This window comes from Cydia pomonella, chromosome 6 (genome assembly GCF_033807575.1).
Source record: "Cydia pomonella isolate Wapato2018A chromosome 6, ilCydPomo1, whole genome shotgun sequence".
In the NCBI taxonomy this organism is placed as follows: domain Eukaryota; kingdom Metazoa; phylum Arthropoda; class Insecta; order Lepidoptera; family Tortricidae; genus Cydia; species Cydia pomonella.
Window position 1 is genome coordinate 13,626,679 of NC_084708.1, and position 125,550 is coordinate 13,752,228.

General features: G+C 37.0%; 2 protein-coding genes across 2 annotated transcripts; one reads left to right on the forward strand and one right to left on the reverse strand.

Moving 5' to 3' along the window:
- Positions 1–294: 294 nt before the first annotated feature.
- Positions 295–81,870, forward strand: LOC133519031 (uncharacterized). The gene is made up of 8 exons (XM_061852894.1): positions 295–809; positions 19,764–21,545; positions 59,228–59,295; positions 75,140–77,472; positions 78,350–78,475; positions 79,034–79,115; positions 79,891–80,064; positions 80,196–81,870. The coding sequence occupies exons 2-8, from the start codon at positions 19,819–19,821 to the stop codon at positions 80,357–80,359; spliced, it is 4,674 nt and encodes a 1,557-aa protein (XP_061708878.1). The 5' UTR covers positions 295–809; positions 19,764–19,818; the 3' UTR covers positions 80,360–81,870.
- Positions 81,871–86,115: 4,245 nt separating this feature from the next.
- Positions 86,116–108,389, reverse strand: LOC133519033 (inaD-like protein). The gene is made up of 5 exons (XM_061852897.1): positions 107,425–108,389; positions 92,680–92,852; positions 91,693–92,528; positions 90,799–90,943; positions 86,116–89,422 (listed from the first exon to the last, which is right to left on the reverse strand). Exons 2-5 carry the CDS (start codon positions 92,837–92,839, stop codon positions 89,286–89,288), a joined length of 1,278 nt encoding a protein of 425 aa, XP_061708881.1. The 5' UTR covers positions 92,840–92,852; positions 107,425–108,389; the 3' UTR covers positions 86,116–89,285.
- Between the last annotated feature and the right edge of the window lie 17,161 nt (positions 108,390–125,550).

Here is a 125,550-nt window from a genome sequence, read left to right on the forward strand (position 1 = left end):
ACAAAGTTATCTTTCGTGTTATCTTTGCGAGAGAATGGTTTGTATTGTACTATCTACTTTCACTGTTTCAGTTCGTCAACACCTCGGAGCACCTCGGCCTAAAGCCGGGACGGGAGCAATGCGGAATATTCTAGTTGTGGCATTCAGTTCGATGCATGTAAATATGCAATCGATGTATTTATACCAAGAACAGCGAAGCCAACCCAATAGGTAAGTGTTACGGAATTACCTAATTCAATTAGAGTTGTTGAGTCGGCTTCGAAACGAAGGTAAGTTACGCCTCGTTAGTCGGGTGAGCAAGATCGTGAGGAAAAAGTGTTGATTTACTGATATCGAAAAACACCACTATTTATTGTTGCCCTACTTGAGGTTTAACAGAAGAGAACTTGGATATACCTCTGAAATCCGTTTCACTTGGGGATTTTGGTGTAAAACAAAGATGAATAGAGAAAATGAAGTTAGTCAACCATCGCTCGTCGGGTCAGGTTAAAGTGACATAGAGAAATGCGAAACTTTCATTAAGATTGTGCGCTGCACGGTGTCAAGTGCGATTATAAGCAACTTTGTGGCAGGGCGCGCGGTGAGAGCGCGGCCCGGTTGCGACCGGTCGGCCCCTCCAGCGGCGTACGCGCACACGCCGCTCTGCGCCGCCGACGTCGCGACGCTCGCTCGCTGCGCACCCGTGTGCGCTACACACTTACAACCGCGATTCCCGGATTTTCTTCGCTAATGTGTGAATCCTGACCGATAAGTGATTCGGAACGTTGTTGAGTGATATTCTGAAATTTACATTTGGAACAAGGAATAGTGTGAGTATACGACACTTCCAGTAGTTGTTAAGGATAGCAGAATGTAAACAAAACAGGTACAGGTTGCTGCGGGTCGGGAAACGGGCTAAGGTCATCGAGGCGACTACGGCTGTGCAGTAATGAGATTAGGGCGGGCGAGCGAGCCTGTGATCCCGCTCGAGCCCGTAGCGCCGGGCGCGCGAGGGCGACACGTTGCCCGGGTGTCGCACACGCCGTGTCCGTATCGCCCGACGCCTATAACTACACACTTATACAGGGTGATTCATGAGACGTGAGCTGGATTAAGCCTACACAATCAGTAAATGTTAATGAAGCGTTCACCATCATATTTAAGTAAAACAATCACGCTTTTTATCTGTTATTTAACTTTTTCTTAAGGACAAATTTGATTATCTACAATCATGGACACCCTACAACACTTAATTAACAAAGATAAAACCTCTTTAACCGTTATGACAGCACTTTGATTATGAAGAAAATAAAATGTCACACTTGAGTTAGATACGATTTTATAAAAGTAACCAGCCGGCCTATGATGGTTTTGTCATTATATCATTAATCATTTAATGCTTGGATTGGCGATTATCTGATAAGTGACTTAATTCGGTATAAAGTCGCGAGGGTAACCTATAATTGACTAATGATAGCGCGACATATTTTGAGGTTTTGAAAAATGAATTTTAAACTCTATGCCTTAAGGCGTATTTTAAAGAATAGATGATTAAATCACATTCTACCACTTATCTTCATATGACATTAACAGTTAAAAATTATCCATGGTTTGAGCTTTTGAAAAATAAATTGTAAACAAGTATACTTAAAGCGTATTTTAATGATTAGTTGGCCAAATGACATATTACCACTTATCCACATTTGACATTGATAGTTAAAAGTTATCCATGATTTAAGAGTTTGCAAAATAAAGTCTTATTGTGTTTAATTAAGACGTCTTTTAATAAATAGTTGGCTTAATGATAAGTTGTGTCTACAATTCATACAATGGGGAATCATTGCTGGCTTAGATTTGAAGGCACGTTTTAAGGTTTGAAAGACAGGCAAATGTAGTGAAGCGTGTAAGGTGTTCAAAATTAAGCGTGTAGATCATTTCCAACATTTCACACGATGAGTTACTTTTGGTACGGACTGTGCCTATTGAGTGAAATTAACGTAAGGCGGTCTTCACACTGGCGTTGCACCGCATTCCATTGCGACGTGGATGGTTTAGTATACGGCAGAGTTCGCTATAGTTTTCCTTCAATAGTTTTTCGCCCGGAACTGAGACCTCGCGGTTTGCCAAAAATTATGTATAGCGATTGCATTTGTTGCACCTACTTACTCGGAAAATGATAAACTCTGGTACAGCAACTTGGTCAGTAGAAAAAAGGCGGTAAATTTTTAAAAATATAGGCGCAAAGGGTTGATCTCCCATATAAAATTTAAACTTTGCGCCTTTTTCTACTGCCAAACTGGGTGTCTTTGAGTATAGTTTCAAGTCACCATAGAGATTTTAAAAGACCGTATCTGTGGTAAACGGTTACGTTTCTTGTCAAATGACTATATTATGTAATTTTGAATTCGTTTATCTTGCTAATTATGTAAAATGGTACATTTAAAAACAATATCAAAAACGTGTAAACCGGGCTTTTTCACTTGATACCACCGATCACACTTTCTTGCAAACAAGTTGACTAGAATAGCAATAAGAACCCTCACAAATAGCTTTTGGGCTTCTAGGCTCTTATATAGCTCCAGAACCCCTTGATTGAGCCTGCTCATAATTTAATTTAAATTAGTACAAAACTAAAGTTATTGCATAACAAGCTATCCTCTGAGAGCTCTTAAAAAAAAATGTCGAGACCTGCCAATAGCCAGTCGTGTGTTCCAAGTTGAATGTATGATTTTTTGACATATTATTTGGACCCAACATGGTTCGAAAGTTAAAGGGAGGGACTCTTCTTTTTTTCTTTCACAGCGATTATTTACAAAAATATTATCTTTATCTAAAAATGGTCATTAAAGACCCATATTTGTTTTAAAAGACCTATCTAATGACAGCCCACACCGTAAGCTAAACACTACGGTTTAACTAACTCAGGTTATTTTTGACACTTGTGCGACATGTTTCGGAGAACCTATTAGGTCTTCATTTTCAATCATGTCTAGTTCATGTGAGCATTCACGCTAGTCATATTTCTTTTTTGCTAAAGTTAGACTCACAACCGTTTAAATTCGATCTCACGCCGTGCTTATTGTTAGCTTGGCTCAGTTGAACTGCAACATCCTATGTATACCTTATATTTCGTAAATAAATGACTTATGACGTTACAAAGTTTATGACTTCCCCTCCCTCTTGTCACAACATGTCACATTTTCTTGACCCCCTCTCTCCCCCTTAACGTGTGATCTAGTTAATGGATGACCTCTTGGGGCTAGTCCGGTTTCCTCAGAATGTTTTCAGGAAGGCAGTGTTAATGAACATAACAAAATAAAATAATACTAGGCGAAATAATTATTCATTAATAGGGCACGCTTCTCTGCATGTAATGCATCCCTCGAGCAGCGCCCCCTTCCATTTCCGCTTCAGGTTCGCCTTTTATTGGAAGATTTCTGGAAAAAAGAAAAACCTATCATACCTATAAAGTAAAATAATCAAAAAAACTTTTTACAAAAAAAGTAAACCGACTTCAAAAAGGATAAAATAAAATATTATACTTTTTTAAGTATATGCATTACCAACTAATATGTTTGAAGTCGGTGCCTTATCGTCAGTTTATATTAAAATTTCTTATCATAATATCATATTGTTTTAATTTGTAAACCACTTTTCTCTAATAACAATTCTTAGTCTTTAACAGCAACCAACGTAGGTACAATACTTTTTCAATGGATGTGGTAGGCAGCTGCCCCCAGTCTCCCATTTCAAAAAATCCATGTACATGGGTATGTGTTCGGTCACCGCAGAGAAAATTTGAGGAGTGGAGCCCTAAACATGGTAGGTAAACCTAAATTTAATTTATTCATAAAGTGTCCAATGTCCATGCAATAGGTGCAGTAATAAGGTATGATTCTGCATTGAAATATTTAGGTAGAAACACTTCAAATACAAATCTCTCTACCAGAAACTGTTGTTAGTGCACCGTCAGTGAACTCTTTCAAAAATAGACTAGGTAGATACACATTTTAGAACATTAAAAAGTGCTAAATAAACACAAGTGCTGCGATATACACGCATCAGCTCCAAGAGCTGCTAGTGTATCAAATAAATAATAATAATAATAATAAATACCAAATGTGATCATACTGATTACGCTGTATACAAGGAACATCATTATAGAAAAATCTCACTGCACATCCATACTCGTATTTTTTTACCTTCTTATCTCCGGTGTCAGTGGTATTCTGTACCAAAATGGACATACCTTCTATTCACCGCAATTACAAATTGATCCAAGTACCGGCTGACGGTAGACTGAGCAATGGACAAGCCATGGTCTTGTCCAGTTCCCCGTTAGTAACTACCGTCAGCCAATAGGTGCAGTGATGTTAAAACCTAAAACAAAGACTTGTAAGTAGGTATATCATTATGAAATAATGATCGTGATCAAGGTGGTAAAGGTAACGGGAATGATTTGAGGAATAGTGCAACATTATATCTTTACTTTAAGATGTGCCGGCAATCCATCGCCATGTTGAGGCTTGAGGTTGGCGTCAAGTTCAGCACACATAGAGTGCTAATTCTTTGCGCACCCTATATATGCGCCGAAACTCCTCGTCGGGCTTATCAAACGGGTTGCATGCATCCCTTATGGGCCTTATGGCCCGGCGTTGAAGTTTTCTGTCTTGTTTTTCTTCGATAGCAGCAGCTGCCAAGAAGAAATGATATCTTGCCATCCCTGAAAAATGTATTGATAATGTTATATGTAAATAAATGAGTTTGATTGTATATATAATGAAAAAAACATATACTTACTGATATTTAACTCCAAAAATTTGTATTTTGCACCATTTATATAGCACAAGAGCACTTATCGTGACCCAGTGAACACTACGATAAAATAATCAAAGTCTAGCCGTCAAAACTCGACTATATATTTAATTATTCAACAAACGTTGCCATTTACCGTCTATCGCTGTCAAAAGTAGACAAAACGGTGTAAATGCTATAAAACGGTATAAATCTAGACAAGTGTCATTTATATCATTTAACTTATCCACTTATCAACTAAGTTTAAGTTAGAAATTTAGACAGATGACAAATTATCCACCGACCATGTTATGCAGTAAATCATTTAACATCTATCGCTGTCAAAAGTGGAAAAGACGTCAAATCAATAAAAACTGGATAAAATGTTAGTTATATTATCATTTATACAGCCATATCATTTATAAAATCGACCATAATAGCCCTGCTGACTCCGATGACATTCAATTTGTCACTTATTATGGATAAAACAAAGAGGGTGACCATAAATATCGTAAATAAATTAAAACTCTTTTTTTTGAACAGTATAAATTAAATTAACGTTAATCTCTCAAATACTGGTACGAAACAGTTGCTGATAATTTACCGAATATGCAGGCTTGATCCTGCTCACGTCTCCTGAATCATCCTGTATATGTCTCAGTAGCGCAGCCTCAGTTTTCTCTTCGAATTTTCCCCCGTTACATTTTACGCGACTTAAATTGGCGAAAAATGCCCTCATATTAATTGTATTAACTTAGTATATCGGATTAAAAAAAGTCTGAAAAGGTATCTCTTGGATACTCTATAGGGGATGTGTTCCCTTATGGAGTATTTATGTCATACCTACTTTCCCAAATTTTCAATGTCAGCTTATTATAATATTAATTCAATTGAATAGAAATTAGTGAAACTGATCAGGTATGGACTTAGGACTCCACAGTCAAACTAAATGTAGTTTTGTGGATCTTTTTTTTTGAATAATACACTTGTGGCTCTCCTGAACCCTCATTTCTCCGCCTTTTTGAAAAACTGAATCGCTGCAAGCAGTTTAAACATGAATATTGAGCCGGCTCATAGACGAGAACATCCTGATATAAATACGAAAGTATTTTTGCCCAAGCTGAAATGGAGACCGGAGACATAAGTCGTTTTGCTGTTTATAATAAATTTGGTTTATAATAATTATCTATAGTTGTAAGTGACAATAATCTCTATGCATTTAAGTCTAGATTGGGCCCTGTAGTTGCAAGGTAAAGACTATAGAATGGTATTTGAGTGAAGCGAGCTATTTATCTAAGTATTCATATATATATATATATCTCATTTCCATCACGGAAAAATCGTATTCCCGATATTTGGGAGGCGTACGCGGAGCCGAAGCCAACATGTAGAAATCCTTTTGACACTTTAATGAAATGTAAGGGGTACACCAAGCGGATGCTGCCCTTGCCCGTCACAATGGGACGCACGCAGAGGCAACACCCGCCAGGGTGTAAGGACTATTGAGAGTTGATGAAATCTAAAATCAACTAGGCTATTGAGTGAAAACGATGGACTAAATACAGGGCTATGGGTATATTATGTATTTATTATTATGTAAAAATAAAATAAGGCACGTAAGAAGCGAAACAATTAATTACCTTCTATAATACAAAAACAAATATAAACAAAATTTCATATTTAAATGTGTTATGCTGAGTTGCAAAGAAACCGTGCCAAGTTACTTAATGCCAGTGACATGTCTTTAAAACGCAATAAATGACATCATGTTCAAGATATTCACTGTATTCAGCTAAATATTCCGCAATGTCCGTCTTCGGTACTTCTCTCATACAACACTGACCAGTTGTTCGACGTTCTTGCCTTTTTATTCAATTGTCCAGATGACAAGTGATGTTTAATTCTTATTGTAATCCTCGCATAATGACAGAGGTTCTCACGGTACTTTAAGCGTTGTTATTAACTAGTTGTCGATCTACTAACTGCATATATAGCAAAAACTAGTGCGATAAGTACTAGTTTGGGAGACCTTTTTACAGCAAAGCAAATAAATTAATACTAACTATAATTAGTCAAAAGCATGGTAGTTCTGTTGCCATATTGTCTGTTTACAGTTTTGTTTTGTACTCGTTGTATCGGTTACAGGTTTCCTTTTTAGACAGCGAAATAGCTTATGTGTTTATTTTGTAATACGAGGTGCTTTTGTTTCAATTAACGTTTTTCTTTACAAATACATGGTAAGTTAACAATGTAACCGCTTACAAACAACAGTTATACCTACTCACTGTATAAGTCATAGAAGGAATCCACAAAACATAATTAAGTAGATTAATAAGTTGCTATACCTATTTAAATACAGGTTTGTCCATCCATTGTCATTTTTATTTATGTTCTTAAACATACAACGCGAGATTCAATCACATCACAATCCAACAACTTTGGAGTAAAAAAAAGTTTCCTCGTTACACGCGCTTGTTACCTACCTACCAAGTATCGAATAAAAAAATGAAGTAAATGAAATATATAGTTTCACCGTTTTGCATCATGCTTATTATGTTTTGTGCTAATACATAAGAATCATGATGCCGCTACAAATAATGTTAACAATTCATTCAAGTCGCCTGTCTGGGTTCAGTCACAGACGGCGTGTTTTTTTGCGAGTTTGCGAGAAAACTTGTTAGCTAAAAACGGGCTGTCACAAGACAGGCTTTTTGGTGTTTGCCTTTGATTCGAGCTCATTGGTCAAGCACGGATACTTGTAGGATGTTAACCCCTGGAAGATTCGCACAGCCGCCGCGAGCCTCTGATGTCATGCCAATACGCCCACTTTGGCGAACCATTCAGCTATCACTTAATGGTCATTTACATTTTAGAATAATCCGTTTTTTATTGACTTATTTAAATTTTATTGATTGTACGGTGTGAATATAATTTTAGAAAACACTAACGATCGTAGCCTACTTCCCAAATATGTACCGTTATTGCAAGCACTGTCTAGAAAATCATACCCAGTAAATACATACTCGTATTTACTGAGGAAGTTGGAAGCCGATGTAAAATTTTCGACAGTTACTAGTAATGCTTACTTTATTTCATATTTTTTGTGATTGTATTAAATGTAAGTAATAAAAGTAGTTAAAAAGCTGCGAGTGGATAAGGCGTCAGAGAGCGGGTGTTTCGGGGAAGCAGGGGGTAATGGCCAACTTGAAGCGAACGGGTAGTGAAATCGTTCAACCACATAACGTACCTTAATGAAATAATGATACCGACTTTTCAGCAACAATTAGGTAGGGAAGGTGGGGACGATTCGTAAACCTTCGAAAAACCTTAGTGGTCTTATTAATCTCGAGTATCCAACACGCTGAAGCGCTCATATTTTTATCACACGTTGCAGTCCGTAAATCATCATACTTGTTAGGCGATGCGGTCAGTAAATTCTAAATTCGACCTAGGGCTGTAATGTACGTACGAAATTAGGCAGAAGTTTTATTTATTTTCCTTTTAAGGGATACATACGAAAAAGGTACCAAAAAACCTCTTTGGTGCGACTCTGTCTGTCCGACCGTTTGTCACATTGCTAAATATTTCGAATCTCGAGAAGTAGGAGTATTTAAGTTATTGATTTGAAATTTGTAATAGTCATAAACAACGCTAACACAGACACAATGAAAGTATTTTTTTTTTCACTATGAAAATTAAATTGTACATTCTGAAACAAAACGTTAGTATTTTTTTACAGTGAAAAAAAAAAAGATTTATGGAGGAAAATGTAAAAAACAATATACCACCATATGAAATGTTTACTTAACATTAACATTCTCCTAAATATTACAGGAATCATACAATTATGATCATACCTCTATCTGTATAACTTTATTTAATTAACAAAAAACTTTTTCAAATTTAATTTGCAATTTACCAACCTTCTGCGGATGGTTATTAAACTAAATGCACCTTCTTTCAAATAAAATGAAATTTGTTGAAATCGGTTCACACTATAAATAATTATTCCTGAAAAACCTACATACATACATATTATTTGTAATATGAGCTTTTCTTTAGTAGTGCACAATAAAGAATTTTATTATTATTATTATACATACAGGTTGCGCAATTATGCTTACTAGTATACATCAGGTCAGGAGTCTATCGCGTTTATAGTTACATGTGATAATTTAAAGTTTGTACGGAACCCTCGGAGCGCAAGTTAAAACTCGTGGTAATTAAGCTCTCGCCTTCGGCTTCGGGCTACAATTCACACTCGTTCGTAAATTCTTGTTTACCGCCCCTAATACACAATGTACTAGTCTCTAATGCTAATATCCAGAGAAGAAAATAGGGGTTACGTTTGTATGGAGAAGCGGTCGTCCCCTTTAGTTTTAAAGCCTAGTCGTTTCTCTAGTTATTATGAGAAAGTAAGTATGTAAAGACGCCATATTCCATAATATATATGTATAATGATTTCTTTTACACGTGTATAACTTAGCATATCTTATTGTTTTGTCGAAAGATTTCTTTTTCCACTATAATATTATTAGGAAGTAGTCTAATCTGGAGTTGATGCCCGCTCGATGATCTTTTTATGGTTATAATTTAGTTGGCAGGCTCGTGGGCGATATTGCTCCGCGGGAGACCTGCTTATTAACTTTTCCGTTTTGCATTCGACCAAAGCAGCAAACTCAAGTTTTATATTAGTCTTGGCTTGATGCTTGTGGCCCACGTCTTACACGAAAGCCATTTTAAGGAGCTTGCTCTTCCTAATGTACGACAGCGGTGACAAATGTTAGGCACTTTGAAACTTTTCCCGCCTTTCCTAAGTAAAATTTATGGCGAAATTCAATCTCGCATTAAATGCACAATTTAAATTGAATTTTCAGATGAAAGGTTTAATGTTCAAGCCCTCTGATCTTTGAGAAAAAGAGCTTTAAATTTAAGAAAGGCTCGAAAGGTTATCGTGGTTGGGATCGCTTGTTATGCCTCTGAACTCGCTGTTTTTGGCGACACATCTCGATAACGTCTGGACCACTCGACGTCTCGAGGCGGGTTCTCACCGAGATATATTATCTAACTTATTTCAATTTCGTCGGAGATAAATGCGGGGGAGGGCGCTGCGTGATGAGATGAACTCAGAGACGCCGACATATTGCCAACTTGCGGCTTGTGACGTGCCGACTGGCCCCACTGCTATGTAAATGTCGAATACCGATGGAGTCATAAGTTCACTCAATATGAATAAAACGGCAAACTTGTATAGAAAATCACGTATTTACATAATTTTAACCGGCGTTTGAGATGCGGTTACGATTTCGCGCATCATACTTAAAAATAGATTTAAGCACTTTCTAAACACGAGAAAATAAATAGCTAAACGATTTTACACATAATTAACCATGAAACCTGTACTCTACAGCCTGTTAAATAGGACGGCCGTCATCGGTTAGTGCATTGCTATAAGTAGGTACTAGACACGAAGTAAAGCGATAAATAAACAGAGCAATCAGTTAGCGAGCGAGTTCCATGGGCTGTTACAGTATGTATGTAGCTTGCACAAGCGAGGATCGCCTAATTAGATGTAGATAGCGATTGGCTACAGAAACAACCGAGTAGCAACAAACTTGTAAGTGTTGCATGTTTCGTTTTTTATGCACCCATCGTAGAAGGTGAAATAGCTAAACGCCAACGCAATCGGCCGCCACCGGCTAATCGTAGAAAGCGCATAAGTTTTCAAATAATTGGTTATTCCATATTCTAATAACGAATCTTTGTTTCGATGCTATTGCAGGTGAAAGTTCAATGACCTCCCAATTGCTATAGACTGTTTGGGTAGTTTTTGTTGGTAGATAAAACTAAAAATTGTTTTGTCGGTACATATTTGCGAAATGTAATGGTTAAATAAACATTATAAAAATTAGGTATGTCTATTATTTTCATAATTAGTGTTTCCGTTTATAATTATTGACCAGAATGGGTATAGTATTTTTCAAACTCGAAGGGTAGGCTGATATGTGAAAAAGCATTATAATAATGCAAATTAGAAACGATTTTTTACAATTCTCGATTAAATCTGCATAGGCCATATTATCAAAACTATTGGTGATGCTGATAATTAAACATACCTTCACTATTGAATGGGACTGAAACGGCTTGACACGAGCGGAATCGATTCGGTCGACTGTTTATATAATGAAACTCAACGATATTAAAATGTATTATTTGGGAGCCTATAGTGTACCACTGCTGGGCAAATGCCTCTCCCCTCTCTTTCCAGTCTTCCCGATATTTAGCAGTCTCTGGCCATTCCTATAAAATTCTCAAAAAGTGCTATTTTACGTAGCTGTTTAGCGTGCGTAAAGTTGGATTTCGCGAACTAGTGCTTTTTACTTTTCCACGTATTCCAATTCATGATTACTTATTGATGAGGGTTAAGTTAGTTTCCTTTAAAAGTCGTAATCAACATAAAAACCTTATTAAAAAACGTCGTTCGCTACACGTGCGGAAATGTAATTCTTCTTTGGTCCCGAGTCTTGCCACTCGCCTACGGCTCGGTATCTCGGTACTCGTGAGGTAATGACATACTTTCCGCACTAGCATCGAAATGTACTATTTCATCACTTGCTGGAAAAGATCTTATTTCAAGCAGGTGTACTGAAGGACAAAGGCCTATATTGTGCTATAACTCCCTAGGGGGTTATAACTTTATTTTATTTTATTATGTCACGAATTCATAGAAACCACGTATTGTAAATGAGTTTTACTTTAAAAATACTGCCGTTAATAATTTAATATGTTTGTTTATGTTTAAAAAGATTTAATTTGATTAATTTAATAGCAGTTTAAAATATTTTTACATAATTTTCATTTCATTTTTCGTGGCTGAATGCCGAATAGGTCTGTGCCTTCGATGCCTAAACTGTACGGTTTATGGTTTCTCGGCCTTTTTTATTTCTCGAGGCACGGGAATTCTCGACCCGTATTTCTCGAGTTTCTCGAGTATCTCGAGAAATTTTGAAAGTCTCAAAAACACAATGTTTTTTTACAAATCAGACGCATAGGAGTCGTAGGTGAGATCAATAATCAAACAAATGGTACCATAAATTGCACTTAATAATCAAAAATCCGAAAACAAAACGTGTATTTCTTTAGGTATGTATACATTTATATAAATGCAAACAACCCTCAATATGGTATTTTATTAGGCAAGAATATTCAAGTCACTTAATTTAACACGATGTGACAAACTTACAGAAGATTTTAGTACGTAATATGCTTACTAAACGTAACAATAAAGCAGCTAAAATTTTATTGTGCTATTTTGCCAATAGGAATACAATCTGATTTATCAATGATATTTTAGTTTTGTAATATGTATTTGTTATTACATGGTCCTATAATTCGTATTTTAGCATTACAAAGAAGATAAGCGATCTTGACGATTCTTTTTATTGAAAAACACTTTTGAAAAATTTGTCGAGGCAAATGTGTAACAATTATAAATCATAGACGATTATTTACAAAATTTATTAAAAGCGGTTTTCAATAAAAGACGCGTCAAGATTCTTTACCTTTTTTCGAATGCTCAAAAAAGGAAGCATAGTAATTAAACGAGACGAATTCTGTAGACATCTGAGGGTAGTAGTTCAAAAGTTACAAAACATGAAATCTGTTGAAGCCAGAACGATAGAGGACGGATCAAGGCAGTTTTGTATTTGGTTGGTGAACTAATAAATGTTGAAGTACCTGAAAATGTTATAAAAGCATTGTCTTACATTTATTTGCCTACCTAAAGAAATACACTATACACACGTCACGTGTGTGTATAAACACGTGTTTTCTTTTTACTGTTAACAAGAGATTTATTTCTCGAGTTCTCGAGGCATTGAGTTTTTTTTCCCGCCTCGAAGAAGGGCAAATTTGTCGAGGTTTCTCGCCTCGAGAATTCTCGAGCAGAAAGAAACCCTACTAACCTGTCAAAGAATAACAATATGGCGGACGAATGTTTGAAATGTCACCGTATTTAAGCATTATTTCGCTTAAAATTTAGTTTTTTCTTCGCAAGTGTGATGAAAAACATTGTGTGTAACTCCGGGGGTAAGAATATTGCAACCTCGGATTACCACCCTCGGTGCATAATATACTATAGGTATATTCGTTTAAATATTATCAAGAAAGCACCCACGAATGAGGTAAGCCGCTATAATTAGATTCTTGGACAATTGTGATAATGCGACAATTTCAAAGTCTGATAAGGTTTGTTTGCCTGATAAAGTGATAAAGTTAAGTGGAATGATAATGAAGCACCGGTATATACTTGATTCCACTGTTGATAAACATGCGTAAGCTGGACGCGTGTGAAAATAAAATGTTTAATGAAATTGCAACTGGTTATAATTTTGGATTCAAATTAGCATTCCTGCTTTCTCAACACACTTCGAATCAAAACAAACATAAACAGTTATGTTTAACATTTCGAACTTATCAGACCACAAAAGAGTAATATTAACCTCATTTTGCTTCATATACCTAATATATTTCTTACACTTTGATAACCTGCCAGCATCTTTTGGTTTTTCATATCTACCTAACTACGAACTACGATAAGAAACAATAGATGTTACATTTCACCCAGATACGCAGGTGCTGTGTAATTGGCAATGTTTAAAATGATGCGCGTACACTCGACACTTGATGAATATTCATGCTGGCACCGTCACCGCGCCCGTCGTGTCGGTGCCGTCCGAAATAGGGTTAAATTAATGGCAAGTATGCAGCTTTTTCAGACTGTCTACTAAAACTACTATGAATATCTAATAAAACAATACACCTCCTGTTTTTGAATACATAGGGTAGCGTATGGCGTGGCAATCTGATTTAAAACAAATGTTATAGGTAGTCGTTAGTTTTCAAGCTGGCCCTTATAATACTAATGTTAATTTAATCTCAATGCATTGCGTTCGTAGTAAGTATAGAGGCATAAGTAGTTCTGATACCTAATCTTCGGTCTTTTATTAAGAAGCTTACTTGCCATATCCGCCCGACTTATTATAAAGGTTTTAAATTTTCGTTTTGTCCATTCTGATGCAAATTAAACATTAATAATATAGTATCCGGATGTGTTTTAATTTACGTTTTAAAAATATCGATTTAATGTTCTAGTGCTAGTTTGGATTTGAGGCGTAGGTTTAAATATGTAATGTACCCCTATTTAAACGATAGTATTATTTGGAGTTGCATGATAGCACGCAGCAATAAAAAAACGAATATTAGTGTTTATATTAAAGTTAATGGTTAAAGATTACATTGACATGACGAAATTTTTTCCATACATGGTCGAAAGTAGGCAACGGGTCTCAAATTGTAAAACACTTTATGCTGCGAGTAAAGATTCAATTATGAGATATCGGCAAACAATACCATGTGTGATAGCGCAATGTTTCTTTGTATACGATAACAACAGAGAAGTGACGGTGCTGACTGTGCTACTCTCCATTGGCAAATCGTATGCGAACCAAGATTAATCACGTACGAATTTCATGAAACCAAGACCAGAAACCAGCCTCACGAATTTTCTGCAATATGTAGGTATTCAATATCATATTTTAATATTTTGTATCTTGATAACTTTAGAATTATTGATGCAGATATCAGTGAAACTTGCAAATAGCGTATTTTGAAAAAAATACAATTTTCCTTTGATTTTATTGCGCATTTTAATAAAATAAACTCTTCCACAAATATATATTTAGGTAAGTTAAAATGCTCTATATATTTAATACGTCAATGTTAAGAGGTAATATAAAAAGTTAGTTTGTTATAATTAATTTAACTTTTAGGTATATTTCTAGTTTTAATTTTTTATCCAGTAGTACTTTTAGTTTTTTTTTGTACAGTTGTACATATATCAAAAGCCCTATGTCCCGTTCCGACTGTCACCTGATCCAAACGTGCCAAAAATGCTAGCGGCAGTGCCGCGTTGCACAGCTAGCGATGTGTGCTGAACCAGGAAAGAGCCGGCACGGAGGTCGCTACCCCTATCCCTCAAACGCCGCCTCAAAGTACTAATAAGTTTTTTGGCCTCCACACACCAAGGCCCCGCAGTTTCTATAGCGACCGGAACAAAGTCGTACGCTGGTACCAAGTTTGCGTATTTATTATATTTGAATTTCGCAGCAGTCTCGGCGGCCGCGCCTGCTATTTTGCTAGTATGGGTGATGTGGGAGGGGGCAAAGGTGCTAACGCAAGTGGCGTCCCAAATCAGGCTGCGGCCTTTTGCCCAAGCTACCAGCGTAAGGCCGTCCGGTCGCTTACCGTCTGTGCGGCTTAAGCCCTGCGGCTCCAGGATACATTGTATATTGGCCGAGACCATGGCACGACGGATCAGCTCGTTGATGGCGTTATGTCTTGGTATTCGCCCCGCACATCGCAAGCAGCTTAAGCCGTGGTGCCCATTAGCCTCGACCATCGTCCCACAGATGCAGCGATGGGTTTCGCATACCTTGCATCCTAGTCTTAAGGCCACTCCAACTCTTAATGTGTCATCGTAAAAAGGTACCCAATTGCGGTGAAGGCAGTGCGTGCAGCCAGGCCCCCGACTCGGGTTGCCTAACGGCTTTTAGTCTGGCCACATCTTCTACTTGTGGAGCGCTGTTCAATAGGCTGAAATAAGTGCGCTCACACAGGTGTTGGCCAAAGGTCTTTGCAGATCGGGGTTTTCCGGGCGTACGGCTCCAGAACAACGGGTCGTCCACTCAGCTAAGGCCTCCTCTACGAATGGAAGACAGATTTTGCCACCATTAAAAGATAATATTTTAGTGACAAGTCCTGTCGACGTATGAGAGGAAGCAAGGAATGCTACAACTCCAACATCGTTCATGCTACGGATTCCTAAACCCCCCCATAGCGGATGGGAAGCGTTGCCTGGCTCCATTGTGCTTCGTGCAATTGGACGTTTAGGATGCTTTCAAGACCTTCTTTGAGTATGGTATCATACTCTTGAACATCCTGCTTAAACATCCACGTTGGCGCCGTCCGTAGAGTGTAAGTTACTCGCAGCATAGTGAACAATATTCACTATAATAAGAGCTCCTTTATATTTTGAATCATTCGTGGAAATAGCTCAGGCATCATTATAAGATAAAACCTCTTAAACACCTACATATTAATATTTTTTTTAAATAACGTCACGCAAAACTGTCACATCCTAAAATTTTAAACCATTTTTCGGTAAACGATACTTATCTACTTGTACAAACGAAATAAAATATGTCAACACCATGCAGAGAAATGCAAATGTGGTACTAAAAGGCGAGTCAATTTCATGCAATTATGGGAAAGGCCAACACATTGCACAGGTCAGAACTGAGCATTAGAGTTGCAATTGCATAGTGAAAAATACTTTCCCATACGTACACACCCTTCGCAAAAGTTTTATGTAACCGCCTAACTTGTATACTCGATGAATGCCAACCTCCCGAGCAGGCTGGTTTCCAGAGCGGATTTTCTACGATCGACCACATCCATGCGGTAAAGCAGTTAATGGAGCAAAGTCACGAGTACAACCGGACCCTGTGCATGGCTTTAGTAGATTACGAAAAAGCCTTCGCAAGTGTCGAGCATTGGGCCGTGTTTGACTCTCTCGATCGCTGCTCAATCGACAATCGCTACGTGGATGTGCTCCGGAAGCTATATAGCTCGGCAACAATGCAAGTTCGGCTTCACAAACTCAGCAACCCAGTATCCATCAAAAGGGGAGTGCGTCAAGGGGATACCATTTCACCCAAGCTTTTTACGGCGGTACTAGAAGACGTGGTAAAAACGCTTGCATGGGACAGAACTGGTATCAATATCCATGGTGTCTTCTTGTCGTATCTCAGATTTGCCGATGACATTGTATTGTTCGCCGAGACCCGAAGATCTTCAAGTCATGGTTGAAACCCTTTACCATGCTTCTTTGAAGATTGGTCTTAAGATGAATATGTCCAAGACTAAAGTTATGACGAACATCTCTGGTAAATCGATTCCAACTATTATAGTTGGGAACGAAATACTGGAGGTGGTCGAGCAATACGTGTATCTTGGACATATTCTATCTTTTGACAAAACACACCAACAGAAGGAGATCTTCAGGAGGATCCAGCTGGGTTGGGCGGCATTCAATAAACTGGCGGACATTCTCACTCCCGTTAACATTCCACAATGCCTGAAAACTCGCCTCTTTATTCAGTGTCTCCTGCCCACCATGACCTACAGTGCTGAGACATGGACGCTCACTAAGGAGACTGTGCATAAAATTCGAGTGGCACAGAGAGCCATGGAGTGCGCCATGCTCGGCATCATACTTCAAGACCGAGTGAGGAATGTCGAGATCCGACTTTGCACCAAGGTGCAAGACGTCGGACACTACATTACCAATTTAAAATGGAGCGGGGCGGGACATGTTGCCAGGCACAGTGATGGCAGGTGGGCCAAAATGCTAACGGAATGGTGGCCGCTTCAGACGAAAGGGCGTCCGTTGGCTAGTTGGGTGGACGACATTCGAAAGACTGCGGGTCACTTCTGGATGAGATTGGCTCGGGACCGGGATATGTGGCGTACTAGAAGAGAGGCCTATGCTCAGCAGTGGGCGATAAAAGGCTGATATGATACAAAACAAAAGTACAGGCTCTTATTTTAGTCACCTGCAATAATTTACGGGCTGAATATAATATATGATCATACTGAGCAACATTTACTATGTGACCAACCTCGAAATCCCGTTTTTTTTATCTCCCATACAAAATGTCAAGGTCAGACAGCCAAAATTTATGAAAAAGCCAATTTTTTCTTTGTGCCATGTCCGTCTGACTGTCTGTCTGTCTGTCTGTCCGAGGCTTTGCTTCGTGGTCGTTAGTGCTAGAAAGCTGAAATTCGGCATGGATATATAAATCAATAAAGCCGACAAAGTCGTACAATAAAATCTAAAAATTTAATTTTTTTGAGGGTACCTCCCCTACACGTAAAGTGGGGGTGAATTATTATTTTTTATTCAACCCTACAGTGTGGGGTATCGTTGGAAAGGTCTTTCAAAACTAATAGGGGTCTTCAACAAACATTTTTTGATAACGTGAATATATTCGGAGATACTCGCTCCAAAAGAAAAAAAAAATGTGTCCCCCCCCTCTAACTTTTGAACCATAGGTCCAAAAAATATGAAAAAAATCGTGAAAGTAGAGCTTAAGAAAGACATCAAATGAAAACTATAGCGGACATGATCAGTTTAGCTGTTTTTGAGTCATCGCAAAAAGTTTCCCCTTCATAGTAAAAAGACTTACTTTAATTAGGTACTGATTATGCAAATTTGCCTATTTGTTTAACTCGCGTGAAAGGTACCGTTTCATCCCTTGGTTAACAATTTATTATACTTAAAGCTCCAGTTTAGCTTATTGTGACGGAAGAGTAACTACGGAACCCTACACTGAGCGTGGCCCGACATGCTCTTGGCTGGATTTTATATCAATGTTCAGTTAATTTATATACATATGGTAATGTTGACATGAGAAGCAGTAATGACCACGGAACCCTACATTTGCATTGCATACTCCGAACTAGTACACTTATTTTATACCCGCCTTTCTTATTACGCAATGTTTATATCTAAAATACCTGTCTGTAATATGTAGTTTCACTTTTGTATTCGTATAAAGTGTTCAATCCCGAGTATTGTTGCAAGCCAATAGATGGAATATTTTCATTATGGCTCAACATATCCCCATTAATCACCATTAGCTGCCTTATTGTGGTATCTAGTATAGGTTTGTTACTTATAGGCAAGAGGTTATTGACATCTTGGTATCTTGATACAAGGGATTTAGTATCGTTGATTCATATGTACCTATATTTTATGTATTACAATTTGATTGCGTAATACCTAAAACAAATGTTTTTTTTTGATGCATGCAGTATATAAACATACTCGTAAGCAAGAATAAATGGAATCAAATATGTTTTCAGAGAAAAAAATAAACGTCCCTATTTATTGTTTTGGGGTGATGTTAAAATGAAAGTAAGTATTTCAATTTTGATAGTAATCGCAAAATTGCCGAGAGCCGTGAAAATGAGTGGCCCTTCGGAACGGGACCCGGGATAACGGACCGGACCGGCCAGCCCCGGGCAATATGCTAATGCTGCTACGCGAACGGCAGCGCGCGCGCCGCGCCGCCTCCGGTGCTACTAACCCACATCTCGCTATGATGAGACTGCTTGTGGTCAGCGCATTCCCAAATACACTCGTTATACTTTCGCATCGATCGACGAAAGTTTTAAACGATCGGACATGTGGGAAGTAGGTATCTACATCATTACTTATTAACAAAACTCGTCATGATGTTAGTAAATTGGTGATTGGAAGATTGTAGGAACATTTTCTTCCCTCTCTCTTTTTAATAGCATATTTTTTAAACATTACCACTTCATTTTATTGAGTAAAAATTAAATGTAGTAACTATAAGATTACCTTTCGCTATGAAATGAATATCTTAGAAGACCTTCAATGTTTATTTTTTAATATACAATACTTACATTTTAATATTCGTATAGCGACAAGAGATCTTAGTAGGATAGCTAGTTACTCATTTGAACATCCATCATGTATATTTAGGTAATGCTTGAATAATAATTAATATATATTTATATTTTATTGATAAACATACAAAATTAACATAAAAATTCATAACAAAAAAAAGATAATATTAAATAAATACCAAAAAATAGGGTATCCGTCCGCAACATGGTACCGTAAAAACCTTTTATATTTACGCCGGCATTGAGTATTCGCCAAATGCACATGTATAATGGAATTTATTTCCGATCTTAGCTCATCTTGTACCGTTCAAGTACAGCAACAGTGAAAGAGAGAGGCCAGGCGTGCTAGTCCTCGCGTGCCATCCAATGCGAACGCAACTCCAACCATTCATGCATTTTTGTTACGCAAGTTCATGAATATTTTTTGCCTACAGATTCGAGTCTGAGAGCGGTGTTTGATAAACATCGCCGTCACGCGTTGTACGCGGCATGGCGGCGGACGTGGTTGGCGAGGACTTTGTCACCATTGTTCCAGTGGGCGAGAGTCGGCCTGCTCCTAAGGAGTCTCCAGAGTCAAGAAGTACTTTTGTCACCGTGCTAACGGTGGGAGCTGCGGCGGGCGCGGCGGAGGTGGTAGTGCGCCGGCCTCGAGGCGCGCGCCTTGGGCTGGGCCTCAAGTTTGAAGGAGGATCCGCTGCAGCGGAAAAGGTCAGAAGACTTCTTGTACAGTCATGCGCGGAAGACAGCCCAGCAGCTAACGCTATCGCACCATGGGGTAAACTAATACCGGGTGACGAAATACTTGCTATCGATGGCATCTCGGTCGCAGAATTGACTAGAATAGACTGTGTTCGCAGGCTAAAAGATTCTGACGAAAAGTTGACCTTACTCGTAAGACACTTTGAAACCACAAACGAATCTGAAAAAGATAAGACAATGGTGGACTCGATGGCATCAGGCACACAACCGACAGAAATAATAAGACCTACAACTTTGCCGCCACCAGTTCCACCGAGAAAATTGGGCAAGAAAAACTCATTTAAAGAAAAACAAACTCTTCAAACTGTTGGTGAACAAAATGGAATTTTGTACACTGGTGGACATGATAAAGATAATGTAATTAATGGACAACAGAATGGAGTAACTCCTAATTTCACTAAATTATCAAGAAAATCTTCTTTTGATAGCCATATACATCGACAAGGCAAAGAGGGAATATCTTACTTAAAGAAAGGTTCCCCGGAAGAAGCTAGACGCCTTGTGCGTCGCTTGTCCGATGGCAAAACAATGCCTCCAGATGCCGAAGTTTACATAGACTTACTTTCAACAGAATGGGAACGCTGTTTAGCACTCGCAGATGCAGAGTCAGATGATACAGGCAGTTCAATCTCCACCGTAGTAGATCGATTGGGATCTATGGCTAACTCTGTAGAAAACAGTATTCCGTCCACTCCTACTATGCAACCGAAGACCATAGATATACAGAAAGTCTTAAATTGCATTGAAAACATTGATTCTAATATTTTAAATGATATATCAAGTACGAGGTTTCTAGAAAAGGACAAATTCGATATTAAGGATGATTCTAAATTCAACGATAATAAATTAAATATCAATAGTTGTAGTAACCACGAGACTTTGAAAAAAATTACTCTGTTGTCTGATGATACGATTACATCTGTTAAGCAACTTGAGTCTAATGATAAAAATAACAACAACACTATTCTCCATAGTACCGTAGAACACATTGAAACCTGTAAGACTACAGACATAACGGAAATCAAGACTGAAACCATAGCTGAAAAACCCAAACCAATGCCAAGAAATACAAAAATTGAGCGTTCTGTGAGTGAAAAGAAGCCAAGACCTATTCCTATTCCAGAAATTCCTCCGCCGCCGGTACCGGAGCCACTTTTAACACCAACAAAGAAAAATTGTATCGAAACGTGGTTGCAACGCTCCGAAGCCGAAATGAAAAACAAGCCCCCTGAAAAACTGGAAGAGGCTCCACCACCTGAAGCGTTGCCTCGATTAATAGACTTTGTTCCCAAGACCCATTATAAAGAATGTGGAACCGATTCGACGCCATCGCTGCCGAGACCAACCACGGCGCCGCCGCCGCCACCTCCGCCGGCGGATCCTCGGGAGGACGGCTCCGGTGCTTCTCTCGACACCATTGGCGACTTCGACGAGAGCTGTGATGTCACTGATAATGCGTAAGTACCTATTTTTTATCTATATACTTAACACAATAAAGCAATTGACAAAAAAAAGTAGTTACCTAGTTTTTATTGTAGTTATTGTAGTCAGTTCTTCCCTTCAAGTCTTCCCTTCTCTTCTTAGTAAAAGACGTCCAAAGCGCTGCGAACTACTTTTTGCTTGTTATTTACTCTTAAGTGGACATTATACCCACTATTAGCCCCCGTTGGAGGCAGCCTCCTGTAACTGATGGTTAACAACAGAACCCTTCTTACATTGAGCATGGCCCGACATGCTCTTCGTCGGTTTTTTAATACATTGGACAAGTATTTCATGTTATTTGGTTCATTTAAGTTATTTACTTAACTAGTCACTATATTATAATAAATCCAAAGAAATACTTCTCCAAGAAACAATGATTTTTTCATGTAGGTACGATAAATGTCGTAGCGTCAAAAGGTTTGTCAGGCATATCTGTCTTCGGTTCCGCTTGCTTGTTAAATAAATACGAGCCATTCAGACATAAACCTGCCTATTCGTCCTCGCAAACCGCCGCTCGTCATAAAACGTTCCTCGTTCAGGTTTAACTGTATTCGTACACAGAGGTACCTAACCCGTAGGGGAGAGCAGCCTAAAACGGGTACCCCGCCTAAAGCAGGTAGGCACTGTTTTATTGCGAAATAATCATAATTTGAACACTCCTGAATTTTTGTAAGTTCCGATCAGGCATAGAGTTATGATATAATGTAACTAGATGGAAAATAAAGAAATTGTTTAGTTTGTTAAAATTACGAAAGAAATGTGGCTTTGGATAATTCGAAAACTAGTACACATATCTAAAACCCATAATTCCAAATTATATTGGTACTATTTAATTACAAAAGACGATAACAGTTCGGGCATTGTTTTTTGCATTTGTGTTATTTAATTAAAAAACATGCTCTAGGGAGTGGGTAGGGCAAAGCGGTTAAGTAGGTACTTGTTCTGCTTTGATACAATCCTTTACTTATTTTTTTTTCATGCAATCTTATTAAATGTTGAACAAATACAAGTCTTCAGTGAGTCTTCATATCAGTCTTGAATGTGACGTTTTTGTGAATTTCCATAGAAATATCATTAAATTCATTAATATGTTACAAAGTGATAAAATGAGGTTTAAGATTATTATTTTAATAAAATTATTACGTAGTGTTGCCATAAATTCTGTCCTACATGAAATGCCATTTATTTTTAAAATAAATGAAGGCTTAAAAATAAATCAGGGTTATTTTTATTAATTATATTATAAAAATTCTATAAAATAAAATATTTATTCAAAATGTCCACCTTTCCACATTTTACTTTAACACACTTCTTTAAACGGTCCGGCCACTTGTCTATGACGGCACGGACGGTATCGATGGGTGTTGAAGCCGCCGCCAGCACTAAATCTAACTGGAGAGACTCAACATTACGATGAGGTTTAGAGCAGGCTTTCTCTTTCAAAATATTCCACAGACCATAGTCCAAGGGGTTGAGATCAGGGCTTCCTGAGGGCCAATCTTCAGCCGCAATAAACTCGGGTAAATGCGTCGCTAACCACCGTTGTGTTGTCTTAGCTTTATGTGCAGGGCAGTCTTGTTGAAATATCCAGTGCTTACCGGCAAATTAAGTATCATTTAGCGGCTTAACAACTCTCTTCAAAATATCGTTTTGATAGTTCGTAGCAAGTATTTTTACCCCTTGTTCACAAAAATGAAGCTCTGTGACGTCTTTATAGGATACTCCCCACCAAACCATGACATATGCAGGATTGTGGCCTCTTTTTACCCTTGGAACTTTTTCAGAAGCTTCTTGGAAACTGTGAGCACACTGTGAGCATATATTTTATCATTTTGGCGGTTGAATTTTTGCTCCACGGTAAAGATTTTTTCATCTGTGAACAGAATATTACGATATCCGGCCTTTGCATGCCGCTGCCACAACACTTTAGCTCTCGTCGCTCTTATTTTCCGTAGGGCCGCTGTCAATTGCTGTCCTGTGTTCCGATGATAAGCCCCAAGATTAAGGTCTTGTTTTATGATACGCGACATAGTTCTAGGGGGAATTTCCCTAGCCATGATTTTCTGCTTGCGTAGCGGATTTCTCCTAATTCGCTCAGCTACCGCTTTAATCATTGCCGGTGTCCTTGTTTGACGTGGTCGATCGCTCCTGGGTCGGTCGTCGACTAAACCCATGTCGTTGTATCGCTTGATAGTACGATAGATAAATTTCTTCGTTATATTCAAAGGTTTCAGCAGTTTGAAAATGTCATTCACTTGCTTGTTGCACTTGTATAACGCTATCACTGCAACACGATTCTCTTTGATGCCCCACTACATCTTCAGGGAAACGATACCTGGATTTAAATGTACTTTTTCTAACAGCCAAATGTCTATTTAAGCATAACCAAGTAACAAAAGTACTTACATCAAAGATTCCATTATTAAATTTAAAATGATGAACATTTTGGGACAGAATTGATGGCAAGACTACGTATTTATTTGAATTAATATAAACACACACAACTAAAGTATTAAATTAGTTATGTGATTAAATTCTTGTTTAGAGCAAAACGAGTTTTTGGGGAGTCTATTTATTTTTATAAATTAAGTACTAATTTGGCACAAAATGACAGTCTCTTGTCTTATATCAAAGTTCAATACTTCTTCTGTCGAATAAAATAAAAATCCGTTTGTATAATCTTAATCAAAATGAATTCTTAACTTCTTTCTGAAACTTGTAGGCCCTCTCCGTTCGCCTACCCATTTTAGGCTTCACCCCCCTAACTACTTGTAATCAAATCAGCCATTACCGAAAATTGCTTCAATTTATTTATATCGTACTTACCACCTGATACAGTTTGCCTTTCAAATAATTTGACTTGGTAATTCATTACTTAGAGTGGTTATGTTTAAACTGCTAGAGAAATCTTAATTACACTGGGCCGTCTAAAGGGCGAGACACGTAGTTAGGTATTATAATTAGCAAGTCGTTGTTGTGGAAACAGTGCTTGCGGCTATATAAACTAATCTCTACCCGTTGCCTGCCGCCCCTCCACCTCCACTAATTATCCATACTGTTGTGAGCAAAGGGGTTTGCAGGTCGGTAGTTCTTCGATTCGATGGTCCTAATATTGATTTCTCTTGCACTTTCCTGTAGTGAGCATACATTTTACGTAGGTTACAAGCTACAACACAAATCTTGTATAGGAGAAATTTCTTTTTAACTACTAGGTGCAAAGTAGTAAGATAGGAAAGTCGCTTTTCACCTTGGGCGAAGTAATCGCTGGTGTGCAATTGAAACCGTCCGTCCGTTTACCAAGTAAAGCTAATTTCTAGAAATGTTACTTTCGCTACCATTTAAAATTACGAATTTTACATGTCAAAAGGGTACCTAATACATATAATTAGGTCGATGTCAATTGAAGTACAATTAAGATAATAATAATCAAATTCAATTACAGTAAAATAAAACAATATAAAAATAACAAAAAAAATTGAATATCCAATAAATTAAATTAAATCATTATTAAAATAATCTGACATGTCATAAAAAATCAATCAATAGGTCAATTTTTGATGTACAACTGTATCAATATGCTGTAAAATATTGTTTATTAATAAGGTGAAATCCCGAATTGTATTTTATCGTTTGGTTATCGGTATTATAAATCACCAGCAAGGGGCTTTTTATGCATTACTTGAATATTATGGATACTTGGGTCAAATTTATTTTCATTGTCTTGTTTCTGACCACTTTAATCCATGTCTTTTATCAAATAAAAAAATTAAGAGCTTTTGCATGTCTTTCTAGCTGTAGATTATAATTCTCTCGAGAAAAATTAAAAACAAAATTTCACTCTATACAAAAAGCTCCACTCCGACACATTTTTTGGGGACCACTTAACGTAGTAACTTTATTAGAGATTTAAGGTGACGTTCGGATTGCAACTGCAGCTGCTGCATTACTGTTACGACATAACTGATACGGCGTTGATGTCGCTACTGTGTCTGTCCATTTCCTTGGTAATATGAATGCCCATCGCCGCCGCAGTAATGTCGCTACAGTGATGCAGCTGCAGTTCACATCCTAATGAAACCTTAAGGTTATAAAAAATGTTTGTGTACTATTATCATTAGGTTAAAAGTCCCATGTTGAATGATGATCTTATATTAGCCTTCGGAATTAAGGACCGGTTAAAAGAAATTAACGCGTAGATTCAAAATGTGAGTTATCAAAGAAATAAGTGACGCAGGAATGAAGTAAGCATCGGACTAATAATAGGTATGTGTTTAATATTGGTTGTGAAAAAAACAATCGTTGTTTTCACTAATTGTTTGTAATTGCTGTTCATTGATTTGAAAGCGAACTCGTCGTAGAATTTCAGTAGGAATGTGACTCAGCCGATAGAACATAATTATTAGTTATTATCGTGTTGGTTTCTAGCATGAGCTACGAGTTAGTTAATAACTTTCAGTAGGTATGCGCCTCAGATTAAACCATCCTTACCTTATTTATGTCTTAATAACGGCCACTTTAATTTATTTAATTTTAAAAAAGAAATTCTCGATTAGATTAGTAATTTTAAAAAAATCTCGCCAAAAGGGCAGGCTACAAAACAGTTTTATAATTTAAAAGCTAATCGCCAATGCAACAATATCTTCATTGTTTTTCTCCGCAAACAATACTTTTTCCAGTTGCACAGGAACAAAGCCTGAAAGAAAGACGTGTATATTTTATTCGGAACGGTGACACACATGGAAAGTTTTTTCTATTTTCATGCAAACTAGTGGCAACAATGGCGGTGGTGTGGCACGGCACGGGCGCACCCGGTGCGCCCCGTAACTCACTCCGCAAATGCAATGCGAATACTGAATATTTCGTATATATACTATATGTAAATGTACGTACATATAACCATAGCAATTTTGCACTAGCTCGCTCGCCTAAAATCGGCATGAACTTAGGCAAAAGAGTTCTTTACCTAATTATAGTATCTAAGTATGATGGTATTTAGAGTAGGTAGGTAGGTAGGTAATGATTATTTTACTTTACTCATATTTAATACCTACTTATTTCTCAAATAAAGTATGTACATAAAAAAAAACGATCAGATTCAGACAATTTTAAGTAGGTACTCTGGAATAGAATAATTAGTAGAGACTTCAGATGAAGTGCCCTTATTATAAGCAAATTCAAAAATCGAGTGGGTCAGCGAGGGTTGTGAAATGTAGGTCAGCACGATGTAAATTGAGACATGTTAGAATCGCTCGCCGGGCTTAATTGAAATACGGCTTGAAAACTTATTTTAGAAAAGATTGATTAAATACCCTTAATTTAAAAGAAATAGGCGCAATATCTTGAAATGATAGGTATATAGTACGGGTTGTCGAGTTAGACACAACTTTTCACTCCAATAAACCAACAGATTTACAAATAGGTCGCATTTGAATAATATTGCGTTTTGACGGGATAATAGAATAGGGACGAATTTATTATCGGAAGTATCTTGGCCGCGCACACAGCAGTGTGCGAAGTCCTGTATCAAATTTATTTCTGTTCGGTACATAGAAAGTTAATAAAATGCTAATATTGTGTCAAGTGGGTATGTTAGATATTTAAGATAAGGACCCTCTTGTTTAGTTTTTTCGTACAAAAACGCGGAGTGAAATTATGTATACTAACCAATTCTATGCCTATAAAATCATCTATGATTACGTTCAAACAAATCAATTCGTCAAAAAATACAAAGAAGTTTTAAGTAGGTGCATCCTGTATAATCCGAATGGGCAAAATAAGAATACATCGTTTTTAAAAGATACGGTTTTAACCATATTTAATTTTTTACAAATCAATCACTCCATATACGTGAAGTTTGGATGTATAAAGAATGGTCATAATTAGGAATAATTTATTTGCGAAACCTGAAGTATGTACTTGGTAGTATAAGGTACGTTGGGGAATTTAAATAAGAAAAAAAAGGTTATTTAATATCTTATTTTTGATACCAAGCAATTTACTTTCTTTTTTCGGTTGTAAATGCATTGGTTGGTTCATTCACTTCTAACCCAGCCTATCCGATCGTCTTGACAGCGCGACGAGATTGTAGAGTAAATTTAAACGTGCGCTTAAAATATACACCGGACAAGTGCAAGTCGGACTCGCCCACCGAGGGTTCCGTACAAATTTGTAGGTATAGTAGACGAAATATAAATTGAGCCAATAGGGTTGTTTCCATCTACAAATCTTAGAGCAGAATCGTATCCCAATAAATTCTTTTGAATTATAAGAACATGTTAAACTACTTTTAGGGGACCTGTAATGACCATATTTTCGTAAATATTGAATTTAAAATATCTTTTTGCACACGTCACGTGACCAAACTCGAAACGTCATTGAAGATTCTGATGACAACTCACGGATTGACACTGTTGACAGTTAGGCGATAAACAACAAATGACAAATGTCAGTTGACAGTTCGTATCTTCTACGTGTGTATAGAGTTATGTGTCAAACCGTGAGCTGTGACGTCACACAATTTTCAAAGAGCGTTTTGGGCGCGAAAGCATCTGTCAAAATATATTTTGTTAATTTAACATATTTACAACTAGTTATAATTCTTTACAGAACATATCGTGCTACTTTACCACACTAGTGTGATAATTAGCACATTATGTAACTATGTCGAAAGTTTAAAGACTTTAAAGGGTCATTCATACCTATGTGGCCGTCCATGCCTAAAGAGTCCTTATGGCAGGTATAGAGTTAAGTATAGATCCAAAATCTACGTTAAATGAGCTATCTAATACCAAAAGAATCATGACTATAAGTCCCATTTTTTTTAAACATCAAACCTACACTTGTTAAAATTGTACTTTCGAGAAATCGTTAAAAGAAATTTGAAACTAATTTTAAATATGTTCCCATTGGAAGTTACATAGATGATGATTGATTATATATCTCAAGGCGTTATTCTTTGAAATAAAGTTATGGTTTATTTAATTTGACTTCCAGGTCGAGAAAAATCGACCTTTGATTAGAGCAAGTCACTTATAAGAACGAAATTAAGAAAAAAAAAAATTTCGGACTGTTCTTTAATATGTTGTAGTTCGAACCATAGTATATATTTGGATATATTGGAATTCATATCTTAGGGTAGAAATAAAACCACAATAATTACAAAATATATATTTTTTTAATTAAAATATCATAATGATTATATTTTTCATCTTCCTCTATAACATCAAACAAAATCAAATCTAATTCAAAAGAACGTTATTAAATATTCATCATTCCAAATCATCATTTAAGTAAAAGTCAATTCTACCAGAGCCAACCAACCATAAGGAACAGCATCAAATTACTTTTCACCTCAGCAGCTCGAACAAGCCTACTTTCGTCACTCTAGGGAGTGAGACAAAGTAGCCTTTTAAGTTAGTGAAGGCCATGAATACAGGAATATTACTAGAACTTTACTTGATGTTGATTTTTTTTACCTTTAATATGTTCTCACTACTGAGTTGAAAAGTTGTATGTGTCACACGAGACCAAAGTTATTTTAAATCTCGTGTTTTTGAGTCCCGAGTAAGCGAAAGATTCCTAATTGAATCACGAGCGAAGCGAGCATACTCGGGACTCAAAATCAACACTCGCAAGAAAAACCAACTTTCCTCTCTTGTTGCACAAATAACTATTGTCACTCTTGTAGATAAAATGTAACTTTCTCAACAGTTTTTGAATAAGCAAGCAAGCCTTAATGTGATGTTGTGGCAAAAAAGTTTTTAATATACAAAAAGATTTGATCACCCATCCAATTATACAAATATGTATGTTATAGTTTTCAGATTTTCCCTGTACTTGTAGTATAAGACGATATTACATGCCTCTCAGTTCTAGTACTATGTCAACAGAAAGTACCCCTAAATTTTAATTCTCCTGATACTGTGGAAATATACGTTTTTTGCGCCATACATGGCCGTATCTTTTTGTAACATCAACTTAGAAGTTTGATTTTTACTCAGCTTCAAGGGACTGTAGACCTAAGTACATGGTTTTAATTTTAATTCGAGACCTTCACGCGTTCCCAAGATATAGGGTCTTCACGGACAGACAAACAGATGGTAACAAAGTAATCCTATACAAGGGGTTCGTTAATACCTGACTGCGTCAGGAGGAGGGTAGGTATCTAATGTTTTTCGAGCGGATGTATGTCCATTCCTTTGGCACGCCGCAGAGCCCAAACAGCGAGACGGGTTTTGACATATGTCGTTCTTTATGTCGTGGTTGAATCCTAATTACATCTAATTACACAATAAAAATAGTCTACCTAAATTAGACGTAACTACAATGCTAACTCATAGGCACACAAAATTAGACGCACCCTTATGTTGGCCGAAATGGTTAATAGTCAATTGCAATGAACGTTTGGCCAACACTGATTGCTACCCACTTTATAACAACGCAAAATATGTTGTTCATCTAAATATTTTTTCTCAAACTTGCAATGAATTGTTGACAGCAATATTACATATCCGCTGCGATGAGTGAAGATGATATTTAAAGGAATTTCATACAGCCTTACAGGCTTACACACCTAGGCCTGTAAAGCAACCTGCTTTTGTTTTTAAACGTAAAATTGTGACAACGTCTTGGCATTCAACCATCAAATAGTAGAAGATTCGTAATTTGTATTTAGCCGTGTAAGCCTACGAATAAAATTTGCAAGTTTGAGAAAATCACTATACAAATCTCGGCGAGAAACGGGGTTGCCGGCCGCGTAACCCTATGCGACATCGCTAAGCTCGGCCGTCTACTTGCAAACCTATGTTTCCTGGCCTCTACAGTAATGTAGTATTTTAAATAATCACTTTAAACAGGTTAGAGGTCTGCATTTTGAGAAAGTAAAACGTTTTTCACAAGCTCAAGAATAAAAAAACACAGGAACGGTCACGGGTTTGGAGCATGAAATAGAAAGTCAATTGTGATCATTCTCTGACCGCTCGCGTGGCTGATTCGTGATAACTTGTCAATCATTGGATTTTTATCAATTATTGTATGTTCATAATCAAAAGTAGATGTCGTTTGTTAATTTGAAAAATGATATGTCTGGCGTACAATTTAATGTATATATATATATTATAATTATATATATATAGCTCCTTAGTAACCTTATTAGGTGTGTGATCAAATGCTCAAAACACATAATTGAAGGAAGCTTGAAATATTTTGTGTTATACCTGTGTATTGTTATAGATTATAGGTACTTTATTGAATAAAAGTCGGTTTGATTAAATCAGTGTTATTTTAACGCCGATCTGGGTTTGATTAAGTACCTATTATTTTAACACCCGGTTGACCTAATCGCAATCATTATTTATACTTTGGCCCGAGGAACCTTATCGTAATTATAATCAGTCACAGTCATTCTTAGGCCGACTGGTAACATTTACAAACGCCGAACAGTTACCTAAATTAGTCATACTAACGTTTTTTTTAAATATCTTGTGATTTCAAAGCGGTGTAAGTACGCAATTGTAGATTAGGCAAAGCAAATAATTTTATGTTAAGAAACGAAAAGCTTTCAGCGTGTAATTTACATTACAATTGAATAATTTTAACATTTGAGAGTGATGACTGCAGTCACTGTAGTCATGAAATTATTAGGAATATCAAAAGAATTCGTATTCAATATTAGGTAAGTACTACCTTTATGTGTCTTGGAAGAAATATACCTATTCTAAGAAAATGTAATTATGATAACCTCAATTACGTCTGAAGCAATGATTCAAGATGCAGGTAAAATAATTTGAGACAAGGTTCCGCAAACAAGTGATAAGGTGAAATTTCAGTTTGTACACGCTGCTGTGAATGGTAAATCAGTAGCCAAATACAGAATGCGGCACCGGCATTTATAATTGCCACTGTGTTACACCCACGGAGCAGCTGCATAACTGTACTAACTACGGTTTACTTCTATTCCCAATAACTTTGCTTACCTACTTATACAAGTTGTTTATTAATGCATTTTAAATAATTTGTGCCAGTTAGGTTTTGGTATGAAATAAATACGTAGGTACTTCACCTATTATTTTACTCATTACATAGGCTACGGAGACTGCTTACCATCAGGCAGACCGTATGCTTGTTTGCCACCGACGTAGTATAAAAAAATAATAAATATGAAGAGTAAATAAGTAATATATAGTTTAGTCGTGAAAATATAATACCAATGCAGTAACTATACGCCTGACCTTAATAAACGCTACTAAGTTTATAAGGATTTAATAAGTGGGTAAATAACTATCCTCTGTTCATACAAATAAGTCAATAAAAGTACAATTTATATAATAAATATCTAATTTTAAAAAACTAAACATTCAATAATTAAACACTCATAACATAATCAACTTAGCTATAATGTCACATAAATTACACTGCTTCCTGACGACTAACCAGTCCTACACGCAACACACAATTAAATCTTATGTCCGTCAGTAGACCTTATGTTTTTCCAATAAGGTTTAAGATTTATCAGTTAACAGTGTAGGCGAGGGTACATACGGCCTAATTAAGTTTTCTCGATTTGATGGACTTACATTTGAAAGAAAAAAAATTAAAGTCTCTCGTCGAGAGGTTAAATATGAATAATGTAAATCAAAAAGAGGTTCCGTTGAACTCGAATTATACTAAAAATAATCGATATCGATCCGATTCCATTTGGTACACACGTATGATTAGCGTATTTGAAACAAAATTTACTGGGTCAAGTAAATATGCACAGATTACTCAGCAATAATTGCCAAGTAAAGCAACATTCCCCGATTAGTGCAACTACTGGGTCAAAACCATAAACCGAATGAGATACCAATTTAAATTAATTTATTCGCGAATTATAATATAACTATAAAGTGAGATAATCACATTTGAAAGCCATTGCGAATCACGAAACAAGTGATAAATTCGTATCGCTGAAAAGAAGATCCGAAAGAGAAATTTAAATTCGTTTTCCCTATTTCGCAACAAGCATACTGACATGCCTGTAAGACAGCTACGTTACGTAAAATACTCGTATTATTTGTAAGTATTCATTGTTTACTTAACAAAGAAATTAATTGTTTACAGTTGAAAAGGTCAAGCGTACGTAACGTACGTTGATACAAAGTTATGGCACTGCGTAAAAAAGCGATCATTGTCTGATTAATGTTGAATCCTTAGTTTTCAACTGTGAAAGTTAATCATATTACCTAAGTATGTGTATCATCATAATTAAATGTTTTCGCCCAAATTCGGGCCTGCCACAATATTGCAACAAACAATGCTCTCTTCGATATAATCTAAGCAGTAACGTTCACGACTCGACCCACATATCCGAGAGAGAAAACATGACCAATAACGAATACGGGGCATTTTGATATGGACTTTCAGTGCTTTCGATTGATCTTTCGGTAATGGATAGGTAGGTACAGAATGTGTAATTGACAGTTAGTGTATACAATATTGACTTGTCCTAGAATGCGAACGGGGTGTGGTTGCATGTAATCTATTAGTGCGCTGTTTTGTTTCGTATTAATGTGCAAGTCACTGACAAGACGACAACATCACAAATCACAATGTTCGAGTCGAGGTCATGCATGTTCTGTAACGGGCCATCTTCGGTATTAGCGGCATATTCTATGAGCGGATTGAGTGGTCGTGGAAAGGTGATTAGTCAGGCTCCTTTGACAAAGGCTTCGGCTAGCGTCGATCTAGTCGCATTTGCGTTTCGTAAAGTGCTGACATATCCATGACTGAAATAGCTAGTACGCTGTCCGCTAACTTATTGTCCGTACATTTGGATCTGGTTAAACTTTGCTTGTACAATGGTCCGTTTGTTGAACTTATAATCGACAATATATAGTGATTAATGAAGTATGAAAATATGACGGAACAAAGTCACTATTTTGGTATGTGTACCAAGTACCTAGGTGTTAAAACTACTTTACCAAAGCTGTTATTGGATTGCAGAGAACATATTAACATAAGATATAAGATTAATTCAATTTAAGCAGTCAATTCCACTCAGTTACGTTTCGGGAATTATATAATTGCTCTATAACGGTATGCCACCGTATCTTATACAAATACACCTACATCAGATCCTCAAATAGAATGGTGTCTACTTAAAGATTATTACAGATTCTAATCTACTTGACATTTAGCAGATGTTTACATGCATTTAATAGGCTGAGCTTTGATCTGATATGATTAGTGTAACATGTGGTGAGAAATAGGTTAGGTCGTCTCTCGTGTCGACCGCCGCCGCCGCTGAGCGGCTGTGGCGCCGTGAGCTCGCTGTGCGATGTACATTACCCTGATGGACCAATTCGCCTCAAGCTGGCTAGTATACGTCTGATCTCCAAGCACTCGTAGTCGTTGTAAGACTTGAGATCAGGTTATACTAGTGATTATCCACAGTCAAGTGAAAACTGTCTATTGAATAGACACGGTAGTGCGGCAGCCGGCGGCCACTCGCGCGGTAACGGTACTCTCGCCGCATCGGCCCTGCAACCCAGACGCTGCTCTCCGTCTCTGCAATCCAATACATCTAATACTGTTATAAAATTTATGTGTGTACCTTGTCGTACTTTCTCCCAGGTGTGATGGTAATCGCCGACATCGATCACGCCGATTTTACTACAGAGGTTCCCTTTCTGCTAGGCTCTGCACGGTTTAATAATTTAACACCCACATTTATAATGGCCGCTATTGATGGCCGTTTAGATATTTCATGAAATCATTAAATTGCTGAGTTTAAGAACCTGGGCAAACGCCAAGACGAAAGCCCTTAATTGCCAATAAATATATCTTCATCGTGTTATCTTTTTTTTATTTCCGGTTGGCACCAAACAATTTTCTTATATTAGTTAAATATTTATCACCAGTACGTAGCTTTTCCCGCGTAATTAGTATTCATAGTTGGTTCCCACTTAAATGTCAATTGCTTGGCCAAATTGCAATAGTTGAAATCATATTTTATACAAAAATTACTCACAGGTTAATAACCGTATTGGAGCGGATGAGCACTGAAAGGACGGGAAATGCGGGCAAGGTTTCTGTCATTAAAGTAATTAAAGAATATCGAAGTAATTTTGACGAGAGTGCGGAATTCCTGGTACAGGAGGCGGATGCGGCGATCACGGCGTGCGCCTTGATCTTGCACATTGTGCTATTCGCCACATACACAGATCACTTATCCTCTAGAAAGAACCGATAAGACAACGTGCCATGACAACACAGGCGCTCCCCTGTACCTACTAGTTTACGTTAGATAATGAGAAAGATTTTTTTTATTTGCTAGTGCACAACTTTGTATACGTACCTACCTCTGTCATTCAACATTGTTTGAAAAGTGAAAATCTATATCAATACATGTTTCATGGTTTTCCAAATCGTGTAAATAACTGATTAGTGTAAATAATTAAAACTGTGTTGCAAGAGAACAAATGTTGGTAAAAAACATTGTGCTATACGGGTATTATGCGCCTAAATTGTGATTATGAGTCTTCATTCCTCCTCCATAATATGATACTCGAATCTATAGGAGTTAGTCTATGGCCAAATAAGTGCGCATACGTGGAAACGTACTGGTGGTACAGCGACAATAGTACGTCGACCTTATTCACACGATCCCCTCGTTTCTTCCCTGATTGTTGGTAATGAACTATTTACTCTACCCAAATGAAAATGTTAGCACCTAAATTGCGACTATTGAATATTGTAGTGCTGCTAAGTGTTGACCGAATTATCAAACCTCGCTTTGTCACTGTCAGTATTCTATTAAATGAAAACCATTAAAAGCTTTTAAAATGAAATGAGGTTTTAGATAGTTATCTCTGACGTGGTTATAATTTTCCCAGCTCATTATTTATGAATTCTCTAAGTCGCAAAACTGAATGTACAAAATATAGGTCAATCTAAGAAACAAATTGCTAATGGAGCTACGGTCAAACTATTGAGCACCATATTTTTATCCTCATACTTTTTATTCAGATGAAAAAAAGAACTGTTTATTAAGTATAATTTTTTTTTTTTTTTTTTGTTAGTATTAGAAGTATTATACCGCTTAAATTATTGACACACTTAAAAACAACTACTAACAATTTCTAAGCGAATATATATTGATTTTCAATGCGCTTGTGTGCAAATGATTGATCTAAGTATACATCTAAGAAACATATTAAAATGTCCGAATAACATTTCTAGTTTTGTTGACAAAAAGGCGTAAAGGAGACTTTCATACTGTAACTACATGTATAAAGGCCTTACGACATTTAAGTACCTTCTCCCATTTTCCAAGTCGGTGAAATATTGATCCACTTATATTGACGGACGTAGATAAGCCTTGTACCCTTGTGATCATAATATCGATTATGGTAGTAGTAAGGCGTCCGTTAGAAGAACACGTAAGTGCACATAATGTCTGGTATTTCAGTAAGGCTGCTCAATAAGAGACTACTCCCAACATAATATGTAGATAACTAGGTAAAGTATTAACGGTGCGTCGCATTCAGTTATTATGCCGCCGCTTGATCCATTAATCTTGACCTAGTAACTAGACTTTGAAATTTTGCCCCCTCTTTTTATTGGGAATTTGCCATAATTAATATAAATAAATAAAAAATTACACTTTCAATGTCTGGGTAAGCGTTGTTCATTATTATTCCAAGTTTTAAATTGATAGCTTAAATTTAGCAATGTAACAGACGGACGGACAGTCGCACCATAAGGGTTAATTTGTACCTTTTTCGTACGGAAACCTAACAACATAGTTTTAATTTGTTAATTTCAATTACTTGACAATTTGAAACTATTTTTTTCCACACATTCTCCAAATTCTGTCCATACCTACAGTATGACGTCATTTCTTTTAGAACAGACCGATATTAAATAATCGTCAAACTTAAGCAGCTCTATGACTCATATTTATGGTAAAATTTTACCAGTGTTTAAAACTGATGGAAAATACTTACTTTACAGAATTATTGATTTTCATTTCACTATTGGTGCCACCTCCATTATATATACGACGACCGGTCTGGCCTAGTACCCACTGGGACCCTGACAGTGACCCTGCCTATGAAGCCAATGGTCCCGGGTTCAAATCCTGGTAAGGGCATTTATTTGTGTGATGAGCACGAATATTTGTTCCTCATCCTCATCCGAGTCATGGCTGTTTTCTATGTATTTAAGTATTTATACATATTTATACATTATATATATCGTTGTCTAAGCACAACACAAGCCTTATTGAGCTTACTGTGGGACGTAGTCAATTTTGTGTAATAAAATAATCTCCTATAATATTTATTTATTTTATTTATATTTATATAGGTGTTTACTATAGGAAGATTTTTCAGTACCTATGCTTGTATTCGAAAAGAAATAAAATAAGTACCAAATTCAAGAGCGCAATATACTTAGGTTAGGTACTTATACTGACAGTGTTGGTTATTAAAGTCGCCATACGAATATGTTAATAGTTAAAACAAGTTGAATTGTGCTATATGTTTGATATGTTTAATGTTATGGTACGTGTCACGAGGCGACCTCTTCCTTCTCCCCTTCACCACTCAGCCTCCCGCACCCTCAACGTTTCGACAGCACCAATAACATTTTATTAATCTCGTTACTTTTTATTTTAACGAACCAATTTTGCTGTTTCTCTGTTACATAAGGTTTTTTAATTAAGTAGTATGCGAAAAAGTCCTGCTGCAGTATTTGGAACAGTTTTTCTACCGTTAATTAATGTCTTTTTTGAAGTGAAAACTTCTTTAGCGGCGCTGTGCACTTTTTGCAATGACGTGACGTGCAAATTGAATGTCATCGAAGCCTGGTTACTTTTGAAAAATCGTATCTCATTCAAGTGTGACATTTTATTTTCTTCATAATCAAAGTGCTGTAATAACGGTTAAAGAGGTTTAATCTTTGTTAATTGTGTTGTATTGTATAGTATTGTTGGGTGTCCATGATTGTAGATACTCAAATTTTTCCTTATCAAAAAGTTAAATAACAGAAAAGAAGCGTGATTATTTTACTTAATATGATGGTGAACGATTCATTAACATTTACTGATTGTGTAGGCTGTAGTCCTGCTCACGTCTCATGAATTACTCTGTATATGTTATATATTACTTAACACTAAAATTTTTCAAAATATCTTCCACGCTCAAATTTATTTACGTAGGTATAATAGAGAATTATCTCTTTTTATAAAACTGCTACTCAATTTCTCCAAAATATCAAAAATGCACAACGTTAATATTCAAGTTTTCACTTCTGCCGGCTCTCTCGGAGTGCAACCCGTTGTTTTTTTATATGTTTCATATGATGTTGACAAAATGTAAGATCGTGTAGCACGGTCAAATAGTTACCTAGGCCTATAGTGCAAATGCTATTATTTTATTTTAATGATTATACACGTACGACTTGTCACCACATCACGGAGCCATTTGCCAGTTAGATTAGATAGGTGGGAGTTTTCAGAAAAAGTGTAACCAATTAGAGTAAGTAGTTATGAAAAGTCAATCGATGTCAGATTTGTGATGACAATTAAGCGTGAAATCTTTATGGGAATCAATTTTTTGCCTTTTTAGGGTTCCGTAGCCAAATGGCAAAAAACGGAACCCTTATTGATTCGTCATGTCCGTCTGTCAGTCTGATTATGTCACAGCCACTTTTTTCTACATTGGACTACCGCTTTTAGTTTATGAAATTAACACCAGATCTAAGTTTTTATTAAAATTTAATGCTTAATTATCGTCACAAAACTGACAGTTATTAACTTTTCTCAACAACTCTCTAATTGAGTACACTATTTTCTGAAAACTCGCAGGTACTCGTAAAATGACCTTACAGTAGGTGTACTTTTACATTTACCTCGTAACATGAGATTTTTAGTAATAGAAAAATAGATGGGTGCCTTAACAAATACTGTTTTTTTTTTGTTATATTAAAATCTCTTTTAAAAAACCATAGTTGGAAATAGAAGTGGAAGTACCATTGATTAATAAATAATTTTTCAACAGTCAGAGATACTCGTGCAGACAGCAGCTGTGATCTTCACGGATGCAATATGTGTCCATCAAACTTTTGCAATATCTTTGTGATAGATAGCTTTTCTGGCAGCAATTTTGATTTGCTTTGCCGTTTCGTATTCCCGGCGATTTTTCCAGTGAGCGATTCGGACAGATGGAACGGAGATAAAAACTTGACTGTTAAGTTTTCCTATAATATACCTACTGACTTTATTTACATAATGGATATATACACAGGTATTACTATGAATAAATCTAAAATGGGCCCTTGAGGCATTGTACCAAGGATGCTTGCGGCATTTCCTCGTTGCCGCAAAGCCGCCAGCTTTTCGGTCACCAGTTACGTTCACCACGCGCTTCACGATTTCTGCAAAAAACTTGCGCGCTGGGACTCCATGAGCTTCAACACCAAATGGTGCAAAATGTTACTCTCTCTAAGTTTTCTTATTCGTTTATGGATGCGATATCGAGAATGTTTTATTAAGAGGCTGTCATGTCTGGTCATGTCAATACCGAAAGCGCGTGGAGTAAATGAAATAGCACTGTTACAGGGCCTAGGCAAGGGAATAAAAAGAAAGCTATTGAAATACATAAATGTGGATTATTAGTGTAGGGGAGATAGGGGAGCATTGGGCAGTCGGGAGGTTCGGGCACCACCTTGTAAGTCGGGTCGTATGGAAGCTACTTAATTTTGTATACTGTGCTAGTTTAGCTTACTAACTTGCAACACCGCTCAGGCTAATGTCATCTGCCATTTTGATTAGTTGTCAGTGTCACATGCCATCGACCGTTTCGTGCGTGCAAAAGAAAATATTTTGATGTGATTTCGAAAAAAATAACATCATGATCTGCGAAACGCCGTAAGTTTCTGTATTGTCTTCTAGTAATGTGTTTACGAAAGCTAATATTAACGTATAAATTAAGGTAAAACATTAGACTACAAAAAACATATTTGAATTTATTGTGAAATGAGGGGGTGGGGAGCATTGAGCACAAATTTTAAAGGGAGGTTTAGGCATGCCCAATGCTCCCGTCACTATTGTTTGTTTCGGCAATCGCTGTAAAAAGAAAATTATTTCAACGGATTTAAATTGCGTATAATATTGAATTTGAATACTTTTGATGTTTTATTATTATTTGTGTGTAATAATGTCCTATAATATTTATTTATTTATTTTATTTATTATATAAAATACCGTTTGAATTTAAAAAGAAAAATAAGCGACGCAAAATCCCTAAAGATATAATATTACGTGCCATAGAAGAAATTATAAAGGGAGCAAAGATTAAAGCGACTGCAAATAAATACGACATACCTCGATCAAATCTCCAAAGATATTTAAAACAAGGCACTGTAAAAGATATTTCTTCTAAATTCATATCTTGCCAAATATTCGCTGAAGATGAAGAAGCCAAACTGTCAGAGTATCTCATAACATCATCTGAATTGAATTATCGACCGTCAAAAGTGCAAACGCGTCAGTTGACTTATGACTATGCCTGTGCAATACATAAAAAAATACCAGAGAATTGAACTAAAAATAAAATAGGGTCAAAAGATTGGATAAGAAGGTTTTGAGTACTTACAGTTTAAAACAGTTGATCGTTTGTTGATTTTATTGCAAGTTTTTATGATTATATGATTTAATATTCAAATAATTTACCATTAAGTGGCGTATTTAATACAGTGCCCAAGCCTCCCATTGAGGTGTCCAAACCACCCGACCATTGGGAGGTTAGGGCACTTTTGACAGTGTTCAGAAAATCTCTTGCAATTTTGAGACTGGTTATAATTGTATAAGTGTTCCTCGTTATAATTGAAGCCAAATATACGTGCTACTAAAATAAGGAGTAAAAAGTAGATTTTGTTAAAAAATTGCATTTTTATTGAGACTTAAGTAAAAAAGTGCCCAATGCTCCCCTATCTCCCCTAAATTACTCGTTAGCGTTATATGTATATCTTTTGCTTTGCTAAAAGATATAGTTTTTCTTAAAAAACTGCTTAAGTAACATCAATTTCAATGAAATCGAGTGTTGACAGCCCCTTAACAATTAAATATGTTACCTAGAAAGAAAAAAAAGCGGCCAAGTGCGAGTCGGACTCGCCCATGAAGGGTTCCGTACCATTTATGACGTATTAAAAAAAAACTACTTGCTAGATCTCGTTTAAACCAATTTTCGGTGGAAGTTTGCATGGTAATGTATATCATATATTTTTTTTAGGTTTATCATTCTCTTATTTTAGAAGTTACATGGGGGGGGGGGGGGGACACATTTTACCACTTTGAAAGTGTCTCTCGCGCAAACTATTCACTTTAGGAAAAAATGATATTAGAAACCTCAATATCATTTTTGAAGACCTATCCATAGATAACCCACACGTATGGGTTTGAAGAAAAATACTTAAAACTGAAACTCAAAAAATCTTTTTTCATCAAACCCATGCGTGTGGATAGGTCTTCAAAAATGATATTGAGGTTTCTAATATCATTTTTTTCTAAACTGAATAGTTTGCGCGAGAGACACTTCCAAAGTGGTAAAATGTGTGTCCCGCCCCTGTAACTTCTAAAATAACAGAATGAAAAATCTAAAAAAAATATATGATATACTACCATACAAACTTCCACCGAAAATTGGTTTGAACGAGATCTAGTAAGTAGTTTTTTTTGAATACGTCATAAATGGAACGGAACCCATCATGGGCGAGTCCGACTCGCACTTGGCCGCTTTTGCTTACTACAAGCATGTTTTAAGTTTCAAAAAGGCAACATTCGATATTGTTTTTATACAATCTAAATATATATTACGCAAATAATCGAAAATAATGATACTTAGGTAATAATAGTACAATGTATTATATTTACAATTGTTTCTGTCTTTTAGTAGGTACAGCATGCATAAAAAAAGTACTTATTGTTTTTCGTATTTTTCGCAACTGTATTAAAAAACGTCGTTCGCTACTTGTGCGGAAATGTCATTCTTCACTCGTCCCGAGTTTTGCCACGCGCATAAAAATGTCATGCTTTAAATGTCATACTTTCTGCACTAGCATCGAAATGTACTATTTATTGTCTTTCGATTTTTCATCATTGGCGTTCCTGTATCAGTAGGTACAGGAACGTGTTTACCTCTTTCATTTACAATTAGCTTTTCAGGATTTACCGTAATGACAATTAATTTAATACAATGCAATGTTGTCCACTTTTCCATGGAAAAACTGACTCATCATTTAGGTACCTATATGTACCTAGTTCCGTATATGTTATATATATATAATATCCATTATTTATGTAGATAGTTACGTTAACCTTCTTTCTATATAATATAATAGTTTGCAAGGCACGCAAGTTTGTTTTGCGGGTAAGCAAAAAATATTTAGACGAAAGAAGGCTAACGTAACTACCTACATATAATAATGATACTAAAATACTATTTTATAGCATGACATTGTTATGTCGATCTGATCAGATACCACTCCAATAGGTTTGACCTTAGTACTAGTTTAATTGAATAAAGGGAAGGGAAGGTTCCTGAGCACTGGTTGACTAACCGGTTCAGCGAAGGAAGGTTTAGGTATGTAGTAATGAGACACGTACTTTCGATATGTAACTGAATAGTGACGTGAAGGCCTAAAGGAGTCGGCGCGCGCGCCGCTTGGCGAGTTGCAAGGCGATGCATTCACTAGCAATACAATATTTTTGTCGGAATTTATTTATTTATTTATTGAGGAGATTTATTTATTTATTCAGGAGATAACATAGAAAACATACATGGCATGAACGAAAAACTTAAATAGCATAAATATCCTTAAATACAGATGCTTCCATATACGTATCTCACGAAGAACATATACCTAATACCACTTAATACTAAACTTAACACTAACATGCGGTTTACAACATTACAAGTGTTTAGAGAGACTTAGTATATATACGTATGCACATAAACTAATTACTTAGACTTTGTATATGTATATGTAACTAAATACGAAGGAAGAAGTTAGCTAGGTATTTATGATCTTATTTCTATATAAATTTGTGACTGCTGTCTTGAACTTGGCGCAGGATTTTGAGAATAGATCGATCTCGAGAAGAGACTTATTGTAGTGGTCGCACATTCTGTATACAGGTGGACGTTTTCCGGCGTTAGTCTTTGTCTTCGGTAGACTGAAGAGATGTGTAGACTGCGTTAGTTTGAGAGGAGCTCGAAAGTATATTTTGAATAGGAGACTTGGACAGTCTAAGTCACCTGCACATACGTCACGTAGCATGACTGCGTCGGCGACGCAACGGCGGTCCCGCAATCTTAGCATGTTGTATTTATTTAAGAGCTCATCATAAGAGCACCGTGGATTCTTCAATCGAATATTAAGGCGTCGTAAGAATTTTTTTTGTATCATTTCTAGCTTATTGCAGTATACATTGTAAAAAGGGCTCCATGCAAATGACGCGTACTCAAGATTGGAACGAACTAAAGTTTGATAAAGGCAAGTCAGGCTGAGCTTCTGTTTGAAGGGTTTAGTAACGCGCATAACAAAGCCCAACATTCGGTATGCTTTTTTGAGAATGCGGTCGATGTGTGTGTCTAGTGTCAACTTCGTATCAAGAATAACACCTAGATCTCTAATGTTGTTTACTGTTTGAAGGGAGTATTCATTTAGTTTATATGAATTTCGTAGTACATTGCTTTTTCTAGTGAAAATGACATGTTTGCACTTATTGTAAGCCAAAGATAACTTATTAATCTTACATAATCATCGAGTCTGTTTAAATCGTCTTGAATTAGTTGAACATCTTCGTTAGTGTGAACTTTTTTATAAATTTTTAAATCGTCAGCATACAACAGAAAGTTACAGTTCTTGAAGCACAGTGAAATGTTGTTAATAAACAAAACAAATAGGTAGGAAGCATAATTTTACTATCATTATGGCTTTGAAGAGTCAAGGTCGAAGTAATCTAAGCAATATGTTAGTTATATCAGTTATCATTACCTATTACCTACTTTTTTTAAATAAATATTAACATAGATTGTTCGACGACATTAATTGCGGATGTTGACTATACAAGTACACCAATAATCATATCTTTCGGGTACAGAAACGGAACAATCTAAACACTATCTGTGTATGAACCCACTTATCAATTGTAGAACAGTCACATCAAAAATTGCACCGAGTTTAGAGGATGCCTATGTACCGGTCTTAGGGAATTCTTCCGTTTAATGCTTTCGAGGTCATTAGACAAAAAAATTAATGCTTTAAAGCATCGTTGAACAACGAAAAAACGATACTAGACACATCTGCACCACTAGTGCACCACCCACCCTAGCACCCTAGTGTGCTAAAGTGCTCGATGTTAATTTGTAGAAACTATTTTCAATAGAGTTTCCAGACTATTTCCGTACTTCGAATCTCAATAGTTAGTATGCAAGTATTCCATATTTTGTATTTATACTTACTGGACATTGCATGGCAAGCCTCTCGCAAAGGGCCGCGGGCCGAGGGGCGGGGTGGACGGTCACGACGCGGTTAGCCTAGGTTAGGCTTCGACTCGCGTCCAGCGAGATGCTCTCAATTCTGCCTTTTGATTAAACACTGCGTGCCTCGTTGCTGGTAATGCTGGTGTATTGTGCATCGGAAATATGCCCCAAGGCGCTTACAACCGTAATTAAAAGGCCGGTTAGGTTACTGGGTGTATAAAATTACGCATGCTATGCATACACAGTATCATATTTACAAGTAAAACATTTGTAAAAAAAACGATAGTTTTAAGTTAGAACTTATATCAGAGTATCGACGAATCAATTAGGTACCTAACATGACAATCTGGCCAATGAATTAAGCCAGCGCACCTAGAACGGAGACGAGTTACACGTGTAAATATAAGTAGCCAGTAGGTACCTCATTCGTTATGTCGAATAATCAGAATTTCGTTCGAACTTCGTCCACTGATGGCATGTTGTAGATGCAAATGGAAAATGTTTTATTCTGAAATAGCCTCAGCGGATGCTAGGCCTGGCAACCAGCGAGGTACCTACAAGTGATTGTAACTCATGTAGTGCAAAATTTCCGAACAGAATACTTAGTTGTTTACTAATACAGTCGCGGAAAAACACGGTAACTGAGAATCCGCACCCCGGTGTTGTTTGAATGTATTTAAGGACTTCCATAAATATATTCAAACAACTAAAGATTAAAGATTGCTATTAATGTTCTACTTACAGAAGATATTAATTAGTTGTAGGCGTACTGCTTTGCATGTTTACATAAATATAATATAACAGCTGTATCTAAAATTAAGGAATAATGCTAAAATAAAGTACAAAGACCCGGAGCTAATTATTGTCCTGGTGCAGCAGCAGTGTTTAGGTAAAGTATACACATTATGTTCGTATCCTACCTCAAAGCATAAAATTGCCTATAAAGTGCTTATTTCTCTCGGAGAGTAGCAGGCTGTAAAACTGTAGCTTCCAAGAATAGGCACCTCTAACGTGCATTAACATAAACGAAGTAGAGCAGAACACGACGGTATAACACAATCCTTTTGGCCTTCGTCCCAACACTCCCAACGCGCAGATAAAATAACTTTCCAGGCAAAAGTCTACACTCTGTAAAGTTGGATCAAAATCAAAAAATAAACAGAAAACATAACATAAAAAAAATTTGTGTCATACTTTGTTGTGTTATGATATGGCTGTAGATAGGGAAGTGGCAAATTAATGTTTTTTAACGATAAAACGAATGTTACACAACTTAAGATATTTTCTTCTATATGTAACACCCCTGCAGTTGCAGGCGTCCATAGGCTACGGTGGCTGCTTAGCATCAGGGGGGGCCGTATGCTTGTTAAAAATGTTAGAAACCCGTTTCCAGTAACTTTTTTTTATTATGATCCAGCATTCAATCAAGTTTAGATTTTACGATTCCAAAACCTCTAATTATTTGTGCCAGGATAGGCCAATTTGCGTAGAAAATGAACACTGTGTCCTAAATATGAACAATTTGGTCCGATTTTAAATATATTAAACCGAGTCACTCAAATGTATTAAGTCGATGATTGCTTGACATGTTGTGAGTCTGCGTCCGACCACCAACGCGTGCTCTCTTTGAAAACGTTCCTTGTTGTGGAGCGAAACATGTCAAGCATTAATTGATTTTCTATACGTGAGTGACTTGGTTTAATATATTTAAAATGTCAGTTTCTCACGGAAGTTTTGTTTTTAAAATTTAGACTTCTAGTTGAACCGGTATAAATAATAGCCCCTTATTACAATATGTAAAAAATAATACCATATAAACTAATGATTTAAATTTCCTAAACGATGGAATATGGCTAAATATTCATTTTATGGCTCCTCTACATGATGGACCATCATAGTGGCCCACTAAGCTGGGCCAGCGTGTAGAGAGGGTAGTGGTGTCGGATGGCTTATGGCTCCTCTACATGATGGCCCAGCGTAGGCCAGTCCTAGGGACGCATTTATGCGTTAGAGGGAGCAAGTGATATTGCTATCTCATTTCACCGCATAGCTGCGTCCCTTGGACTGGCCTACGCTGGGCCATCGTGAAGAGGAGCCATTATGGCGCGCGGGATGGCGGTGGGATGGCCGCGGTGTCGGTTTTTCGTCCGCACATCAAAGGCAGTGGACCAGCGATGGCTGTCCGCATCTACACGTGGCCCATCCCTCAGTGCGTGCTCGAACGCGGTCGAGTGAGGACGTTCGTGCTGTGTATTATTTTGATTAAAAATGACGAGTATGTGGCCGCATCACGAAAGAATAAAGTTTTTAGAGTTATATCGGGGAGAAAGCGTAACATGGAACCCCAAACATAAAGACCAAAACTATAGAAATAAGGTAGCAGGATATTAAAAAAACAAGTTTTTATAACAAATAGTGCACGAATTAATTAGAGGATTAGGAAAATTACTTATACATTACGCAGACATCTGTATATACAGTACATTCACAATTTAAATAAATAAATATACCAATAATAAAAGAAATTAATATTAGATACCTACATATCTAAATATACATACATAAATTATATATATGCACAATATATACCTACACAGCGGCACATTAAGGAAGAGACAAGTAATGATTTTTAGTAGGGTTTCAAAGCTTTGAAGAGTTTATTGCACAAATTTAAATTGACTTAGGTGACAACCTGTGTGGCCTAGTGGGTAGTGACCTTGCCTATGAAGCCGATGGTCCCGGGTTCAAATCCTGGTAAGGACATTTATTCGTGTGATGAGCATGGATATTCGTTCCGGAGTCATGGATGTCTTCTATGTATTTAAGTATTTCTATGTATTTAAGTATTTTTTTAGTTCTATGTGTTTAGAGCTCAACGAGGGGGGGTGGGGTTAGGGTCGGCAACGCGCATGTAACTCCTCTGGAGTTGCAGGTGTACATAGGCTACGGAGACTGCTTACCATCAGGTAGGCCGTATGCTTGTTTGCCACTGACGTAGTATAAACAAAAATAAAAAATAAAAATGTATATAATATGTATATCGTTGTCTAAGTACCCACAACACAAGCCTTATTGCGCTCTCCGTAGGACTTAGTCAATTTGTGTAATACTGTCCCATAATAAGTAGTTTATTTAATTATTTATTTATTGCGATGGATAGATAACATCCACCATAATCTTCTACGTCATTTCTTTTTAATTACTTTATTATTGTGCAGATTAAGAAAAGGTTGGTACGTGGCGTATAAATAAATTTCTGCAGCGGCTAATGCTCCCACGTCCATCTTGGAAGACGAATAGATCGCAACTGAATGTTGCCATCATGTAGTGGCGTGTCAGCCATCGCATGGCCATCTCGCTGGGCCAGCGCTGGGCCATCGTGAAGAGGAGCCATTATAGATCACTTCTTAAATCATGTACCAATAAACCTAGTCAGGATTCTCAGGATTTAATTACATATTTCGATTTTAACGTTCATTTTCTGGTGGTCGGTCATATTTTGGTGCCACTCCCTATTAAGATGATTGATTTTTATGGTTCCGTAGCACAAAAGGTACAAAAGGAACCCTTTTAGACCAATAGTGGGACCGGATTTTTGCCCTATAAGTTTCGATAATTCTAAAGAGTGAAAAGTGATGTTTATCTGGTATGGGACATATTTTTAAGCATATTTGTAATATATGAAGAAAATTTAGAACGAGCGTTAGATATAAATAAGGTATTTATGTATTTTTATTGATGAATTTTGAATATTGAATTAAAGTACAAAATTTAAGCATCGTCTTTTATAATATGTATGAGGCTTTATGCTATCAAATTTTTAGAAAAAAAATCAACGTGCTACTTTTTCAAACTCAAATTAGCTTATTATTTTGTCAATATTGAATTAAAGTTTGAAAAATCCAGAATATCATATCTAAATTCTTAAGTTAATAGGCAAGGCAAAAAATTAGAACTATAGGATATGTGCTTTACAATTAATATGCGTTTTTTGTCCTGTAAGATCTAATATTGAATTAAAGTCCGTAGAGATTAAGTCTATTACTATAAAATAATATATGCAGCCATTTTATGGAAAGTAAGAAATATCTGTGTGTAGCTTGCATTGTAATAGTAAAATCAACTTAAAAAGGCGCGAAATTCATAACCACGCCGCGCTGGTCCGTCAACATGTCGGCTCGGCGCGCGGGAGCCTATCGTAGCCGACCTAGTTAGCGATAGATACCTCGCCCCGCCCGCGCCCCCCGCTCAGCTTCGCAAGCGCTGTTTGTCTTTTCTTTCAAATCATTCATTTGTTTGTTTATCGTGCACATAAATTAGATGCGGACATTACATGAATTTAATTATAGAATAAAAGTTATTATGACTTCAAAATGAGTGAAAAATGTTTGATATGTGTACTGTACTGACTTAGTAACAGAGAAAAAACGAGGAATTGAGCAGCTTATAACTGCGAGCAAATAATCTTTCTTGGTGATGGGAAAGTTAAATATTTCTACGGGAAGGAGGAACTACGTTTCCATAAAAAGTGTAGATTATACATTGAGTCGAAGGCTATAGCGGCGTACAAAAGACTAATGGAGGTGGCATCAAAGGGCTTACCGCGAACCACGTTCGACGTGTTGCCTCCCTGTCATACTTACGTACGAATTTACAAGTGCGACAGAGAGGTAACACGTCGAACGTGGTTCGCGATAGGCCCTCAAATGTACAGCCAAGTGACGATGATGAAAATTACATTTTCAAAACTTTTGTCTTTTGTTACCATTGTGTTAGCCGCCTGTACTTACTTTCAACATATATTAGTAGTTTATGTTACTGCTACATAATAAAAGACATTAAAATACACGAGTGTGGGCTTAGGAAACGAACGAAGTGAGTTTCTTAAAAAGATCACACGAGTGTTTTAATGCCTAATTATCTTATACCTTTAAACGAGCAATTCTTGTATATATATATTTCCGGGATCTCGGAAACGGCTCTAACGATTTTGCTGAAATTTGGTATATGGGGGTTTTTGGGGGTAAACAATCGATCTAGATTAGTCTTATGTTTGGGAAAACGCGTGTTTTCGAGTTTTCATGCGTTTTTCTTTCGACGCAGAATATGGTCGCTAATTTCGTGTTGCCGGCCACTGTCCGTCTGGTCCAGCGGGTTAAGATTAAGTTAAGACGCGGACTGCTAAACGAGTGTTACGGGTTCGAATCTCACCTGGTGACTAACTTTTGTTTTTTTTATATGTTCAATTTTATATATAATTTTTTAATTTTTATTGTTTTAGACAAGTTTAATTTAGTAAAAGAATGTAGTTAAGATTATCACCTATACACCACCATATTACAATAAATAGTTAGTTATAACCGAGCAAAGCTCGGTCGCCCAGGTACTGTATAGTTATTGCAGGTAGTTCGCAATCACATTTTTAGCACAGGCATTATAAGAGAGGTATGGGCATTGTAAATGTCATCTGGCTCTGTGTGGTAGGGCACAGCACAGCGGATGTCATTCCAGATCTAGAGCAGAACCCAACTGGGGAAGTACCTCCACCTTACAGAAAATCGCAGCCAAATAACACTAGACCCTACTCATAGTGTTGTGTTCCTGCCGGTGAGTAAGGTTGCCAGAGCTCAACGAGGGGTGGGAGGGTGTTAGGGTCGGCAACGCGCATGTAACTCCTCTGGAGTTGCAGGCGTACATAGGCTACGGATACTGCTTACCATCAGGCAGGCCGTATGCTTGTTTGCCACCGACGTAGTATAAAAATAAATAAATAAAAACACACAATTAAAATATTTCATACGACATGTGCTAATTATTTGTCTCAGTGTAAACAAAAATATATCATAATCATGATATCAATTTTCAAATTCAAAATGGCGGACATGTCTTATAACTTATTTTAAGAAATTATGAGTAGTTTAAGACTTTAAAAAGCAAGAAATTGTTTCTTGCTTCTGTTTGTATATGTATCATGTAGTATTTGATGTTTTCATTATTTTTGAAAGTCCTCAGGGTGCCGATTACGAAAATGACATCCATTATGGAGCAAAAAATCGGTATGGGTGTCATCTCCGAGGTTCTTCGAGGTTCCGATTACGAAAATGACGTCCATTTTGCAATCCAAGATGGCGAACATTATTTTTTCTTAAAAATCGATATGGGTGTCATCTCCGAGGTTCCTCGGGGATCCGATTACGAAAATGACGTTCATTTTGAAATCCAAGATGGCGGAAATTATTTTTTCTTAAAAGTCGATATGGGTGTCATATCCGAGGTTCCTCGGGATTCCGATTACGAAAATGACGTCTATTTTGAAATCCAAGATGGCGGACATTAATTTTTCTTAAAAATCGATATGGGTGTCATCTCCGAGGTTCCTCGGGGTTCCAATTACAAAAATGACGTCAATTTTGGCGGTTCTTGGTGGTGCAGATTTCAAAAATAGAGACCATTTTAGAATTAAAGGTGGTTGATATCACTGCTACACACATCGACACCCATTTCAAAAAGTAGCGTCCGCCATATTTATTTTCAAAATAGATGCCATTTTTGAAATCCACACCCCTAAAAACCCAGAAAACAACACTCATGACGACTTTTTCAAAAAAGTGACGTCCGCCATCTTTATTTCCAAAATGGACGTCATTTGTAAAATTAGTACACATACATCATACAATATGAAAACTAAAAACATTTCCATCCTCTTTTGGGCAGTTGTGTAAGTCTGTGATAACCCTAGGTAGGTACGGAGACCTTGAGCGGTGTCGGCATTTACGCAAACATCAAAGGCGTCGGCCCACTGTTACTTTTTACACTGTGCTTTTAGTGTGTAAACGAAAACGTCACATGATATATCAAAAGAAAAGTTATTTTATCTTATACCTTTAAACGAGCAATTCTTGTATATATATATATATTTCTGTGATCTCGGAAACGGCTCTAACGATTTCGCTGAAATTTGGTATATAGGGGTTTTTGGGGATATACAATCTTTCTAGATTAGTCTTATGTTTGGGAAAACGCGTGTTTTCGAGTTTTCATGCGTTTTTCTTTCGACGCAGAATATGGTCACTAATTTCGTGTTGCCGGCCACTGTCCGTCTGGTCCAGCGGGCTAAGACGCGGACTGCTAAACGCGTGTTACGGGTTCGAATCTCGCCCGGTGACTAACTTTTGTTTTTTTTTTATATGTTCAAGTTTTATATAATTTTTATTGTTTTACACAAGTTTAATTTAGTAAAAAAAATGACCTATGTAATAAGAGAAGTCGACAATAGATGGCGTTACTCTGTGACAAGTGCTGTAAGGTTAAAATCGATTGTAAATAATAATAATTGTCAGTTCACATTTTACTTTTTAAGTTTATGTAGATTATCACCACCATATTACAATAAATAGTTATAACCGAGCAAAGCTCGGTCGCCCAGGTACTATATTACTAACTGTACTAGGTTGCCTTTTTAACAAGTTGGTCCAGTCCATGGTTGCCTACATTTTATATAAAAATCGGTTAATCTAGGCGACCATTAACTGGACCAACTTTTTTAATACGGCAACTTTCAAATAAGCTTTCATTTGATATATCATACGATGAAATAACAAACAAAAAAAGACTATCCGTACGCAATCTTACAAGGCAACCTACTTGAAATGTATCACTGTGAATTTTGTCTTACATTTATTTCTTATCAGAAATAAATAACATGAGGGTGCATATACCTTATAACGTATCTCTATATAACTATCGGTTATCAATATTAGCATTAGCGGTTAACAACAACATTCCCCTTAAAACAAATAACTATCGCGAGGAAAATACCAAGTCCAAACATCTGAAAAAAATCGGGAAAGAAAAGCTGCAACTGGCTTTTAAAATGGTACAAGGAAGGGTGGTCATCTGTATGAGAATGTGTTTTTTTTGTCTCTATTTTACCCAATGGTTGACTGGTAGAGAATGCCTTTTGGCATTAAGTCCGCCATTTGTGTTTTTTTTGTTTGTGCAATAAAGTTTAAATAAATAAATAATATTCATGTAACGCGATAACGAATTCTATGTGAACGAAACCGCGGGCAATACCTATTATAGTAACAACAAAATAACAATTTTCTATTGCTATTAATTTAAAACACGCTTTAGGAATTTTTTTGATGGACCGTAGACGCAGTCAAGGGCACCCCGCTCCCCACTACCGTTGTTCGCTGCCTCCTGCCACAGCGCGCGGCGCGCGCAAACTTGCCGCGCGTTTGAAACGTAACGTATTTATGTAAGCAAGGAATGCATACATATCAGTAATGAGTGTCGCCGTGATTTTATATTTCTAAATTTTTGTTTAGTAACTGAGATCATTGTTGATGATCGATTATTATTAACTCTACAAACTTTAATTCAATATTAGCTATACTGCTTAACCTGAAACCAATATCTAGACAAGCACATTGTCTACATGTCTAACTTTTTACTAGAATACTAAGTTGATCAATAATATCGTAATTTTGCAATATCAGCAACTCTAATTCTATATTTACATAATAACTCGTGTTTTTACGTTTACCAGAAAGCAGCTGTTCCAGATTTCTAAAAACTGAAAATTGTACATAAATTGAAGTGTTATTCGATATGCTAAAGTTTTCTGTAACTTTAATTCTATATTTACTTAGTTATTAGCAAAAATTAAAATATTTAAATATAACCGAAAGCTCAACCTTAAAATTTCTAACTTTTTACCAAAGTATTATTTAACATACTCCCAATGACATATCAAAAAAGAAAAAACTTTAATATTATCGAAACCCATTTTTGTTCAACCGCTGGTCTATTTATGGTGAGACTCTGTCCGTCCGTCTGTCCGCCTGTCTGTCGCATAACTAAATATCTCAATAACCACTTAAGCTATCGATTTGAAATTTGGAATAGTTATGAACAACACTAACCCAGACACATTAAAAGTATTATTGTTATTATTTTAATAACTATGGAAAATGCCCAATATGAAGAGGGGGCAAAATAGTATCTAGTATCTAGGTCAAGTGTGGTATCGTTTGAAAGAGCTCAAATTGTACATTACGAAACATTTTCTTATTTTTTTTTGATGTAAATGTGAAAAAAAAAATACCATTCCCCCCTTATCTCTGAAGTATATTGAAGAAAAATTATGACTTTACATAATATTAACATTACTATAATACATTTTACAGGAAATATAAAATCATACCTCTATCTTGATAACTTTTTTTTAAGATCAATTTTTAAAATCATTTCACATGATAGATAGATAGATAGATAGATAATCCGTTTATTTGTTTGCCACAATACACACAGGAAATACAATTAATAAAATGACAAAAAAAAACAGAAGATACAAAATTATACGAGAGAAATACACATTTATACAAAATAGAAGTAGAAAGAGAAAAAAAAATACATTTAAATAATACTGTTCCATACATAAAGGAAATGTTGTGTGCGTCGCAGCAAAACAAAAGGGTTCTGGCTCAGTATTACGCTTCACCCTATGGGAGAGGCACTGATATTCTGCCAGGACCAGATCACGTCAACCAAGATACAGTGTAAAATATGCAATATTCAAAGTTAATACTTACCTAAATACCTTGTTTATAAAACTAGTGACATAATTATCATTGAAAGTGAGTACTTGTAAAGTTATTGAAGTGTCAGTGTGATTAGCATGCTTAAGTAATACGTAGTGTCAAGTGTAATTATAAGAAGAAAATCATTTTATATACATTATGAATTACTAAAACCAAATAAAATAATAGTAATAGTGAAGACTAAATTCGGTAATCAGCAACCAGGTAACCATGAGGGACTCCCAAAGTTTGTTTCTCCAAAAGGTATTTTTTTAAATGAAATTTGAAAGATTGCTTGGTTTTCATATGACGAATAGGTGGAGGAATATTGTTCCAGCACCTGGTTGCGAGATACCGAAAACAGCCTGTGAAAGCAACGGTTTTGTGGGGATGCGCTTTCAAAAGACAACGTCTGGTAGATCGAGTACCGTGTCGTTTATGGAAAGAGGAAATACGTATCTTGGAGTACAAATATCCGGGCCTGATAACGAAATATAACTGATAGAGAAATATTCTCGAAAAACCAACATAATATATGAGCATTACATCGCGCTAATTTGTTAGACAATCTGCCTATAGATGGCGCTGTACTCAATTATACTTAGTATAGGTACTTCTGACCAAGTCTTTCGCCTTTTTTTATAGTAGACGAGATAATTCAAAGTTTGTACGGAACCCTCGGTACGCGATGCGCAAGTAAAACGAACTCGCACTTGACCGGTTTTTTTTTTAATAAGTTTGTTATAAGGAGTGTGATGATAATTTAATAAACACGTATTTTTGTTTTCTTTTTTTGTGCTTTTTAGTTTACTTACTTATTATGGAGTTGCAGTTGCAGGCATCCATAGGCTACGCCGACTGCTTACCATCAGACAGGCCGTATGCTTGTTTGCCACCGACGTGGTATTAAAAAAAACTATTTTTTAAACATAATCGACGCGAGCCGGACTGAGTAAGAATCGCTATATGATATGTCATCTTAATGTGTACAAACAAAACACAAAACCATAAAAATATGTCTGATAAAACAATAATTTAGAGCTATATTAAACGACTAGTTGTAATGGTTCACCCCGTGGGGTAACTACGAAATTACTTGGAATGATTACAATATTATAAAATAGGCACTTACAGCAAGATGATAATTATTTTCCTGCATTTATTTTCTGTCTTTAAAATAACTGCTGCCAACGTCTACCTGCCTTTATCACGCCAGTCGTGCAGCGGTAAGTCGACACACAGTGTTGTGAGACAAGCAAGGTGAGCGACATTTGCCAATGCGCCGTGTTCAGGCGAAGTCTGCCTTTCTGAAACTAGCCTAACATAACAACGAGCGGGCGGTCCCTGACATTTCGATAGCAGTTTTGCTTACATTTTACGTAATAGCCTGTTCCGTATGTTATTGTTTGGTGGAATTTTAGTTAGAAATAGATCTTGGAGGATAATTATATTCATGCCAGTACCCCTAGTGTAAATAAATTCGATTTCCAAACGTGACGTACGCGTTTGCGTTTAGTCTCATTTTGTATTGAATTTCGAAAGAGCGCGCCAAGCGGGACGTTTTGGAAACTCAAAATCCTATACAAAATGACACTTAACGCAAACGCGTTCGTCACGTTATGATGTCGATCAAAGTTACACTAGGGGTACTGTACGTATGTCCGTAAACGTGACTCAAATGTTGTCAATTTGCATAAATTTACCTGCGCTTTTTAAGATTTCATGAAATGCCATGAGCGTCACGATTTAAGTCCTAGGTGGAGTCAAGCTGACAATTGCCCTGTTGCTTTTCTAAACCTGATTGTACAAATGGTGGCTCAGATATTTTATTAGGTACCTATCTTTAAGTGTAGTGCTAAACTATTTTGAGATCCGGCAAACGGGGTTACGACTGACCATAGCACTCACTCTCAAAACCTCAAACACGTTCTAGGCTTTAGGGAATTGGGGCATAGTTGACTTAATTCCTGCACAAAATCAAAACGTGAGCAATTCACCAATCCTCAGTTAGCCACTTTTTACACAAGGCTTTATTGGAGACTAGAATGCGGACGAATCGCATAAAACCGTCGATAATTTAAGTCGACATCAATAAATAATCTTTTCGATTCGTGGGAAAGTCTACTTTAAGTATGTTTTCGTGACTAGTACGTATAATTGGCAATGAAACTCCATTATTGCCATGTTTTACGCTACATACTATCTAGTTCTAGAAACAAAAATATTCTTTTTATGCCGTTTTGTACAGTTTCGATATCTATCGTCTCCAATTCTCCCTCAATTGCTAAAAAGGTTAACTGGAAGAGATCCCTGAAAGGGATTAGTTCGTCTTTGTGCTTATGATGTATGTTTTTATGTTTCTGTTTCGTACAATAAAGTGTACTACTACTACTACTACTACTTACAATTCTGGTTAAGCGCGAAGTAACCATTAAAACCGGATTCTTTATATAGGATCGAAAAGCCTGATCTTTCTTGTTGACTCAAAATAAATCATTCCGACATTTCCAAAGAATATAAGAGGCAGGTGTCTTTAATGAGGAGTAGCCTGTCATTGTAATGAAGCTCTTAGCCTTGATGCGATGTAAATCGCCGTAAAGTATGGTTTCTGTGAAGCTCTAATAAATGTGTAAATAGTGGTGGTGAAGTGCAGATAATGGAAGGGCGGTGTGTCGGCCGGCCGCGGGCTTGACAAAGCGATACAGCAGGCTTACTGCAACAACTGATAATAGACTTTTAAGACTTTAGCTCTTGAGCGGAAATGTTTAAGCAAAAATTTAGACGTCATGAGAACAAAATGTTATCGTGTTTCTCAGTATGGTGACGGTTAGCTAAAGATGTGAATGACATGAATCCGGCCTTCGCCACTTTTTCTTAAATATATGACATTAATTTCAGTTTATAATTTATAAATATATTTTTAGAGACTTTTTAGTGCGAATTACAAATGCTAGACATTTATGGCATAATTTATAAACGTTTGTCTGTATCTATCATTTTTATTTATGTATCAATTGAGGCTTCTAAAGTTTTAAATATCAAAGCAAGGCTAGAATATCAAAAAGTATGACTAGTTGACAGGCGACTTAATATGAAAGACTCCTATTAAAAATGATAGTTTTAAATAGAAACTAAAGATTACCTGAGTGCGATCATGTGTAAATATATTAAAGATATAAACGAACTTTAAGAAGATACATTAAGTAGTGGTAATTTTTCCATACAAACGTTCTCGACATTTTTCTATCTGGACTTTGGCCGTAGATGTTTTTAGGGTTCCATAGCCAAATGGCAAAAAACGGAACCCTTATAGATTCGTCATGTCCGTCTGTCTGTCCGATTATGTCATGGCCACTTTTTTTTAAGAGTTTAATATTACCAGTATCTATCTGTACGTTTTGATATTCTTGTTTTTATAAGAACTATGTTATTTCAAACAGTGCTAAAAAGGGCCAAATAAATGCGCCGTAAACAAACGTCTAGCATAGAAAATCGGCAAAAATATACCCAAAGATCAAAATGGTCAGACACAGATAATTTATTACTCATTCGGTTCCCAAAATTTCGTTATTATTGGCTATGTTTTGGAGGAGGAAAATGTCGAGAACAAAACCTCGATTTCTGAGATTTTTACGCAGGACTTTTTGCCTGAGCTGCAGTTGTCCTTATCGCACTAATTTTAGGAGCCGTCACTGTCAACGCGACAGAGATATTTACCTAAAACACTGAATTAAGTAGGCAATTGTTGGGATTTTGCTTAGAGTTGGTAACCGTGTGAACTCGCTTATTTTGTTTAATTTACATGGTTGAAATATATAACAAAGCTAGGATAACTGTCGAATTTTGTACATAATTTTAAATAAGTAGATAACAGTTACTAAATGTTTATTTATTTATTTAAACTTCATTGCACAAAATACAAAAAAGTTCAAATGTCGGACTTAATGCCTAATCAATATTCTTATATTAATATTAATAATTTTATACCTAATAGGTATAAATAAGAAGATAGGTTCAAGTTTCAATTCGTTTTTTTTTTTAGTTTTTTCTTAATACGCAATTGAAGGCATTTTAAGATGGGACCGGGAAACATAATACATATAAGGAGGTCTAGATTGAAGAGTGAGAATTATACAAACCCGAAAATATATGGATACGTTAATATTTTTCTCCTCTCTAAAAATCTGGACGGATGGAGATGGGATTTAGCACACAGGTACGTGAATAAAGAAATGCGGTCTAGTCCCGGTTTAGTCTCGAAATTCGAGACTGCAATATTTTTAACTTTTAAATTTTGACTGACCATAAATCATGTGCTTCGCCTCCTAATTTGAAACTGGCAAAGACAACTTTGTCGTCCATTTTTGAGAAAACCTCTATTATTGCAAAAAGGTAATACGTTTTTATAGTCAGTTTAGGCCTACTGTAGCAGAGCGAGTTCCCGCAGTCAGCAGCAGCGGCGCGCCACCGCCGCCCGCTAATTGTCGCTATTACAGAAATTGGACACTTACACACAATTGCTATAAATCACTGCAATGCAAGATTAAAAGCGCGCCTCCGTCGTTTACGCGACTAGGCGTCTAAATAACTATACTTTAAGTATCTTCGCCACTGTTAATAATGTCTCTTTACAAAATATCGGTGCCGAATAAATTCTAGATAATTGACTTGTGACTTGTGAGGTAATGCACTACTATAATTTAAAACATCATACAGGCAGTCTCAAAATAAGTGTACACTTTTAATTTATTGCTACACGTTGTAGCATTCGATATGCTAAATAATTATAAATAAATACGAGCAAAAATGTTGATAGATATGTATTTCCTATATTATAAAGGGTCGGCAACGTGCATGTAACACCTCTGGAGTTGCAGGCGTCCATAGGCTACGGTGACTGCTTACCATCAGGCAGGCCGCATGCCTGTTTGCCACAGACGTGGTATAAAAAAAAACAATATAATTATACCTAATACTATTAGGTATGAGATATATTAAATTATATATCCCTATAGTTCGCGTTTAAAAACATCCGACACATTCAAATTCTGTTATAACATATTCATATATATGTAGGTATTGGATACAGACTTACATATGAGGCGCATGAGAATGCGCTAGGTCGAGACTATTGTAGTTGACGATCTTGATTGTAGATTGTAGCCGTACGAGCTCCTGCTGGCACAAAACGAATAATTAAATTAATAATTAAGTTGGGATGAGTAACGTATGATCTATGATATGATATATTAGCTTAAAAGCTCTTAGCGTAGTATCTAGTAGGCATTTATTAGCTTCGTACCGATGTATGATGTAACGTATCATTTTATATCATTAAAGTTTTATAGTTAGTAATTTAATACAATAACACCCTGACTTTTTAGTAGGTACATATTTACATGCAGTCGTCGTTTGCTCACGTCCCTAAGTATGAGTCTAAGAGCGAATATTGAATACTCATTTAAATATTTTTTATAGTTTTATCGTTTTTCTAAGCCATTCATTAAAAAAAAAATCATTGTTATTTTAATTTTGTTCCAGAAAACCAGCCGTAATAGAAAACGAAACACGCGATCGAAAATCAACGTTTGACAGCAGCTTTTGGGAAGGTATGTTATTTTAAATACTAAATAAGGGTACAGAGTATTAGGTAAGTACGAGTATATCAGATGTAAAACGGCGGTATCCAAGTGAGAAAGGAGATGAGTTTCAGACGTATTCCGATTTTAATAACTGGTTAAGAATTAGATCTGGATTAGATATGGAGCATGAGCCTACATCTGGAGCATCGTCTTATACGCCTGCAAAACGTGGACACTTACACAAAGAGGTAGAGAAAGATTGGAAAGCTTCGAAATGTCGTGTTGGCGGAGAATGGAAGGGATTAATTAGAAAGAAAAAATATCAAACGTGAGGGCTCTAGAATTAAAGAGAATACAAATATAATAAAGACAATAGAAAACAGAAGAGGAGTACTAATTGGACATCTGATACGACACAACCTGTTCCTTAAGAACGTCATAGAAAGGAAAATAGATGGAAAGAGAAGAAGACCGAGGAAAAATTATATCAACCAGATAAAAGGTTCAGGTCTTGTCATAACAGAAGGTTAAGGAGTTGGCAGAGGGCCGGAAGAGTTGGAGATTGCTCCACCGACAAGAGCACAACTCTTAAATATAAAGAAAGAGAAGAAGAGAATATACCTATAATGGTTTGGTTGCACGTAAGGTGACTCTTGCTAAAGACAACGGTACCATACCGATATTTCGCCGCTTCCTCGTCATTTTGACGTTAATCCTGGATGCATCCCAAAGGTAGTCAATGTGTGGTTCAGTTTTTTTCGGTTAGGATATACGAGTGCACAATATAAGTTATTACAGGTAGAATACAATACCATGTAAGGTCACAGATTTTAACTGTTGATCAATTTCAGTTGAAGGATTCAAGCTAATTGCGTGCCAATACTAACGGTATGAAATGTCCAATGTAAAGTAAACCCTAAATGGCTCAACAATTAAAGTCTGTGACTATATTATCTAGGAATCTACTGTAAATCGCCTTTCCTTACAAGCACTTATCGAACGCGATATACGAGGACCACCTATCTGAAATACAATTTGTATAAAATTTGCATGTTAGATAGGGAGTTCGCTGCATATAGTCGTTATTCGAATATATGCTCCGTATAGTGTCTGTGTCGACAGAAACCATCACTGATACATCAATATTTCAGCCTCATACAAAGTATATAAAAAGTGTTTAAATTACTATTAACTATGATATATTATGCACTTGTAATTTTATGTAAGTAAAAGATAATATTAGTACATTACGATACAAGTGCGAAAAATAGGAAATTCGAAACGAGTGGCGATAAATTAAAACACGACGAAGGGACTGTTTTAAATCGACACGAGTTGCGAATTACCTATTCGCACATGTATCGTAAAATGTTTTACAGTACATATGGCTCTTTAAATGTTCGACACAGTAACATAATATGCTAATTTTCGCACTAGTGCGGTAAAGTAGCACCATATGTACTGTAAAATATTTTCCGAAGCCTAAATAAATCTGTGTACATTTTTTAAGGGCAGCTTAGCATTAAACCCATTTCAACCATCCATTGTTACACATTTGAAGGAAATTAATTGACGCTAACCGTTGCAAATGGAAGAAGACAAAGGATAGCCATGAGTAAATTTGTTTATGAACGTTCGTTAGCGCTGTGAATACAGCGTGACTTGTTTTTGTCACTGCAGGGTAGAGTCCGGTATTCTTTACTGGTACAACGTATCCTTTGTGTAGTTAAGAGTATACACAATTAAACTCAGTTTAGCAGGTACTTTGTCATTAAGGTACCCTGCCTATGAAGCCGATGGTCCCGGGTTCAAATCCTGGTAAGGGCATTTATTTGTGTGATGAGCATGGATATTTGTTCCTGAGTCATGGGTGTTTTCTATGTATTTAAGTATTTATATATTATATATATCGTTGTCTAAGTACCCTCAACACAAGCCTTATTGAGCTTACTGTGGGACTTAGTCAATTTGTGTAATAATGTCCTATAATATTTATTTATTTATTTATTTATTAATACTAATCGACTAAGGTTACCTTAGCATAAGTAGATCAATGAGTGTGATAGATTGCTTGTTTTTTTTTTACCTAATATAAACTTGTTGGTCCACTGTCGTACAAAGGTTTTTAAGGATTTAACCAGATCAACTGCCCCTTTGTTTGGAGACTTCCCAACCTTCTTCCGGTGATGCGATTAATAAGCGACCGCCACTAAAGTAATTTTCTGCCCCAAAGGTTACAAGTAATTTGCCAACTATCAGTTCTCTGTAAACTTTCCAAGCAAGAAGGAAACCTCCGTTTTATGCAGAATTTCTTTTTATACATTCTTTCAACGCCTACATACGTAGCATGTGTCTTGGTAAATTAATTATAATAGTTTGTAAATGTCGATAAGAGTACGCAGTATTGGTGTTTATGCGAGATTGTACGATTATCATTTATATGCTCAAGTACCTATCACATTGTTTCTTGACAGAATAACACTAACTCGCCACGCCTATGCCTCGTGCTCCAAACGCCCATACAAATACCTACATAATCATTGCAAAATCATGTTTATGTAAATTTCTTAATCGGTGATGCTGTTGAACCCATAGAGAAACTATATTTATTATATTCCTGGTGGTTATATAATATTCGTTTTATATTATAGCTGAGTAGGAATCCTTGCGTGTGCGGGGTCGTGAAAGTGCACCTTGCGAGGGGCCGCCCGCATTGTCGCACCTGTTCGCGTATTCCCATCCGTTGCGTTTCGAATCGTGATCTTGAGCTCCATAGGTATTATGCGTAATCGAAGATTCCATTAATACTGGTTCTCTAGAGCTTTCAACTCGCCCGTGCTCAGTAAGCGTATTGAATGACACTCCTGCTCATTCTTTGCACATGCTGTAATGCAGTTTCGGTGCAAGGCTTGGACTGCATTGCGAGAATGCCGTAAACTTTCGAACCTTATAAGTACCGTGGACAAACTGGATACTCGCACGAAAATATAATTAATATTGAGCTACATTTTAAATATTTCTCTTCCGTGAATGTACCTAGAAGGCGTTTACCCCGTCCATTTTAGGCTTATGCTTACGTCCGTGTTGTGACCAAGTACCTACAAAAAATAAGGTAAACGACCCAATCAACACAGTAAAGTGCATACAGGCATTGGCAGTTCTTTATATAGGAGTCAAAAAAGAAGAAAGGCTGGTAGTTCATCTTCAACATGAAAAGCCAGCAGCGAAAGTAGCTTAGCGGGTGAGGTATTCATGATTACCTTCACTAATTCATATTCACTATTCTCTAAATAATAAAGATGAGTTTAGTTAATTTTCAATACCTCACTTACTTACTGCTACTTCTGCTACTGAGTAAACAAAAGGCAAAGACAGTAAATAAAAACAATACTTATTATATTATTTTGATTTCACAGGCAGTTTTTAATGCACATCATCAATCTCCGCTTGAGTTTTTTCAATTTAGAAATTGTTTGTAGAGTCTATGAAATAGTTAAGTTGTTGATTTTTGATTCACTGATTTGCGAAAACTGTTCCACACTTCCACTTCACGGATTGAATGAACTAGCGGATAGAGTATTCTTTCTTCTGGTCAAGTAACTTCAGGCACGACGTTGTTGTAGCGGTAGTGGAGTGTACGCGTCAACTTGGCGAGGACTTCTCAGTGTGGAAGACAAGCCCGCGGAGTCAGGTTGGGGTTGCGCCTTCACCGGCACGTCGCTGTTTGCAACTGTAAATTACTTTAGTCCAAATTTATATGCAATAATATAAGAGAGTTATTTTATCACGAAATTATGATTAATCAAGTTGAACAAGTAGGAAAATATTTCATTTTTCTTACCGAAAGAACTAATTTTTTCTCCAAAATTTGATACGTTGTTCACTTGACAGCTAACAGATGACGTTTTTTGACGGGTTTCAATGATAACCATATACTTTAATCGAATCTGGTAGCTAACAACCTTATAACCAAACTGAACGAGGAACACTTCTACACAATAGGCTACGCTGACGATCTGGCAATATTGATATCAGGTAAATTTGCCAGTACAGTATGCGACCTCACCCAGTCAGCTCTCCGGATCGTAGAACGCTGGTGCAGAGAATTTGACCTATCAGTTAACCCCACCAAAACAGAAATGGTAATGTTCACCAATAAAAGGGCGCTTGGCAACTTTACCAGACCAACACTTTTCCAAACCGAGCTGCAGCTGACCGATGAAGTTAAGTACTTAGGACTAACTCTCGACAGTAAACTCAATTGGAACAATCACATCAACAAACGTATAGACAAGGCGGGAGTTGTCTTTTGGCAGTGCAGAAGGATGATTGGTAAGAGGTGGGGACTGAACCCGAAAATCACCCTTTGGCTCTATAAGACGATAATCCGCCCCCTACTCTGTTACGGTGCCCTGGTTTGGTGGCCAAGAACAAACATAGGCAACGTACGAGACAAGCTACAAAGACTCCAAAGGCTCGCATGCGCGGCCACCACTGGCTGCACGAGGTCCACTCCAACTGCAGCCATGGAGGTCATGTTAAACCTTCCACCGCTGCACCTACACATACAGCAAGAGGCCAGTCTCTCAGCGGTAAGGTTGCGAACCCTTAATATATGGTCTAACAGCATAGGAGCTCTCCACACAACATGCCTGGAAAAGGTATATGACGAATTTCCAGTGCTTAGGTCGGGCACGGATCGGATTCACAAACAAGCTATCTTTGACAAAAGGTACAAAATACAGTTATATGAGGACGACAACCACGAAGGACTCAATCTCCGGGAGCTGAGAATCTTCACTGATGGGTCCAAAACAGACAGCGGGTCGGGCTCCGGAACCTTCTCAGAAGACCTGAACATGTCAATCACCACACCGCTAGGAGCCCATAACTCGGTATTCCAAGCTGAGTGCATGGGCATCTTAAACGCGGCGGCTGCCATCATTGCAAGGAAGGTAGTAGGATCCTCCATCCGCATACTCTCCGACAGTAGAGCAGTCTTAATGGCTCTAAATAGCCATATAATTACATCCAAACTTATACACGAATGCCACGAACGACTAATGGAGGTATGTCATAATAATAATAAGATCACTTTACAATGGATCAAGGGACACAGTGGATCCCGGGGTAACGATGCTGCGGACGAGCTTGCCAGGCAAGGATCGGGTGCGGGGGCGATTGGCCCGGAACCGATTCTTCCGATACCGTTTAGCAAGGTACGCTCAATGCTGCTGGCACGTACAGGGAAACTACACACAGAACACTGGCTGAATCAGACTGGATGCAGACAGGCAAAAGAAGCCATGCCTGGCATCAACGGAAAGCTCACAAGGGCGCTCCTTCAACTAGGGAAGGTCCGACTGAGTATGGTAACCAGTGTCATAACAGGTCATGGACTATTTAACAAACATCTTTTCATAACAGGTGTCACAGACAGTCCCTTATGCCGAGGATGCATGGAGACAGAAGAAACAGCCTCTCACGTGGTGCTGGAATGCAGCGGAGTGGCCCCATACAGGGCAAAACATCTCGGATCCCCGAGAGACCTCCCTGAGGTCCTACTCAACATCAAAGGTTTGATAGGATTCCTCGAGGAGTTGGGCTGGCAAGAGTAGCCAACCCTCCACCCCCCCTTGTCACGCAAAATAGGCGCCAGTCGTCGAGTTGCGGAAAATCGCCCGAACTACAATACAATACAATACAATCGACTTCGCGTGTAGGCAAAGCGTTAATGATAAAGATGGCACGCTGTCTAGCCTATTGTAAACGTCAACGACAAGACATTCATGAGCTTAGAGAACGAATCGATACGCGGCATATGAAACTTTGCTACGCACCTTGTATCTTATGTTTTTTTCTAATTTCCTAGCTTTACGGCCTATTAGGCAAAAGTTTTCTTTTAGCGAATATTATATTCCATTTTAATTTTGTTTTGTCAATTAGAGTTGGTTTGGTGTTTTTTATGTAATAGGCCGCAAACGAGCAGACGAGCCGCCTGACGTGAAGCAGTTTTCGCCGCCCATTGACATAAGCAACATCGGAGGATCCACTTATGCGTTGCCAACCTTTGAGAACCCTAAATACCTGCTTCTTGAAGAACCCCATGTCATAGCGCAAGGGAAACACCTCAGAAGGTAGCTCATTCTACAAGTTGCACGTTCTAGGCAAAAACGAGCGAGATGCCCGCTTGTTCTTGGTTTGCCACGTGTCGAGAAAGTGAGGCTGAACTTAATTTCACTCGATGTCAAAATTTGTTCATATCTCGTGCCTTGAAACCCTCGCAACGCTCTAGATTCCACTTTTCGTCACTTGCTACGCTCGTGGTTTCATTTTGGAATCTTTGGCTTGCTCGGGCCTTTGGCTCCCTTGTAAAACAAATAAAGCTACCTCTAAATTATCTCTCCAAGGTGAAACAAATATTGCAGTATACCATTTTCTAATTGGATCGTAACTGCGAGTATCATCGTAAGTTGAAAGCACTAGCTTGGAAAGAATATGTTATGTCAAACGATACATTTTACTAAATAATATAGGTACTTGGTAAAATTAAACGTGACCAAGTAATCATTTGTTAAACAATAACTTACCAAAAAAGAGTTTTGCTGTTTGCGATAAGTTGATTTACGAATGTTTTTGCCAAATGATAATTTGGGTAAAGTGATGTTTATCGCCGATACATTAGTAATGTGCCATTTGTGCCAATCATAAAGAGGCGGCCGCGACAGCAATAGAGATGTTTTGCTCATAGGCGTAATATTTTCAATTTGCATTGCCAAATAAATATTTGACACCGAATTGTACCTTTGTTTTGAGCAAGCATTATTATTTTATGAGAGTTATTATAATATGATAAGGTGTCTTTTCGAAAAAAAAAGAAAACGTTTTTCTGATATTTTTTTATTGTTTTACTTTTTTATAATTGATATGATAGGAAGTAATTTAAGAGCCCTCTCCTATGAGTATTAAAATTCTGCCACGCATAGCATACGTTCATCTTATCCTCTACGATTTCAGAGTTGTAGGACGGACTGTAGATAGGTGCTCAATATTTGAACTTACATCAATTAAATTCTTGATTACTTTTTAGGGTTCCGTACCCAAAGGGCAAAACGGGACCCTATTACTAAGAATCCGCTGTACACCCGTCTGTCCGTCTGTCACCAGGCTGTATCTCATGAACCGTGATAATTTGACTAAACTGTTGCCCCTAAAACAACAAAGTACGGAACCCTTGGTGGGCGAGTCCGACTCGCACTTGTCCGGTTTTTTAATCTACTCTTAAAACACATTTTATAATTGTTTACAAACACGTCAATTGTTCTTATTGCGAGTTGCGCTTGCGACTTTATTTTGTATATACCTACATAGTTTAATTAAATTTTGTTGAACACGGAATGACTATCATATTGAATGATTATAATATTATGATTATTATAATTTATAATTTTAATAATATATTTATCCTATATACTTAATACTAAAGTTGCTCTTATGTTTAGCCATTAGAAAACCATATTGAAGTGAAGGGTTCCATAACATACATAAAACAGTTAAGCAAGTTGATATTTCTCGGTACCTGTACCTACTACTATAAGCGCAAATATAACTCTACTTGGCCTTCCTTACTTTATAAGTATGCTTATAAGGAAAGTTGTGTTCTGATATCCCGCTGGCTGATCATTAAATTGACAACCACGATCCACCCGTCAACTTTCATTGTTAACCGGCATTTTGCATCCCAGAAATTCGATTTCGAATGCTTATCGCTATGATTGATAGCCATTGTCGGTAGGTAGTTCCGTTAAATCGATACGATCAGAATAGGAAGAGGTTAGCAGTTTTATAGTGCACCTGAGCCATGGATTACACACGCTCTACTTGAGTGTCTTGTACACCTTGTTCCTTGGGTTACTTATTTATGAAAATTGGTTAATCAATTACAAATTAAACGGTTATATACTATACATGGTCCTGTCGAGTCCAGACGTATTGTACAAACATATCTATTACAGGAATGAAGAGAAAGAATTGTACTGTCCAATATAACTACCTTTTAACGTTGAGATAACTCAAAACTTCAAATTTTATATTAAAGGAAAAAATAGAACAAGTTACGCTTCCGGCAGGACTTGAACCCGCAACTCCCGCAATCCGTGCGTTGCTCTTAACCAATTGAGGTACGGAAGCCTATGAATACAAGCATTTGGGGTGGCGTAACACATTGTTACTGGTGAATTCTCAATACAAATTGAGACTCTGCTGCCGTTAAAAAGATGTAATCATCTTTCGGTAGATGTCGCTTTACGCCACCCCAAAGGCGTGTATACATAAGGGAAGGAATGGAAAGATTTGCTAGGTTCTGGTAGGGTTCCGTACCTCAATTGGTTAAGAGCAACGCACGGATTGCGGAGGTTGCGGGTTCAAGTCCTGCCGGAAGCGTAACTTTTTCAATTTTTTCCTTTAATGTAAAATTTGGAGTATCGCTCTCAGACGTATCTGCTTGTTAAAAAATAACTCAAAACTTTCCACTATGCATATGACTGTAACACACCTAACTAGTATCGAAGAATTTTATTATACTATATACATTTTCATTATCAAATAATCAGGTAGTAAATAGTATAATTACTACATATTAATTACAGAAGTACATAGAAAGTTATACCTTTTTAGGCGATGACTCCCGAAAGTTGTTTTATTGTGGTCGGAAACGCTGAGCTTCGGAATCCATTAATACCTTGAACCAAAAAACTTTGATGGGCTTAACTTATCCGGTTGCCATTTTAAATTGGAAGTCCTGGAATTTTCTCGAGTGAAGGCTTTAACAAAAAGCGTTTATATTTTGTACGCGATGTATCAGATTCTAATGTAGTACATTTTAAGGTTGACTTTCGAAAAGCTAGCGGAGGTGCAGATGTTGTAACGTTTGGCGGATTCCTGGCGTGCCCGGTTTGATTCGCAGCAGTCAGCTCGCCCGGTCGTCGGTCGCATACCGCAATCGAAGCGATATTTATTCGACTTAAATGTCATGAACGCCGCCCGGAAAATGCCGCATTAATTACCTTTTCTAATTAGGCATAATTTCACAAATGCATTTTTATCACATGACAAAAAAAGAAGTAGCGATAGCGTTAGCTTATGTACATATTGTTTGCAGTCAGCTCACCATGCACTGTGAGCTGAAGTACTAACCTGCAGTTCATAACTCCCGGACCCGGGTACGTCCTTAAACTACGTCCACAAGAGAGGCATGGGCATTGTGAATGTCATCTCGCTTTGTGTGGTAGGGCACAGCACAGCGGATGTTATTCCAGATCAGAGCAGAGCCCAACTGGGGAAGTACCTCCACCTTACAGAAAGCCGCAGCCAAATAACACTAGACCCTACTCATACTGTTGTGTTCCTGCCGGTGAGTAAGGTTGCCATAGCTCAACGAGGGGAGGGAGGGTTATAAGGGTCGGCAACGCGCATGTAACTCCTCTGGAGTTGCAGGCGTACATAAGCTACAGAGACTGCTTAGCGCCAGGCGGGCCGTATGCTTGTTTGCCACCGACGTAGTATAAAAAGAAATACGTCAGCCCTGGTGTTGAATTTGTCCATCATTCACTGTTGTGTCGGTGCCACACCAGATCGTTATGTCAGATGGATCGCCCGACTAATAAACACAAGTAAGCGTTTTGAATTAATAAAAGAGTCGCCAGACGACCTTTTCGAGATACAAATGTTGCAGTTATGACTCTTGTCTCGTTGAGATTACATAAGACATGTCATTGGAGAAAGTTAATTTAGTTTTGAAAGTGAAATCGATTACACTTTCATTCACTTACCTATCTTGTATTTTAAAGTTCGCTGTTGGAACCCATCAGTCATTCAAATTTTAAGCCGTTTTACTTGACTCTGTGTGACTTTGCTTATTGTTTTAGGAATCTCCCTTTTATGACAACGCTCGGGCTTTTAAAAAAAATACCCAATGCGTACATTAACGAAATTAAGCACGAGTACCTGTTAACTGGTGGCTGCCCAACTCAAAAATATAAGTAATAGATAAGTAGTCAATATGCCAACATGTAGGCTGCTTGTGGTTTTAGCGCCATGTTTGTGGATACACCTACATTTTCAATATTCTGATCTATATTGAGGATATTATAAAAAGGTTTAATAAAAGGACGGGAATGTAAAAAAAATGTGCAAACAACTCTGCAAACACGTCGGAGCGGTTTAAAGGCCGCGTCCGGATTGCGAGGGGCGGCGGCACGGCGGGCACAGGCGGCATTCCAACCTCCCGCGGCCATGGCGACGTCACCTCTATGTACCTAGATGGCATGGCGCATTCCGTGATGCCACACTTATTCCCTCCTCTCAGTACTGATGAAAAGAAAGTGCACTCGTGAGATCGGTCCGACCGCATTTTCTAAGCCTAATCCAAGTTGCAAGTTTCTGTAGAAGGCATGTCATATAATCGGAAGTGGAGCAGCGGCGCTCAGGGTGCGCGGCGGCAGTTGCGCGGGGCGCCTGCGCGACCCTGACATCTGTTGTGCGCGCGAGTGCCGTCTGCGCTCGCGCTCACGGTCGCCGCCCTCCAATGCCTCTCCTCGCTAAAAATAGCTCGGTTTTACAGATTCGTTCTTTAAAGTTAGAGCACCGACTAGAGAGAGCGATTATTATAAGTTATATCATATTAGGTGCGCTGTGTTTTTGTTTTGTGGATGTTGTTGTATAGGTTGTGTTGTGTTATCGAGATTGCTGTCTTTTCAGTGACTGGAGTTTGTAGTAGTATGTGATGTGTGACGTTCTCAAGGCTTATACATTCGCGAGCGGGATGCGGGGGAGAGTCGCGTGCGCACTCAGTGTCCGTCCCTGGCTCGGAGCAACGCCCCCGTCAAGGGCGGCGACGCTGCAAATTTGTGCAAGCCCGCCGCGACTCAGTGCATCTCGCCCCGCCGCGGCGGCACAGCGCTCGCCGCCCGTGCTCGCCGCTCGCTCGTCCTGCGCCGACCGGCGCCCGCGCACCGGCCCGTGGGCGCTCACTGCACGCACCGCCCTATGTTAAATAACTGTTATTTCGGTCGTCAATGAGCTGGTTCCGCATTCTTAACTCGATCCTCTTTCTTTGGACGGAGATATTCGCGGCATTGTTGTTTTAATGCCGAATAAATAAAGTGCACGGCTTTTTCTTCTCTGCGCGAAATGTGGGTGTAATGTTTTTGTGGTTCCTGCAACGAAAGTACGTTTTCTGAATGAACTGGAATATGAAACTGGTTTATTAAATGAAAGTGTACGGTTATGAATTAGTTCATGTGAACATCCTTGAAGTGCGATAGTTCACGATGTTGGAGATGAGGAAGCTGCCGCGGCGGTCCGTGTCCCTCTACGGTCAGTGTATGATTCTCTTTCTGTATTGACAGCATGGTTGCAATATTTTATTTGGTTATATTTATTATTAAGCGCCATGCCTACCTGCAATGTAAATATACTCAAAACATTAATTTATTACTGAAGGTTTGTCAGGACATCTTTAACTTTTTTTAAAGTTTTGTGTTTTAGAAAATTGGACAGTATTATTTTTTTTGTTATACTACGTCGGTGGCAAACAAGCATACGGCCCGCCTGATGGTAAGCAGTCTCCGTAGCCTATGTACGCCTGCAGCTACAGAGGAGTTACATGTGCGTTGCAGTATTTCTACAAAGTACATTATATTTAATAGTCTACACTGAGATTTGCTCAAAATATGGTTAAATTTGCTAAACATGCTGTACTTGATTAATATAAGCTGCACTTCATGCAGTAAGTATATTTATACCTATGTAAATCTTTACTACCAAAAACCTATGCTCTTACACCAGCAATAGTTAATATCACGGCATTGTTAGTTCTCATGATAATTATATTTGTTTTCTTTCTTACTTAAGAGTTTGTTTGTTTCGTGGCAATGATAAAGTTTGTTTATGTTTAGGCAAAAGAGGTGCTCTGGCAATCCGAGAGAGAGTCCTAAAATGTATTCAAATCATTAGGTAGGTATGTTCTTATTAAATTCAAACTCTATAGAGAAATGAGTAATGTAGGTAGGTAGATGGTGAATAATTTCCAGAGCTCCCAAGGATGTACTGTTTTGGCTCTGAGGCATGAATTTGTCCCGTAACCTGTCGACACAGTGAATCTTTGTGGAGCGTGCATAGATTGCAGCGGCCGCGACTTACCTTCAACGTGCGGCACGCTTGTTTACCACAGCAGTGTTAAAAAATGTATTAAACAAAAAATTTGTAGCTGGACAATACGAGATACCTACACAAACATGTCAAATTTCTTACCTATTTCTTTATAATTAGGTACGTATTATTGTGACTAACTCGCGCATATTGCAAAATACATACGTGCATTTCCGTTTCAGATTGACATGCAATAATATATTTTTTTAGAATTATAATTAAGAAAGGATTTTTCAAAATTCATTCCCTAAAGGGGTCCTAATGTGGGTCCAAAGTTTGTATCGGGAAACAAGATTAGTCAGACTATTTTTTTCCAAATTTCACAGGATTATTCCTAAAGATAAATAAGTAAACACGTGTTTTAGGTTTATTTTAATTTAACCCCTAAGAGGGGGAAAAGTCCCCAATAGGGTTGATATCTCAAAATATCAATATGGGTATCGTTTTCATAGTATTTAGAGACGCTAATTACAAAAGCGGCCAAGTGCGAGTCGGACTCGCGCATGAAGGGTTCCGAACCATTTAAGACGTATTAAAAAAATCTACTTACTAGATCTCGTTCAACATTTTACCACTTTGGACACACATTTTACCACTTTGGAAGTGTCTCTCGCGCAAACTATTCAGTTTAGAAAAAAATGATATTAGAAACCTCAATATCATTTTTGAAGACCTATCCGTAAATACCCCACACGTATGGGTTTGATGGAAAAAAAAATATTTTTATTTTATGACTTATTAAAAAAACTACTTACTAGATCTCGTTCATACCAATTTTCGGTGGAAGTTTGTATGTTAATGTATATCATATATTTTTTTTAGATTTTTCATTCTGTTATTTTAGAAGTTACAGGGGGGGGGGGGGGGGCACACATTTTTTCAATTTGGAAGTGTCTCTCGCGCAAACTGTTCAGTTTAGAAAAAAATGATATTAGGAACCTAAATATCATTTTTGAAGACCTATCCATAGATACCCCACACGTATGGATTTGATGAAATTTTTTTTTTAAAAATATTATGACGTATTAAAAAAAAAACTACTTACTAGATCTTGTTCAAACCAATTTTCGGTGGAAGTTTGCATGCTAATGTATATCATATTTTTTTCTTAGATTTTTCATTCTGTTATTTTAGAAGTTACAGGAGGGGGGGCACAATTTTTTTCACTTTGGAAGTGTCTCTCGCGCAAACTATTCAGTTTAGAAAAAAATTATATTATAAACCTAAATATCATTTTTGAAGACCTATCCATAGATACCCCACACGTATGGGTTTGATGAAAAAAAAATATATTTTATGACGTATTAAAAAAAAAAACTACTTACTCGATCTCGTTCAAACCAATTTTCGGTGGAAGTTTGCATGGCAATGTATATCATATATTTTTATTTGATTTTTCATTCTGTTATTTTAGAAGTTACGGGGGGGACACACATTTTACCACTTTGGAAGTGTCTCTCGCGCAAACTATTTAGTTTAGAAAAAAAATATATTAGAAACCTCAATATCATTTTTAAAGACCTACTTATCCATAGATAACCCACACGTATGGGTTTGATGAAAAAAGATTTTTTGAGTTTCAGTTCTAAGTATGGGGAACCCCCAAAATTTATTGCTTTATTTCTATTTTTTGTAAAAATCCTAATGCGGTTCATAGAATACATCTACTTACCAAGTTTGAACAGTATAGCCCTATAAGTTTCGGAAAAAAGCGGCGGTGACATAACCGGACAGACAGACGGACATGACGAATCTATAAGGGTTCCGTTTTTTGCCATTTGGCTACGGAACCCTAAAAATGGCATCAAAATTAAAATATAACGTAGCCGAAGTGAACAATCATCTCCCTAGTGGGGGTGCAATGAGGTTGAAATCTCAAAATATCAATATGGGAATCGTTTCCATGGTTTTGTGGGACGCTAATTACATAAATGAGTTCAAAATTAAAATATAACGTAGCCGACGTGAACTATGGCCCCTGGTGGGGAATGCTAATTACGAAGATAGCATAGATTTTGAAATTGAACGGTTGTAACATACACGCTGATTACTTTTTAGTAATGTTTTTTCTCCAACATATAAAAAGTAATAACGTGTCGTGTGCAATACTACCCAAAAAATATATTTTTAGGTTTTGACTAAAAGTCATATATTTTTGCTCCTTATGACTTCAGAATGCGTGGTTTAAATCTGGCGGGTTTTACCAGCCCACGGTGTATAAAAATAGTTTCAGTACTTTGACTGTTAAACTCAGGCTGAAATCACCTATTCTACATTTAACTATATATATATATATATATATATATATATATATATATAATATTAGTATAGATGGATATTCTAAGTAGGTGGGTGAATTTGGTCGGGTGCTACACATGTGCATCCGCTCGCGCCGCCTCGCCTTTGGGTACCTACAGTAACTCTACATACTAATTTTGCGCAACTGATTAAAGTCGTCCAGTGGTGTCTTTGTTCCGGTGTGATGACGAAATCGTCGACAGCGCCGAACCCTTGAAGTGGTCCACAATGCTGAATTTCAGTGCGCACGAAACATTTGTTCAAACAAATTGAAGCGTGCCATGTCCGCAAAATAAATAAGACATGTAGATATTAATTTACGTATGTAATGCTTTTACGTATTTATTGAAAAAAACATCAGTTGAACCGCGAACCTCAATATATACGCACATGTTTCAAATTTATTAAGATTTTACACGTGATGTATACACAAAGGGTGCTAGTGTTAGATACTCAATCTTATAGTGTTGTTAAAATCAGGCATTCGCGATGTTTGCATCCAATTGAAGAAGAAAGAGAAGGTAAATTTATACTTTAATGTTAACATGCTTACTGCGACAGTTTCGTACCTACTGACTAATGACAATAATTATTGCATATCAGCCATTGGTTGTAATAGAAGTAATGACGCATCATCTGAGCTAATAGGTTGGTCAACTGTAAAGTGACACCACTGGTGATTCATCATATCGTCTCAGAATACTGGTTTTCCATTTTGCCTTAGTCTGTCCACACGTCGCATTCAAGGCCTTGTCTCAAATGTATAAATATAATCGCACCCATATGTACGGTCAGTTCTTCGTAACTTTAAGTTAGTGCATAACAAATTTTACGATCAAAGAAGAGTGTTCAATAAAAATAGATGCTATTTGAACGGAGAAGTGCGTGGTTCCAATTGTTTTCTTTGGAAATTATAGTGTACAGTCACGTCTGAAAATATCGATACGAACAAAGTCCCAAAAATCTGTATACACGACCTTATTGCCACTTATTGCCTATCGGCACTTTATCGTCCGTATGTATATTTTCAGACGTGACCGTACTCCCTTACAGAAAAGGATCGGAAACCGGTATTTTTTGTATGGGAACGAAAACGATATTTTTTTGTCCTTTGTTAATTATTTCATTTCTAAATCGGCAATCTAATAATACGAAGGCGTTATCTAAAAACACAACTGAGTCTTACATTTGGAGTCTAAAATAAAACGAACTATATGGTTATTTCGAAGTTTTTGAAAAACACCGGTTCCGATGCCTGCTGCCTTATTTAAAAATTATCGAAGAATTTTCTGGCGCTTGTGTCCGCATAAGAAAATAGCTTTTTGTTATTACTGGAACTAAGAGTTTCTTTTCTCCTTTACAGATCGGGTCCATAAAAGCGATGCCGAAGACAAAAGTCTCTCTAATGATGAGACTCCCCTGCCGACGTGCCCTCGTCAGCCGCCCGATGGGGTAGAAACGCCGGCGGACGCCGTGGAGAATGCTCCCGAGCTCCCGTCACGGCTACCACCCCGACTACCCGCCGGCTGGCCAACCACGCGCACCCGCTACTCATACACCTCGAGGACGCAGGATGCGAGAAGTGAAGCCAGTGTTAAAGACAAAATAGCTATGTTTTCAAACGATCGAGCTCCTTCATCAGATCAATTGGATAGCTGTGGGACTCTATTAAAAAATCTAACAGTCCCCAGAAAAAGCACGACGTCATACACAAGCTACAACGAAGTTTCATCTCTGGATAGACGCTTAACCAAGTCTCAAGATAATCTCGATGAAGTACCAAGGTCGTATAAAAGACATTCGGAGCGCCCAGAGGTACTAGGAGCCATAGAAAGTAAGGTTAGGACGTCAAGTAAAGAAACTGCTCAAACCTTGAGTCCTCGACCAATGGACAGTAAACCTCTATTTTATGGCAGTACAACTACTTTACCATCGAATATAGAAAAAACGTTTAGCCAGCCAGTGTATCATGCTCGCAGTATAAGTGATGACAATGGTGACAAAAGTGTACACAAATCCAATCTAGAATATTTAATTGAACAAAGAAAAAAATCTTTGTCTAAGCTCAGGGGGTTGGTAATACCTGAAGTGCAATCGCCAATAGTAGATTTACCGGAAATTAAAGTGCAGGATAATATATCGAAATCGTTTATATACAAGTCAAATCTGAATACGAGTATAAGCAATAAGAAGACCACAACAAGTCACAAGAAGATAATAGACTTAAATGAAAGTAATTGGAAAACAAATCTTTTACCGAATAATCTACCCAAGTATTCGCCAGCTTTTAAAAGAAAGTCATTACAAGTGTATACACCTTCTTCATTGTCAAAAGAGTCTACACCTGAAAGAAAATTCAACGAAAAAGTCGATGCTCTTAATAAGCTAAATAGTAAAACTTTTGCACCGAGACCTGCTCGGACAACATCAGATGTTAAAAACGAAACGTTACCGGCTAAATTATCTATGATTAATCTTAATAAGGGCTCCAGTAACGAGTACAAATCCATTTTGAACACTAATCGGGATTACAAAAATGTGGAAATCAAAATATGTACTGCTACTGAAATCGTAGATAGTGATAATGATTCTGCAATGAGCTCAACACAATCTAGCTATCGGTCGTCAGCATCATCACCTTTACATAATTTAGATAGCATAGAGTCTGATAGCTCTCGCCTCTCACCTAGAATATCACATTATACAACATACTCACTGGTAAAAACTGAAATTCCTGCAAAATCAGTAATTTCAGAAAAAACCTGTGAGGAATACGTTAAACGTAATGTATGTCGCTCAGTATCATCTGATACGAATGTTTCACTCAGTTCTTCAGCGGGATCGGCAGCTACTTCAGGGTCGCAAGCTAGTTGCAGCTCTTTAGAAAGTTCTGTTGCAGACTCAGATAAAAGAAAAGTTCCGAAATCCTGTAATATAGATACCATCAACAGGCGAAATATTTTGGCTTCGGCTAAATGTAGGAGCGGTCGCGATGCTAAGCTGAAGTCACCCGTAGTAGAAACAAAGTTTTCGCACGAGTCATACGAGAAATCACCCAGCCCAACGCGCAATGCGTCTGAGCGCCTTTCTACACTCACGTCTTCCGTGAGTGCTATTTCGAATAAAGGCGATAGCAGACGTCGCAATAAGGTGATCGCTGAAACTGATTCTGACAGTGACCAAGAGGTCAACGTGCGACAACGAAAAGCTGACTTTAAGAATTCTAGACTCAAGAGAAATTCGAGTTCAGCAAATAAAACCAAGCCGAGTGAAGTTGTTGTAGAAACAGCAAAAGTCGAAGATCCGCCTAAAGTGATTTCAGAAACCATAATTAAAGAAATAAAAAAAACGGGACTTAACAACTTTAATAATGATAATAATAAAGTGGTAAAACAAGTAGAAAAATCTAATGTACAAGATAAGAAACATGATATAATACCGAATTTGCGAGAAAGTACCATTTTGAAATCAACAGTCTCACCTTGTTCACTCAATGTTCGAACAAATCTACCAATGAAAGAAAACCTTACTTACAAAATGAGCAATGGAAACGGATTTTTGAGTGATAAGAGTGACCTAAGTTCTTTGGAGGAGAGTAAATTACCGACGCAAATAGTTCGGCTACAAAAAGGTGTCAGTGCCGGGGTGGGCCTCATTCTAGCCGGCGGCATTGACTGCGAAGCGAAAGATGTCACGGTAAGTAACACATTTTTTTATGTAATTGTTACAAATTGGTGTCCTAACATTTCATATACAAACGGTTTAATAAGTATTAGAGAGACTATACGTCTCTGTAATATTGCATAATATTCTTGATTTGGTACATACTAGTTATGTATTCTGTAGCATTAGTTTATGTGACTGGTAGCTTAACAGTCCAGACGCGATTTATTTAGTATAAATTATATTTTGACACTTGGAGAGACTAAAGTCTCACCTCCAAATCTTATTAGTATTAGTACTCTGACATTGGGGACCTTTTAAATCTCCAGATTTAATGAATATTTAACAATAAAGACTATACATCTCTATTGTATTGTAGTAATTATTTATCTTAAGATTATTTATAATGTAACGTTTACTCAGGTATTGGCTGTTGTATTTATAAATGTTGTTATGTATTTTTCATGTCACTATATGATGTTACTATAAATGTTGTATTGACTTGTAAAAGAGCCCTTGAGGCCTACTTGCAGAATTTTTTATTTATTTTTGAATTAACTGGATTAAATTTTCATTGAATTTTATTTTTTTGAAGATTTTGTCTGATATCATATATATTTTATTTATAAACAATCAACGGACGGAACGGTTAAACTAGTTACAAAATGAGAGGGCAATACAATAGTCTACGCGACAAGTTCAAAATAGAGATATTACTCCTAAAAATTAGCAGGGGGGTGGGGGGCAGCGTCCTCCCCTAGAGCTCAAATTTTACATACAATGTATGCCCCTTTGCGGCGTAGGCCCCGGCGAAATCAACTTGCTTCCCCCTTAGTTCACAGGCTGGATACGCCTTTGCAATCAATTGTTCTCTTGTTCCTTTAAAATGTATTGAGTTTGTGTTTCTCAGGTACACCGAGTTTTGGCAGACAGCGTGGCAGCGAAAGCTGGATTAACGCGAGGAGCGAAGATTCGCAGCATTAATAACTGTAGTATGGTGGGCTTGACCCACGCGCAAACTGTTGCTATCCTAAAGGTTATTTCCTATTGTTATTCACTTTTACAATAATTCACATCTTACCTTACAATTATAATACTTAATAATGTTTTCATTTCTCATTTAGTGGGTTGTTGAGTTCTAAAAAGTGTGCAGAAGATGATATGTTTCTGCAGCACTGCAGTTTCTAGAGCACTGTACTTCTAAGTACGTTTTATTCTTTTGTTTTACACTAACCCATTAACATTATGATTTCAATGGATTTGTTGGAATTTTCATTGTACTATGTATGATGTATTCCAGTCTACTATTGTAAACATTTCAATGGAATTACAGCGATTCAATGGAATCAATCAAAATTGTCATTTTATTTACCAAAACGGCGCCAGTTGGCGGTAGTTGGAACAATTTCATAAAAACTTTCTTTTTTTATTTATTACGTGTTTTATCTCCAAAATTGGCCTTGTAGCTTTTATGATCAAATGTACTTATCCATTTCTTATAGTTCCTAATATTTATTCACTGTCGCATTCGTAGGAAAATGTAAAATAATAAATTGCTTCAGGTAATGTAATGTAGATAATTGTTTGTTTTCAGGAACAACGTGCGGAGGTTGTAATTGAAATCGAGAACGATATCCAAGATAACACAAGTAGCGTAACATGCGGCTCTGACAATGGTACGATACTTATTTTAATTATCACATTACAGATAGTTATTCATAACGTAAGGGGGGCGAAGTGCGCTATGCCGTCTAAGCGCGCCAACTGCTTATAGAATACTAGTAATTGTACCAATAAAACTTCAATTTGCTAGTAATATTACTAAGCAGTTTTCGATCTTAGACGGCATGGCACAGTTCGCCGCCCTCACCCGCGTTCCTAAGGAACGCATTTTAAGAAAGTCACATTGATATTCGCATACAAATAATAATGCAAATTCATAGCTATGTAAATGTCGCAAATTTATTTAAGGCATCTAGGTCAATCCAGTATTGCATATAATCGTGTCGTTATCGTAAAATAAATTAGGTATTTTGTAAAATCACATAAAACCGGTGGCATGTTGTCAAGCATTATTATGTATGGAGCAACAATTATTACGTCAATTAATAAATAACCTTAGTTAACCAAATTATTACTTTGAAGCAATATGTATATTTTCGCATTATTAGCTACTTTCATTTTGCATAACCGACCATGTTTCATGTTAATTAAGTATTGCTTAGTTTTGATTTTATTAATATTCTTAAACATTTGAATTTACTGAATCTAATTTTGTGATAATCATAAAGCCTGTAGTCCGATTAAAAAAAGGATGCAATATAAGGGGTTAATTGTTTAGGAGTTAAGGGGGTAATTACTTTATTGCACATACACGATCAATGCGCCTTTAGGTGCAAACATAAATGTTGAGCAAAAGTTTGTCATGATTGATACGTTGTTACTATATAGCGGAGTCGAAGGCTCGTTATGATGAGGGCGAGACGGAGAGCGCAGAGCGAGGGTCTGTGGTGACTGTGCTGCTGGACAAGGCCGGCGGTGGCGCCGGGCTCGGCTTCGGCCTGGACGGCGGCCGGGACTCGCCGCTAGGTGACCGCCCATTGACAGTCAAGAAACTTTTTGCAGGTATGTACATTATTTTTTATTACAAAAGTAATCTCCTAGCAATCTAAAAGGGGTATAGTTATTGTATGAGATTTTAATGCACATAGGGATTTTTTTCGATTAGGTACATAATTCTTAATTCATTTTTCCAGGTGGAGCGGCAGCACAAAGTGGACATATTCTAGTCGGTGCTGAACTTCTTTCAGCGGGAGGAACGTCGATGGAGGGATTCACGCGTACTCAGGCCTGGGCAGCGCTCAAGGCGCTTCCAGCCGGTCCCGTCACTTTGGTGTTGAGAAACCCCGTAGGGAAATAATCTACATTTATTTAAACGCATGATTAGGTGAATACTTAAGAGAATGAGACTTGTGTGGCCTATTCACTATTGGAGTATTTTGTTGAAAATAGGCAGTGCGGGGAAATTGGAAGGCCCTGGGCTGAATTAATTAGGCGACGCGTGCGCGAGATCCGGTTAGCACTCAGCCTAACGAGAGCCGTTTATCTGAACGTTTACTGAACGGGAGAATAAAAAGATGCTAACTGACACCATTCAATTTAGCGAAGTGCGTCGGATGCGAGAGCCCGGCCCGCTCCTTGTACAAACACAATTTACTCCCTTCATTTAGTCAGTAGATTCGATGTACATAACGTTGTGCCAATTTATCCCTAAACTAAATGGAAATATAACATTTTATCGTTTTAGGAGCTCTTGAAGACTGTTTCGTTATTTTAAAATATTTAAACTTTATTGGTTGAAGCTAATAGGAATGTATTTGCTAGTCTAGACAGTGGAATGGCAAACGGAGATGCTTATTGCCTGCATTTTGGCGCAGTACTTAAAGCTACGTGTTTGCAGCAATCTGATCTTGTAGAAGATGGCACTCTTTGGGTCTGAAATTTACCTAATCTTCATCAGAATGATTCGATATACGCGCTTTATATAGGTATGTATTGTATAGTCTGGCCAAAAAATTGAGTCACTATAATAACATTAATAACACACATTCAGATTTTGAATTCCTCGCATTTCTCTAATGAGTTACGCACTTGTATTGTTGGGCAGACTAGATATGACTTTAGTACTACGTATTTACATTTATATTCTTTCTAGTTTTTCTTTATAAAAGTAAAAGTTATAGTATAACTTCCTTTTGCATATACCCATCCTTTCTATTTACACATGTATATATACTTTAAAGTCTTTGTTAGTTCAATTCGTTCACTGAGTAGATTTACTTTATTAACCATTAAACCTTTTCCAGGCCGCAACAATATACACGATTTTCCCAAAAAATCCAAATATATTACAATTTATTCAGCTTCGAAGATTCATTTGAAGACAAGTCACATTTCCCGAAAGAGCAATCTAATGTGTACCTTAAATCGGATTACTAAGGTTGAAATTCTATTTGGCGCGTATGTGGTGGTGTGGAAATGGGTTAAAAGAAAACTCATTTTTATTACATACTGTATTATTCTACATCTACAATATATAGCGGTACTTGCCATGATCGTTTAGGCTATTTAAATCTTACTTTACCACTATTTGTAGCAATTAGTCTTAGAATAAGTTGTACATAACTAAGAATATACTTACTACTTGTTGTCATTAGTATTTTTCAAAATAAATATTATGCAATTTATTCGTTATTGTGCATATTCCTATTTCTGTTAGCCCTTTTTCTATTGTTAAAAACCTTAATTGTCCTATTTATTGATTTTGTAAGCGTAAGGAAAATAATGTTGCAGACCGTTATTTATATTTTGTACCTAATTATATTATTATTTTCTTGTAATGATAATAATAATAAACTACTTACTTTCGTCTATTGTCTACTTTATTATTAGTCGCTTTCATCGCAAAAACTTGTTAGACTTTACTTCCTAAGGAATTCTATGCAAATTATGATGTCATAAGAGTCCCCAGCAAGCTCGGATCTCCATACAAACGTAGTTATTACGCTCACATGTTAAAATGACTAGCTATATAGCTCTGAAACTTTGTACAATAGGATAAGGTATATCTAATCCTATAATTAGTTAATGTAGCTTCAGATACCTTAGGTAAAAAAAATCAGCAAATTTAAGTTTTCCATACAACACTTGTTTTTGCTCTATTTCTTATGTTGTATATGGAGCTATACAGTGTGGAAAGATAAGTCGGGCCCTGGAGGGAAACTAGCTTAAATCCTTAAGCTGGCTCATTTTACTTAAAGAAGACATTCCTTTATTTTTAAAAAGAAACAAAACTGCATTCAAAGATTTTCTAAAACTCGCTTGCCTCGCCCAGGACTCGAACCAACTAAAATTTAAAAAAAACAAACACTCCCTATTTTATTATACTAATCTAAAAAAATTCTCTTACTTAGAGTGCATGCCCAGATATTTTTGAGCACCTCGGCAGCTCTGATTTATCTGATGGTGACTGTACAAGGCATCCCTCATACTATTTTTATTTAAATGAGATCACCGATGGTATTCACTGTCAGCTTTCATGAAACGGGTTCCTGCATCTTGTTTCAAGATTTTACATAGACCGCGGGGTAAGTGTAAATTTACTTGCATAAAATGCCTGCGAGCGGTAAAACAAAGTAGTAACATTACATGATAACCTGATTTGAAACAGCAATAGCTCATGTACATTACTGGAACTTAATTAGATGTTCATAAAAATGTATTGCTTTAGGACTTACGGCAGATTTCCAAGCAAGATTTTTGATCCTATTCGGTCAGCACTCAAGCACAACACACAAACTATCAAAAAATAAAAAAAATGAGGATCTCGTGCACTGTTGAAGCTGAGAAAATTATTGTATTTATTATTTCATGAACATAAGTAGAAAATACAATCAATGAATGACAACACCGATGGCGCAAGAATACCTATTTCTTGGCTATTCAGATCGAGTGACAGGATAATGTCATTTTAGTGGCCGATTTCTTTGACATACTTATAGAAAACGAAGAAGCTTAGGTTCCTATATAAAAAGGGCGTCTAACTTTATCCTAGATCCAGATACATATTATGGCCGTTTCATTATTAAGGTCATATTTTATTAGTTTGACGTTTCTGGTGGCACTTGTACACTCTGCCCTTAGCCAACCTCTAAAACGTAACTGAAAATTAAGAAAAAATCTATATTGATTTTTTAATGGCAGAGACCAGAGAGACTACAATAGAAAATGTTAATATGACATTTTAAACGAAATAAACAATACCACTCTGGGCATCAAATTATGTGAAATATTCCCGTCTGGGAATATGAAGAATTTCCTTCTGTCCCCGCCTCGTTTATGGCGGCAGTCACATCAGTCAGCAGACAAATGAGAATATATAAATTTTGTCGACTATCTCAATTAGTACCCCACCGAAAATAAATAAATTAAGTTTTATATGAAAGCTTAAATTTGTCACAAAACATGTCTTACAGTATTTGGTGTAATTCCAATAAAATGAAAAATATTTGAAAGACACCAAATTATTCATAGTTGTACTTAACCTTATTCGAGTTTCAAATACTAACTGAAATATTCCACTTACGCTCCAAATAAGTTCTATAAACAAGATTGTTAAACTCTCCTGAGGCCCGATGACGCCATCTTCTTCAGACAAATTTTAACTTTAGCACTGTATGTAGAGTCAAAACTCTGTAATAGATATATGAGAATAAATTTTCCTCCGGAGGTCTCAGGAGGTTATTTAATATTTTTTTAGAATAGGAGTGGTAAGTTGGTAAGTACCTACCTACTTATAATCTTCAATGACAATTTCATTTTTAAATCTTTACATGATACTCTCATAATTGTCTAACACAGATGATGGTTGCAGCGACAGTTTCTTAAGGAGAGGTCTGTACTTATAATCTTCAATGAAAAATTCATTTTATAACTTTCATATGCTACAACAGATGATGTGGTTGCAGCGACAGTATCTTAACAAGAGGTCTGTGCGCCGTCTGAGATCGGAGGCGCGGCACATCTTTTTCTGTGGCTCTAACGTCCCAATCACAGCACGGCACTTCCTGCCTAAAGATCACAAATGAAGCGCGAATCTGTTGATGGTTCCTGTGAAGTCTGAAGTCTTTTCTGCTTTGAGTCATCGAGCCAGATTTGACATGCTTCGCCATGGCGATGGCGATGGCATGCCATCATGTAAGAGTTTACGCCATTCCGCTCTTGTCTGCGCCGCCAGTCTTTTGGCGCATAAATTTCACTCAGCATCACTGCCCGGGGAAGTCTATCTGGGTCTATAGAACATGAACATGGCGCAGGCACCGCAACCTTCGGTGTTTTTGGATGGCAGTGATACAGTCGACAAGCTCGAGAACCCTTTCTTTAGTCATGCGATCCCTCCAGGTCACTCCGAAAATCGGTGAGAGTCAGAATGATTTACTGAGTTATTTGAACTTAACAGATTAAACATTAAAGGTACTAAATCCTGGCGTAATAAAAATAATTGTACCTTAGCGTTTTTTCTTAAAAATGAAATCGATAATTTGAAAAATTATAACGCCTGCAAAATTGTAATAGCAAGCAAAATATTAAATGAGTAAAACTTGGAAACCAAAAATAAAATGACTCGTATTATAATTGAATATGAAGGTACAAAAAAGGTACAAAAATTTGGCTTTTTATCAATAACCACGGGAACATAGCGTAATAAAGTACACCCGCCATTCTGACTGTCAGGATTGCGGGTGACCTGTTTTTTGGTGATAACTTTAAGTACCGTGAGGTAGAATTTTTTTTAAAGGAGGTACTAAATAGTACAAAGTAGAAGATTACAAAAATATGGTATGGTTTTCATTTAATTTTATTTAGGTACACCCGCCATTCTGACTCTCACGAAAATCGTACTTAGCGACGCTCTTGTTTGAAGTTGTCCACGATTCAGATGCGTAGATGAGTATGGTTAGGACGCATGCTGATGAAATTGGATAAATATTTTATTACAAAGTAGTGGGTCTTCTACTTTACTAAATTCTTATCTGCCAAACGTCAAGTCGAGCAAAGCGAAGTGTAAGGCACTACCTACCTTTTCTCGAACCGCTTCGTCGTTTTTTTGTACTCTTATAACTTGGGTTTGGATTTTACCAGATAAAAAAAATTCCTGGGCTATGATGTCAATAGTGGACTCGGGTTATGGTGTCAAAAAATCATGTTAATAAAGCATACAAATTTTCAATTGCATATCTCTTATACTTTAGACTTTATTCATATCTAAAACACCCCGATTTCGTCACTCATTCACTCACTCACTGATGATCAAAATCAAAAACTTGATTTTTTTTATAATAATTATATTTTTTATTTATAACTTTAGTTACCCCCAAAAAAACGAATCAAGACGAATCTAACGATACCTCATACATCAAAATCCATCAAGCCGTTTAGGCTACAGGAGGCCACAAAGAAACAGACATACATACATACACTCGAAAAACATTACCGGAGGGCAATGTTCCCTTTGGCAGTCGGGTAAAAAAGCAGATTATATAAAAATGCCCTCAAAAAGTGGCAGCATGGTTCCATTTTTATCGCTTGTCACTATGCCCGTTTCTTTTCTTTCGCACATACGTACTTGTTACAACGTGACGGGCGTGGTGACAAATGATAGAGAGCCGACCATCTTAGCCCTGCAGATACGTATTTTAGTCAATTACCCTGAAACCCTTTAAATTAGGGAATGGAAGATAGCCTTAAGCAACATACAAAAATAAGTGAAATCCCACCAAAAACATTTTCATGAAAAATATTGCCAAGACGAAACCATAAGGCTCGCACTGACAAAAAGTTATGAGATCTCCTGTAGAGCCAAGCTTCTTACTCTACAAGCCCTAACTTCACAAATGCTACACCTTAGTCAAAATATGTGTCTTGGCTGTTTCATTACTACAGCCTTCGTTCGTTTTCACCTTCGCACATGTGACGGTAGCGAAAACCGGATGCTAATTGTTTTATAACCCTAATTGTAAAAGAGCCATTAGCGCTAGCACTTATCGGTGCAATTCATATTTCTTCGACTATAAATGGCAAATACATGCATGCGAGTGGGGAATGATACACACAAAACAATATTTTATACTTTTTTATTTTGTATAAAGCACTTCGCATGATGATCTACGTTTAAAATATACAAAAATACGTTACATTATCATTATTGCAGTAATTAATTTTTAACATATTTATCTCTAGTTTTAAAATCGTACATAAATAGTTATTACAATAATTATAAAACGCTACTTTTATATAAATATATAAGCGCATAAAATACACCTCATGGACATTAAATAATTTCTATAAAAATAAGTTAGTAGCCTATTTAAGTTTGTAATGAGCACTAATAAGTGCAAATAAATTTTTCAACTCGGTCTAGAGTCAAATATCACAGACAATTTTAAAAATTGTGTCAATGTTTGGGCGTCTTTCTTTGTTTAGCTTTTATCTTTAGTTTCATGTTCTAAATCCTTGCCTAACAAGGTCACTAATGTCACTATAGACTTAATCCAACACTAATATCTTTACAAACTTTGCTTAACTAATCTGTGAACCATAAAATTATCCTTCAGGTTTTAGTAGTAGATATATTAAAAAACTATCAAATTACCTTCACAAATTATTATTTTTTATCTCCGGTTCTTAATAATATGTTCTTCATCTACATAGATTAAAAAGGAAAACACATCGTTGCCATTTATTCAGAACCCGTAGGTAGGACTTATTTACATGTCATGAATTATCTATTATCTTCTCAACCACAAGTAAAATTAGCCAGAAAAATATGTGTATATTTTAATGTTTACATATATCATTGCTTTTTGCGATGACATATTAGTTAACTTAATAAAAGAATTTATCTGAGCTTTACGCTTCGAAAAAATAGCAGAAAGTGCAAGAACGACACACACACAGTCACAACATATTAGGTTTGAATTTACCAATGAATTAATGTGTGTGTAACTGTAAACCTTATTAGACTGCTTCTACGTAACTCTGAATGAATGTACTGTGTTTATGTATTTCCAAATACTTATGTGCCCACGGCCGGCAGAACGTCCCTCTTTGTCGCTTGCCATAACGACAAACGATTGACGAGATTTGCTTGTATCTTTATACGAATAACCTGAGAAGGTGTCTTTATGGCAAGCGACAAAGTGGGACGTTAAGTCGGCCGCGGTCACATATGGTCAATTCTTACATGTAAAACAATTACAAATCCACAATTATAAATATATAAAAATGCTTGAAATTATAATTGTATATTTGCCATTACTTACTCAAAGCTGCATTCAAACCCTATCAATATGTATTATTAGTTAACTCATTCAGCCCTAAAACATACGGACATATAAAAGGTTTTTAATTTTATTGCCGGCCCATGTAAATATTGAGCACTCCAAGAAACTCTTCAATGCGATTTAAGAACTCTGCTTCGATTAATTAAATTGGGGTTAAGTTTAAGTATACATATCAACAAATTACTAAAATGCTTAACATTTTGGCTGTCTATACTAACTCTACTTACGTGTAAACTGTACATGTAACTGTTACATATTAAATTGCTTCCAGATTGATTTTGAGGCTAGTTCCTATGATAATTCTTGGGATTAGTTGTCAAGCGGACCCCAGGCTCCCATGAGCCGTAGCAAAATGCCGGGACAACGCGAGGAAGATGATAATTATTGATTTTGAGGCTATTTGACCTACACCGTACATTTCTAAGGTTGGTACAGCCAGCATCAAAATATGACTACGCTTAAAAAATATTTTTCTAATAGCTTAAAAAAATAATTAAGTCCCTGTATGTAGAACAATTAGGCTGTAACAGATACTCTTAACAAGAACGCGGACTGTAGAGATATATTTCCATTTGGAAAATAATTTCAAATGGCAGTTACTTTGGAGCGTTGTTTCATCCACTTCAATCGATTAGAGATGCCCCGAATAGTGGTTTTGGCCGAATACTGAATATCTGGCACCGTTCTGGGCCAAAGTGCCGAATATTCGGCATGACATGCGAACATTTTAAGTCACAATTATTATATTTTTTGTTGAACAGAATAAATGAATGTAGTCGGAGTCCATCAAATCAGATACATGATAAAAATAAAATATTCTGCAAGCAACAAATGCTCAAAAAGGGTTTTCGTATTTAACATCTTTCCAATAATACATTTTAAATATTAAATATACTTAGTTTTGGTTATTTTTATTGTGTATTTTTTCTATTTAGCAGGTGCAACAGATATTCGGTATACAGCCGAATACCGAATATGCGACAAAATGACCGAATAGGCCGAATACCGAATATTCGGCTAAATGGTCGAAAAGGCCGGATACAAAATAGTTGCCGAATATTCATGGCATCTTACTATCGATGCTGATGATACAACACCTTGGTCACTTTTACCATTATTACTAAAATTGCATCCTAACAAATCCTTCTTTAGGTGTAGGGAAAATAGGCAGTAATACGACGCTTAAGAATATGTGACGTTTTCAATCAAAAGGTACCGCATTGACCGTTGTCGATAAGATTGATTTCAAATTGAAGGTATGTGGAAATAGCACCTTATTGACAACCGACAATAAGTGCCCTTTTTGTTGGAAATGTCACATTACTCACATTATGTTCGCATTTTTAAAGACTTATGCTCAATTCTTAGCAAAATATTTTTTAGGATTGCCAGGTATTGGCAACTTATAATGTTATGCTAGTATATGGTCATGATAATGCTTTAGTTAGATAATCGTCCACCAAGAACAATTCTGTATACTTTGATCCTTATTCTTTCTCTTATTTAACAAATTGAACACACATCAGTGAAAGAATAAGGATCAAACTCAAATGGCGTTCTAAAAGTTTCAATTATGTGTCGAAAGATGGCAGTAAATTTACGTCGCTACAAAGTTTTATTTGGCAATACACCTTTATTTCAAATTCTCGTTGACAGTACATAACATAACCGAACTGTTCAAGTATTCTTTGGTGCTTATGGGATCCTGATTTTCAATGTACCTAGATTTATGTACGCCGGACAGCCCATTAGTGTTAACGAACTAAGGGTGTCTAATTTATTGCTATAGGTGGAAAGAACTTAGCTATATCATCTCAGATTAACTTCATTTTTGTTTAGGGAAATCACGCAGACATTTTTAGGCCTAAAGTACGTAAGTATTTACAAGGTAGAGTAAAAGTCAGTTTGCGCCTGGTGCGGTGGGCCGCAGCAGGCGCAGGGCAGTCAGCGCGTCGGCGCCGGCGCCCGCCGCGCCACGCGCAGCAGCACCGGGCCCGCGCGCACGTCCTTGAACAGTCGGATGGCCTCGCCGTGCGTCAGGCCCGCCGTGCCGCGCCCGTTTACTGATACGATCTCGTCTCCTGAAATTAAAATTATAAGAAAATATGTAGTGCTAAAAGATATGAGTGTATACCACCACACCAACTCCACCATGTATGTTATATTTTACGTGACAGGACTTTGTATAGGGTGTGATTGGATTGCAGCCTTAAAAAAGCGTTATTTATTTCTCAAAGAATACCTACTACATTGCGAGAGAAAGTAGAACATTTGTCGCAGATGCCAAATCTCTGGCATGTATACAATAAAAATAATTAACAAATAATAATTAATGAAATATTTCTAGAATGTAATATTTTAATAATTTGTGGTTCTCTGGTTTAGACGAATAGACAAGAATTCATAATGAAGGCAAAACTAGTTCCGCATTTTGATGAGGTAGTTTAATGTAATCGCTTTATTTAAATGTGCTACAAATGGAGCACAACAAGTGGATAGGTGTATATTATCGCCATGTTATGACATAACATTATAGTAATACCAGGATTTACTCCTGACATATATTATATATATTTTTTTTAAGGGCATGTTTCTATTTGATATTACAAATAATCGAATACGTTTCTGTTAAATTCTAATATATGTACCTCAGAACAAAATGATATTTTATGTAAGTATCTACACACTTATTAATAGTTATGTAAGTACATTTTATCAATTAAATTGTAAATACCAGGTTAACGAGTTTTTAATACTCGTACTTATAAAGTACCTACTCATATTACTTAATCGTAACAATAGTTTCTCCTTATCTAAAACGTTGTTGGCCTTGGGCACGGGCCGTATGCGAGTGTCCGCTGTGCCCGAGTGACCTCCAGTACATCACGACTACACCTACACTGCATGCGTGTAAAAGGAAACACCTACTAGTTTTCCATTAGCCACCTTGTCACTGGCTACAAGTAATAACACACTAACATAATAATTACGTACAACTGGTTTCTAATTAAGTGCCGATAATTGAGATGGCTCGGTGACTATACTTAATAACGTAAAGTAAATACTGGCAGACCTTCGTTGAATTATACGTAGCTTAAATCAAGATTTATCCTCCTTCACCTTTTCGATGACGTAACCTTTATATCGACATTTATATCGCGTACAGGCAGGTGTATGTAGGACGAACCTCACTTAAGCGACTGTAACTCAGGGGCAAGAAATACCAATAAATTGCAGCTGTCGATTAACCGTTTCCAAGGAATGTTTACTGCAATGAAAGGTTCTTGCACCACGTTCGGCGTACTTTACTATGTTGCTCTTTAATCTTAAAGTGATAAGAGCGTTGAGAAGCGTTGAGCGATAAGAACTGTATGAAATAGGTTGTTCTCCGAGGAGATTACAATTTTAAATCAATGTTTTTCTTTAGCTCAAGGGAATTCTTTAAACGGTAACTAACCTTCTCGTAGTAAGCCCGATTCGGCAGCTTGTCCGTTATTGAAGATAGTCTTGACGAAGATGCCCATGTTGCCTCGCGGAGAATCCCGGCCACCCACGATGCTGAACCCGAGGCCTTTTCCTCCTGCTGATTTGGTGAACCGAACCTGAAATGTCAATAGATTTTTCTGTTTAATTAACGAGTATACCAGAAGTTTAAATCAAATACCCGACATAATAAAATGTATAAAAACGTGTATGGCAGAGAATGGACACATAGACAGACACCCTGATGACCATAATGAAAACCAATAATGAAAACCAATCATGTACTCCTGTACAGATCCTTCTAATGTTTGACAATCTAATGACGATAAGGTTTGTAGGTGTAGGTTTTGTAGTTATTGTGCTTATTTTGACTTTGTGGATGTTTTTTGCTGGATTTTATTGACGAAGCCTGATATGTGTATTTTGCATGTCTTGAGAATATTGAATAAAATACATGTTCTTTGTCAACTTCCAATGTATGTATGTATGTCCGGGGATAGAGAAATAAGTAAGCTTACTTATTTTTATATGGTTCGGTTCATGCAAATAATGCAAGCTGGACCCATGTCCCATTATTCTATTGAACTGGAGCTTCACATACCTAAGTTGTTAAGTACATAGCTAAGTTGTGTAAGTACCAATGCAATATTATGTTACCATCAAGCTGATCTGATGATAAACACAGGAGGTGGCCATAAGAACTCTGTGAGAAAACAACGCAATCGAATTATGTTTGGGTTTGTTAGAATTGTCTGGGTGAGTATTAGTTGCCTGTTGAAAGAAAAGCACAGTCAACTATAGAAGCTTGTATCAAACATGAAATGTGGCATACATTAAACTAACAAATAAAAACTTATTTGATACTGACCTCAAAGGACTGTACCCCGTCGCGTGGTTCTGGCGGCGGTGGTCGTTTGGTCTGTTGTCCTGAAGTAGGAGGCGCAGGCGGCGGGCGCGCGCTCCTAGGCGTCGCACTCACGCGCAGCTCGGCCACGCCGTTGCGCAGCGGCTGCATAGGGTCCTGTCGAGCCTGCACTCGCGGCAAGCGGTAAGGCTCTTCCCACAACCTTTGTGCTGGCTCTGGCGTTAAGCGACTGTATCCATTTCTATACACCGGGGCATCTAATTCAACGTTTTCACTATAAGGCCTTCGAGTTCTTGATTCACTACTCTTTCTACGTTCTGGTATATAATTAAAGTCTACTACGTCGCGATTTTCATCGTCTGGACAGATTAAGGGAGCACGATCGCGAGGCGCAGGCGAAGCTTTAGCGCGATATACGTTTGGAGAGCTACATCGCCGACGCAGAGTACTTTGCCGCGGAGGAGAAGGTGATGGTGGTGATCTCACAGCGGTTGGGCTAGGAACGTAGAAGGTAGCCGGTTGTTGCTGCTGTTGCGGGGAAAGGACATCATGCGCAGAAAGAGCCCGTCGTCGGAGACCTCCCCCGAGTTTGCCTAAGGCACGAAGGAGATCAGGCGCTCCATTAGTCACTCGTAGTGATGCCGTGGTGTACACTTTCCCACGATGTCTGAAGGATAGCTTAGCCGGCGGCGCCGGCGAGCAGTGTGCAGGCGGGCGCGGCGGAGAAGGCGAGCATCGCACGGGGCTAGGCTCTCGGTTGCCAGATCCAGGTCGTAGCCTCGAGCAACGGCGGCGCAACTTTCTCCATCTTTGTGACAGGTTTGCGTTCCAACTTTCTTCTGAAAATTAATTTTGGCGATTTAAACAAGTGTTATTCACATGAATATGCGATATTAGTTAAGTTACAAAAAGCTCGGAGTTTTACTAATATCAAAAGTACACAAGTCGTGTTAGTGCTTTTCTGGTTGCTGTTGTAAAGTAGGAAGTTACCTTTCTTATTAGTATCGGCGTCGGAGGCGTAGTCGTGGGAGCGCGGGGGCGGTTGCGCGGGCGGCGAGGCGGGCGCCGCGAAGCTGTGCCGCAGCGGCGTCATGCGGAGCAGCCGCGGCCGATCGCCGCCGCCGCGCGAGCCCCAAGCCGGCGCACCCATGGCTCACCAAGCCCTGGAATGGTTAAGTGTTGGTTGTGAATAAAGCCATGTGTAAATCAGATAGTCACGTCACTATAGTCCTTGATATTATTATAATAGGTATTATTATACAATAGTACATACGTTTTACAGTACATATGGCCCTTTAAATGTTCGACACAGTAACGTAATATGCTAATTTTGGCACTAGTGCGGTAAAGTAGCACCATATGTACTGTAAAATGTTTTTATTGAATCTCTTATGAGATTTTTAGGTTATGCCTAAATAACACAATGTATATATAAATATCAATTAGAATGGTGCATTTCAAAGATCAGAATAAAATTGACTGACATAAACTGATAGGTGCAGAAATTCTAGTTGGTCTAAGATACCAACTAGAATTTCTACGAAGGTAAGGGTAGGTAGATACACATATCCAGAAAGCCTTATCAAATAAAAATAATTAGATATTCTTTAAAACGGAGTTAACTAGTACAACGGTGTCTTGAGAAATTAATTTAATTTACACTCAGGAATGTACCCTTAAATTTAAGGTATTAAAAATACGGTAAGATCGGGTTGACTGGAAGAGGTATTCGAAGTATAAAAATTAAGATTAAAAAATAAGTTATTTTGTTGATTAGTTATTGATATACCGGCATTTGCTCGTGTTACAGGAAACACCCGGTATACCTACGCGCGAATGATATCAAAAATAAGATGATCCTGGCATCAATTTTCTAATGGAACCGGCTTCTGGGTGTAGGTCAGGTAGGTAAGTACATGTGTTTCAGGATATACCTGTGTGCGGTACGGAGCGCTCGTATCTTCATGCACCAGTCGAACTACGACATTAACTGTTTTTTATCTTACGTAAACAAGTATTACTAACCAGTCCTAAGCTACGTTACTTTACCTCGGAGCCGCTATTAACTACCTACTTAAAATTAATAATTAATAGAGCAGCTATAAATAATCATGATCTCATAATAACTATGGGTTTATAAGTGTTAGTAAAGGAAATTATACTCTCAGAATAAAATCTATGTGGTTTAAATTGATTAAATTAAACAATTTCACGTTTTGTAAGTACACGGTGTTTAACCTGGAATTATTTGTATCAATAGTATACATACTGACATTTCTCAGTTGATGCGTAAAAAATGGTAAGTGTAATCCGAAAATCCGAAATTATTTGTTATATTATCAAAAATATGTGTCGTGAATTTGAAAACCTACTTATACAGCGTGTATTTTTGATACGACCGCATAATCATAGCGTAGTTACTTTAGGCTTTAATGAACACACTTTCATAGGTTTTATAAAAAATGACGATTTTAATTTTTTCATATAAAGTAATTCAGCAAGCAGTGAATCACTCAAAACATCGTATTTAATGACACGACGTCACAATTGTCACAAGTGATCATGATGGTCGAAATATACATTGCCACCCAAAGTATTTTCAAAAATTAATTATGCTCCGGTACCTAGTTAAGACTAAATTTCAAAAAACTTTCAGAATTGTTTTATTGCACTAAAATCTACGTCTAGTTTAAGTTTACGGTTAAGTATATCAAAACTACACAATATATTAAACGTCTTCACGGATTTCTCAATAACGTAAACGGCATTTATGATTAGTATAAGTACTAAACTAAGTAATATAACGGGGTCAAACAGGATCAAATAATCGTATGATGGCTAAGATAACGAGGGTTGTTTAGATATTACTTTTTATATCATACTCGTTCCAAGATTATTAAAACATCGTTACGGTACACATAAATTAAGTAGGTACTTAAATCTTCCGTACAATACCCTCGGCACTTATCACGCATCGCTAAATATAGGAGCAACTCGTAAGTACTTATGGTTTGATTTTATTACTGTATAGTAGCAGGGAGGTGCCCTGTTGGTAGTCGAGAGATTATTTAAATGTATGTAATGTAGTTTACGCGTAATACAAGTTTTCTATTATTTATCACAACTCTAAGTGCACACTTAGAGTTGTGCCGTTTTCGATAACGTTCTCCGTTTAATGGGGTATGAGGAATAATTCTCGAGGGAGAATATTCCCCATACAAAAAAGATAATGTACTCAAGTACGGCACAATATATATGTGCACCTAATTAGGTCTTACAAGTGGATCTAAGATTGTATGGCATTATTATTCATAAAAATCATAAACATCTGTCAAATCTAACATACCACTGGTAATCGTTTGTTTCTATCTGTCATTGTGACATTTGTGTTTGTCACAAAGATATATAATTTGTGTACAAAATTTAAAAAAAAGCATTTATGTTATAAATTTTAGGAATCGTACGTATGTCGGTCTCAACGAAGTTCGGCCGCCCATTTTCTTAGAATAAGCGCATTTGGGCAAATAGAATAATGACTTTATCTACGCTGTGTTTATAAACATCGTTGAAACGAATCCGGATTTGAGTACCCCACAAGCCCACGGATTGACATTAACGCCCACACCGACCCATGGGTTTAAATCAGCAAACAACTGGCTTCCGCTGTGTGTTTGAGAAGCAGCGTTCTAGTAAATACTAAGATTGCAACGTCCCAGCCCAGCTGGTAAACAATACACGGAGTTACTTGATACTTTGATTAGGGGTCACATACTAGTACTGCTAGTGCCTGTAATAAGAGAGCAATGAAGATTTAATGGAATAGATTAATTAAATTCAATAAAAAAACTGTATTACCACTGTATTAATTATACGTATTTTAGGTATTAAAATCAGTTCAGTTCTCAGTGATGAACGCTCAAATCGAAGTATAATTTCTTGGACACGAGATGAAGTTTGAAACATATACATTATAAAGATACAATATTAAAAATACACAGTTATTATATTCATATCAACACAATACCTATCAAACATTTTTTTGAAATAGTTTTATTAGAGAGGTATGGGCATTGTGAATGTCATCTCGCTTTGTGTGGTAGGGCACAGCCAGTGGATGTCATTCCAGATCTAGAGCAGAGCCCAACTGGGGAAGTACCTCCACCTTCAGGCAGGCCGTATGCTTGTTTGCCACCGACGTAGTTTTTTTTTTTTATTATAATTGCATGTACTCGTACAGTGACGCGTCTATCCGACACATAAAATCTAGTCCAGGAAGACGTATGAGTGTAATGAATGCAGCCCTGTAATAAAGATAGCATGGTAATGCGGTGCATCTCGTTATAATTAGACGCAGACGGCGTGTCCGACCGGCGCGCGCGCCACCGTTGCGGATATCCGCTCCTGCGGTCGAATACTAAATAGGAACCTTATAGTTTTTTTTTTAATACAACTTGCTGTTGCTTGTCTTGCTTGTTGGTAGCTTCTAGGTTTAAGCAACTCAAGGTTTAGTCCACTGTTTTAAAACTTGTAGGGTAAACTAAAGTTTTCTTTCTTATTATTCTGCTCGAGAATTCTCGAGGCGACAATTCTAGTGAATTTTGTCCTTTTTCGAGAAGGGAAAAAATACCTCAACGCCTCGAGAAATCAATTCTCTGATAGTCATTATAGCAGGTCAGAGAACGCTCTTACTATTCGAGATAGAGGGATAGCTAACGAAATTTAGATTTTCGTATAATCGATCGAAATTTCGGTCGTTCGAATCGATGTGTACCCACCCAAACAAATATGAAAAGGATTAGTTACATCTAAAGTGTATAAAGCCGTAGGTAATGCCAACTACCGATTGAGCCAACATCGACAGAGAATGAGCGCGTTTTCTCGTTATGAGAGAACATTGTCCTCTATCAGATGATGATCAGGCAGCACGCACTTCAAGAAGAGGCTACGTATACAGAAACACGTCCTGTATAGACATAAAACTGTCAATACCTAAATTAATAAAATTACCTAACATTCGAAAAAGATATTAGCGGTTTGCATTAGCAAAGATAAAGTAAACTTTTGAACCAGAGTCTACCGGCACATACGTTGGTATGATGGTGCGAGCAAGATGTAAGTACAGACACCAAAAACAAAAATTATCAAAGCGACCCTGAATTTCTGGTGATAGATATACCAATGATTTTGCAATAAAAACGTGCAATTCTTACACTCATTAATTGTTAGTATTTTTTCGACCATGAATTAACCACTCAATTAAGTGCAAGCATTCGCTTGCGTGCTTCAACTAATCTTACCAGTATGCTATAATGCACTAGTATTACGCTGCCCCACGCAAGACCGTTCGTGCTTGCTCTTGACACAAATCGCTGGAAAGACCGTAAAACGTATTGGACGGGGATACCGTAAATTTGTTAACGACCAAAAGGCTGTTCGTGTAGGATATAAATGGTGGGTAATTTTATAGGGAGCGTTGTGCCGACCGCAGGACCAGCATTAATCTCGAGGGCGTAAGTATTTTAGTATAACATGTAGACAGTAATCTATCTCCAGTCATAAAGGATTCCGGGATGACAGAACACATATATTAAGCAGCCGTACGTTAGATATAGTTGACCCCCCCCCCCCCCCCTGCATAGACTGTTTGTATGCATGGGGTCAACTATCTCTGCAGCTGAAATAATAAGAAGTGATTGTTAATTACATAGCGAATTGGCATCGTCGACATGAATTGATAATTGCTTATCTTATACTGAATCTGAATTTTAATTGTAATGTTTAATTTTACTCCTCATGTATATATTTTTACGCTGACGCAGAATATGTTGACCTATTGTAGGTATGTACTATATTCTTGGAAATAAAGTATTGAAATTGAAACAAAATTTTTGAAATCTGTTTTCAGGCACGTAACCACGTGTGACAATAGTTTCATCCGGGGTCGAGTAAGTGGCCAATCGCGATTTTCAATCTTACGTGTTTGATCGGTTCGGAACCACTTTAGAAATTCAGGTTGGATGTTCGAATGTTGAACGCAATGACTCCTAGTCCCAAATAAACCAAGCTGTCGTTATGGGTGCCCTTGTAGCGACTACCATCGTATGTTTGCGCACAGGTCTGAATATGGACTACTTTATTATTTTGACTCTGGTGATGGCGACCGCAGGACGAATATTAATCTCGAGGGAGCAAGTATTTTGGTGTGGACACTAGTGAGTAATTAAATTCCGCGTTGCTACGAGATGGGGCGATCTTTATTGCTGATATACGACCTCGGGACAAAATAAAAACAAAGGGGAGTTTTATTTGGGAACAGCCAGGACTTTAGTTGAACGTCGATTGCCAGACGCACGATTACCTAGCGTTTACGCGAGTAAATGTTTTTATTTGTAGGAAAGTAAATACTTTTTTAAAATCATTATTAAAAGAAGGGTTTCCTTTACAATTAAAGATGTCACCCTTATTGTGACATAACAAAACAAATCAACTTTTATTATCTACGCTTAACGCCTTTTTTGATTACGAGAAGGCTAAAATTAAGTTAAAATTACTTCCTTTTTTTACGTAGCAATCATAAACAATTATGAAAATGTTAATTTATAATGTTCATGATAATAGCTATAGGTATGTTATAAAATTTGCGAAGTCGAGAGTTAAAAACCCGATCAAGTGCGAGTCGGACTCTCCCATTGAAGTTCCGTACAAGATTGTAGTTACATATTACATATATAGGTTAGTTAACGCATTCACTGCCACCGACGCATATATGCGTTCACCGTCATACAAGTTTGTTCCTAGGCCACGCCCCCTGGCAGTGAATGCGTTAAGGAAAAATAGTGTCGCAGTTTTTCAGAGCTTTTCCCGAAATAAAGACTATATTTTTTATGATTTAATTATAACTGTATAGTTTCTGAATTCTTCCTATTTGTGTAGTATAAGACGGTATTACTTGCCAAATTTCATAGTTCTAGGTCAACGGAAAGTACCTCCTATAAATTTGGATTCCCTTGAGAGTGTTGAAATAGGTATACGTTTTCGGCGGCATAAGTGGCCGTATATATTTTTTAAATAAAAATGTTATTTAGTCTGGTATCAACCCATTACATTACAATAATAATTACATCGCAAATATACAATAAAATTTCTCTAGACTAAAATTATAGATACCTAAGTTTCTTACTTTAGGTAACTCAAATTTAATTTTTTCACAGCGTCAAGGGACTGTAGACCTGAGTATATGGTTTTAATTTGAACTCGATACCTCCACGAGTTCCTGAGATAAAGGGTCTTGATAGACTGACGGACGGACGGACAAACAGACAACAAAGTGATCCTAAGAAACACCTGAAGGTTTTCTTTTTGAGGTACGGAACCCTAAAAACATCGCATTATTTGTGTCCTTGTTTATTTCCTTATATGAAAATAAAAATAAAATTGATTTCATTGTGGTTAATTCTCAAGAAGCATCTCCATTGTCTGCGGTTAGATGAAAACCTCTTCATAACTATTGTTAGAGAATTATAGGTCACTTTATTTGTTATTGGTAACCGCAAAATCTATTTTCATATTTCACTGTGACAAAATGACAATAGCGTGCAATTTATAATATGACGGCTTCGTTTAGCTAACAATGAGTAAAACAGTTCAGCTAGCTGTATGCGGATCGGAAGCTTGCATTAACGCCAGGGCCGCATTTAGTAAAACATTGTTGAATGTGTTAACCTTTCGGATAAATACTTTTTTGTAGATATTCCTGCATCAAATATGTATTGAATTCAACTAACATATAATTAATTAATAATAAATTATATTTAGTATTAGTTTTTAGTTTTAATTAATAGATAAGTTAGTTTATTTTTATTGTGCCCGACATTTAATTACTTTTTAATAAATAAGTTATTAACTAACATATGTATATAAAAATGTATCAAAAACTAGCCGTTCCGTAGCGGTGCGCATGTATGTATTTTTCGCATATAGGTAAAATTTGTGAGAGCCGCATGTATGTACTTGTAGCAGCTCGACGAACTCGCGGAGTGGACCACTCCTCTGGTCATGGTCTGTATCATAAGTACCAAAGCAGCGCGTCGATGTATATTTTTATATCCACAACTTGTGGGAACTGGAAAGGCAAATTTAAACAAAAAGCTTGCTATATTTCAACTGCAACCAATATACTAAATGTTATTTTAATTGTAACCTAAGCCTATACTGGATACGGCTCTGGAGCCGTTAATTCGTTGGGTCCCGTTGCGCGCCGAATTCGGCGGCGCCGTGGTCACTGCTCTTCCGTCCGGCGCGCACTATTCGCCGATCGATGCAATTCTTTAACGGTATGTACGTAAAAACTCAATCTTCAAAACAATAACGAGGTCAAATTTTATCTGAGTTACGTTGAAGTACTCAGATATGGAAGTTTTTAGCGTATTCATGTTTCAAATCTTTAGCACAAACTTCAACCTTAATAAATTAGGACATAGCCGTAGGCGTAGGTGAGATTTGTAAAGTATTCTGAGATAGACCATCAAATAGGACAACGAGCCTAAATTATCTGCCACGCCATGTGTTGCGAATGCAACTTATTATTATATAAAAATCAATGCAGTAGCTAAACGCAGCCGTCGGGCTCGGCTAGTATTCGGAGGCTTTTTAAAAGCACCAATAGGAGCGCTCCACATAATCTGTATCGCGGCCAATTGGAAGCATTTAAATCTAAACCTTTTGTACTGATCAAATCAAATATTGCAAATCCCTCTTTCATCATCCTCCATACTATCAACACCTACTTTCTACATTGAACCGTTTTGGCAAGAACCCTAGTAAACCAGTACCTTTGGGAAGATTATACTTCACTTCATTATAAATCGAAGTTTTATTTAAGTCGTCGAGATCCTGACCTGCACGTCGGCTACACCATGCTTTAAGAATTGTAAAAATATTGACATACCTATCCTTCTTTGTAAGACTGTCACTATCCTATTATTTTTAATAATACCGAATACAGAAGTAATCTTCTAATAAGTTTTATAGTTATTATGGCAAAATAAGTACTGAAGTAGTTCATTTTAATCCCATTGACCGTATAGTAAGAAAACAGAAGTAGAAAAATGACGAGCTTTTCAATGACTTTCCGTTCCCAGCAAAGCAAAAGCTACTTAGCAGTCATGATTGTATGTAAATCGTGGAGATGGCCGTAATTGAATACTCAGATCACAGACGCTCCGTCTAGATTGCAGCTACATAGTACTATCTGGAGCTAAGTATTAACATCACATACTCGTACTAAGACATGCAGACGTGTAGTGCAGACATTCAGTTCAATGAGATCGAATTCAGTCTTGGCCTGCATTCAGCGTTAAAGATACTTTATTATTCAAGTGGGCATATTACAATGCGCTTACACCGGCTCTAACCCTACAACACTGACCCGAGAAGATTTAAATCCCCCCTCAATTGGAGGAGGGTAGCCCAATATGGACCGGCAAGAAACTCGGCGGGACACATCTTTTCAAAACATTACATCTTATAATTAACACACTCTATAGTCTATAGGTATTTATAATCTATTTAATATAATCTCAATACAGAGCTCCATTTTAGATCCGTTCGCAAACACTTAGCTTATATAATTATATTTAAATTACATGAAAATGAAAAGATGACAGTTTCAATTGAAAATTAGTCGCATGAAAGTTTCTCCTATGCAGTTCAAAGTAGAGCATAGAAATTTTAATAAAAAACTTCCGTGAGACACAGACATATTAAATGTATATTATATGTCGAGCGTGTGTGTGTGTGTATATACTTATGTAAAATACGTGAGTGACCCGTTTTAACATATTTAATAAAGCATAGGAAGCCTAATAATCTAACATACTTAATTAATAAAAATATTTATTTTGGTGAAATATAGTCGGTAGCGTAATTTACTTGGTACAAATATAGTTGGTAGGTATTATAAATAACACTACCTACCGACTATTATGTAGGCTAAAGTAGCCATTTAGTGCATGACTAGGAATAGGTATACCTATACTCAGCGGTGACAAATCCGCGACTCCTACGTTGTGTTGTGTAGTTCCATTTTGGGACAAGACTAGGGAACTGCGAAAAGATTTGTCTACTTAATTAAGGAAACGTAACTCATGTTTGTTTTACCAGGAAATTGCTAAACTTTGTTTAGTAGTATATTTTTTAATTTATAGATTGGGTTTGATTATCAACTTTTACACCCGACCCGTGCAATATGCATCATAAACATCTTTAAAAAATCGGCCAAGAGCATGTCGGGCCACGCTCAGTGTAGGGTTCCGTAGTTACTCTTCCGTCACAATAAGCTAAACTGGAGCTTAAAGTATAGTAAATTGTTAACTACGGGATGAAACGGTAACTTTCACGCGAGTTAAACAAATAGGCAAATTTGCATAATCAGTACCTAATTAAAGTGTCTTTTTACTATGAAGGGGAAACTTCTTGCGTTAACTCAAAAACAGCTAAACTGATCGTGTCCGCTATAGTTTTCATTTAATGTCTTTCTTAAACTCTACTTCCACAATTTTTTTCATATTTTTTGGACCTATGGTTCATATGGGGGGGACACATTTTTTTTTCTTTCGGAGCGATTATCTCCGAATATATTCACTTTATCACAAAATGTTTGTTGAAGACCCCTATTAGTTTTGAAAGACCTTTCTAACGATATCCCACACTGTAGGGTTGAAGCAAAAAAAAAATTCACCCCCACTTTACGTGTAGGGGTACCTCCCCTACAAAAAAATTATATTTTTAGATTTTATTGTACGACTTTGTCGGCTTTGTTGATTTATATATCCATGCCGAATTTCAGCTTTCTAGCACTAACGACCACGGAGCAAAGCCTCGGACAGACAGACAGACAGACAGACGGACATGGCGAAACTATAAGGGTTCCTAGTTGACTACGGAACCCTAAAAAATGGACATCCATCATGGGAATCGGCTTGTACGTGAAAGCTGCATTATCATCAGGTTCGTATAATAAATGTACATTATGTAGCGTCGGTGAAGAGGTGCTCCAAAGGTTCTCGCCCTGCGGGCCGCTTTGTAATCAAGTGGGGTAGCCATTATATCAGAAAGCTCTGGCTCATGCATGTTCTCAAGTGCTTGCTGCGATACAATGACACGTGGGAAACGACAAAAACCGTTCGCTATATCCGTTGCCGGCGGATCAATTAGAAGGTTCAAGTAGGGCGCCAATCACTGACGAATTGCGAGAACTATACATAATTTGTTACACAAAGTACTTTAATTTGTTAATGCTTGCTGTTGAAATCCAATAGAAAAAAAAAAACTAAATTGAGCAAGAATACATAGTGCGAAGAAATCTACGAATTAATCGAACTTTTCGATCCATACATACATGTACCGTAAACTTAATATACTCGTATCCTAGCTATAGTTTCAAATCGTATCATTTTTGGATTTTTTTGTAATAGGGGTACATGCAAGAAAATAAAGATTTGTAGGTACTTGCGCATAAATCGTGTAGAAAAACCTCCAAAATATATACATTATTATACTCGTGATCGTAGTTACCTATACTTACCATTGAGCAATACTTCCATAGAAATTAACACTACTTCAGCACGAAACATCTGAAAATGTTGTCCAAATATTTATTTTGAGAGTGCATAAACACATTACTTCCTCTGATATCGCTTGTGAAGGCTGCTTGGCGGCTAACTTCGTGGACACCTTCACACCTGACTCTCGTCAATGGCTACTTATACTCTCAAAGCTGTAATAAATCCGCTGTTCTGATATGCTGTAAGAGGGACTGTATGTGCTACCCCGTGTATGAATGGTGCCTTTCTACCCCTAATAAATTAATAATCCCGAAAAGTCAATTGTTTTACCGAGTGTATCTTCCCTAATTCAAAAGTATATGTATAGGTACCTAATGTAGCCATTGGTAATGTCTTCAATTTGTATCTAAACACGCATCGCATATTTCGTAAAAAATATCGTCCTTTGAGAATCTTTGGTTAATTAGTTTTTGTCTTTGCTTTCCTAGTAAAGTCCTTAAAATGTACAAGGCTAGGGTATAGCTTAAGGAATTTATAGCATGTAACGGGTTCGTGCCCATGTTGCGCCCACACTTATTAACGAAACTCAGATTTATGCGTCGCCGCGATAGTGGCACAATGGGCCCTATGGAATGTGACCCAACACTCATTCGATAGACTTATGTTTATCTAGCTGATATCTACGCTGTGTAGCCATATCGTTCCACTATTGCAAAGACGCGGACCTTTGCTTTGACCTTAATTCACGAGTGTCAGTATAGGAAATTAGATATAATGTTTTAATGAATATGAATGACTTCAGAACTGTCGTATATTATTGGCGATAGCAAGTAGGTCGCCTTTCTGTACAACATTACTGTTGTTGCAGCTCTCAGCTGTTGCCATTATATTGTTCGCCGTCGAATTAAGAAACTACCCATCAACGCTGCTCTACTTAGATCCGAGCTCATCGAACGAATCTGGGAAATTACTTCTCGACACTGCTATTATGTTCAACCTCCTTTATTAGTTTTTTCTCAAGAGAAATCAGTTTGCGCTGGTTCCATTTAATGTTAAAGCATTATATCATTGTGATCTGTGTCCCAAGCAGAGCACGTATTCTGTGCGAAATTCTAACAAATTAGCTGAAAAACGATGTTTTGTTTGCCTCTGATAACCTTGCCCACCATGTCCGGGTTGCATCGCTCTTTGTAAGTAATTACCATTATGCCCACCACCTGAGTTTAAACTTTCCAGGCTTAAAATGGGCTTAATTCATTAGTTTAGTCAGTGAAGACGATAAATTTCGCATTTATTGTGAAGTTGCCACAGCCAGTTTGCTATGTAATGTATACCTACATGTCGACGCAAAGGTTTAGGAACAATGGAAGTAGAAGTCCGTGTGAAAATATTTGCATCCTTTGGGTTAGCGATGATGTAATAAAAGAATTACCTATACTTATTGTCTTTAATTCTGCGAGCAAGTAACTTAAATTATCATAATTTAACACTTACCGACTAAATCATCTTATTCGTTTCGCAAACGCTCGCATTGTTAGGAATACAAAATAGACAAGGTCAGATTCACAACAATTTACCTGCCCACTCTGTCCATAGTTATAACTAATCGTTCAAGAGTAAATGTGGACCGTGAATAAATGCTTTTCCGTTTAGGCCTGACTTCTCAAATGGAGATAAATTATTGACAGACAGAAAAACTTTACTACATGATTGCTTTTTCTCGATGCTGGTGGTCTTTGCAACTCGTATTCACTTTTTCTGCGAGAAACATTTACGTGCTACGAAAATGTTTAACATTTAACTCGAATTCAAATATGTATTTTATGTTGCATTGCATTACGCCGTAAGGTATTATCGCTCGAAGATTCGCAACATCAGAAACGTGGAGGTACCGTGACTAACCACTTTTGTTATGGCGGTCTTTGCGGCGGATGTCATTAAACGGTCGGCTGACTAGGAATGGTCGGTCGTGCCAAAACCTAAGCCCAAAACTGCCAACATTAAATAATCTTATAAGCAGGACTAAGGACACTATCAATTAGAAATAGCTGATACGAGAGTAAAAGGTACTGATGTGTTTAAACTGTTCAACTATCATTTGCTCTTCATAGCTTTATTTAGTATAAGGACTAATGATTTAGTAGCACGCAACGCGTAGTTTGGTAGCGGGTTTCTCAATTGAATGAACGACGCTTTATGTAGTCTAACAAAGGGTTCAGTGTGGGTTCTTGTGAAGCATTCCTCATCTAGTAGCTCGTCTTTGAGCCCTGGTATGCCGGTGCCGACCCGGTACAAGCCGCCATTGTCCAGCAGTTTCATTATCTCACGCGTGGGAGATCCGGAATATGTGGATTAGATCTAGTTCTACTTATGTTGCAGTAAATTTAAAAGAACTACCTACACTACGACGTCATTTAAATGTTTTCGTTACCAAAGGCGCCGCCGTTGAAAGCCAAAATATAGATTGCGTCTACTTTTGTTCGTATAGATCAAGGATTGTTTGAAACATCCGTGGCTTTGTACTGAATCATGTTTACAATAGAGCGAACTCTACATTACGAAACTTGTATGAACTTTAACGTTTCCTGCGTTGCGAATATTGCGGCGGTAAAACATTAAATGATCTTACGTGTCGTGAGAATTCTCCAGTGGTGTTATAGACGGGTGAACAAAACTGTAAAAAGTATTAATGCGCTCATCTTCTGCTTTGTCGAAAACAACTTGATTATTACTCGTTCCGTTGGTGGTCGCTCTTGATTACTAAGACTACGATTTTAATTACGGACTTGCGCTTAGGAGAACGGTAAACGTGGGTTATTATAAAATTAAAATATTGCAAAGTGTTGTCTAGCAGCCAGGCTTGCTCAAACAAAGGATTTGGTCCTAACCAACTAAACAAAGACGGTAGTTAGATAAGCTGTGAATCTTTCAAGTCCACACTTGTCCCTGCCCATAACTGGGGCATCTTGTTTAATGACATCAGTCGCCTTTTAAGGCGTCTCCGAGGCGAACGGACTCAGATTTTGGCGAAGATATTAAGATACCAAGTAATATTAAAGCTTTTCATAAACACCGCCTCTTAGTAAAGAGTCTTTAAAAATAAATTTAAAAGATAATTTTGATGAAACCTTCGAAAGTTCTTTTAAATATTCTGAATCTGAAAAAGATTGTACTGATTAATCAGTGTCTATATTTATTTTGCTGAATCTCGCCAGGAAAAAGGTGAAGATAGGGCAGCCGAGCGGAGGGCGCGAAAATAACAAGTTTACGACTGACGATCTGTAAAATACCTATTACCTACTTGTTGATGGGATCGTTTTGTCTCGTCGTCCCTTCTCTATATATATATTGTATAGTATATTGCGTAAACTGTTTACTAGACAGACTTGTTGATTAAATTATTTCAATATTTGCAAGTTCACCATTTACACAACAATATCAACATTACAATGCGATGGATTAATCGTCTAATGGATTGAGGCTCCACAATACCGCAATATGCATACGGTATAGGTAATAAGGGGAGGGTGGCTGGATGCATGACGGTGACGACGTCTGCATACTTCCAACCTTTGTATTCAAAAATCACCTTTATCGTCTCTGTTTTAGGGGTTAAATGCTATAGGTTTGGTATAATATATAGCAGACGGACTGTGACGAGGGTTTAAGGTACGCTGCGAGGGGAAATGCTGGGGACGAATGTAACAACAGCTATGCAATGCAATGCATGCGTGTTGATATTAGATATTTATTTAATTAATGGCCAATTATATTATTTGTCTTATACTTACCTATTTCTTAGTGATTAAATATATAAGAAAGTATTAAAGTTATAACAATTTAATGTACAATAGATAATAAACTGATATAGATGAAATAGCTGTGTACTATGTACAGGGGGAACTTATTCCTTTAAAATATTTCTTTAAGCCAGTCTCTGTTGTTGATACTTATATGATGACTAATATCAAATTTTGAACAAATCAATAGCACAACGTCGCTTCCTCAATGGCTTAATAGACATTCACAGTAAAAAAAAACATTGGATCTATAAATATGATGAAGTCTTGATGTCAATAATGAAGCATTAACAAAATCTTAAACCGTTAAAATTTTCCAAGTGGCAACTCACTTCTAACCGTTACGTTTAAAATTCATCGTAAACACAAACCTTTTTTTAATTTATCCAAGTCATGCAGACATCGGCGATCGTTTGGCACTTTAGTTCAAAAGTCGCGATCATATTAAAAGTCGTTAAGTTTCAAATCGCTCATTCAAACTTTATATGTAGAAGGCGGCACAACACAAATCATATCGATCGACGCAGCTGATGCACTACACGATTGCAGCCGGCGACAAGCTGCCCGACGCGGCACGTTCGCCTAAGGCGAATGACGAATTAATACTAACATAACCTCAAACAAAATTACGCGCGCGCCGCTCGAGAAAATGCTTTATGCTGTCCGTACTTTGTAATGGGGAGTAAAGACGAGGAAGGACATATTGATGGCTTATTGCATGACAAGGATAGAGGATTGTCAAAGGTGCACTGCACACTACGTAGTATGTTAAAAACCGTCTGCCGGTCATAGGGGCCATTATTTAACGAAAAAAAAACAATATAAGGAATTTTATGCCTATGTATATTTGCATATCAGTTACTAACTACAACGGAAATAGTCGGAGTTGTGTAAGCCGTTAACGTTCACGGTAAACACTGTTAACATTTCCAATAACTGAAAAACACCGCACTTATTATGATAAGAAAATATGCACACACGATATCGGGTTCAATTACTAGCAATGTGGTAATGCATAAAGAATACGAGTAGGTAATACAAACTATTCTGGACAAAATCAATAGGTGATATTAATGCCATTAAGTGCGTATATGTTTTATAACTCAAACAAAACTTATTTATTTGTATAGTACTTGTAGAGAAAAAAGGCGTCATATAAAACACATCAAAACAAGTTTTCACTCTCCACTTGAACATGTAGACAAGTTGAAGACCAAAAAAAAAAATCAAAGCGTCAACTGTTTGTGTACCTGCGCAACGTCTGCGTCTCCCGGCCCTTCCCAAAGCCATTGAAGCGTGAAGAATGAATGATTTTTAACAGCCGCTAACAAAAGTCGTAATAAATCCTGGCTATTCTAGTGGTTGGTAATGTTTAGAATTCCTTTTGTTGTGATCGAGACTGTTTATATGGGTGAAGAAGTTATTTTGATATAACCAAACTCCTTTACTTTTTTTTCTTTTAGTTTAAATATTCTATTTATTGAAAAAATATTCTATTTAATACTCCTTTACTTGTATCGATTTAGATTACATTTGTATTGGTGATATTAACCAATGCTAGTTAATAGGACAACTATATTTGAGAACAAAGCCCGTTATTACCTCAAGAAGGTTTGAAGGACTTAAGAGGAATATAAACATGATAACGAACATTGACTGATTACTCATAAAGATGGCTTATCGTATGATGAAATTAAAAATATATGTTGAACATGCTAAACTATTCAAGGAATTATACGAAAGGTTACGAAATCATGAAGGTCTACATGGCACAAACTTATTCGGTGATCTAAACGTCGTTGTTTAAAGCAGAGGTATTAGGTATAAGTACCTACCTTCATGTATACATTTAACTGACTTATAATATTTAACCATTTTTTTTATTTATTTTTTATTACGAAATTAAGTTTTGGTACAAGCTTTTATCGCTGATTGTACTTTTGTTGACACAGGCAACTAATACTCATTGAGAGAATTCTAACAACCCCAAACACAATAGGTTGCGTTATTTTATTACAGAGTTCCCATGGCTACCTCCTGTCACCGTCATCAGATCAGCTCCATGTTATCATAATATTGCATTGTCACTCGATTTACACATGTATGCAAAATTCCAGCTCAACCGATAATCGGGAAGTGGGTCAAATTTAGCTTCCAAGATTTGACCCACACTACAGATATACTAACAAGGCAAAAGCTTGTAAAAAGGATATCTTGTATTAGGAGGAGTTGAAGAATTACAATACTTAAATAGTTATATGTAAATAAGTGATCATTATGCTGCAGCTGAAGTAGCTTTTTAGGTGACTGTCATTTAGTATAATGTAGTGACTGTAGTGAGTACCTTAATGTTGTGTAGGACGAAGCCCACATGCTCTCGCGCCAGAACGTCTGCAAGGCTGCGCTCACTAATGATGAACTCATGGGCACAAGGAACACAAATGGCGGATTATTATTAGTAGGTACTTGATTATACTTGTAATCCTTGTCAATTATATCGCTGAAAGACAATGTCAAAAGTGTATGCAACTCTAACTATACAACATGACCCATTTTCATTAATTTTGTGAGCATGTCGCTGTTATTAGTTTTAAGTGTTTTAACTCGGCTGGCGTGACGTAGGAGGAATGATAATGTTTTAAATAACGACTTAGATATTCATGAAACAAAAAATATGAAACACATTAGAAATGACGTGAAGAAAGATATTTTAATTTGATACACTATATACCTAATAAGTTAATTCTAATTGAGTAGGTAGGAAAGTTTTTCTTATATAAGTTCAAAGACCAACACAAAACCCTCGGTATTTGTATTCGGGTCGGACTTCTGCGGTTTTTTTAAATTCCACGTCAGACATGAATCAACGCACGCACCTTGTTTATAAAGGCAAGGGATACAAACGTCCGCGGGTCGCCTAGCGGCGCGTGCTTCCTGCCAGCACGACCACGTCCTAGCTGCCCTAGCATACGCGACACTGGCATTCTACAGCCAAACTTGTTTTGATAACATTAAGGAGAAACAGGCTATGCTTGGCCGTCTTGAGCACGCGCACGACTTCCACAATGCGTGTCATGTAATAACTCCACCCCATAAAATAATAATGTCATATGTCACTACAAATTACATAGTCATGTTTTCTTTTTTCTACTTTAGGAGACTGGTAAAGGCATTCCATGCAGCGTGGTCCACATGGTGGTAATGTTTAGTCCGTGAGTAGTTTACATCGATACGAGTAAGTGGCAGCTGTTTGCGAAAAAACCATTCTTGTAATCCTTTGCAAAGGTCACGACTCTTATGTCAATGAAGACATTAGCATATTGTATTGTATGTATTATAACCGTAAAAACGGTTGATAATGAACTTGCGAGGTTTACATGAAGTTTTTTTTAATGAGGTGCTTCAGGATATTTATATGCTTACGAAAGATTTTTAAAAACTGATACTGGTTAAAATGAGTACCTAATATTATCGAATATTATGCATCTATTTTTGGATTAAGGTTATTTCAAATGTTTTACGCTGCTATAAACTGCTTTCGGTATAATAAGTTTGGGAAGATTTTTAGGGGAACGAATGTCGACCCCATTTTTTACAGCTGGGTTGATTTTAAGTCAACACCCCAATGCTTCGGGTATCATCGTAGTGATTTTTGAACTACCTTTGGATAATATATGTTTTTTTTTATGGTAGGGGAGGCAAACGAGCAGACGGATCACCTGATGTTAAGCGATTACCGCCGCCTATGGACACCTGCAACACCAGAGGGGTTGTAAGTGCGTTGCCGGCATTTAAGATGGGAGTACGCTCTTTTCTTGAAGGTTTGAAGGTCGTATCGGTCCGGAAATACCGCAGGCGACAGTTCATTCCACAGTTTAGCTGTGCGAGGCAGAAAGTTCCTAGAGAAACGCACATTTGAGGACTGCCAACCATCTAAGTGGTGAGGATGGAAATGTTGTCGCGTAGGGCGATGGCAAAAAGAAGCGGCCTAACCTAACAGTCGTCTTTTTAATGTTTAGTCGTTTGCAATTCAATTGTTTAAAAGCAATTGAAATAGATACCTAATCTTAGTACTTTTTAATGAATGTTCCCTTAAATATTTTGTATTTTGGTTAGTATAAAATACGTAATTACACGCAACCACTAAAAAAATGAGAAAGTCTCCCGAGCTCTTTTTACCGAAGTATTTTTAATTGTAAAAGGACATGTGCATATGACAGTGAAATGATTTACAACTATTTCATAAATAATTAATAAGGTACCTTCTTATGCCACATATAGTTTTACTGACATGCTCTGAAGATGTTTTCACGCTGTCGCACTGGCGGCAACTTATTCTACCTGCCCAGATTTAACGCATGCACAAAAGTCACACGCACTGATCACAGAGATTATAATATGTATATGCAGACGATTTGTGCTTTGTGACTGAATCCCCGAAAGGCAATGCAGTTAGTTATTCCGCATTTTTGTGCTTAATATCAGTGCCAAGAAGACTGAAGTGATGTCGCTGAATGTCCTCAGCCAACAGACACTGGTCATTAAACTCGGCGAGGACCAGCTGAAGCAGAAGGACCAATTTCGCTACCGGAAGATCACGATAACTTCCAAGTGCGACCTTGATACTGAAATTAACAGCAGAATCGGGGCTGTGGCTGCAGCCCAAAGGCTTACCAAAGTAATCCAGAAGTCTCAAGATCTCCAGCTCACACGACTTTAAATTGGCCACGAAGATATCCGTTTTAGTAAGTAGGTAGTCGTATTATCTAACTTCATTTACTGTGCTGAAAGTTGAACCATCGATTCCACCTCAGATGCCTACGTAAGATACTAAGATCCGATCCGAGGGTCTGAGATACTGAATACCGAAGTATAAGTAATAATAAATAAGAATACTGCGTAGATCCAATGTGTCGGTGGTATCGACGTCAACTTCGGTGGCGCGGTTACGTTGCGCGGATGGACGACCAGAGTTTGGTTAAGAGTCTCTACCTCAGTACCTCGAGACTGCGGTATGTCCAGATAATAAACGAGTTCTTCTAAGATACTTAAGAGGAAAGAGGACAATCGATTCTCCATACAAACGTGGTCCTTATTTTCCTCCCTGGATATTGACATTTTTTTACAGAATTTTACGTATTTTAGTCATAACCGTTTGATTTTTTTGATTTTAGTCATAACCGTTTCCGTACCCAACGGGTAAAACAGGACCCTATTACTAAGACTCCGCTCTCCGTCCGTCCGTCCGTCTGTCACCAGGCTGTATCTCATGAGCCGTAATAGCTAGACAGTTTAAATTTTCACAGATTTTACATTTTTACAGATTTATAACAACAAATATTAAAAAGTACGGAACCCTCGGTGGGCGAGTCTGACTCGCACTTGACCGATTTTTTATTATTATTATAAATGTTAGGAGGTTTCATACAATTTTTTAAATGCTCCTATCTCTTATAATATGTAAAATGTCGAAAAATATCAAACGGTCGGGCATAGCTATGATTATAACACATCAAATTGTGTAAAAAGAAATTGATTAATGTCAAATCAAGAGTGGAAAATGAGGACTACGTTTGTATGGAAAGGCGGTTTCGGAGCGATCGTCTCCTTTTGTCTTAAAAATCTTACAATCGAAAGGACCGAACAATAATACGTTCAGAAAGCCAAGCGAACCTATGACAAAAAAATCTAATAGCGGGTATATTTTATTTTTTTTAGGTATGAAGAAGAAAATCTGTGATAACGTAAGAAATAGGAAACATTTTGTCATAAACATGTCTCACAGTTCATTACACAGTTGTAATGGGCGCTTTATTATTAATGTCGAATGTGCGTATGCTTTCAAACGGACGACAAGTGCTAGGAAAATAACATAGATAGTTTGTATAGTGTTAAATGAATCGTAAAACTAAGTCACAACGGAATTTCTGCTTGGCTAAGTCTAAAATACGAGAGTATTCGCATCCACAATCATTATGATTAATGAGTGGGAAAGAATAGGAGTAAGTTATTTATCTTGCAGCTCTAACACATCAAAGGAGAGTCTACCAGGCCCGTAACTTGACCGCGAAGAACTCATTAATCAACACAGCATCCTGAGGATTTTGTCTGCGGATGCCTTGAATGTCCGATGTTAAAATATTGGGTCAGTATTGTGACGGGTAGACGAAAGTAGTGGTTACATTTTCGTTTTTGTTTTTTTAATTATGTGTTTACACATGTACTAATAAAATAATAATATAAGGAGTAAAACAATGGATTTTAAAATCAATTTTTTTTCGTATAATTACTGTTTTACTCATACTTCCATCATTTCATGACGATAATATTCATGATACAAATTGTTTTGATTTATTTTTTGGTAATCCATTTTAACTCCTGCAATCAACTGAAAGCTTTGTAAGTTTTGACGTAAAAAGTTATCGTAAATCAACTATGCTTAAGTCGAGAACCATTGATTCTTAACAACAATGAGGCTTGAGTCGTTGAGGTCCTTATAAATATTTTGTTAGCAAAGGTTTTCTATACTGCAGTGTTTTGAATTAATTCTCGCTAGGTATTTTGATATTCTTTTGCTTTACAGTCGAAGTGGCCCATGTTTAGGAATATGATTAAGTCTTTCCAGGGCGTAAACGCCTAGAAATTAGGCTTATAATGGCGTGTCAAAGAAAATAAAGTTGGGCAGCGTCGGCTCTGAGGTTCAGATTTAGGGCGTTTACAATAAGGAGCTTTGTTTCTGTAATGTTATTCCCATTGCTTACCGAGGACGTCTCATCATAATCATGGATTCGTTCTTATACCTATAGGCCTTCGCATAATATTTCTTTTCTATACATTTCGGTCGCCATGGATTTTTATAGCTTAATTTAGTAATTACGAATAATAGTTTCGCCAATTTGACAGAGGTACCTCAACAATGTAAGACAATAAACACCAAATCCTACTTAATAGCTCTGTTTTGGTTCAAATTATGACACACACAATTCATCAAGGGGACCAAGCCAATAAGTACCACAATCATTGTGGATAGGTGAATGTTTAATATATCAAGCCTGCAGTGAGATCTTTGATAATGCAGAGTTGTTCCATATCGGGATTTTTTTTAATCTGGTCGGGTAAAAGTCGTTAAACTATGGGAATCCGTCCCTGCCCAGTGTTTTTGTTCCGGGCGCGTGCGCAACTGGTTGTAATCAGAACCATAATCGCGGCTGGGCCGACGCCTGTGCGTGGTCACGTAACGGACGTTAAACTATAACAAATTATTTATTCCGTCAAAAATAGAACATAAACCTGTTCCTACGCACATGGCCCGAAAGTAAACAATTTTATTTTAACTCCATCGCGTCCCAAGAGTCACATACCCCCCATGACTAAACTACAGGTAGCTTATATAAACTTCTTTTAACTTTGAATGTTGAGAGGTACTTAAATGAACTTATTGTATTTGCTTGATAATTACAGTCAAGTCAAAAACTTTTTAATTACAGTAGTTAGTGTCTTGCGTCTTTGCGCACATCATTAAATTAGTAGGTTGGCAAATCAGGTTTTAGGTTACTTTCTCATCTCTCATCTGTCATCTCGGATATATGTATCAATGCATTCAGTTTGATGTATGCACACAAATATAATTATAAGATTACAAGGGCGAAATCGTAGATCGATTTCTAGAAGACATCTAGACAAAATACCGGCCTACTCAATAAATTGACTTCGATTGTTTTGCTCAACCATACAGGCGTGTTCAAATCAAACCTACTTCTTAACTTCAACTTCTGATGAAAGCATTAGTGAAATGTACCTACCCAAATCGTTAACCAATAATAAATAATAAGTCAATAAAAAAGAGGGGTCTAATTTTTAATTGATTTGGAAAGTGACTTTATTAAATAGGTATGTTTCGAACTAGTATTATTTTCACGTACATTATAACGGAAAGGAGGTAATTAAAAATCGCAATAGAAATCAATAGGTAAGTACTTGACGACCAGTTTGGCCTAGTAGGTAGTAACCCTGCCTGTGAAGCCGATGGCCCCGGTTTCAAATCCCGGTAAGGGCAGTTATTTGTTGATTAACACAGATATTTGTTCTTGAGTCATGGGTGTTTTCTATGTGTATAAGTATGTCTTTATCTATTTATATCTATACATATGTATATCGACGCCTAGTACCCATCAAGCTTTGCATAGTTTGGGGCCAGGTCGATCTGTGTAAGATTGTCTCCAAATAATTATATTTATTTATTTATTTACTTGTGTTACTTTATTTACTAGGTTTAAAAAATTATACACTTTTATTTGAAACTAAAATATATCTAAACATAAAACTAATTAAAAACTAAACCTAAATAAAAGCAATCCAACGCGGCAATGCAGCGAGCGTGATGGGCACCTTTGCATCGGGGACGGCCCGGTAGCCAATAGGTAGGTAGTTTTTTTTATACATATTTAGTTTATATTTATATTTAAGTTCTGATTTACTAGGTTTTATTTAATTAATTAATTAACACAAAACTTACACATTAACAAGGCTTGACTACCGTTGTAATCGCTCTTACTTATACTTAGATTGTATATCTAAATTTTAAGCTATGGAGCACAAGTATTTTATTTTTCATACTCCATTCAACAAAGTAGCGAAATGTGTAAGCAAAATGGCTTAACAGCAACGTAAAATATATAATACCTCGCCCACAGAAGACAAGCAAGATTGTTTAGCGTCTTTGAAGCACTCGAAACCAACGCCCACCGTCTCACAACTTCAACAAAAGATACCTCAAATAAACATCTCCCGCAGCTCAGCGTTCCTCGAACTCCGTTTGCCACTCCCGTGAAATGACATGCCTGTTTCGTATTATGATTGCGATGAAGCGAACTTGAAATACCTTTACTGATTAAACAGATAAAGTACCTCGCAATATATACCGGGTGGGGCCTGTAACACGAGCAAATAACTTAAACATAGATTGTACCTACTCCTCAAATATTGACACTTGCTAAATTAACTTCGAACAACCTCCTATTTTTCATACAAATTAAATATTATCTTCAATGTACGCTGCCATCAGTGTAATTGACGCAGCTTGTCACACTTTAAACCAAAATTCGCAATACCTACATTGCGTCTTAGAAAAAACTTTGAAGTGTGCTAAAAATCAAACAAGTTATTTTTAATGTTGGTCAGTTTGAGGAGTACAGCCAATAATTTATTTTTTTGCTCTTGTTACTAGTATAAATATACTGTCGAGTATATTTATTTTATTATTATGTATCACTTAAATCGCTCATGGTCACTTTAAGTTTTTGTTTAACTTGCCGTGTTAGTAAGTGTGGGTTAAATCTGGTAACCAAGATATGAACCAGCTTTTGATGTCCTGAAATTAGCACATTTAGGCACGTAACACAATGCAATGTTTTGGTACCATTGAGCTGATCTGATGATAGACAGTTTCAGCAATAATGTTTTTTTTTTGCTTTAGCAGGGAATTTCAATAAGTGTAAGTAGCACGAATTTTTAACTGGTCGTGAGAAAATTGCAATCAGACTGTAAATTACTCTGTCGAGCACTTACGTTGTGATTGAGTAGAAACTTACTTTACAGAATGAAAGCGGCATTCATTTATTATCTACAATGAATGTACTTATTTGTTGTTAATATATTATACACCGTGGGCTGATAAAACCAGACAGATTTTAACTACGCATTCCTGAGGTCATAAGGTGCAAAAAACTTAATGAGTTTGGGTCAAATTCGGCAAAAAAAATTTTTGCAGAAAAAATTTTTTCTGCTTTTTCTGTACACGAAACGTTATTCCTTTTTACCTCTTGGCATAAAAAAAACAATAACAACGAATAAGTAAAGTTTTATTTTAATTACACATAAAATTGCGAGTTTCTTTTAAAACTATTATGTCTGTCAGTAGGTATGTATATGCTGTATTTATTTACTTTAAAAGACACTTAATCTTTCTGGTTTAACCCATTGGTTGACTGGTAGAGAATGCCTTAAGGCATTAAGTCCGCCATTTGTACCTTCATGTATTGTGCAATAAAGATTAAATAAATATGTCTAAACCAAGTCATAGTGCGGGGTCGTAGCCAAACGGGAGTTTTTCACTAAGTTATTATAGAAACCAATTTTGATAAAAATTGTTATCATCTCTAAAACAAGACCGATTTCAGAAAACTTTGTATGACATTTTAGTGTTTAAATGCGGTCAAGAATACACCTTTAAAATCTGTCGGGTTTCATCAGCGCACGGTGTACGCTAATATGAAGGAGAACATCAATTACTCAGGAAATTGTGTTATATTATCATTATCAATTAACAGGGGCGTAGCTACCGCCGTATCTGCCGTATCACTTATACGGGGCCCTCGGGCCACGGGGGCCCCCAACGTGCGTTCTTGTGAGAAATTTTTACTCTTCCTAAGGGCCCCAAACATATTTTTATACGGAGCCCCGCCAAGGCACGCTACGCCATTGTATCAATAACTCGTAATAAAAGTGTCATAAAATGCATTTTAATGGTCAATTTTAAATATTGCTTGTCCTATTTCCGTAATTTAATTACTTAACTTAAGTAGGTACACATAACTTGAGGCATACATACCTAAGTACTAACGCTAGATTATCTTAAATTGACCTCGCAAATAAATAATTTTCTCGTCCGCATAATCTTCCTAAACATTTGATAGACAGCACCAGTCAGTATTCCAAATAGTTCATAAAATAAAAAACCGGCCATGAGCATGTCGAGCCATGATAAATGTAGGGTTCAGTAGTACCGCGGCTGTCACAATAGACTGCCTTGAACGGGGGCTATAAGTAAAGTATCATGTCACATACATAACAAACATAAATACCTTCGCAGCGCTTATATTCGCTATAGTTTTCATTGAAACTATTGAAAGTCTTTGTTAAGCTATACTCTAATGATTTTTCCCATAATAATAAACAAATACTCATTTTGTCGTATTCGTTTCGTATTCGTTTTACAAGACCTGTCCATCGACACCCCACACCGTAGGGGTTGAAGAGAAAAAAGCATAGGGATGCCAGGGGAGGTACCCTAAAAAAATGTTTTTTTTTTTTTTTTTTTATGTATATATTATTTTAATATAGGTAATTTAACTTAAATTTAATTAATTTTTGGGCTATTCTATTAGAATTCAATATTTATGTGCCATAGATCGTGTCATTCACGAAGACGCGTGCTTTGACTTGTATTGGCATATTATTAAGAGTTAGATTTGACAAATCTGTGCGTCATCGTGGATGACACGAATTATAGCTTTATTTTAGTTCTATTTAATAATAAACAATGTTGAATTCTGTCTCTTAACAGAATACCAGTCTTATTCTGTTGCTAGAGGCTATTTTGGTTTAGACCCGCAGTTGCAGTGTGTGGTCTGGCGCACAAAGCGACGTGTCGGTCTGTGTAGATGTAAATGTTGTACTGAAGAGGTGTGCCTTTATTCAAGGATGTCATTGTCGTATGACCTTTGGCAACATTCCACAGGTAGTTTAGTTGAGATGGGGAGTCTGACGGTCAGGTGTAAGGAATAATGGGAACTGTGTCTATTTATATCTTCCTCTATAGTAGGTACTTGCAAAAAGGTAAATATCGCGTTGCAATAGATATTTCTTTGTCCATGTCTTCTTAATTTTTAATTAAAATCTAGCTTATTAGGTGATTATTAAAGTATTTAAGTATGCATGTTGGTATGAAATAGTAACCACAGCTGCAAAAGCGCATATCTACCTATTTTATGAATGGAATATGCACTTTTGTAGCTCGCTGCGCTTTTGCACTTCGTCGCCCTGCATAGGTACAACATTATGTTCTTAATCTTAATTTTAACTTTTATTTAATAATATAATGTTACGACTTTTTTTGACAGAAAGCCTACCTTGAATTTCATAAATTAGTCTTTGACGTTTTACCATTAAACCAAATGAGACATTCTAGGGTCGTATATGCATGTTTGCATAAGTTTTCCTTCCCTACTTGCGTCACAATTGCAAATGCCTTTCAACGGTTCAGTACATTTGTATATGTAGACACAGGTGAAACAAGAGTTTTCCATTACCGGAGGCGAGTTCAGCGTCACGCTTAACGGTCCCGTGTGAAACAGAACACGCTCAATGGATGACACGAGAACATCTGTACATGTGCCTACAAAGCACATTGTGCTAAGTACAAAAGTATCGATTTTCGAAAGTTAGCGAGTAGATACGTTTTGTTTTTCTTCATGACCGTGCGCTACTCATTTGTTTACATCGAAGCGTGACTAGTCTGTACGAATAATACTCATTTATTGTCCTTTTCACATAGTGAAGTAAGGCAGGCCCTACATTCGACAAGGACTGGCCATTTATCTCAAGTCCCATGTCATAAGATAAGACCAAAAAAGACATGAATGTTTGGTAATTTAGTGTCAGAGAATGTGTTCATTGTGATTAGAATATTACAATTTAGCAAACAATAAAACGTATCTAACGCTATCAAGATCCAACTTGTACTATTTTTAATTGGGTATTTTAATCATAATAGAAGCTAAGCGTGAGAGCCACGGTGGCCTCGGCGGCGGTGTTCTGTTTCAGCATGGGAGCTAGCCGCGGGTTCCAGTTCAATTGCCATCACGATCTGTCAGCAAGTGCCAGAGCACCGTTATACAAATGACAATTAAACGTGAATTACACCACCTTGCTATAGTCCTACAGTCTTGGACAACGGTGTGCAATCAAACGTGCATTTCATTGGTTTATACACGTTAGAATAATTATATTTGTGAGTCATGGGAACATTCCCGTGCTATACTCTTTATTCCTAGCTATTCTTTTATTATCTGTATAGATAATTATACGTTTATTATTCTACAGCTTATTCTTTCTCCTGTTATACTTATTAAAACATGTGTTTATTATGATTTTATATTCATTGAGTTTTATATGATATTCAGTTGATTTATTTACTGTTCGACATATAAATACTGCAAACTGTGTAAAGAGCAAAAGAAAGGAGATTTTTTTTATCTTATCTTGTAACAAGAAAATATGTATTTATGTTAATGTTATCACTCAGGTAGGTTTGATGCGTTTGGGTCTAGTTTAGAAAAAAAGGCACTCATTTTGCAATTTGCTATATGCGCGAGTTATAGTTTTATGAAAATTGTCATACAAAGATGTAAAGTTGCATCATTGGATTGCAGCATTTAGTAGTATGTAGGAAAGACAATGGGCAGCTTTCACCTACGTTTGGACGTCGCGCATCTAGGCCGGACGCGGTTTCTGGACCAGAAAGGACTTATTGTTCCAACATTACATATACTTTCGACTCTTGCGTTTAGATAGATCTTGCATCAATGATAGGCTACGACATCCATTGCATAGCCGCTCTGCAATGGCTTAGGGCTCCCTTATCTAATCTCGATTAAGAAATTAATTTGAAAACTTACGTCAACATTTTGCGAATTAATTAATTGACTACGAACTTTACTTTTCATACGTATCATAAGAAATATTAAAATAACAGATTAATGTTACTAAATTATTTTCAAAAATTTAATAAAATCATCAAGTCAAATCCAACCGCCAGTGTTTCTGTGACTTGATACGATAAACGGCTTTTTAAAAAGCCGTCGCGATGAAATGACAGCAGTGTCGGGTTCGGGTTTCTAACTAGAGCATGCAATAACCGTTATGGTAACACTAGGTTCTGCCCCCGCCTCTTCGTCTGCGTGGGATATGATGATGATGATGATATTGATGATTGATAAAAACTATCCTATGTTCTTCCTCGGGCCTCAAACTATCTCTACTACTAACTACCCATCTATGTATATCGGTTCAGCGGTTTAAGCTAGATAGACAGACAGTTACTATGGCATTTATAATATTCAGATCAGCCTGTCACAGACGGAGCGATAATATATATTAATATAGATAGATAGATAGATTTTATTTGGTATTAATCATACACTGTCACATTAGTTAAATTTTACCGTAAGATACCGTCAAATATCTTATAGTATAGCTCAGCATCACACACGCCAACGATATTTAAATATACATATATCGCAAGGTACGAGTATCTTAAGATGCCTTGCTATAATATGTATAAGATATCGTTAGATACCAAAATTTATATTATAGCTTCGAGTGTGGACTCTGTCCAATGGTACGTGAAATATATCGTTAGCTGCCTTGCTGTAAGATATCTTTTGGTAAATTATCGCTCCATCTGTGACGGGCTTAGTTGTTGGATCAAAAAACTTTTACAAAATTCTGTTACTCTCAATATTCACAACAGTGCTAATTTAAATTATCTAAGGACACTGACATGATGCTAACAAAACCCTTTTCCAGACTACCTAAATGCATTCAAGTGGTCTTAATAATGCTCGCAATGGAGACGCCTGATTGCAGTTGAGTATGTTATCAACGCAAGAAGCTATGTCTCATAACTATAATTAAGTTAAAGTTCAACGACATTCACATTTAAATTAGATTTAAAAAAAAAAATATGCAGGTTATGTTTATAGTACCTGGTGATAATACCTACAGTGCCTGAAATATATAACGTAAAACCCCGACCTCGATGAACCTACTTACTGCAGATGCAGAATAAGAAATAATAACCAGCAAACAAGCGTGAAATAATGAAAATGGTGTAAGTAAAAAAACACACAAGACTGTGGAAGAAAAAAGTTATAAGGACAAGTGCGGGTCAGATCAGATTCCGGTCCTTACAAATTTAACTTATTTTTTATAAATTTATAGTTTTTTAAGTTTTTACCCTGTAGGTAGCGTAAGACGACAGTACTTGCCAAATTTCATAGTTTTAGGTCAACAGGAAGTATCCTATAAATTTCGATTCCCTTGAAAGTGTCGAAATATACGTTCTTTCGGCATAAACCAGCCGTTTATACGTATCTTTTTTTTTACGTTACCTTAGAAGTTTGTTTTATTTACATCTTCAAGGGACTATAGACCTAAGTAACTATAGTTTTAATTTCAACTCGATACGCGTTCCCGAGATGGGTCGTGACAGGCAGACCGTCGGACGGACAGACAAAGTGATCTTATAAAGGTTCCGTTTTTTCTTTTTGACGTACGGAACCCCAAAAATGTCAAAAATGGGATGATGATGATATGTTAAGTTTGTGAACGGAATTATCAAATCACATCAATCGCTCTCATATAGCCCCTCTTTAAAACAAAGGGAGAGAGACATTAGCGTTTCGTTCGCTACGGCGCAAACGATTAGCACCTTGGCTAGATCCCTGTGGCAGCATGGTTCCATTTTTATCACCTGTCACTATGCCCGTCACATTCGCGCTTACATACTTGTTAAAACGTGACAAGCATTGTGACAAATGATAAAAAGCCGACCATCTTAGCCCTATAGTTTATTCATGTCAGTTTATCTTCACTTATTCATTCAGTTTGTTATGTTAAAGTCCAGCGGCACTATTAACGATTATTAATTATGAATCACACAATAACAAATCAATTAAATGTGTCACCGTTCATATATCATCTATAGGATAGTATTTATTTACCTTATAGTTCCAGGAGGACGTCAAGGCACATGAAGCGATGAAACATGAGTCACTTATAGCCATGGTGGTGGTTTAAATTTTGTCACGTCGTACTGACACAATCAATGAGTCATGAAATGCATGGTGTTCATGCTCACAAGAATTCTTATTTAGTTAACCCTTTATAGGGCACACTTAGATATTATAAGGCACAAATGACCACCCTATAACTATCTTTTTGTAGTTTTAACCGACTTCAATTTCATAGGAAGAGGAGGTATTAGGTTGTGGCAATTTTTTATGTAATTCAATCCAATCCAATTCCAAGGTCCAATTTGTGTAATTCTTTTTTTGTTTGAAAGGAGTTATTTTTCTTACGCGATATTTGAAACATTAAAGATGCGATAAAGCTTGAATCCTGTATTGTTTTTTAAATCAACACGGATATCAGGATATGGGCTTGTTATAGGGTGACGAAATATGAAAGCGCATATAAATATAATAGTGCAGAAAAGTTATTGAGTAGCGACCAAGTACCGGAAAATGTATAGAAAGGCCCCCGACAAGGTGGCCCGACGATCTTGATAATCTCAGGTAATTGTTGGATGAGGGTTGCCTACAGCCGGTCTATATGAAGATCTTTGGGGTATATGATGGTGTTAAAGATAAATTGTCGATCTCAATAAGCGTCACTTTTTAACACCGCGCGACCGAAAGAGATAGACAATGTCATTATTACGCTGTCACGTAGACAATAGCGCCACCATAACTGTACATACATTACACCTAATGTACGAGTAGATACAGGAATAGTAGGTATAAGAATCACTTTATGAAACGTTGATCACTGATAATATTACGTTTAAGCGCTTTAGTTACCAATTTAAGCGAGTTAGAGATCAGATCATAGATTTGCAGAAGTTGTTGATAAACTTTCATAGGTTTCAGAACTAATTTTACTACAATCACAGGGAGTTCAAGCTGCGCTGCGTCCTGCTTGCTATAAGTCAGATTGTACTAATATGCATAAAATGATTAGATTAGGTAATATTGTAAGAGAATTTTTTTGTGAGCTTCAGAACTGTACAGATAATATTACTATTAGTGGTATTTTTTTTATAGAGAGTAATTGATACTCCTCTCTTCTTCTCCCTCGCGTTATTCCCGCATTTTGCCATGGCTCATGGAAGCATAGGGTCCACTTAGTTTTTACGAAAGCGACTGCCACCTTCCTCGTATAGATATGATGTGTGAAGGGCAAAGTAAAGGAGTAATTAATGTTTTAGGGGTTTAAATTTACATAATTTACTAGGAACCTGGTATAAGACCTCTTATTAAGATTAAAGGGGTCGCCGCAGGGTGCGTACGAGGATAGGGGAAGCGTGATTACTTTTAGCAATATACTTAACTGTATGGATGGATTTGTATAACCGAGACCTTGTAGAGCTAATAGGTAGAGCAAATAGGTCTGAATTAGATAGATGTATGTATATAACGGCACCAATCACGACACATTTAAAATTAGCAGTATTTTTGATCCCACCAATAACATTTTCATGTAAAATGTTGCTAAAACGAGACCATCGCACTGTCAAAAAGTTATCAGATCCTCATGTAGTGCCAAACTTCAAACTTTACACACCCTAACTCCACAAGCCCTAACTTCATAAACTCTACACCTTAGTCAAAATATAAGGCTTGGCCGTTTCTTACGCCCATGTGACGGTAGCGAGACTAAATAATATGATGCAAATATCATTCTAATGGTGAGTGGAAGAAAAAAAAATCGGACAAGTGCGAGTCGGACTCGCCCACGAAGGGTTCCGTACTTTTTAATATTTGTTGTTATAGCGGCAACAGAAATACATCATCTGTGAAAATTTCAACTGTTTAGCTATCACGGTTCATGAGATACGGCCTGGTGACAGACGGACGGACGGATTGACAGCGGAGTCTTAGTAATAGGGTCCCGTTTTACCCTTTGGTTTCGGAACCCTAAAAATCTGATGAAGAGCCTTGTTGTTGCGGGAGTGCTTTTATTCCATTGCAGAGTTTATTAAATGTTTTACTAGCAATTGGCAATTTAAATTAATTAAATAATGAGCGTAATTAACTATTGTAAAATTAGACGCCAAACTTATTTTGCAATCATATTTTTGATATTTTTATGACATTTTGTCATTTCCCTTTACTAAAGTAGAATTGGCGCATGTTAAATTAAGTATTAAGAAGTGTATTAAATATATTCGATATTCAGACATAATTGTAATATTGTCATTCTCAATGTATAAAGAAATAATAAAATAATAATATGTTCAATGTCAGTGTACGTGTTGTAATTGGTCTGTTACATCTTCACGCTTTAACCGCTGAACCGATAAAAAATAAATTTGGCATGGAGATAGTTTGCAGCCCGAGGAAGGACATAAGATAGATTTTATTTTATCAATCATCATCATCATCGTCTCGTGGACGCGTCTCACCCGCGCCAATACATGTACGGATAAGTAGGAGCGAAAGGCACGATGTTTGAATGACATCAGTTAGATGTCGTCTGAAAAATTAGGTATTAGTCCAGTCCAAGGTCTGATATCAGTGAATTTTCGAATAACTAAAACTCGAATTGGCCTGGGTTGACGTTTTTGGTTGAAGAAATGTCTCTTTTGACACTGACAGATCAGTATCACATCAGAAACAGATCAAATAACTAAATCTCGAGTTATTATAGAGGTGTATTGTCAACGAAAATTTTGTAGCCACAGAATAATTTTACTGCCATATTGAATACAATACACATGATTTTAGAACGCCATTTGACTTTGAGGCTTATTATTTCACCGATATGTGTTAAATTTGTTAAATATCAAAAAGTGGCGACATCTTACCGGGCACTACCTAAAGGTTATGGGGCCATCGAAACGATGCTGCCATACCTTTGCCTTTGATCTATTAGAT

Excerpts from the sequence above, each read along its gene's own strand:
- LOC133519031 (XM_061852894.1), top strand. The coding sequence starts at position 19,819 with ATGGCGGCGGACGTGGTTGGCGAGGACTTTGTCACCATTGTTCCAGTG. Across the intron at positions 21,546-59,227 it reads TGTGATGTCACTGATAATGC|AAAACCAGCCGTAATAGAAA; the intron begins GTAAGTACCTAT and ends ATTTTGTTCCAG. Across the intron at positions 79,116-79,890 it reads AACATGCGGCTCTGACAATG|CGGAGTCGAAGGCTCGTTAT; the intron begins GTACGATACTTA and ends GTTACTATATAG.
- LOC133519033 (XM_061852897.1), bottom strand. The coding sequence starts at position 92,839 with ATGGGTGCGCCGGCTTGGGGCTCGCGCGGCGGCGGCGATCGGCCGCGG. Across the intron at positions 90,944-91,692 it reads ACGGGGTACAGTCCTTTGAG|GTTCGGTTCACCAAATCAGC; the intron begins GTCAGTATCAAA and ends TTGACATTTCAG. Across the intron at positions 89,423-90,798 it reads ATCGGGCTTACTACGAGAAG|GAGACGAGATCGTATCAGTA; the intron begins GTTAGTTACCGT and ends TTTTAATTTCAG.